The following is a 121,433-nucleotide window of genomic DNA, read 5'->3' as shown; positions in this document are numbered from 1 at the left end:
CGGTACAGGCCGGTGTACCGGCGGGATCGATGGAGCACTTGCAAGCGATAAAACAGCATCTTTCAAATCGACGGTAACATAAGATGCACATAATCGTGTCGTTCGTTCTTGCTTGACGCTGCAGAAGCACCAACAGCTCACTCAATTTCGTTAGCACTCGCTAATAAACTTAGAGCGCCAAACGAAGCGTTAGATTAATGTTTTTAATTACAAGGCAATTAGACGGGTAATGCTTGGTACGGTCGCAAACACACACACACACACACATCACACCTGGGAAAGTTGTGGTGGGAAATTATTAATTGGCTAGTAGTGTTTATCCACTGTAGTGGTCGTGTCACTAGCGAGAGCGTTTAAAGATGTCTCAAGCTAATGGATGATCGTTTAAAAAAATCGTATCTGTTCGGTGATAAGGTTGAAAGCATTTATTTAGAGTACATGTATATATCATGCACATGCTTAATTTAAAACAGATAGAAACTAAACATTAATAAAGTATTTAAACTTTCCCCACTAGCTACAACCATGTAGTTGTGTCCGTCTTATTAGTTTTGATGTCATAAAGTACATGCGTCAGCTATACTTCGGCTTCATTTCAATGATTAATTGCACGGAATATTTCATAATGGCCATGTGCTTAACTTCGAATCAATAACAAGAGCCGCTCCTTAGCAGTCGTAGGTTAGGGTCGCACACAGCAATAGCATTGCTACAAGCTGGCATTGTACCATCACTTTTAGCCGTCAAGATCTCGTCCACCGAACGCAAAGTTGAGTATCGGAAAAGTTAGTGCTGTTGGTACCCACTTGGCTCAATTAATCATTGATAAGCGAATAAATCTGTTCGAACACACAAACACACACACCCAGTACGCGTGTGGAAGTGAAGTGATGGCGGGAGTGCGAGCCTTCAAACAAACAACCGATGGCAAATCCGGGACGACCGGGTTTCGCAATCCGGGTACCTTTCGGTACCAAGCTGCCCGGAAATGGAAACATGATTAATTTGCACCATTTTACGGACCGCTTTGCCCAACAAAACCGAACCGAAGCCATGGCCGTTGCAAGTTTGGCGGCCGGGTGTCAGTAGTAAAAGTTTACCACCAAGATTATCAGCGGTACCCGAAGGAAACGGCAGTCCGATCCGATCAGATCATTCACCGTCGGCGAACGTTGTGGATGTGGCAAGTGTGTTGCGTGGCCGGGATGAATCTTCCCTTCCCCCAAAAAGCGGTGTTAGATTGACTCGATGGTAAAGTTCGATAGCAAAGTGACTGCTGGTGGCCGAAAAAAAAATAACCACCACAACCACCCGCTGCATCTGGGGTCTGTTTGCTCGGTGGCTTGACGGTGACTACAAAAACAATACGGATGTGCGGTATGTCGTAACACGGGATGAACGTTGCGTCTATGCAGGACCGTGATGCAGGGCCCGGACGTCAATAGAGCACAAGCGGGCGAAGAAAAACCGGGCAGTAAAGCTCATTAGTATTCCTTCGTTTGACAGTCCTGAAAAATTACTTCTTAGATTCACGGCTTCCGATTGTTGGCGAAAGAAAGGGAACCTGGTCGCTTGTCAGTCGATTTCGAAGCGTTTGATTCTGATTCACAATTCTTACATCCATGGGACTGTGGGTTCTTGGGACGGGGAGCGATGAGGCAGTCAGGATTTAACATCACGCTCAAGGAAAGCTAAAGCGAAGATCAAACGCTAACGCAAACAATCATCATCGGAACAGTGGCTCAGTCAATGGGGATAGTTCAGCACTTTTTACCACATTCTTCATGCGAGGTTTTTTTTCCAATCGTATGAATGGGAAAATAGTAAAAGCCATCGTACAGCTTTCGTCACTGTCCATCGTTGATAGTGAGTTTGAATGTTGAAAGACCAGTTCCAGTCACTGCCATTTCCACAACTCCACGGTGCAGACGATGTGGTTCGTTTGTATTTTTATGCAAATTATTTGATTTGTGAGCTTTTCATTAATCAAAAAATATCTACCAGAAACCCTTTCACGGCAACCATTGCCCTGCCGGGGCGGAGAATGCCAGGAATTGATGATGATTTCCATGGAGCGCTTTTTTCAGCTCCTCCTTTTTAACGCGGCACTGCAGTGGTGTGAAGGATAGAAGAGATTGATTTAGCTATTGTTCGATTGAAGAAAAATGAATCCATTTGTCTTCTGGCGGTTCGGAATCGCCTTATCTTTTTAGCGATTCGATTGCATAGCTTCGAACTTTTTAACACTTTAAATGCAGTTCAGTGTTGGGAGAGAATGTCGATACAATTACATACCATTCCTCATTTTAATCGTTATGAAAACTCTCAGAGGTTAAGAAGCATAGATCCAATTAATAATAGTACCAACAACGGTTCTTCGGTTGACGGTTTGACTTACAAAGAGGTGATATACGGTGATTATCGCTTTGCATGATCAAAATTTAACGATATCGTTTAGATGCTATCGTTAGTAAATTTTTCAATTCCTTGCAAGTGTAAAGTGTGATATATTGCATTACTTTGATCTATATTAATCAAGTTACAACGGAAAGCTCAGCACAGCGCTGAGATATATTAGTTGTACAAAATCTTTACTTCTGTTGCGAAAAAAATTTCAAGATGGCACCAACTACCAACGCCAGCTTTAACGGGGTTTCGAGTAAAATGTATAAAAATAGAGTGAAACTTGTTTTTTTTTTAAGTTGAATGCGTTGTGTTGAGGAAAATGATGAACTTTTCTCATTTTCTGAATCTCATACGAAGTTAAATTGACACTGTACACTGCTTTCTCGCTAAAAAAATCATTCAATGGGAATGTTTTGTATTGTTTGTTAAATCGCAAAATTGTTTGAAATTGCTCTAAAATGCTATAACATTGCAAAAACACCAGTAAGGTGAATAACAATGTAATTTTTGTTTTGCATAAGTGAAGATACGAAGTTTGAGTCACATACAGGATACATTGCAACTGAATCTCCAAACCACAAAATTTGCATGCTTATTCTAGAAAATAAAATTTCGTATTACGATAGAGATGGAGACGCCTGGTGGCGCAGTGTTATTCCACAGATAGAGCGTCCGATTAATTTCACTACAGTGACTAACACTTGCACCAGTAACTTTTGTACCATAAATTAATAGCAATCTCTCAAAAACAAATTTAAAAGGAAATACTACTGTTGTAATCACAAAAATGGCTTAGGCCGTTGGAATTATCGAAACTTTATCGTGGGTAGGAGGACACTCAATACTAGTGGAGTAAGAAAACACTCACATGTTTCTTGCTAAATTCTTCTCAGTGTTCTGTGTTTTACTTAACAATACTTTTATGATTGTTTAGCTATAAGAGAACTCTATGCGGTTTATCAAATGATGATAATGTGAAGGAATTTATATTTTTGGAAATTAGCTGTTTAGAAGTTTTGTTACAAAAGCATTGAATAACAATGTAATTTCTGATTTGCATGAGTGAAGATATGAAGTTTGAGTCACATATAGGATACATTGCAGCTGAATCTCCAAACCATAGGATTTGCATGCTTATCCTAGAAAATAAAATTTCGTATTACGATGAAGATGGAGACGCCTGGTGGCGCAGTGATAGTGGTTTTCGAGCGCTTTTTGATACAATATTTGTTTAAATGCATCATAGTGTGAAATTCCACAGATAGAGCGTCTGATTAATTTCACTACAGTGACTAACACTTGCACTAGTAACTTTTGTACCATAAATTAATAGCAATCTCTCAAAAAAGAATTTAAAAGGAAATACTACTCTGGTGATCACAAAACTGCCTTAAGCCAATACAAGCGGAGTAAGAAAACACTCACATGTTTCTTGCTATATTCTACTCAGTGTTCTGTGTTTTACTTAACATCACTTTTATGATTGTTTAGCTATAGGTGAACTCTATGCGGTTTATCAAATAATGATAATGTGAAGGAATTTATATTTTTGGAAATTAGCTGTTTAGAAGTTTTGTTCCAAAACATTGATTTGATTTGTTTTTGTTTTTTCTTTACGTTCGAACGGCCGGTTTGTATCGACGTAATAATTTTATTTTAAAATTATGAGTTTTGTATTTATTTTTGTTTACGCATTTTAATGAAAAATTCAAATTTATTTCTACAATTTCAATTGTCTTAAACTCGTTTGTTTTTTTGTGCCGTTTTCAAATAAAAGTTTAAAAGAGAAGGCGACTAATACGTTATAGGACAGAACGGTAGTTAGTTTAATAAAGCAAAGATTCCCTTTTTTTGTTAAAACGCTACAATAACAAAAACTTTGTCCAACATTGTTGTTTCCCAACCCGTAAGCCGTAAGGATAGGAATGTAATAAAAGTGCCATCTCCAGGGAAAATCAACCAGCAAAACCGACGAACAACTGTAATACCCAAAACTTACCATCGAATGAACCGGCAGGATGATATCCGTAACGAGCTTACCTTTCGTACGGCGGTTTGAAGTGAGATTATAAAGACATTATCTTTTCATCCGCTGCGAGAAATGGCGTTCTTTCATCGAATGGCACGCACGGCAGCCGTGCGAGTGCGATGGGAAAATTTCGATCCAAAACCCTGATTCGGTATAGTTTCGTCTTCAGATTGTTTTATTTTCTGCTCTTCATTCTTACCTGCCCCCGCACACAACACACGCTCGAGCTTACATGGGATTTGGGTTGCTGTAGTTTTGTGGTATTCACCCTTGCCCGCACTAAATTTCGTTGCCTCGTTCTCCCTACCACTCGTACAATGAGCTGATGTTTTTGTATCGTTCGGTTTATGTTTTTTTCTTCTTCTCTTTGCTTCTGGTTGTATTATATTCTGCTTTACACTTGTTATGCTAACATATTTCTATTTGTTTTTGGTTTTTCTCTTTTGGATGCGGTATAGTGTGTAATCTTCTTTAGGGATGTTTTCCTTAATTCATGATTGAGTATGGTTTTTGATGAACTTAGCAGCGCATTTTTGAACGGTGAATGTTTCTTAACCTGCAATCAGTACGAAACATTGTGCTGTTGTATGCTACAAACAAACGAAGCGATGTTGTTGGTAATATGCTGTCTTGTAGGAAACCTTTTAACCATTATCATCCGTGCCTTTCTTTCCCAGTGTTACTGCTTTACAATGAACTATTTTGTCAGAAACATCCGTCGCGTGAAGTGTTGAAGATTTAGTTGAATCTTTAACCGTAGCAGGGTTTATGTTAATGCTGTGGAAGAGCTCTGAAAGCTCAGGGAAATCAATTTTTTAATCACATTTTGGCCTGATTGAATGGTTTTTTACCTCTCCCTTTGTCTTGTGGCTTCCGTTTCATTTTATACTATTATGGACCGATCCTCTCCCAAACAACAATATCCACATTTTGTCTATTTAAAATTTGCTAAAGTTCAACCGAAACAAGCACCATAAAGCATTTACCATCGTGTGGTGGGGAAGAAACAGCCGGGTCGGGAAATGGTTCGGATATGTAAACACTCACCGAGCAAACAGTAACAACGGTTCACCACCAACAATGGCTTACCAACAAATTTTTGGATAAAGCAATGCATTGCGTGTGACGTCACTCGATTGAAGTGAAACGAACAAACAGAAAAAACCTGATGCCCTTAATGTTGACGTTTCGGCTGATCGTGCTGAATCGTTTGTGGAGGCCATCGAGGAATCGTTTTCGTGAGTTTGGTGTATGATGTAGTTAAAATATGTCTGTGGACAGTGTGTGTTATAATCCGATAATGGTGCTTCGTTGCTAGGTGTTTACATGTGTGTGTGTGTGTGTGTGTGTGTTTGTTGTGTGATCCGTTGTAGTTTGGTGATCTTTAAACATCACGGTTGGTTTCGCTAGTAAGGTGTTTAGTAGTGTAAAACATTTCTGTTTGATTTTTGATGAATCATATGATATGTGTATGTGGTTGAGTGTTTCTCTCTCGTTTTGTAATGTTTTGCGCAAATTACATCTCGCTTTCGTTTCACTCAAACTTTTACCCAAAACCTTTATCGTTATCCTCCCTATCAGAACCCCTCCCCGGGGGGGTACATGGTTCTGGAATTTGGAAAACCAACGGCTTAACCTAAACTGTTCACCCACAATAAAACGTAAGCCTCCAAAGTGTCTAAAATGTCAAAAGAACATACACGCATTTATCTTCGTTTGTTTTTGTGTGTTTTGGTTTTTTTCTTCTGTTTCTCTTTACCATTTCCGTTACGTCTGCCCAAGAGAACCTAACTTTCACCTGGAACGCACCCCCCCCATCATCGTACGTTGGTTATGTGGTGTATGTATATAATGTATATTTATAATTTTCAATATGTATATCTTCATGTATATTATGTATAGTATGTACACACACAAAATTATACGCATCACTGTAATGGTGCGATAAAACGTCACTGCTTAGCCTTCCGATAGGGGTTTGTTGTCCGATCAGACACGGGTACTTGGGTACCTACCGGGACATGGTTTTCTCAGCCGTCTCATTTATTGCTACCATTATCAACTAGGGATGTGTGGCGAATCTTCCGAACTTATTGTTTGTTTTGCCTTTTCCCAACTGCTTCGAACGTTTATGTACTAGTTTGCGGTATGAGTTGGTTTAATTTTGCTAATTCGGGATTCTCTTGCTAAACAGATAGAGCTGAGAGCGTCAAGTATCGGGGTTTTCTTTTACCGACACTCTAGCATTAGCACCACTGTGCCTCCTCGTTTTGCTCCAGTCGATCGCGCTAGTGATCGCCATTACCATCCAACTCCCGTACACATACCATAACGTTTAAAATCTATAGGGTAACGTCACATAGTTTTACAAACTGCAGTTTTACAATCAAGCGGCGATCATTCTTTACTTCTTACAGCTAATTAATGAGTCAATTCTTTTCATCTAGTGTTTGTGTTTGTTTGTGTTCGTGGCTTTTGCTGTTGTTTTGGATGTATGTGTAGGGTGAAAATTTTGAGTGTGTCGAGTGTGCCCTTACGACTAGATTTTCCGTTTCGTCCATGGTTGTGTGAGTGTGTTTGTGTGTGTGCGCGCGCGCGTATGTGTGTTGGTGCACCGGTTTCCCTCAAAACGGGTGGTTGTATGATGCAACGTGTCAAACGTGTGAATGTGTATCGATTTCTTTGTTTTGTTAAGGAAGACATATTTTTTTGAAAACGTACGCAACGCTTTCCATTTTTATTCCGCACTGCCCGATCGCTTACTCGAGATTTGTTACAGCTTCGTGCTTTTGCAATGCTGGTTTTACTTCATGCCATTCGTTCTGCTGCTAGTTCGCAGTACTTTACGCAGCATTGATTATTTCTACTGCCCTTTCCCATTATTTCCCCGTTCACGAACATACCGCCATACTGACATTCTTGCACATACACTCGCATCCACAGTCAAAGCACACGCATTGAGTACCGTTAAGCGTTTTGCCACGTGTTACGATTGAAGTACTCAAACCAAGCGGTCACTCAATTGTTTCAAGAGGAAAACAAACTTGAAACTCAACTCGGAGGGGGGAAAAAACGAAACGGCCACATACAAGTTTCGCTACCTTACCAACTACCTACAACACACTGGTTGGACACTATATTGTCACTACTGCTAAAAACGGATCTAACGATACACTTTATGCTATACACCCTATCATGGATTCTATCAATCCCCTGGCTTCGCTAACGATATGTGTAAACATTGCATTTGGTTCAATTTGTTTTTTTGTCACTATTTGGTGGAAATAAAGATAAACTTTTGAAATCAACTGTCGCTTTGTTTCCTGTCTCAAAAATTTTCAGTAGTTGCGCCGATGTAAGCGAGTAAAATAAACCATTTAACAAACGAATAGAAAACATAAAGAAAAGATTAAAAAAATTAACAACAAAATGGTTAAAATTCATGAAAATATGAAATATATTTCATGCCCTTTTGTGTAGGTTTGTTGTACGAAAGTTTGTAAAGTCGCTCTAATGCTGCATTATTAACGACCTCTGGAAGGTTCGTTGCAAAATTCATGGCTTCCAAAACAATGACACCAGTTCCGCATTGGCTGGTACAATTCAATTCGCACATTCGATACGAATCTTATGAACGGAACGGGTCATCCTCGGGAACGGACAGTTGATCTTGTTACACATCCTTAAAGCACCAAAGACAGCAGAAAAAAAAATCGACAACATAAAGGGCAGGGCATTTGGTTATTGACACCACGGCCCTTCAGTCGCGGTGCTTCGCTCAAGCGTTTTCCCCGGGAGATCGTCGTACACCTTCCAAACTGTGTGACACCGATAGCCTCTTGAATCCAATCACACAACGAGTTCAAATGAGAGGTATCACAAAAATCCAATATCGTACTAGCTTCGGCCCAGCCCAGACAGCGTGTCGAACAGGCGGCCATAAAATCCGGTTGTGTGAGCACATCTTTTCCACATCCTTGTCCACATGTCGTGGGTGGCCAAACGATGGGGAATGTTTTGGGTGGGCATTTGAAGTGATGCTAGAAGCGCCGGACTAAACGCGGTGTAGAAGTGTAAATCGAACCATGACTCGAGCTCCATATTCATCGGTAGGTTGGAAATAGGAAAGACTTTCCAAAATACGGAAAATGGCGGGGATCCGTACGGAACATTGGAAGGGTTCGCTTTTTGTAGTTGAAATGTTTTGAAGCTTACAAGCTGCAGCTTCCAGGCTTTACGAGCAGGATTGCTCGGTTAAAAGGGACAAGTGACTCCGAGCGGAGCGTAAAAAAGGCTACGAAAAAACTCGAAAGTGGGTGCGTTTAATGCATGTACGTACAACCGAAAATCCTATCTGAAACATGTTGCGCGCTTGCTACCCGTGTTGTAACAGTACGTGTTGGGAAACTGCACCGGCACCGGGCGTATGAATAATGGCCATTATCAACGGATGTCCAATTCTCAAATTATCGATTCTTTCTGGCAAGTTTAGGTGATTTATTTCTCCCTCTCATTCGCCCCGGCCACTGTTTACCGAGCCGTTTGGCAAAAGGTTAGAACTTGATAGGATGGGAAGCACAAAGCACATTTTTTTTATCTTCCTTTCTATTCACATGTACTGGACGATTCGTACGTTCGTTCAACCACAGAAGTTCAGTGCACACGCTGGTGCTGATAGCTTGGTCTGTTTGGGGTGAGCTGTTTGTTTTAGTCGTGCCTTCGTTTCATCTTTGCATTAGAGCGTTGGTTGGAACCAGAGAAGCGTGGCGATGATATGGTACCCATCCATTACCTAGTACGCGGCCAAACACACGGGTTTTTTGAAACAAAATGCAACCTGCACACAAATTTCCTCAAAAAATGGTTTTAACGGAGGCAAAAAATAGCACCCCGGAGCTCTCCCAACCCGACGAGCGGCTGGCCGTGTCGAACCTGGTATGACAATAAATGGCATAGTGCTGAACTGATGAGTCCCACCAGACCTGACACGCTTATTCACGCTCAGGGGTTCGGTGTGTGTGTGTGTGTGTGTGTGTTGGGAAATGCTTCACTATCGCTCATTCCGGTTGGAATGAGTTTTAAGCTCAACGGGGAAATGATTCGATGAATGGAAAGCGATTTGCTGCATGTACTATGCTGCTGGTTTCGCCGTGTCTTGCAGTACACGAACATTGAAAAAGCGTTGCTTCGGGGGTTTGGGCTGTGAAAGTTGAGGGATTTTCTCACAATTTACTAATGCATTTTTGTGCAAACACAATCCAAATTAGTGTAAAAGAAAGGTGGTTTAAGTGAGCTCAGTAACAGTTTCTATGGAACGGAATTTCAATGAAATTTTGAATCAAACCGACGCATAACTCTCACGAGCCGGCCTAGATTTCATGATTTCAACTATACGCCATTTTCACAATCGAAAGCTTGAATATGAATGATTCCAAACGCAGAAGGCTTTTCCAAAACGAATATTATTCTAGACTGACAAGGTTGATATATTCAAACCACGAACAAAGTGGGAGGCTTCAGTCATTACTGTGCCTTGTATCTGTAATAATTGTAATAAAATTCATTCCGGCAGTAGTGAAGAAATATAAAAAATAAAAGAATTAATACACCAAATTGGGGCATAAGATGTAAAAAGAAGATGTCAGTACTTTACAATAAAACACAACACGGAAAAAAACATGTTTAAAATATTAATGAATAATCTTGAAATATGTGACAATAAATCATGATTGAGCCAAATTATTGTTGGAATCAATACTTTACTATCTTATGTTGTACAACGCTCAATTTTTGTAACTGTCAAAACAATAACGAAAACCATTTTACAACCATCGATACATCAACATACCAAACGGGGTTTGAAGCTTTTAACTGCAGCCGTTGAATTTTAGGTCGATCCTTGTAATGAATGCTGTTTTTTTCCAACGCTTTCTTTCGGTTTCTTCACACTTTAATGCACTCCACCAGCTTTCGGACACGGAACATATTCATACAATCAAGCACAAATACACACGCACACAATCAAGATGCAAAAGCTAACGACGATCGACATACATACTAACGCGTGCGTCCTGTCCGTCGTTTGATACTGTTGGAGCGAAAACAAAACTGGGCAGCAAAATCGAAAGCACAAGCTCATCCATTCAGCCATTCGTTCCGCTATGCTTATGTACACGTGCACACGCACCGTTCACCATCATTGCACTCGTTCACTCTCGTCATCACCACCAGGGTCTGCCCCACACACTGGCCCGAGTTTGTATGGCAACCTCACCGCGTAGCCTGGACATGTTTCGTCCGCCTGGTCAGCAGATTCTGAGCAAAGCGATCAACATCAACAAACGCGATCGTCAATCAGTCCAGGTTGTTCCAGTGGTCGTGGTTGGATGAAGTAGTTAGATAACGTGTGAAGAACTTTGTTTTTTTTTTGTTGGAGAGGATTTAACGAGAACAGAGAAACGATAACAACAGGATGTCTGTTTTTTGTTTGTTGGTAATGATAGTAGCTGTATGGTATGGTTAAGTGTACTTGTTAACGGTAGTAGCAATAGTTATAAGTGGTAGTAGTAATAGTAGTTAGTAATAAAAGCCATAGTAAAAGCATGGGCGAGTATTAGCACCATCGGGAGCATGTTTGCATGGTGTAGGGGTTTTCGGGGGGAGGGAGCGTGAGTATAATGATGTGCAGCTTCCGCAATGCCTCTCCGGTTGTTTGTGTTAATGCAGCACCGCAACTGATCACTGGTGAGCGTTGGAACTGAAACGGAACCCTAACGCACTGCAATCGCTTGCAGCAGGACTAAATGAGAGTATTCTACTATATTACACTTAACAGTCATACTAGTTCCTTCTCGTGACTTTCTGAATATATGGTAGAGTCCGGCATTGGAACTCCCTTGTGCTATTGTGCTGGCCTGCCCTACATTGATGACGGTGACCGATGAGATGGTTGTGCGTGTCTCTGACCGTTCATCTCACTTTACGTCGCTATTGTCGATCGTCACGTAACCAACCGTGATGCGCCCGGCCATCGTTGATGGTGTTGGTTCCACCGGACAAAGGGTGGCACCAGCGTGCCGCAGAGCGTTAGCAGCACCGTCGCCACACCCGTGATCAGGCTGACCGCCAGCGAGGGGGTCGTGTGCCGCCGGGCATTGCTGACCTCGGGCCATACGATCTGCACCTCGGCCATCTTGAAGATGCTGAGCAATCGGTGAGCGGACAGTTCTACGTACTGCGTGTTGATCTGGTGACTGATCGCTTCCAGTATCCTGGTGCACTGGTCCTGTAAGCAGTACCGAAGCAAAGCAACAAAAATGGTGCGTTAGTTACTTGGATGGATATTCCACGTTCAGGATTCGTGGATTTACCTTTTCCAGCTTTAACAACTGCATCGGTGTGAGCTTCGGATCTAGCGGCAGCCGGATAGAAAGAATGATATTTTCTTCCGTGATGTTAAACAGTGTCAATGTACAGAGAGTCTGTGGAAGATGGTAGATAGTAATAGGTGATTAATGACTGCACTGGCATTTCCAATCATTGCCAATCGTACCGAGTTATCGATATGCTGCAGGACGTATTGCTGTAGGGCACGTACGGCGTCCTGTACTCCTAAGTTAGTGTGCGGTCTTAACAGTGCTTCGTCGGTAGAACTATATCCTAGTAAAAGAAAGATACCACCTGCAACGAATCGGTAATCGATTGTAAGATTAAGCTGACAGGGTGCTCTTGCGGAGTTGGCGTTTTACCAGGTAGCTGATACTCTCCCGGTGGAGGCCTCATGCAGATGAACCGTCCCGAGTAGCAGAGGCATCGTCCACGGAACGCTTGATATGCCGGGGCGGCATGGCTGTAGTACGCAAGGGCAGTCCGGCAGGGAAACAGGGGAACGCACAGTGCATGACAGGTGAGCGCGAGTGAGTCTCCACCACCGCACGTACACAGCTCGCTACATTCTGCATCGTCCAAGATGTAGAGCTGTGCGAATGGAAAGCAAAACCACATATAAGATTGCGCCCTGTCAGGTGGAAACGATCCAGCTAGACTTACCCGACGACTCTTCCCTTCTGCAATCAGCTGATCCGGCTGTTCGGATCTCTGGACCACGCAGTATCCTGAAATATTGCGATGAAATCTTTATTATCGATACCCCCTGTGAAGTGCAGTGTACGTACGGATTGGAATGGGTGTTGTCGTCGGTTCGGTAGTGGTTGTAGTAATGGTCGTCGGTGGTAGCGTCTCTACCTCCTGCACTTCCGTGCTGGCCACGTGCAGTACCTGCTCGTCGGGTCTTTGGTAGATTTCCTTCTCGTACTGCCCCACCATGTCATCCTCGCTGTCCGTGTTGACCGACTGGTGCCGAGTGCCGGTGGACCGATCGTACTCATCGGGCTGTGGATGGTGTCGGCCGCGATCGATATCGGATCGCTCAATCACACCGTTTTGATTATGCACCAGTGTTTCCGGCCGTGTGTCGGGTGTTTCGACGTAGTTCGTTTCGATCGTATGCATTTCGGTTGGTTTCGGTCGATACTGTAAGCAAGGCGAGGAAAGAGTTACACCAGATACGTGCCGTCTATTGACCGTTTGGCCACTTACCACGGGTTTCGGTTTGGTTGGGGGAAGCGTTGGTGGCTGTGTGACACGTGTGGTTCTCATGGTGGTGGTTGTGGCAAGGGTTGTGGTGGTTGTTGCCATAGTCGTCGTAGTCGTCAGCAGTCCCAGCTCTGCCAGCCGTTTAAGGTGAAAGTCTTTTTGCGACTCCACTGCAAAATGTATGGACAAACGGCACAGCCGGTAAGGTAAGGTGTTTTGAGGAGGGGGGGTACCCCACTTCTAACTCACCGACGCATGGATTGAGCCAGAGCAATCGCTGCCAGCCTAGACAGTCGTACAACTGCTGCATGTCCGAGCCCTGACAGGCGCAGGTCGTCCTGAGCGGTGTGCCCAGAATGCCAAGCATAGCCTGCCTGCAAGCGCTCGTCTTTCCGGCACACTTCTTGGTCACACTGTCCACCGCACAGGACTGCTCGAACACCTCCAGCCGGGCGCGGCAGTCTTCATCCTCACGGCACAGTTCCGCGACCGCGTGGCACGCTGGCGGCGCATTGTACGTGATGCCGTTACCGGCCGATGAAGACTGCTGGCTGAGGCTTTCCGGTGGCCGCTGGGCACACACGGGATGCAGCTTCTCCTGCGCGATCATACAGCTGTCGTGCCGGTTCGGTGTTTTTCTGCAAACGAACGGAACACTCCCGTGAGCATTGAGGGCGGTGTGTGGCATATCGCGCCACTGCCGGGCACCTACCTGCACAGACAAAACGCAATGTCCAGACTGAGATCGTCGTGGATGCTCTTGTAGAAGCTTTGCAGCGACTCCATGCACGCATTGCGATTGCACCGATGCTGATCGCAGTGCATCAGGACCGTCTTCAGCGCGGACGAGCAAACCTGATCGTCGCGACAGGAGTCCAGCGCCAGGTGGCAGGTACTTTGGAAGTGAATAAAACTCATTTCCGCCTCCTTCTCTTCGATATCGTCCGATCCGACTGTTTTTGGTTTTAGAGTGTGGGCGAAACAAGGACAACAAAGAAGGTGAGCATTGTTGGTGAGCAATTGCAATCGAAAGCGTAAGAGAAGTGCCGTCGCGTAGAACGTAATCATCTGCACCGGAAGTATTGCGGTGGGAATTGTCTTTATCCGAGCAGGAAAATGCTCGAACATTAGTGTTCTTTGTCCGGGTCGAAAAAGTCGATAGAGTATGTTTGTCCGTGTACGAGTGAATATCTGCGACTGTACGCAGCACATGTTCATACTGCTCAGTTTCATTGTTGGAATGATAGAATAACACACGAGTTCAAATATAGGAATACAGTAAGAAAGAGAGTTTTTAGTAAAACGTGTAACCAATGCCGAAGTCGGCCAGTGTTCGATTGTAAGAAATATATTAAAATTGCAAAGGCAGAAGTAATCCATAACTAGAGAAGAGAAAGAGAGATAGAGATTATAGCCAAAGAGTACGATTAAAAAGAGGTAAAAAGGAAATAAATCAAAAAAAGGAACTGAACGAGAATGAAGAAGATTCGAAATCTTTTTGCCGGTTGCCGGTTAGACGATTGGGATGAGTGTATTCGAAACGGAAATGCATTGGTACGGTAATGAATATCTAATGCGAATGAAGACAACCGAGCCGAAGAAAGTGAATGCTGAGGATGAACCATCGTAAACGCACCATAAATCAACGTGGAACATTCTTTCGCGCCCATTCGTTCATCACAACAGAAACGTAGCAGGCGTTCGTTGGCATGGCGACAAAACAATTGGAACGTGAATTGAACTGCCGTTTGGGAAACTAAGACTGCTGCTGGAAGTTAAGCAATTGTGGTTAAACATATCTAGCGCAATCTAATCGAAACGGAACACATACGGTGTACGGAACTATACACAAACAAAAACAGGATAAAACGATAGTAGAACAACGGAAAGAAGCAAGGCAAAAGTATGCTAAAAAACTATTCTAGCGTAGAAGCATTTGCTAAAGTGCAAAAATATTGCAGAAATGATGAAGCGCATGAATGATCTTGAATGGTGATGTTACGATTTGTTATATATTTTATAAGCAATAACTTGATTTTTAGTTTAATAAATCTTTATAAAACGAACTTCTGTGTTATTAGGAATGTGTACGAGAGTGAGAACGTGTTTGACACTCCCTCATTGAGGAATGAGTAGTTATAATATGGATGTTTATCGATGATTTCTTAAACTGCTTATCGTAGTTTGCTTTGGCTGCCCATAACAAAACAGTAATATTCCCGACGGTGTTTTGCTTAAATGAGTCTATTGAGTTAAAATATATTTCATCAGTCGATCTTGAAAGCAACGTCACGAGGTTCTCAGTAGATTGACGATCCTTTTTCATATTCAACGCTAAAGATTTATGAATCTCTCATTAAACTCGAATTCTTGACGATTCTTTCTTGAGATTCTTTCCTCAATAATGCCTGAGAGATACAACAACCTTTGAAAATTTCTACGTTTTTGGAGATTCATGTATCTTTAGCGATTTTCAAAAGCGGCTTGAAGTTGGATGAATTGTCAAGGAATCATGAATTATTATATTGACGACTCATCGTTATGCATTCAGTTTGTACAATTATTCAGACTCATGAAACTGGAACAGATTCAATCAATCGTAATTCCATTGTTTGCATCGTCATATATACATCATTTGCCCATTATTGTAACCACTTGCTCACAACACAATTCACTTTAATTACAAATGTTCGCTGAATCTTTAATACAAAGTGATCAAAGAACTGTACTACAATGTACGGTGAAGATTCTCGCCCGTTTCGCCACTGCTTCGAAACCACGTTAAAAGCAAAACAATCTGTTTCTCCTTTTTCCCATTCCGTTCGTCATACTCATGCATTCCCCGCCCACACCGGTGGATGGATCGGTGTTAGAGTGGAAAAATATTAATAAATAAAACATAAATTTTGAAATTTAGCAGCGAACGGTTTGACGAAAGACGCCCGTCCGCGTTTCAAGGCGCAGCTGGAACGAGGCTATTAAAGCACGCTGCTGCGCGGGAGACTGGAAGGTAGTGGCATCAGGCGAACCGCCCGGTCTGTATGGCTACGACAGGGTAGTGATAATGGCGCTCTGCTGGAAGCGAGCTGGTTTCAGATGAGTACGGCGAGCGAAATGCCGGAACAGCGTGTGGACGCAGCTGACGTTTCCGTGAACCGACGGATGACGATAATTTTGCAGTCACTCGGTGCTGCTCGATGGAAATGGTTCCCCCCACCTCCCCCTCCCCCGGGGATCTCGTCACCTTCGTCTGTATGCCTGCCTCTTCCCAATCTCCACCAAGCACTCGCCACGGTTTGCCATCCACCATCGTCAAGTTGGATGTGTTTTGAAGCATTATTACTGAAGAGTCTGCCAAATCGCTTAGCGTGTGTGTGTGTGTGTGTGCGGGTGACTTCCTTCCTATTTCGGTGGTGAGTACGGGAAGTGGAAGGCATTAGGTGTCAGGAGTGTGGTGTGTTGTTGCATGTGCCGGCAGAAGATTGAATAGCCACACAAAGTAAGCAAGGCCAAGAACACCAGGAATCGGGCAATGATAAGAAAAACTCCGACTAGCACTTGAGCGTACGATCGCGCTTCGACGACAGATTAGAATCAGACCATCAAGGGTAAAAGCAGGACAGAAACTAAAAGCAAAGTGAAGGACCGTAGGCAGCGGTCAGGCGAAAGCCCAACGAAGAAAAAACACGTTGGTGGACAATTTTAATGAGGAGAAAATTAAAAACTCAATAAATAAATTTGCATTTAATTCCGCAACCCCTCCCAACCTGTTCGGCGAGTAGCAGCTGTTGAAGATGGGAAGTACTTGAAATGCATAGGACTGTGATGGTGGTTTAACAAGCTTTTTTTTGCCTTTGGTGTATGACAGAAAGTGGGGTGTTTTTTTTATCTTCCTCCGCTTGTCGTTTCTTATGCCATTGCGTAGGTAATTAAATTAAAACGGCAAAAAACAACCAGTTATAAGTCGCTCAAAGTGATTCTGTGGTGGGTAGCGGTGGGTCGGGAGTTTTCACCACTGAATAGATTTAAATTTGGGTTGCAAATGTATGCGACCCATTCTCCGGGCAGCCGGTGCAGGTGAATGAGGACACCATTCGCACTCGTGGTAGTGCCGACTGCGTGGGGATATAAACACTTGCCATTAATTGGTATGAAGGTATGCTTTTTTGTTGAGAATTTTTCGACTTTGACTTAGTGACACGAAAAAGACTGTACCGTCTTTAAAGTGATTGCTTAATGCTAGAAATGTTATGTCATTCCAGAGCCGTCAATATGAAATGGTAGAGCAAAAACCATCGGTACCATAATTTGGGACAACTGTTTTGAATTTTACAACACTAACGTTGTTTTGTGAAGTCCGAATCCATAAAAGCTGGTATCAGTGAGAAACAAAAACCTGGGTCACCAAAAGCAAGAAATTCTTCTTCTTTTTCTCCCCTCCCATCCCGCACGCCAATCAGGGGTTGAAAATCAATAAAAAAAGCGAACGAAATAAAATTATCGTAAATCATGGGCTGAGCGCCAACAGTTGAGCGAAGTTGGTTGCAATGTAGCGCGATTGTAATAAAAACATTACCGGAAGGCAAATTTACTCCGAACCCGCACCGAAAACACGGGGGAAAAGTATACCACATCCTGGAGCTAGATTTACAGCGTACGATGTTGTAGCCTTTGTTAGCAGCGACGCAACAATATTATTACGCTAGCAAAGGGGCAGCCTAGCTCGTAGTGGCTGCTTCTTGCAGCCTAGTGGTATGTGGTATAAAATTGAGGAAAAACATTCACCGGAAACTAAAACCAAACTATGGTTGGTGAAGGCAAAGTCCGTTTTTGTTGTTTGGTTTTCGTATTTTTTTTTTGCTAGCAGTCATTTTTTGAACAAACTAAACCAGGCTTGTTTTTGCGAGCAAATTTTAAGAATGATGTCTTCTGTGCTTAATAAGATGGAATGCACTTGGTTGTTGTACTAGTGCACAGAAAACATGTGTTATATAAGCCACGAGTTTAAAATAAGCACATTGACGCAATTGTTCGGGTAGGTGAAGGTGTAGAAAAATTGATATATAAATAGTGTCAAGAGTCCTTCAGCATTGAAAAGTGTAAAATTGTACGAATAAAATGTATGTTTTGTCATTATTGTTTAAACCTTGAACCAGCTAAACATTTTTATTTTGTTTGGACCTCGTTTACATAGTTCAATTGAAATACTTCAGTGAATAAATGCGTTCTTCTTTTAACAAACGATTTGTTAAACCGTACCCAAAATCGATACAAAAACTGCGATTCAATAGACGCTACCAGGTGTTCCGTGCCCAATTTACTGTTAGTTGACTAATAAATGCATTAAATCAATGCATTGTAAATTTAAATGATATTTTATACTAGTTTCCTGTTACCTCACTGCAACTTTAACTATTCCTTATCCATCCTGTTGTCCTATCTGTTGAAGTTACTCAAGAAACATTCCTTTTCGACACCGTGTGTGTTCTGGATCTTGCAGGATTACGGAAACTAATAGATTCTGAAAGGGGGCGAGGCCATAATGGCCACGGTGTATTTCACAAATCTCAAACATGAGGTTTGAAACATGTTCTTTCCTTAAGGAGGTGGTTTGAATTGGGATAGGGTCACAGTGAATCTATTCAAAGTTATTGTATATAAATAAATATTGTGAGTGAAGTTTCGGCGTATTTTGGTCTTGATCATATTATCTACGAATCTTTCTGACAAGAGAGATGGGTTAAATATACAATTTTCACATACAACCTCTAATTTTCCCAACTATTCTCATAAACGAATAACAGAGTTTTGAAGCTCATACCTCAAACTAGATCTATTAAGATCTACTCCAATAGCTTTAAACTCAAAATGGAGAATGAGTTTATCGTTAAGGGTTCGGTATCAAGTCCCAGCTTATATGTTTTGAGTTGCCAAGGTTCCGCAAACTTTCATTTAAAACTTCATCAAAGGATGGTTAATTTATTGCTTTTACTTCGGTAATTAGTTTTTGGTTCATTTCTTCGAAACGACACGTTGATTTTATTTTTAATTTTGTTTTCGTGTAATAGGCAAACCACTAACACTTTTTTAAACATGTACTGTATTCTTCATTTTAAACGATGCGATGCTTCCAAATTTCAACTCGTAAAATAAAAATCTAAAACACCTCCTTTTCATCAAAAGTCAATTTTAAGCTCTAGATGCCAGACTGTCACAAAAGCTGTGCATGATTTTTTTCTGGTAATTCATCTAAAGTTTAAACATACTTTTCTTATGATTCTTGGTATGTAACCAAACATTCACTCATATTTTAAGAAGATTTCAATGCGAATAAAACTTGAATCTTTTTTTCAATTGCCTTTAGATAAAAAAGAAAAGAAATATTTGAATAAAATTGATCTTTGTAAATTGTTTGATTCGCCTTGCAGATAATAATGACGCTGAACTTTAGACGTCAAGTCGTTTGGAGCTTTAGAGCTCTTTGGCAATCGACAACTTTGTCAGCTATTGTGGATATATTTTTAACATGTTATTAGACTTCCTAGACAATAGTTTATGCAATAAATATGACTCTCACTATATTACTCAGGACCTGTAATTAAATCATCGGTGTGATGGTACACCAGCTATCTCGTTATATTTAATTCACCAATCGATATAAATTCAATCTCTACTAGTATCAAGCGTAAAAGCTCTTTCAATAGATCATATATTTGCGTTTCATCATTTGCAGGTGCTGAGGGCTTCTATGTATAGCTTCTAAAATTACGCAAAATAATACGCATATCGCTTTAAATGTGAAACAAAACCATTAATCAACATCCCAACCACTGTATGACAATCATTGTAGAAAATCAAAATACGCAAAATCTATTGTCTTTCAGTAAAACTTATAAACAATGTCGACATAGTAACTATAAAAAAACCGATGTGCTGAATAAACGAAAATACATTTACAACAAAACCACACATATCAGTTAAAAAAAAAATCAACCCAAAAAGCACATACTGCATTTACACGGTGGTAGACTGTTTTCTTTTGCGGGATGCAACGAGTGAAAGAGGAAGTGTTTAAGTGTGTGAGTGTATTTGTGTTAGTGTACAACTTATAATTGTGAGTAAAAAAAACCGATAAGAAACGGGGGAAAGGAAGATGCAAACCATAATTTACCCGTCCAAAACTTACCTTCCCAGCACGGAAATTACAAAACGAGTGTGTTGTAATGAAAAATGGACCCTGCGGGCGCAAACAGTTGCGTGTACGCACGGGTCCGAGTGATGATGGTTGAAGTGTGGTCAAGTAGGCATCGTAAACGCCGTTTCGCACGTGAATCGATCGATCGGTCATCTTCACCCTTTGATCTGCGCCGGTGAGTTTGTGTAAGTGTAGTGATTAGAGCCGCCGTAAACGTGGAGAACACTAGTTGTAGAACTATCTTCATCAACTTCATCATCATCCTCCCGGGATGGGGTTCACAGCAGTAACAGGCACTCGAACGGGAAAATCAACAGATCATCGACGGATTATTGGTGGCGATAATCGGGGGTAACAATTTCGATGCGGAGTTTTGTAGGGAAACCCACATGCACACAAACACACAATCCGTTCAACGCTACTCGACACCTGTCATATAAATTTACACACCTATCATAGAAGCAGAGCAGAGTGGAGAAGAGCGTTTCACAAAAAAAGAACAAACACACGATAACGAAAATGGCAACGAGTATAAATCAAACGATGAAACAGCGAAAGGCTAACAGAGGCCAATAACAACAAAGGAGTGGGCGGTGGAAGTGGCACAAAGTGGTGGATTAAATAACAGTATCAATGCACATCCGTTATTGCAGCGAGGCCTGTAAAAGCAATGGATGTTTGGCGATTGAATCCCACCGAAAAAAAAACAACCGACACGGTGGGATCGAAACCAAAGGCATACAGAGTGAAGCATTCATGATAATTGTTGCATATTTTAGCATCAAAAGGAAAGGGCTTCGTATTGAATAATGGATTTCATTGATTCAATTACTGAGCGATCAAATACCAATAATACCTAGTTGTTTGCAAGGCATTAATATTGAGCCAAGACGGAATGTGCTCAGTATGTCGCACAATTCCTATTTTATCATATTTTTATTGGTCTAGACCCAACTGTCGTAAAGTTGCCCAATTGCTAATGTGGGGTGCATTTTTTAACCGGATTTTCGATAAAATATCTTAAAAGATTTGCCAGGAACTAAAAACAACGAAGGAAACCTGAAGGAATACACTCATCACAATCGTCTCGATACCGGACAAACGCTTAACATAAGCGGGAGGGGGAGGGATCAGCAAACGCTCGCACGCCACACACGCAGTCAATGTTGAAGTCATCCGCAAACTCAAACGCCGGAACCACCCCTAGCAGGGCAAATCTTCCAGATGCAGGCTCCCCGGTCGATGGTACAAAGGTGCAAGAAAGGAAGGAACGTGGACAGAGACGCCAGCCGGACATCCTGTTCCAGCAGCCGGTTGGACGGCTGGCCCGTCGAAGGGTACCTACATTGTTTGTCCACTGTATGCTCGTAGCTCGCACCGTCGAGCTCGATGGCCGCATCTCCATTGCCACCGTTCACACTGATCAGAATATTGTCGACCGGAGCGGACCCGGCCGATGCGGACAGGTAGCCACCGGTACCGGGGCCCCCGATGCCACCACCAGCACCACCGCCGGTTGCGTATTCGTACTCGAACCCACCGTACGAATGCTGGTGCTGGTGCTGGTGGCTGCCAAAGTGGCCGCCGGCACCGTGCTGATGCAGATGATGGTAGCCGCTGACGTTGTACGGATACAGTGCCGTCTTGTAGTGCTGCGGATAGTAGGCATGCGGTGGCGCAACCAGCGGCGTCTCGATCAGGGCCATATTCTGGTCCAGCAGACGGTGATAATTATCGTCCACACCCATTGCCCGCACTGCAACGACGGAGAACATGGAGCATGGGTGGAGGAATATTCGATGTAGCAGTGAAAGAGAAAGATAGAGAAAGAAAGAGAGAGAGAGAAAGAGAGATAGATAGATAGAGAGAGAGAGATTTATTTAAAGAGTGATGTGAGATGTGTAGGACACACAAACAGGCGCGTGTGAGGCTATATCTTCCGTGGCAGGTTAATTTGTTGCGTGTATTTGTTTATAAATGAGAGAGGGTGTGTGTGTGTCTATTGTGGCTAAATAATACGAGCGGTTGGATGTTGGTTGTGGGCATGGTCGAGGCAAGGTGGCGCTTGGGGACATAGATTCGGAAGAGGTGTGACGCGCAACCAGACATTCGGTTGGCATTACGCTTAAATCATGAGCTTGGTTTAAGTAACCGCCTGCGGTGGTCGAAAATCAACAAACTCTGCCGGTTGTCGAACCTCATGCGTACGTGGGGCATGAACATTTTTTTTTTGATGCAGTATGCGTGTCTGTTTCGGTATATGATCGGCCACCGGATGCTGTTCTGTTTCCATGTGTTCGTTGGGTTGGGGGTTGAGTTGCAGCGAGCTTTAACCCACGCGGTGAAAAATCTGAAACAAAAAACCCATGCTTGCTTCGTACGAAGGGAAAAAAGCAACGTTCTGTCGAGTTGTGCTATTTGTATTGGTTTTTCTTTTCATACTGTTTGCCACACATTCGTACATGTCGTGTGATCGAAAGAGAGTTCGTGCGCTCCGCATGTCAGAAGCATCAGAACAGCGACACACCATAAAACCTACGTCAGCTGTGTGGTTTTTGGGGTTTGTGATTGTGTGCCGCTCATTGCTGTCTGTTCCGTTATTAAAACAAAAAGCTCGACTCCCTTCTCTAGAGTGGTTTGATTTACGAACCAAAAGTTGACTTTCCCATTGCTGACCCACTGTATTGCTGAAAGGCAAACGCGTTCGAAGCAATTTAGTTTGTAACAACATTGCATTTAATTGCTGTACGGTTTCCAATTGCGTTTTATGAAAATGGTTATTACGAAAAAACAAATCTTGTTGGTATCATAAACATTAACATTTTGTTGATGATATTTTCTTCGATATGTGTTGTAATTGTATGCCTTCAATTATTCCAAATCCGCAAAACTTTTACACGAGTGAACCATGTGAAGGAAAGAGTCAATAAAGGTTGATCTAATCGTGGCACTATTGAATTGTTTTGAACAAGTTACGGATTCTTTTTTTTTTCAATCGAATCAATTAGTTGTGAGCTAAACAAACTGCGTTGAATTAAGGCATACGCATTGCACTCTACAGCATATAATCTCATCCCATTCGCGTAGTCGTTGGCTGCCGCTGCAATATATCAATTATTCGATTCGTATCTAAACAAGATAACAACAATAGTGCTGCCTGATGCATGTAAGCGTTCGTTGAATACATGCGTAATGCTTTCATTAGGTGATGATAGATTAATTTCAATATTGTTGACAGTATGCGATAACGCTACGAGATATTGGTTCATGATTCATGAACCAATTTCAGAAATATCCTAGTTCAACGTGAGTGTTTCATAGTGAATTATAGTGGCAGCTAGAAGACTGCCAAGAAGACTGAATATGGGAAAATGTTGCAGGAAGCATACAGATACGAATAATAATGAATTTAAAAGCGCTTTTATAGGATAGCCACTTTCGCTTAATCGCAATTGGCAAATGCTTGTTTCAGTTGTGTGCAACTAATATTAGCAGGTCTAAACGCGAAGTAATTATTCTTGATTATTCTTAGCGCATTAGTAAAATTTCGCTTAATCAACCCGTTAATTGTTAATTCAAACAAAGTCGATGGAGCCGCCCAGTACTTTGTGGATACCCATGGAGGCGCTTAATACATATGTGTTGCGTGGCTCATTTGACATATTTAAATCATTTCTAATTGAAAGGAAACAGCTTATTTTAATGCAAGCTGCTGTGTTTCAAATTTTACACTGCAATTGTCAAAAAAAGTTGTTAAACTGATTACATGGATATAGCAGAAACTCGATGGAGACGCCCAGTACTTTACAATACGCAAGCAAGTGGAGCAGAGTTTTATTTTCGATTTTTGGTTTTTTTTTCGATCTGATGATATTAACATATTCAAGAAAAGTTCAACAAAAGCCTTTATCTTTTTAATGTTTTGTTTAAAGATTCAATCATTGCTTTGAAATTGTATATACCTGTGGAAAAATGATGTATTAATGAGTGATATTTCGATGAATGTTTTGAATGCGTGGCAGAATGACATTATGATGGTGCTACCCATTGACAAGCACTGTGCGCATTGAGTGCTTGCGTGCGTAACTTTCGTCGTAGTGCATGGTGCGTTAAAGTTAAAAATTGTGTTTAGTTTTTGTGGGTTCGTGCGTCAACAAAGTGCTTGTAAATCCGTTACAGTCGGTTGCGTTTGGTGAACAGTTAGGATAGGTGCGTCATATAGAGTGTTTATGGTGCAGGTGATTACAAGGGCACTTGTTGTTTTATCTAGACATCTGTTTGTAAAGCTATGGCATGGTGATATATTTATAAATTTAAAACTTAGTTTAACTGATAGTTGGTGTGTACTCAAAAGCATGGATATAATGGATTGAGGGAAAGTTTTATATTCTCTTCCGGTTCTTTGAACACTTAAGAGCCGTTACTGTTTGTATCAACAATCAATAGTGTAAAAATAACGACTCTTGAATGTTCAACATGTCGAAACCCTGCTTTTGAGTGCATCAACATCTCGCCACATTTCGTGCCAATCAAATGCTTGTGCAAACACTTTTCAAAGGACCGTTCTTCGTGGCTTATCGGTCCTTTTAGGGCTCTGTAGAAGAAGGAATGGAACAGTGAGATAAATATGCGACAAAAGAGAGGCAATGGTAACACGTTTCTCACCAGTCTCCGGTTGCTGCTGGAGGTCGGATGGGACTGACATGCTATCCCATCGTCCCATACCAACGTGACCGGTAGGATCGGCAGTACCGTTCTCGCCGTGTCGGTACTGATGCTGCTGGTGCTGGTGCTGATCAGGCCACGGCGGTGCGATGGGTGCATTATTACTGCTACTATGAGTGGGGCTTTGGTGCTTGGTGTGGTGCATGCTGGTGTCAAAATTGTGCTCGTATCTAGTGCGATAGTTGTGCTCCGTTCCCGGATGCTGACGGGTATTGGTGGAGGAGGAGGAGGGGAAGGAAGAGGATTGATCTGTTTCCGGGTTGGAGCCGTTGGACGATGGACCCGACCCGGGCCCATCGGGTAGATTGATATAGTCCACGGTGGCGTGGTAAATGGCCGACCCGAATGCCGACGGTGGGTACTTCTTGGAGGGAAACAGAAAGTATGGATAGGTGCTGGTGGGCGGAGGATCTTCAATGATGTCGGAGGGAAAGAAGTTCGGATAGATGGAATTAGTTGCGGTGCCAGAAGATGTATCTAGTGCGGAGGGAAGCACATCTGCAAGAAAACCGGAATGGTGCGGGAAAGAATACAGTATACAAAATACATAATATCGGTTGATTTATGGTTTCGTTTTGCTGAGGCAATCGCCGATCATTGAGGGAAGATTTCATTTGCGTTGTTGGTGTTAGGTGAGCGTTGCAAACACATGGGACTGAAACGCGAGATTTAAAGTGTTGGTGTATCACAGCTTGAACCTGGTTGGACATAATTTGGAAAGTTCCTGATTTTTAATTTAACCATAAGTCAAATCACGCCGGGAAAACCGTGGAATACTTGTAAAGTATACGTTCAATATTTGAAATCTTGTTACCGAATTTACCGTAGACAGTTTCATTTTCACAATAATCTTCGGCTACAAATTACGCCACCGAGAGTAAACCACAGGGTGCATTTGTATTTTTGCTACAACATTAATATCATCTTTTTTCCTGACTACATTGCACCTGTCGTTGAGAGCTACCATCCCGATCCTGTGCAAGGTTGAGCTTTTTAAGTGTGAAAACTTTGGCATGCTGATTGTTCCACTCGTGTAGCCCTTCGTTCGAACCACTTGCCCGTGTCGGATGTTGTGGGTTTTTGTGTAATTTGCGTTTAGAAGAAATACAGCAAGAAAAAACCACCCGTTACACGTTACATGCAGAGTGATGCTTCAGCTCGTTTCCGGAAGGAAATACGATACCGACCAGCGAGAGTGGAAGCTACCAACATTCACTCAAGCGAACGTAACCATCGTCTCATATTCGTGCGAAAGCCGACCAAACTATGAAAACTACAAATTGCTTTAATAGATCACGTCATTTTCATGTGTCTTGTGTTTTGGTAGGGTAACAGCACCGATAGCAAAAGGAAACCTGGCTGCTTCCCATTAACTGTGCTTGGTTTACTTTAGCTGACGCGTCTATTTCCGATTCCTTTTTTTTGTTTGTTTGCTTTTCGCATCCCGTTCTGCCCACCCCTTGTGCTTGCTTAACGTTGAAAAGTTGTTGTAAATTTCTTTTACACAAGCCCCGAACTCGAACCCGGTGCGAGATGTTTCTTTATTTGTTCATTTCCGGTCGTGAGCTTTCTGAGCTGGCATGAGAAAGTCTTCATAAAATTCATTGCTCTTCATTCACGGATGGGTGAATGGGTAACAACACAGTAGAGAGGGATTACGAAAACCGGGCATTCTACGTTGGTGCTCTCTGATCTACCGCCTCCCACCATAGCCCGTTGGCTGTGCAAGCGATTTCTTATCAAATACCCGAGCACCGTTTCTTTCCGGTGTTGAAGGGGGAGGTAATACAGGGAGAGGGTGTAGTTGGGTGGAGAAAGGCAAAAAGTTTCGAAGCAGGTTTCGTTTGAGTTTTTCTTGCACTTTCCTCGCCGCTGTAGACGATACGGTAACGGTACCGCAGAGGGCTGGGAAAGCGAAAAGCGAGCTTTACGTACATCAAAATGTGTTAGTGGCAGCATGTTCGCTGGAGTTTCTCACCCATCATTGGTATCAAAAAAGTTGTTGCTGGTTACAACTCATTCTGGAGGAAGATTGGTTTTAATTGGTATGTAAGCGGCAGAAGTTTATTTGCTGCTCGATGCACGTGTCATTTCAGGTTTTGTGGGAGTAGTTGGGGAAAAGCTTTAATTTGAACCAAATTAAATTATCTTGGTGCATTTGATGGAACTGGTTGCGGGATGTCCGTTATGAACTACCGTAGAAGCAATTCTTTTTGAAACAAACACGTAGTGGTTGCATCACCGGATTTGAAGAACAAGATTTCAGTTCAGAAATTCGAGCAGAATTCCATGCCAGCGAAATTGAAGGTCACTGAAAAAGTAAGCTATATACCTTCAGAATAACTTACTAGAACTTCTCGTAATCACGGTCTCAACGTAGAAGGATTTAAGGACCAAATACTTCATCTTCATTATAAGCACAACAACCTCGAGAGGTTCAAGCTTGCCATTTCTGGCTTTCTGTGACTTTATTTACCCGTAGCTAGATAGATAGTCCAGCGTACGTGGGATTGGTCCGGATGGGATTTTGGTCCGGTTCGTTCGTGTGAAGACCAGCATCGCTACCTGAAAATACCTGAAAAATTCATACTTTATACAAACCATGAAGTTTACTTGATTCTTCACAACCTTCGGTCTTGTTTAAAAAAAATATTGTATTAAAACGACAACGTTCGTGCCCTTTAATGTCTATTTTTGTTGTACTACTTACAAGCAGCAGGTTTCCTTTGTGAGGAAACGGCAAAATGTTCTTCCATCGTTTCGTTTGATGCTTTTCTTTGATCCATCCAGGCCTTGACATTTTGCCTCTCGTTACCCTTTGTTCATTCGAGTGCATTTGATTTGGAACTAGTTGTGAGTCTGCGACCTTCAAGTCTTTATGAGTTCTGGTAAGGGTTTTGTTGTATATTCCATTTTACAACAGACAAGGATTGTGTTTGGTTGAATCCGAATGGATCAAATACTTCGCCGCTTTAAAAGAATAAGTTGAACAGCGTGAACAAAACATTTGCCGCTGCGCACATCTTCAATTAATAATGAAGTCATTAGTTTGTGCCAGAATGCAAACGGCCAGTTGTGGAGTTAGTTTTGTGTGCCAACACCCACTCTCGACAGCATCGTTGACACTGTTCAACAGCTTCCCATTGAACATTCATTGAGTTGTCCATACTTTATCGACACTAGTGAGATTGTGTCAGATCATTCCAATCCACCTGCATCTTCCACATCCGTCCACATGACGCTCCGTTCCTGTGAAGCTGTGAGGCAGTCGTTCACACCCGTACCGTACAGCGATTAGTCATGTTCTGGTATGGGTTTCCTCACCGTGAAGGTTTCCCTTCGCAGTCAAGCCACATTCGCACAGGCTTCCATGACCAAACGTGTGCCACAGCCACAGCGGAGTGGGGGCTGCACATTCATTCGTCTCAGTGAGTGTCGAGCGAGTGCAGTCAGTGCGCTGCAACGACGTCACGACTCGTCAAGACCACAAAGAAGTACACCACTTTGTCTCTTGTCTAATAAGGTCTCCGGCTCGGGTGGCAGCACTTGACGCGATCGTATCTTGTTTACTTTGCGCCTTTGTAGCCATTATTGTTGCCTTCCAAACGGCGTTCTCTTCGTTAGTCTGATGACCCATGACACGTCTCCACGCGCCATTGCACCCGGCAGCGCATATCCAAGGACAGCGACAAAGTTTGGACGTAGCCGGGCAGGCTACCTGCTCGCGAGCAATGGCACGTCCCGTACATTCCGTGGGCACGGAAGGCCGAACACCGAAAGCATTCCCCTTTCGAATGTCTCGTGCGTGTTCGTCCACTTTGGCAGTGTTTTAAGAGGATTTGACGTACACAATTCTCCTGCCAGCCATTTGTAAGCTGCCCCGTGCACCGTACCAACCATGCGTGACTTATTACCGGGCCCCGGGGCCGGGTTACGGTCGAGTGGAACGTTGCGAACACACGAAAGGCAGCGGCACGAAAATCACACGTCACTGCTGCACGTGCACGTGGTTGGGGGTGGGTTTTCTTCGCCGGGGATGGATGTTTAAAATTTTCATTACTTCAAACCCTTCGTACACGCCGTGCCGGGCCACCACGACCATCACGAACGCGGTGCTGGACACGAAGCAGTTCGGGGCCGAGGTTTTAGAAGCGCGCAACCCTTGCGTATGGGTGGGCCTCCCGTGACCCGTTAAATCTTGTTTTTATGTACCCACTACCAGGAACTCAATTATCCTTCCCACGCGGGTTTTCCTGCCCGGTGCAAAACACCGGAAGCGTAAATGGAAGGAAGTGGTTTATACCCCTCTGAAAAGCATCGCCCTTTTGTGTTGTTTTCTCGTTGCGAAAGGACAAAAGGTGCGTTCGCTTATTTGCTGGCATATTTTTGCTTTATGCTGCGCTGCCTACCGGGCGATGCGTACCCGCGTACGCACTGCACGTCCCGGGGCATTCCATTGTAATTGATTCGGGCCCGGTAGAGTGGTGCGCTAGTGGGCAACAATACTTTTTCGCAGATAGGTGGGAGACAACAAAAAAAAGGTAAATAAATAAACCCTCGCTGGTACGAGAAGCGGACAATAACAGGCCGGCGTGTTGGAACACATTTTAAGGGTACCGGTTGTGCGAAATTCAAGCCGTTCCGCAAGATAGAGGCCTCGCGGGAGATATTCGTAGACCGGCGCGTAAAGGATACGCGATGTGCGAAAGCAATGCGTTGGTGGCGCAGCACCGGAGAGGTCTATAATTCTCTGCACGGCACGATAGAGGTGTCGCTTAGCAACGAGCGTGACGACCGCAAGGCAAGAGCGATTGGTCATTGGGCACAGCACAACCATGAACCACGCAATAACGCGTTGCTAACGGATTGGACAGGGATTTAGGCTTGTCAGCATGAGGGTTGGATCGGATTCCATCCAATCTTTTACAGGTTTGTAATGACAAGACGGTGTCTAATGGATGGATTTCATGGCAGTTATTTCTCAAGAAAGGACGTTCTCTTCCAACAGCTGCTTATGTATTCTCTACAGGATATACACGATTTAGCATTATTATGTTAGCTCTTTTCAATAAACTTGTCTAGATTCTTCTTGCTTGTGTTATAGAGTTTTTCTTTATATTAATGATTGGTTCTTGCAGTAAGGACGGCCATGCTTGGAAAGACTCTTACAGCTGCACAATCTACATCTGAGCGAAGAAGTTTAATCTGATGCATAAAGAAGATTCTACTCACGACATCGCACCAGCAAGAGTTTGCTGTATCCAATTGAATAGCACTAATTGCTGGAGGCATCAGACAAGAACAGGTTGAGTTCACTTCTCACTCGTCTCTGAAAACGGATACCGGTGCTTGGGAGATTTTTAATTAGATCGCGTGGACAAGTGCCCATACTTAGTACGTCGCCAAGCACAACGATCCAGCAAAGGTACGGCACGCGATGCAGCAAAGAACGGATTGCAATGAATGGTGAAAACCGCTCACTAAAGCTGATGCTCGGGCTGTTGTATAGTTGATGATAAGAGCGTTCTGTTCACCGGTACTACCGTTTCCATTTTTCGTCCTATAGTTTTTTGTTTACCGCATACTTTTATGCTTCCTATCTATACGGATGGTGTTGATGGAAAACACGCTTGTTAAACGCACGAACCGTTATGGGGTAGCTCTAACTGTAAGGAACCGGCAAAACCTCAACAAAAACCCGCTCCATTTTTTAGGTTGTTTTAGAATTTTTGCTGTTTTATTTCCAACTGCAGCCGGTCGGCCGACACAGATGGCGTCCAATGGTGTTGCCCCCGGCAGTGTTTGACTTATGGTTGTTGGGGTGTTTGTGGAACTTTATTCTACCGTTCCGTTTCGATCCATGCTGCCAATGTCACACAATCAACAGTCAATAAATTTTTTTGTCCATTCTTTCAAAACGGGTTCGGCCCATGGAAACTGCTCACACACTTTTTACACAACTGTTTGTGGACAGCATTGTTAAACCGTTGAAGTAATTTGATGAATGTTTCCATTCTACTAAAAATTCTTTTTATGGGTAGTATTGCGAAGTTTACATGTTTCAAGAGTACTCGAAAAGGATAATTCATGCTAAAAGTATAACAATGCTTCACAACTTTTGGTTATCAATATTTGAAGTAAAACATAATTAAATTATGTAACACCAAACTGAAATAATAATAAACTTGTAAACTTGTAAAATTTCCATCCCCATTTGACGTAACAAACCACGTGATTCAGTTTTTCTTTTTTATTCGTTCTCGTTGGTTAAAATCGCATCGGATGAAGATGTTTTCCTGTGCAATGTGTGACTGAATTAATCGCTTAGATAATTCAGTAAAAAAAAAGAAATATTTGCACAAAATATGAAAGATGATTTTTGAAAAGTGGAAATGCTTCTTGCTTTAATGATAAGGCATTGAAGATTTAAAGCAAATAAGCTTTTGTTGTTGAAAATGCGAGAAAAACAGCGTAAAACAAACAGGTATGAAACCAAACCAGGGAAATAATACATCAATAGGGTACATGCTGGAAACGCCGTTTGGTGGTACGAGACCCATAACGACGGTTGGGACGGTAGAAAGGCTTGGCGAATTTCAAACCCTGCTCAACAGGATCTTAGCGCGTAGTTAGGCTATTTTTCATCTCTGAAAATGTGGCAGCAAGGGAAAGGAAGCGGCCAAAGCGGAAAAACAAACATGAACAAACAATAGAGGAAGAGTTTTCGCGTATAAGCGAAAGGATCGATGTTTTGCTAAGAAGTGTTAAAGAAATCCCGTAAATATTGGTACGAAAAGTTGGCATACCGTGTGAATGGAATGGGTAAAAGCGAAAAGAATGAAATAAACGTACGAAGAGAAAAAAAAATCTCACACTGTGTAATAAAACAAACGGCAGGAGAACGATGCATGTACTACTACCACACAGTCTCCTGCTGCTCGAACGGCGAACGAGAGTCGGATCAGCGAAAGCGCGCGAAACGGCGCAACGGTTCGGATAAAAGTACGCCAAGTTTGTTCTGCCAGTTTGTGAAGGTGAAGAATTTCCTCCGACGGATGGTTTTCACACGTTTCGGTGGAAAGATGTGTTTAAATGTGGTGTTGAAAACAAAAAGGAGCAAGAAAAAAATAACACCGGAAACAAAAACAACAGTGAAGTGAACAAGCCGGAAAAGCCGAAGAGCAATAAAAAGTGGAGCACAAAACCAATAGTAAACTGTAAAACAAAGAGACAAATCATCTCGAGCAGTTCGAAGTCGCAAAGTTCGAAGGAGCAAAGTTTACCAGCGAACCGGACTGGTGGTGTTCGTTGTGGCACGCAGGAAGGAAAACTTCACCGTGGCTGCTTGTCGAGTTGGGTTAGGAAAAGTTCGACCAAAACCGATTTTTAAGAACAAATGCAATTTCTTGCGAATTATTTCGGTAGTTTGGTGTGGAACGCCCCCGGTTCCGTTTTTCTTCCTTGTGCGCTTTGGGAAAACTAAACCACCCTCGAATCGGTAGCGAGTCCGAACCGATCGAAACGGTTGCATGTAGGTGCTGGCTGTTAGGGGCATGTTGCAACTTACCGACGCAAGGATTATGGTTAACAACGCTAAATATTTTATCACATCTGCGCTTCATGTGATTATTCGGGCAGATGCAGCCGAACATCGGCGATAATCGCAGATTAGTCCACGCTTCGTAGCACAAATCCCTGTTGAATATAACACACACGGGGCATAATTAAGAAACACGGTTGAGTGAACGCTAGCCGGTTGCGTAATGTTATCCGTCAGCGGTTTTGTGCACTCGGCACGGTTTGTTCATTGTTGTTCCTTTATGGTTGGGTATTTGTGTGTGTATAATAGGGTTTTTTTTCGCACGCACGGTATCTTCTGCGAGATTTCGGGTTAGTCTTTCGGTTCGTAGCGCCATACAACTTCGAGGAGTATTAGATTTGCGGCACGGTACAAGAGAAACACTGCGGTATTGTATTGAACGCTTTGGTTTGGTTCCGAAGCAAACTACTGTGTGTGTTTAATGCTATTGATGGGTGGCAGATAACCGAGTATCCTAAAATTTCCGACTTAGTATCACACGTATTGTAAGTAAATTCAGATTGTTTACACACTAATTTGAAGTAGGGTCTATTGAAATCATATTTAATTATATCATAATCATATTTAAATCATATCATTATCATACATATAATATTTCTGATGCATTTCATTGCAAAGTTATCGAATTTTAGAATGAAAATATTATCGAAAAAGATCTCGAAAAAACTTTGATCGAAAAGATCAAAGATCTTTAAAAGTCATGATTAGTGTAATACGCGTATTTTATATTTAGGCATGTGGAATGTAAAATTTCATGTTTCATTTTGGTGTGATAAAATGTTTTTGTTGATTAATATGAGATGATTAAGCACTGGATAGCTTTCGATTATACGGACAAGATTGGCAATTATTTTCTGTCCGTAGCATTATCTGCGAAATGTTTACTAGTTTTTAAAACAAAAAAAGAGCTGTGCAAGTTGTTTAAATTGGTTAATATAGCTAAAACTATGTACGACCTGATCGTCCATTAACGTAATTCGCAAAACCATGATTGTTATAAATAACTTTTTTCTGAATCTTTTTAGAGTCAACACATGATCCGAAAAACTCTTCCAAGAGCCTTTAGACAACTAGAGGAGTGCTTAATGTTTTTTTTAGTGGAGTCATTCATATGAATCTTTAATAAATAGTCTTTCAAATCAGGAGTCGTATCGTAAAATATATGAATATGGAGAGAATCATGAATGCTCGAAGATTCATAAGTCCGCAAAAATGCATGAAACGCTTCAGAAACATGATTTTATTACTATTTTAATGCTTTTTGCTTCTGAACTATTCACAGAAGTTCAATCACTGCTAGGATTTAATTAGTTTGACCGTTCTAGCTGAATTGTTTCAGTTAATATTGTGGTTCATAATTTGAATAAGGTACTTTGCGAGCCAACATTAAATCTCAACGCATTAGTGCGTATTTTATGGAATCTTTAAATGAATTGTAAATAGAATAAATACTACTTTTAACTTTCGTAGTGTACGATGGTCAAACAAACAAAACAAATAAGTTCTGTTACTTTTCCAATAAAAGATGCGGTAAAGACACGATATTGACAAAAAATTCAAAAGCAGCTGACATTGCTTTTCCGGAGAGAATCATGAATTTGTCGCATATTTTGGATTGGCTGATATTATTTTGTTAATGTAACAATCTATAAATGATTAATAATAGTTAATTAGAAAATATAAGCAAACCCCGAAGATGATCCTAAATCACAAATCTCAAATAACACTGCTAGTGTTTAACTTGTACCATGATCATAATCGAACAATTCCTCGTTGAAAATGGAGCCGATCCGACATTCGGTTTTAAGCACACGTTTACCATACCTATCTTCCATGCGGCATTTATTTTCCCGCACTTTACAGTGTAGCTTAAAATCTTCAAATAATTTTATACACTTGCGCTCCTGCTGGCACACGGATAGTGCATGATTGCACGTCGGTAGCGCATCCACCGGGTAGGGATCTTTTTCTGCAAAGAAGCCATTGTGGAAAAGGAAAGAGAAATGGAGGAGAAGAAAATAAATTTGATTAGTATTTTTGTTTGGTTGTATTAACGGTAACTTGATGAATTTAAAAGTATGCAAAGCATTCCATTAAAATATTCCAATGAGATAGTTAAAGTATTGGTTGTACTTAAAGATACGTTCGTTTGCATATGATGTTATTCTTTTTAGTGCCGTTAGTTTTATCAGAACCAGTTTGAACCAGGGATTGAAGAAGTTTGCATATGCTCTACAACCTCTCCAACATACACGTGATCATGACGAAATCTGAACGGGCGTCTTCCTCTTTCATGATCTTCAAGGTGTCTGGTTTGTTTGCTACTTGGAACAGTTCGCTCAACAGCGCTGACTAAAAGAACCCTCACAAAGAGCTCCCACGGGCACGAGGGCATTGAGTTCTGATTTGCATAATGTTTGCCATCGGGGGTCGTCCGGATGCGCTGGAAACCGTACGACTAACACATGTTTTCGGTGTGCCGAACAGCCAGCAAGCATCGAACAAGCAGGGAATGGGGTTCAATTTTAACGCTCCCAAACAATCGATCGGACGGCGGGTGCAGTGCCTTCGGGGAGTGAATGGTTTGCAGTAAAATTGTCTTGTCTGACACGGCCAGAATAGAAACGATAGTCTAAGACGTTGCTCGGTCGTTTGAGAAGTTCTATTGATATTAAAGATGTTTAGCAGTCGGTAGTGAGGCTGCCGGTTCAAAGGCACAAGTGCCAATCTCCGTTGGCAAACGGTGCTTCAGAACCATGGCGAGTGGCTCTAGTGCATCCGTGTCGGTGCAACACAGCAGTTCCGCTGGATTTGTGTGGTATCGACGCGTTTACTCCATGTGCTGTTCCGATGTTCCAGATGCATGACACGGTTACGATGAATCGACGCCACTTGATGTTCGAAACAGTGTAGCATGTGTGTGTGTGATGTATATTTTTCATCCCTTGCCAAGTGTGGTTAGATAAGGGTTAAATAAATATGACCCCAGCTTCTGCAACAATGAGCCGTTAGAGGTTGGTAGAAAAATAAAATGCAACTAGAAGAATGCTTTGGGAAACATAATTTTATTTATTTTTCCTTTTTTTCTCTATTTTTTTGTTACTTCTATGGAGGAAATATTGCCTATTCTAATTAAGTCATTTTTACTCACAACAATACGTTATATCTCGACGGTTTTGTCAGAGATTTCGCATGATACATTTATCAATTAGATTGCGGGAGGTTTGTTAATGAAATTTTTTAACATTGGAAAATTACATTTAACATTACATTAAGTATTCTTTAATTTACTTGTGTAATTTCACCGTACATCGCGCATAGACGTGAGCACGAAAATGTTAAAGTATTTCGTTTGACATATAAACCTATAAAAGTTTGAAGTAATTGAAGTGTGTTTGCCGTTTTCATAATGTAAAACAACATAAAACGTGATTCCACAGAAACTTGCGGAAAACGTAAGTCCAACCGTAGAAGGTGATCGAAGATCGTGTATTAAACATTAGAAAAAATGTTTACAATCGTTCCGATACACGTAACACCGTTTAAATCTATAGGCTTTTAGAGCAACTAACGTCTAACCGATTCACACTATTGTATGTTTTCCTTTCCCGAGCATAGAAAACGTTCAGAAATTGCTAGCATGATCAAAACCCCGACAACCGGATGGCGTATTTTTCGCTTGCTCGTCCACGGCGCTTTGTGCTCGATTATTTTCAAACAATAAAATCTTAAACGCCCCGTACTCCGTTACCGAACCGTCAATGGGACGAAGGTGAATGTGTGTGTGGTTTTGGCATTGTCGTGAGGAGCTTTTTTCCCCCATTGCACTGTCGAAATGGCACAAAAAAAACTGCAGGAATTACAGGAAGGAATCGAAAACTGCACTTCCGGCTCTTCTGGAGCGAAATGTTCCTACATTCTACACGACCGGTGCCGGTGGGTCACAAGCACAAAAGAATCAGGCTCGCTTTCTGACGCAGGGTTGCATCGCATCGGGCTGTTTACATGGGCAAATGCAAACATCCTGGAACCTGAGGGGAGAAAAAATAGGATGTTTTTTGTCTTCGCATTCCGCTGCACGGTTTTATTATTCGCTACGAGCGCTGCAGCCCGGGCAGCTGTTATTTGCAATAAATTTCTGCTTGAAGTAATTTACTATGCAATCTGTTCACTAGTCACCGTCATCCGTGTACCGGTTGTGATGTTTACCGGTCCTTTCACTCTTTTTATTCTTACAATGGAAGAGAAAGGGATCGGTTATCCTTTTTTTATGCCGGTTCGGAATGGGGCATTCTTAGAAGAATCTCTTCGCGAGTGTTTTATTTGTTTTGCTTCTTTGCTTTACGATCACTACATGCGGTCGGAACGAAGTCTCCGGTCACAGGAAGCGAATAATGGCAGGGGAAGGGGGTGGAATAAAACCGCTCCAAACACACCCAAACACAAGCGGTCATCATTGGCCTGCTATTGAAAAAGAAGCGGAAATCGCCAGACAGCATAAGGAATAAAAAAGCCTGCCCAGAACAAAGCCACCGCTAAAGAGGCTTCAGATTTCGCTTGATAATAGCAATCGCTTCGAGACACTTCACGATGACGTGGACGTTGATGGCTTCGTGGCAGTGAAAGGGGATGGGAACGATAATAGAAACATAAAAGTAATCACATAACGAAAGCAAAATCTTCTTAAGCTCGATTAAACACGAGCAATCCCCGGCATGCAGCACTGCAGGGTGAGTGTTTTGCGTTTTGCAGACAGATGGCGCAGAAAGGCAGTAAAATAACAATAAGTGCCATATCACGCGAAGAGATACAAAAGGATCTCATGTGTGCTGGGTCGGGGAACGGGGAATCCGTTTCCGCATGCACCGATATGAAAGAAAAGCTAGTGGGGTACCGTCACGGGTCGTCTTTGGGATGACGTTATGTCCTTCCGTTCCGTTCCGTACGAGTGGAATGATGATGGAACGATATGACTTTTAGATGAAATCGTGATCAGAGTAGTTGGCTTGGGCACTGAAGTGCTTGGCTCGGGAAATTGACTTTGCATTGAGCGAAACTATTTATGAAATAACGTATGTGTTTAAAAGATAGACATGTAGCGTTTTTTCATAAAATATCTCTGAGGCTATCCTAATGTGTTCTAAACAGGATGCAAAAAGCGTTACCAGTTAATAAGGAATGGTCGACGAACAGTGGGCAACAGCGGACCATCGAAAAGAAACCTTAGTTATGAGATCTAAGGTCAAACGGTTCAGGAATATTCCGAGAAGATAGACTGTTTGAATTTAAATTTTACAGTGGAGGTCAATTGGATTGGAACAGCTAGATATTAACTACTATCAGGTGCGATTGAAGTTGTTAGAGTAAGATTTGTTTCGAACGAAGAACACTGGCGAACATTGGCGATTTGATAGATGAGGAGACATAGTTGACACGTAATTGCAAACGACAGGGTAACGTGTTCTATACTTCTTCCACCAAGGAGATAAGTATCGTTGATTTCTAAATATTTTTTAAGACTAAAATTCTTAAATGGTTCACGAGTGCATTCTTTCGAGATTGACGGTGTTCCAGTAAATGGTCACAAAAGAAGAAGCTATACGTTTAAACGACGATTGTCCACAGTTTTCAGTAAGAGACTCTGGTACGGCTTTAGGCTCAAATGGTGAAACTGAATCATGTACTCTGCGTCCTTCACCAAGACGAACCCCATTCTCGATTTCTCAACCAACTTTTAAAAGATTCTTCAAATTCTGGAAGATTCTTCAATTATTTTTAATAAAACTTTCAGGTTATTCAAGATATGATCGAAAAGTGTGTTACGCAAATTAATGTAGCGAATCTAACATTGTGGTTGCTAAAGTTGTGGACAGCTTTTATAGCAACGCCCAGAAGGCAGGTGTAGATCTGCCCAGGAAGACTTATCAAACAAAGAATTCAGCCATTTTGCTTTAAATTAAGTTATTTCCGTGATTATTTTTTTGAACATATTAGAAGCTTATTTTTTCCTGTTCCAGTGCTTTGTCACTTGATGCTTACATGAATTTGAACACAATTACTAGGAGAGTGAACATACTTCCATCAAGTTTTGCTAATTATATATTCTATCCAAGTGGAACAAAACCATTCCATAAAAAATAAGTTTGGCTGTGAAACAAAACTCGCTTCATCTGACATACCGTTTCAGTGCAGCAGCAACAGCAGCACTGTAATGATCCACCATAAAATTGCACTTTCTTAGTGCAAAGTTAAATGCGGATGGCCATCGTACCGGGACACGGGAAGCACGATTGAAGCGCAAGCAATAAAAGCTTTTGCGCCACTCTTAACAAACGCTCCGTACGTGCTGGGGCCCAAAACCGTGTCATCTCGCGCCTTCGGATGCATTGCGTTCGCTTTGGAGCTGGACATTTTTTATTCGAATGGAACCCTGAAACGCGTGACCCGTCGACGAACGAATGCCGGAAGTGTATCGAATCTCGACACGTACCGGGTGACACTAATGTAGCCCGTGAGCACATGTGAGTGCCCGTCCGCGGTGCAATAAACAGCAGCTCATTGACACATTGTGGCGAGAAATGTTTCCCGAGCAGTGGATTTTATTTAAAGAACATCAAATTGTTCCTTCCTTCGTATCGAACCGACATGTTTCGCTAATTGTTTTAAACCCACACAGCTGAACGGAGACATATTTGCCACTTCCGGGAAGAAAAGTCTGGAAGAATTTATTTATTCTTTGTGGAGTTCCTATTTTGTTTCCTCTTTGTGCAGTAATATTCGATTTAAAAATACACAAAAAACACATGCCTATACATTGAACTCTTTGTGTGGGTCTTACTGAAAAGCTTGCTTCTGCACATTGCTATCAGTTCGACTAAAGTGGGACGTGATTTGAATTTTTCCACTTGTCGTGAGAGATTTTATTTGCTCAAGTCATGTGAGCTGTGCACGGGAGTGCAATAAATTGAAGGCAAAACATAATGCAAAGGTTGCTGTGACCGTATAACGCGCATGAGCTTCAAGGGGAAGCTTTCATTTCGTTGGCTCACCAAAGCTTTGCAGTAGAACACATTTTAAGTACAAATTATGTGATTTGCTCTATCGCAATCATCGAAGTAACGATTTCAGCATCACATTCACCCAATGCATGCAATGGAGTGAACCAATTTTTTCCCCTAAAACTGTTTTAAATTCTCATTTAGGAATGCTTTAAAGAGGCTTGAAAGGATTATTTATACTGCTTTCGGCGTAAAAGTTATGTCGGAGCAGATAAAATTCAAGAGAAAAACAAATCTCCGATTGAAATTACTTTACTTGATTAAAACTTTCTGTGTGTGTTTCATAGCCGCTCTTGTTGCGGTTGCATGTCAGAAAGTGACGCCATTACATAAAGGACGGAGAAATAGATTCTTTTGGTCGGTTATTTTTTTTGTAACGAAACTTAATTGTGTAGAGTACAGCAATGTGTAAAGGTGTTCTAAAACTTTAGCCAACCACCGTGTCGTAAAAGCTGTACAAAAACGCACACACACACACACACACACACAAAGCATCAAGAACCCGTTCGTGTTGGAGGTATTTTTCCCCGAATGAAGTTGTCATATCGGGATGCAACTTTATCCACCCAGTATTGGAAGCCCAGAACGAAGGGACATATAGTTATGAAATTTTCGTTTCTTATCGTCCTTATCGCAAGACTTTTTCCTAACCCGGTGAAACCTGTCCGTGTGTGATGCGTGTTTTTTTTTCTTGTCCAATTTCTCGTGCCATGCTGTTGATCCGGAAAGATCCTTGTAAAGCTGTGTAATTTTGTTTAGCGATCGCATCGCAAGATATGCTGTACCAGACCGGTGGAATACGTAGCTCAATTCATCCTGAGAGCCGTTGGAAATGTTGAAACAGAGAACGGTTTTGAAGAGAAAAAAGGGTTTACGAATTGGGAAAGAGGTCTGGCCTGGTCTTCGAGGCTCCCCGTGTCGTTACCTCTCGTTCTGCTGCTATTTGCTATCTTTTTTACGTTGTTGTTGCACCAAACTCCCTTTCAATACCATGCCGTTCTTTGCCGCTTTACGCTGAAGACCATCGTCAAAGCCATAATACGCTGTCATGTTCAGTCAGCTCGTCAGTCAGCTTCTGAGACGAACCGAAAAGCGCACGAAAGAGTTTCCTCACCGGGTGCCGGGGAAACGTTTCGGGGAGTTGCGGGCACCAAACGGTGAACTTTTGTGTGCTCATAAATAAATTTTTGCTGCTGGGAATCCATTTTTCGTGCTTGTGCTTGCGGGTGACCGGTGAGGGACGGAAAGGCAGAAGCGGGAGAGGAAATTATATGTTACCTGGTACCTGGTACATCCGGCGTACGGGACTGGGATTTCGGGAAGGGCTAGCGCATTGCAAAAGCTTACCGCACCGGTAACGGTAGGAAGGATTATTTTTTGTTGCTTAATTTTATTTTTGCTCGGATAAATATTTTTAAAGCTTGCTTTCCGACATTCGCTTCTCGAATCCGCTCGCCACTGGACTGGTTTGCCATAATTACATGGTTTTTTTTTCGTGAAGTGATTTCATTCCAGCGAAGCTGTGCAAATATTTGTGAACAAAATATTGCGAGTAATTTAAAAATTTAGCTGCTAAAGAAAATCACCGTGCGTTAAATGTGCAGCCGGCCGTTTTACGTGAAAAAGAATGATAATAGATTACTCATATCGAATGGTATAATGTTTTGGTTGTTTGAAACTTAAAACATTACATTATTCATGAAAAACCAGACTAAATTTGTTTCAAAAATTACTTATACCATTAATAATTATAAACTTTTTTCTTTCTCTTTTATTTCTAGTAAATAGTAAGTAGCAACCAGGTGCACTCCACTAAGGTACGAAGTGGAAAGTTTCGTCGAACTCAGCAGTATGTATCAAGAAGCTAATTAGGGCTTTGCAAGTAACCGACAACTGTCGCTGAACTATGATAGTGAAGTAACTCGCTGCACGCCTCACTCTGTGTGGAACTCTTTGATGTTCATGCTCTGGTTCCATGATGGCGGTTCTAGGAGGGAGACTCCTTGAAACATTTTCAAGCAAAAGCATAAACCAGCAAACGCAACCACGCGCAACGGGTGCCGTATTCTGTGCTGTGAAACAGTTTCATTCACTTAATGAGGTAATCGAAACGGGCCACTAACATTTCTTCTGTTGAGTACCATTGAGTCGAAAGCTGCACAATGGAAATTAAAGAGTTTGGCGTACTGACGTTGGGCAAGTGGTTGGAAGTAAGTTCTTGCAAGGAACGTTTAAAGAATAGTTACATCGGAAAAGGTTGAATAGTAGAAGTCAAATGAAGTGTTGGTAAAGAGATGGTGTATTTGAATATCGTGTACATGCAATTAACCGTTTAATTTCTTCTTTATAATCGATAGCACTGAGAACTTCAGATCAAATGCTAATCGATTGAAGAGAATGACCTCAAAAGCTTGCGATGGAATGACATTTTAGCTCAGCATTAGTTTGCCTTTTCATCAGCAACAAAATGGCAATGGATTTTATTTCGGTATTGCTGGTACATTCTTCATTTCGTTTGAGTGAGATAAAACCTGACATTTAGCAACGAATATCATGATATTACACTGCACGATGTAATACACCAATTCCAATTCCAATAACCGATTCTGTAATACACGTATCATAACACTATGCAATGTTTAATACTTTAGGCGATTTTCGTTTTAAAATCTCAATGAATTTGAAAAGCGTTTCATGTTTTTACTCAAATTATGGCCGTTCTCTCGACAGTTTGTGTTTCCATAACATTGAACAAAGTGTATTGAGTTAGTTCATGAGCGATGGTAAAACCTCATACGCGCTGTTTCGAAAGTGAATATTTGGATGTTCCAGCATGATTTACTGTACTAGTTGATTCCGGCGATACCAGACGACCAGACGGGCGACTCACCCATTGCAGATGTTTACCAACTTCACAGTATTTATTTAAAAAATATATTGTGCTACTCGTAAAATGCTACGAGAAGTAGCATCCTCCTCGAAACATATCAGTAGCATTAACGGATCCGCAATCATTATGCCAAGGACATTATTCAATGACCTAATAGGAACATAAACAGCACACAGTAGGTGGTAACATGCAAAAGTAATTACAACATTTAGGCATCTGAGATAGCTTTAAGCTATTTCTTTATTAGATTGCTTTATCAATTTCGTTTACCATCAGTTACACATGTACCAATTATTATAAGCTATAAGAGCACATCGCTCTTTTCACACACTAAGAAAGGCTTTCATATGCTATCCTAAGCTTAGTTCCTGCATTATTGTACAGTCTATTCACTCAATGTTCCCAAAAAAATCTGATATCGCATCGCTTAAACGTTCTCATGGAGCTAATTTTGTTGTGCATAGAGCAGCGCCTCTTTCGCTCATGGTGCAACATTACTTAAATTATCTAATGTATAGATTTACACGAAAACCTAACCACTTAGTAAGAAACCATTTAATTGGCATACTGAAAACAACAGGCACAGTATGCTACCTTTCCGCTGAACAAATATTAGCTCGATAGCTGAAACAAAGGAGCTTTCGCCGTACCATCTCGCTAGCGCACAGTTTAACTTACCTTTCTTCGAGACGAAACCGCAGGGATGATCGAACAGGAAGTCCCGAAAATAATTACAATCCGGATCGATGCCCGGCTCCTTGCACAGACAGGTGGGCCGGAAAAATGGAAACGCCTGCAGCGTCCGGAGGGCGGCCTGACATTTCGTTACGGTAACCGTGCTGCAGGCAACTGTAAGGAGGAAAAAAGGACACGGAAAAGAACGAGAAATGAGCGAAAATGAATGCAGCAAAAACAGAACTTAGAGTCACGAACTCAGCCACGGGACAACAACAAGCCAGTTTTGCTGTTGAATGATTTTCCCACGTCTTCAGCAGTCGTTAAATTTATGTTGTATATTTTTTATATCATTATTCTGTAATGTTTTGCTTAAAATTGCCAAGGAAAACAATGCTGGAAAAAATGTACCATCGTTACGAGGGAGAAAGGTTCAGTTTTGGAAAAGGAACAAATTTTGGGAAGGATGGATGGATTTAATGAAACCCTATGTGAACTGTAAGTGGATCTTTTTGTCCTTCTTTCATGCGAAAATCGTCCCGTTCGTTTGCAGTTTATTCGTTATCTAGCAGCATTTACGCAAACCAAGTCTGGTGTCTTTTTATTGACCCGTGGCTAGTATTTTTTTTTTCGGAGGATTCTTTCCAGCTCTTTCTCCTGCTCGATATTATTCTTGGTTAAAGGTTTTTCACCTTTTTTTTTTGTTAGAAAACCCAAAAGTGTCAATGAAATTTTATGAGAACCTTTAACGAAAATCGAGGACGGTCATGGGGGTGGCGTCGGTTTTTTCGGATCGGGATTTTTGTGGTTTACCGGAACCTTGGCGCAGGTGGTGGAAAATGAAAATTTAATTCCTATTAAAAGCACTTCTCGTCCCCAAGCCGCTATGCATTGCGGAAGGTTTGGTGGAAATGTGGTAGACGGAGGAGATCGGAATAGCTTGGACTGTTTTATCCACTTATACCCTTGCGCGCTGGTACCTGTTTTAGTGAAGTTGTCAATATTAATCAATTTTGTCTGCCTGATGTTTCTTCAACCACTTTTAAAAATGTGCTATAGCACTGCACTTACTTTCGCACACCAACAAGCCAACCGATGGATGCACCAATCAATACCCGTATGCAGTGCGCAAGGGGTAGTAACACGGTAATACGTACGGAAGCTTTCAAATCGCTCAACCTTCGGCGGTTCAAGAGAATATTTTGAATAATTTATAAGCCTTTGCATTTGACAGTTCTACCATCGCGGTCTTCCGACGGAGACTCGCGACAGCATCCCGACTCATCCATCCGTCATGGTGTCCTTTTTCTGCCCCACAGCTTGTCCCCAATTTATTGGGCTTTGCTACGAGCTCAAGCATAAAATTGGGCACGGTTCAGGACGCGGATAGCTCCGTACCCGTATCCTTTTGCATCGCTGTCCGTGACCATGGGGAAATCCACCTAAGTTTTGTATACAATCACGCTGCAAGAAACAGAGGTGTAGTGGTAACAATATTTACTGCCACTAACATTCATACATTCCATTTCGTGGTACTGGTGGCTGCACGAAATGGTCTGAGAAACGTGACGTGTACGAATATTGATCGATGTGAGACTTGTTGAAAGGATGGGAATTGCTGCGATCATGTTTTGGGTAGTTTTTTTGCGTTACATATTTGCATAATTTAATGTTTTCCTCAAGGAGCATATAGCTGATAACATCATCAAAACTAGTAGAGCGCACGGTTTATTTTAAAGTTTTCAAAACAAATCGTAAAATTTAAGGATTTTGTATCGTGTAATGGTCTGAGCGATTATACAATATGTTATTATTGGAGTATTTGAGAGACTTTTGACCTCGTATAGTTTAGTGCTTTTAAAAAATCGTGCACAAGATTTTTCAATTTAAAATCTTTTAATTATTCAGGTATTTCACTTGCAAGCTATGGAGCTAGATGCCTACTCCGGTGTGTAGAATCCGTGGAAAAAAGAAACATGTTTCGCCAATATTCGCACTTCCTCTTCATCGTTCTCTTCCGTATGCTCTACCGAATCCTAGCTACTACTACTACTACTACGTCTTGTCAGGTTTTTCTTCATTATTAAAGCAAGGTGAGTCGAAATGTTTTGACTCTTCTCCCTATTTATCCGCTATTTAAACCATGCTTTCCTTCTTCAGATTTTGCTTCATGACTTCTCTCGTATACCTAGACTGTCCAGGACTGTTCTCACCGTGAATTAATTTCCCTTTTTTTGCCACATCAACAATGGTGTAAATTTAGGTAATAAGCTTTTGAATCAAAGAAGAATTCAATAAACATGGAGTAGGAGATTGATAACAAAAATTCAAATAAAAAATGCTAGCAACAAAACAGTACTTTGTATTGCTCGTACTATAACATACCGTTAGAAACAATGTCGTACAATAATAAACGAAGAGTTCGTTAAGCTTACAAACGTATTGGAATTTAGACACATTTGTTAAAATACTGTTCAATCCAATCATGGCATTGATATGTTTTGCACAGCCATAGCTTGATGAACAATTCCGAAAACTTCATTCAAATATACCGCGTCATGCAGTATAGTTTCGTTTGAGCTCAACAGGCGTGTCATTTGAAATTCATAAAGATACATAGCAGAACAAAAAACAGCACAAGTTTATGAATATACGTATCCTTCCATTCCCTGCACTGGTTCTAAATCCCTCACACACAGTCGGTAAAGAAGAGAAAAAAAAATCCAAGTCACTTAATCAAACCCGCTCCTCTCCAGCAACGATGGCAGGAATGAAAAATGATGTTTTTATCCTTTTTTGCTCCCAAAAATTCATAACGCTTCCCAATCTATTTGGTTTTCCTTTTCCATGTGCCCCATCAACGTTAAGTTACGAGCGTGCAAAATTAAGGATCACAATCACCGGTGACCGACTAGAGCGCTACACCACGAGAGAGCAATCGGGTATCGGGGCTGCTCAATGGGCCAGTTCAACCAGTTCTAGCGCTACCCGTTAACCCCCGTCGGTAGGCCCGTTTGCTGCCGGTAACATACCTTTGACCCCTTGGAACGGGGAAGCTATCTGCATAACGAAATAAAAATGAAATAAAATAAAATAACGAATTGACCTTCAACTGGTGCTAAATCGACGCTCGGTTGCCTCCCGGCCGTTGTGATGTGCCGAAACAGGGTTTGGTTTAGAGCGGTCGGGACCCAAAAAGTAGGACCCGAAAGGACATATGATGGAATCATTTTTCACTCCACATCGCACACACACACACACACACACACACACACACACACATATACACATGTATGCGCCACGTGTTTCGGGGTTCGGTTGCCATGTCTTGATTTTCCCACCACAGGCGGGAAGGCAATTATCGGCCGATAATAAATTATTTACAAGCCATATTTATGAGCTGCGAGGACGGTGGGTGGGTCTCCTGCTGGTGGGGTTCAAGATTGCGGTTGAGAAATACAGTTCCGTAGCTCATGTGTGTAGGTGAGTTTGGTTCACTTTATTTCTCCCATTGTTTCGTCATTGGGTGTTGAGAGGAAATGGTTTTGTGTAAGAGAAAAGATGAAACTTACATACAAAAACAGAATTGCTTCTAATAACACTATGTGTAAAGTACTTTCATAACAAAAGAAAATCGAGTGTTCGCGAACAAATCGCGGAACGATTTATGGCAAGTTTTTTTTTTAAACTGTTACGCGAATTACAATAGTTTTCCTTTGCTCTATGTGATCGCAGGGTTTTCAAGGTACAGTGGTCAAAGAATAGTCATTAATGGATTTTTTTCGGATTTAACAGGAATGTGCTGAGATGGATGATAATCCTTTCCATTTCTTTCAACATTTGCAAACTAAGAACACTCCGATTCAGATCAACCTTGACTTAAAGTCAAGATCTTCCTCGACACATTCTAGCTCAACATGGACAGTTTCCAGAAATGGTTGCAGTTTGCAACTTAAGTTTGAAAGCAATTTTATTTTTAAACATTTGTGAATGATACAACTGGATTTTACAAATATCTTCAGTCTTAAGTTAAAAAAAAACAAAATAATTCAATGTATAAACTGTTGTTAACATTGAATTAACGAATGACGCAGTCTTTTGAAAGCATTATATTCTATCCATTACGTTAGCATTCTGCAAAACCTACAAACTACACTTTCCCATAGCGAACGATTAGGTGTAGCCTATCTGATTTCAACGTTTTACTTAAGACTCTTGCTGGGAACCACCTACACTTTACAGGACGTGAAGAAGAATGTACAAAAAGAATACACAATTTATATTTCTACATGGAAGAAAGCAAAATTGGGTTTTAGGTTCGGGTAAACCACTACTGCTACTACCACTACTAGTACTACCACCACCACGCGCCAGAAGCCCTTGAATGCTTTAACAGTGTCGGTGGATTCATAAAAGACCATTAACTTTTGGTCTGCCTACCCTTTTGGGAGGGACGGTCCGCGAGCACCGCGGGAAGGTGTAATTATACTTTCACGATTTCGTCGATTTTCTCTCCTTTCGTGACGTTTCAAGGTAAGAATCGACCGGCGTGAATGTTCCTAGCCAGCGTACAAACGTCTTCGTAAATGCCCAGTGGCAAGCGCCCGCTTTAGCTGTAGACTATCGGATTGCGAAATCTACAACTGGAACCTTTACAACTAGCTTGCGCCCTGCTGCTGCCGGCGCGTATCCGTGCCAGTTTCTTCTTTGGTAGCAAGGCAATCGTTCGGTACTACCACCACAAGGCTCATTGCAAAAACGCTACGCAGCCGGACCATTGATTTTCTTTTGATTTAGCCTGTGTGTACTGCTGGTTTTTTTTTGTACGTTTCTTTTGCTCACGGCGTTTGCCATTTGTATCCATTTTATCCATAAGAAATGATGATTTTTTGTGTGTTGTGCGGTTGTGGTGCTAGGGTAGGAAAGGCAACTGAGTCCGGACGATCAACCATAACGATAGTAAGGGGGGTAATTTGCATGGATTTTGGATGGATCACCGGCTTACCAACACCAACAACCAAAAACCTGGCGTAGCAATGGCAAATGTTTCTACACCAGCACGGTGGCAGCGATATTGATTAGCTCAGCGGCTGGGACAAGCAAAACAAATCAGCAGCCAGGTTACTAGGGGTTGTTAAATTTTCATTCAGCGCATTCACTTAACGCAGGAAAAGTGTTTTGCTGGAATTTTATGAAAAAATATATATTTTTTAAATTGATGTTCATCGATTCAGATTTAAACAAGATTTTCTGACCAAAGTCCTCTTTTGTGTTTGAAAAAATCTAACAAGGGCGAAAAGAGCTATGGCACCGTCGTGAAAACTGCACACTTTTCACAAGTTACCCAGTATGTTTCATGCTCGGGTTCGCAACCTCCAGCATTTAGGAAAGCGTACTACATTTTTCTCGGAACAGCGCTGACCTACCTAATAGATGACATTAATCTGAAACTCGCTTCGTGAATTAACCCCTTGTTAAATAAAAACCCTAGCGGCAGGATAATGGGTAAGAAGTTCAAGCAACAGTAACTGGCAGGAGTAATCCGATTGCCGTTATTGACTCACATTAAGTACTTCCACCGAAAAATTAACCCACCTAAACAGGCCCATAAACCCACCTCTGGGAGAGTTGTTTTTGCCTCTCGTTGCTTGACCTTTCAAGTTTGTTTGTGGGCTGTTGCGTAAGTAAATGGGGGAAGGCAAAGGATTACAATGGTTAATAAATACGGATGGTGACAGACCGGACGAAGAAAATGGGAACATTTTAGTGTAGGATTTTTGGCGAAGCTGAGCTCGTGAAAAGGTGCAGACGCTCGATAGGTAATTACCGTTACAATAATTGAAATTGAAAAAGCTCATAAATAGAAGCATGTTATAAAACACTCGATAATTCCTTAATCAAAAAAATATTGAGGTGTTTCAAGAATTATGATCAACTTATTGAAGTAATTTTGTTTGAACGGGTACATCAAGTACTAGGCGTCTCCATCTGAATTAAATATTTCGATTATTAACGAACGTTATTGTTATATTATATCGTATAAATGATTCGAATGAAATTCAATTGAACTATTGAATAATTATTTAAAGCTCTATGAGTGTGTAGTGTAGGATTTTTGGCGAAGCTGAGTAACGGACGCTCGTGAAAAAGTACAGATGCTCGATAGAAAATTACCGTTACAATAATTGAAATTGAAAAAAGCTCATAAATAGAAACATGTTATAAAACACTTGATACATTCCTTAATAAAAAAATATTGAGGTGTTCCAATTAATTATGATCTACTTATTGAAGTAATTTTCTTTTAACGGGTACATAAAGTACTAGGCGTCTCCATTTGAATTCAATATTTCGATTAATTATGAACGTTATTGTTATACGATATCGTATAAATTATTCGAACGTTATTCAATTGAACTATTGAATAATTACTTAAAACTTTAAGAGACATAATTTCTATTTGTACAAACTGTCCTATATTCGTCAACATTATTATCATCATTAGTATCTCAGTTTTGTATTTGGTATATTGCACGTTATAACCACAAGAAATCATTTTTAACTTTTTAATAAAATATGCAGCGTTTTCTGATTATATAATACAAAAAATGGCAAACAAACAAAGTAACCTTGCTAAATCTCAATAATGATATAGCATGAAAACAGAAAATCAAAACTGCTAGAGTTGACACTGATACAAAAAAAATTGCTTGTTGCTTGAAACACAACCCTAGGGCATAAACTGCGAAAAAATAATATCATTACATACATCTAATCAACACAATTTTTATAACGTAATATGATGGCTGTTAACCCGGAGAGGATTAAGTTTTTAATGACCCACTTCGTGCATTTTTTTATGTACCATTTTCTTCATTTTCAATCCCATCCATCAACGTGAGAAATAATGCAAATGAAGGTGTTTAAAAACGTGCATCATTTCTGAAGACAGGGAAAAAAATCCTCGAAGAAAGATATCACCGAGACAGTTCAGACAGCTGCTGCTGAGACATAAAAAAACAGGTGCGTAGCGCTCGTTGCCGTCCATTTTCCTCGTTTCACTAGCGATCACGCCAAGTACGAGTGTCTCGCTGTGTTTTTCTTCCATGCTGTCCATCCGTTTTGTGCGACATTATCCTTCTTGCTATCTGCTTTGTTCCAACTTTCCCCCAATCAATGCTGGCGCACTTTAAGAACAATGACTTTCATGGGGTAGGGCAGAAAAAAGCGATGACAAACAGTGCGAAACCAGAATAGAAAAACGGAAAACTCCCCGCTGCAGAAGAAACTGTGCCAATGACAAATTGCTATTTACTGCCTTTTTCCTGGGGTTTCTTGCCTGTGCCGCTTCATGTACATCCAATTCCCCGGGATGCTGCCATAATGGGACACCGTTCTCGGAAGGAAACAGGACACGCAGACGATTATGTGCTTGCTCGCGCGTTTTGCTCACGCCTTCGATTGCATTAGCCGGTGCGCCCGGTGGTTGCACAAGGGCGGCAAATCGGGCATTGCCGGTCGCCGACACGAAGATGGCCGCACCAGATGGACGATAATGAATTACGGGAATAACGGTGACGGTTGCCAGCTAGGAAACAATAATGAATTTATTTTTGCTCAATTTCGTCCACAGCTAAATGAGTTCCTTCCACTTAATTTTCTCGCTCCGCTGATGTGTTTCGGTTTTTAACACCACTTATTGCGCCGTCGAGCTGGGTGGTTTTTTTTTGTGTCGCACCCCCAACTTGCCTTTTGTTTTATGTCGGGCCAATTTTGGTCCAAAACGCGTCCCAGCAAACGGGGAATGTGATGAAAAGCTGCTTTGCTACTTGCGAAGGAGCAAAAAATAAAATAATATAATGGAGTATTATAGGGATGGAGAAATACGAAGAAGTGAAAAAAAAATATCCCGCGGACAAAGCACTACACCGCAGCGGTTCAGCTACCAACTTAAATGCGATCGCTTCCCGAACACGGTATACAGTGGAGGTGCTGATGCACGGATGGCCGAACGGCGTGATTTGATGGTCTCGAAAGACACTTCTTCCCGGTGGTCCGCCCGTTGCGTCCGGCTGAAAGTCTAATGACGTGTAATTCATTGCCTCGAAACCATGGCACTTAAAATGTAATCGTCCAAGGTTTTTGCCCACGGCCGCGGTACGGTGCGGCAAGCGCACACCGAAGAACCGAAAACCGCAATGAAAATGGTCCGGAAAGAAAGCGAACACCAGAACCCATCAGCAGCTTCATCAAATTGAAGCGCCATCGAAGAGATAAATGAAGCGGTGGAAAAGTGAAAACTTCACTGTCCCTTTGGTGTTGTTCGTTCGGCGCGCCATGCGAAGGTCTTAATTTACCTAATTGAGAAAGTCAATTTGGCAAACCATTGCTCGAATGGTTGGGAGTGGGCCACCGTGCATACCTTAGAATGAACGAAGGTTGTAAAATAGACCGCAACATTCTTTTGGTTTGGGAACCTCTTTGGTGAGCCAGTTGGAGAATAAATTTCGACGTCACAAAGAGAAAATTTTCACAATTATGGGTTAAATTTTCCATTCTTTAAAGAGCCCACCGCTGTGTGATTAAATGTTTGGAATGCATTCAGAAAAGAGCTTTCGAAATCTGTTTTAACTTTGTGCAAAGCAAACGGTACCTTTTGTGATACACATCTCACACGATCCATCCGAACCCTACCACACATTAACTTTGTTAATATGTCCACGTGCTCGTAGCTGCAAAACATCGCGTGAACAGCGCTTCCTGTTTGCTCGGTAAACTTTACAGCACTGTTTTGTGATTTTAAATTAACTCAAATTGTCGTCGGAAAAAACCCGGCAGTGGGTTAAATATTTGTTCATTGAATTAACGTCCCAATACGACACCGGGAACGCTCGGCACAGTGCCCGTTTGCCTTTCCATCCCCAATGGCTGGGGCTGAATTTCCCGCATGAAGCAGGCACGTTTGGCCGTATCATCAATCACCCCGTACACCGAAATGGCCGGAATTCTTGGAAGCGTACGTTTAGCCCAGCTCAATCCAGCTCGTGACATGACAGGACACCGAAAGTGTCAAGTGTCAGGTTTATCAGCTCCAATGGGAGCTCATTTCCTCTGTCCAAACGGGACATAAATGCGTGAGCAATGAAACAAACATGAACAAACCGAAGAAGAAAAAAATCGTGAAAAACCTCCAGAATTGTACCCCGGGAGAGAAGCGGCACCAGTGCGCTCCACACAATGTTACGATGTGAAAATGAAGTGAAAAGAAAAGAAGCAACATCAACAAAAAAGGCATCACCCAAAACACCACTAATGAGCAAAAGCATTCGCTTCTAATGATCGACTAAACGAAGCGACCACTTAAGCGCCAGCCAGGGAAACCATTTCGGAAGCTGAGCGTCACGGCAAATGCAAAAGGCGATTACGCGCGACCTGGCAGAGTCGCGAGAAAGCTAAACGCAAACTGATTTATCGACCTTTTTCTGATGGGTTGTACCAGGGGGTAAGCCAAAACAAAAAATGAAGAAAACCATAATGTAGTCATACTGTACTATCGATGTTTCGAAGCGGACATGCACATTATTAGCGCGCGGCAGAAAGTACCGGAAGACGTAGATATTATGAGCTTTTCGACGTAGCGGCTGATGAAATGAAGAGACCCAATTCCAGCACTTACAGATAATACTGCGAATGGTGATCATCACGCGATGCTCTCAGAGTGGTTTGGCGTTTGGATTGGGAGTGAATCTTTTGCGCCAGTCGATTATCGGAGTTCCACAGACAATTGCCGAATTTATCGATCTGTTTGCAATCTAGAGAAAGATGAACAATAAGGTGGCGCTGGGGAACCCATTTCCAGGACAAATTTCTCAGCAGATTTTCAGAAAAGTGCAGCAATGTTCTTTACAGCCCAAAGACACTTTGTCTCACATCTGAACAGTTCTGCTCGCTTTGATGAGACCCATTGAAAGCACTACAACATGACGGTAGCAACGGTCACATTTCCCTGTCAACGTGAATTTCATCTCTTCAAGTCTTCATCGAGTGATGACGGACGCTTCCAGACGGGGTGCTTGATGTCCGGTTTCAACTCGCTTCCTATTCCATCATCTTCACACCATTCATTGTATGTAAAACACCTTTAGCATTTATGTCGCTGGAACATTTCGTCACACCTACCGGCTTGACGCTTGGATTGACTCCATCAAAAGGCCTAGGTTGTACGAGAGCGGCTTCCATACGGATCGGTCCAAAATGTCCTAGCTTTATGTAACGGCTTATATTCCACCATTTTTTTTTTCCTTTGCGGAACAATGACGTTGAAAAGGGGCAGGCATGAAAGTAGCAGGTTCAAACATTTATTGACAGTTTCACACTGCACGGAGGCACACAAACACACACGCACACACAAACACAAGGGATTGTCATCGACCATCGCGTACCCACCGCCAGGCTCGTGCGGGACGTGGGCTGGACGTGTATTAATAAAATTGTCACTGTCACGTCTGTCGCAATCAATTTCATCTCGGCCGGTTTGGGGCTGTTTGTTTGGCTGTTTAGGTAAGTTTGATTACGGAACGCAGGAGACATCGGGCCGGGTGATGGATTTAGGGGAATGAACAGAGTGGTTTTGCTAAACAGTTTCACGAAACAGACCGATGTACCGTCAATTAGTTCCATTTGCTTCATCTTACATATGATTGACAAGAGAGGAAAGAAGGAAGAGAAGGTATAATTTTTCATGTATCAATACACAGGGCAGTGCTTTTGTTGACAATTTATGTGACAAAGCCGAAAATGTAAATTAAATCATAGAATAATAATAATGGTCATCGTTATTAATATTTGATTGTTAACAAATCGATGCATTTGAAGGATAAAATACAAATTAGTGTTTGGAATTATGCAATTGTCTAACAGTTAGTGGCACTCTATATTGATTTGTTCAGTATTGTATTGTTTGTATAAGAAATTTAAAAAATTACAAATAATCCTATTTCTACATGACAGTCAACAGGATCCCCATTAACATCGTCATCATCGGTAGCATCTCTATTTTGAAACCCGAAACCAACGTGTAGAATGCATCCCTATGATTTCATCAAAAAGGTACATCTTGTACATCTTGTATAGCATCACAGGACATTTAATCTGTATCATCATCATCATTGCAACTATTTAAAAAAAGTTCAGATTCAATTGCTCCTTGTACTAAACTGTAACAAATCAACAAATATATCGTTCCCAGAAACTGTACCTAAATATAAAGTACGAAAATGCCTTGTCCGTTTCAGGGAAATTCAATAAATAATCATCTTCCGTGAGGACATGCTGATCAGACCGATTCATTTGACAGCAATTGATTCTGACCGATTTTTGCCACTGTCCTATTTCGTGGAATATTCCACACCTCACTGTATCTTCCCCGTACCACCGGACGCCCATCGTCCGGCACATTCATTTTGTGTCGGTTGATATGCAAATTTATGCTCGTAAAAGTTTTGCGATTGTAGCAAATAAATGTCCACCAGTAGGGCATGGGTTGCAAGATGAACTAGCCGTGTATCTAGCGAGCGTCTCCGATCGGTTCGTTTGCATTCGGTTATATTTTACATCGAAATCAAATCGAAACAGTCAAAAAGCGCAAGGTACGGGCTTCGAAACGGGCGCACTGAAAAACGGAATCGGCCAGCGGGAAGAAATAAACCTCAGAGCGAAAACATGCTAGCGATGCCGTTTTCAGTGGCGAAATACATTGATACACTGCCGGCTGGTTGGTGTTATGTAGGATGTCATTTCGGGACGTCCGACCAATCAAACACACGGTTCGCATTTGCTATCCCATGCCATGCCCCGGCAGCCAAGGAAGACAACTATCGCAAGAAGGCAGTTACATGGGATGTGGCACACGGACTGGGAGAGAGAATAAAAAAACCGAACTGACTTAATACTGCAGTCCGATTACGGACAATGCTTACGTAAGCGGTAGCAGCAAACGGAAATCGCCATCACTACCATCCGTTCCAGTTGGTCGTCCGGGTACGAGTGGCACTTGGGTCCGACTTGGCTACCAAAGTGAACAACACGGCCCAGGTTGAGGTTATACCGGAAATTCTCAGACGAGTAATGTCTCAAGAAGGTGGACTCACGGAGAAGCAAATCGAGCACATACTTTATAGCGATCGATAGAGGCGAAGTAAAATCAATACCACTGCCCTGTGGTATTCCCACTACAAGCTGCAGGTGTCTTTCGTTGCAATTCTACTGCAAATAGGACTGCTGACTGTGTGCAGTCGAGTTATGCAAGAAAAATCGATCGAAAAGAAGTCTTCCTAAATAATTGAAGATAGTTTAATATGCAGATGGAACGACCTGCGCGAACCAAGTCCCTAAAAAGCAATGCAAAATCTGATTTACGAACTGTGCCCAAACTGGAACCATTTTTTACTAATGGAAAATGCTGGAAGCAAAAGTTGTTGCGAATTTTGCCTGAAAATTATTGATTCAAATGTAGGGTTTTTCGAGTGAAAATACTACAGGGGTTTCATGGTTCAACTTGCAAGCTTGCCACCGTTACGAAAAGCTCAACTATTATTTATGTGGTCATTATCAAGTCATCCAGTATCGGATATATTTACATTCTTTGAAATTCAAATTCTTTGAGAAGTTTTCTAAATTACCACATTTGCCGTGCGTTCCATCCACCATGTGTCATGTGTGTAAGCTTTGTGCAGAATTTATAATCAATTAGTAATTAAAGTTAGGACAATCAAGTTCAGATATAAAAAGGGCGAAAACTAGTTTCGAATTTACAGCAATTTTGTAGTTCAAAATTAATTTTAAGTTGAACTAGGATTTGTTGAGGTGTGATGTAGAATACTAACACATCTTGAAGCTTTGCAATGGTGAATGTGGAAAAGTATTAATCAAGACCAATATAACTTTAATAAAAATAGGGTTAAAATGTCTGTTTATTAAGACTACTATAATAAAACTCAGTCCTTTTATTATTTAGTGCTATCCCAACATATATAAACCAAGTATTTTAAAACAGGTACGAAACATCCATCGTAAAGGTAAGATTTGCATACAGGGTTGATGAACAATAGAGCCGAATCGGCAAATCATACCCAAAATAATATCAATGCATTGTAAGAAGGCAAACAATCCAAAATCCGTTGAATAATCAAGAGCTTTACTGCAATAAGGGAACACTAATATGGGTGAATACTACACAGGTGTAACAACATTGGAGCCTAAGCATACAGTGAACTATCCGCAAACACACACACAAAAACTAGTTATCCCAACTTTCAACAGGTTGCACCGTAAGCCGAATGCCATGTCCACCATGGAAACTTTCTTTTGTGCGTAGGTTTAGCGTTTTCCAAAATGGACATCCCTTCACAAAGGGGACCAGCTTACATGGCATTTTGTTGCATTCTAAACAGCCGGCATTGTCTTCCTTTTGCCACCAAGTGGCCGTGCACTGCTACGGGGAAATGTCGAAATTTCATCATCCGCAGATTACATCCCAAATCTGTGCCATCAGCTATTTCCCATTCGCTCGTATCAAATGAAAGACTCGTTTTGTTGCCCTCATTCTGATAGCAGTTTTTTTTTGTTGTTACTAGCCTTTCTGCTCCTCTCGTTCATCCTTTTTTCACGTCCGTTTGCTTACAATGCTCCCAGTGATGACGATGATAATGATGATGATTCATTTGCATATTATTCTCTAACCGGTCGGGTGAGTGTTACGCGAAAGGAGGGAAAGGTAAAATGATGCAATGCATCGATATTTGCGCACATTGTGAATCCTTTGGAGATCCTTAATCTCACAAGCAAACAGCGTACGGATCCGGTCGTGCTCCATCGCACTTTCTGTTTCCAACGTTCTCGCACTGGTACCTCATTAAAATGGTGCTAGCGACACGAGCCATATTCAGCGCTAAAAGTGACACACCAAGCCGAACCCCTTTTTGTTTCGTTTTGCCCGTGACTTACTTACTGTAACCCGTCATCTTCATTCATGACTCTATTTAACGCTGGGTTCGGCTGCCCACATTCCCATGCTCGTGCTTGGCATTCGGATCGTACTTCCAGCTTTGGCACTTTCCCACAGGGATCCGGGTCTATTTTGTCCGTTCCATTTAAATGTTGAGCAGAACCCCGTGTGCATTCACTAGGGTCCAGATTTTGCCCACTGACCACATGTCCACTGTGCCTGTTCGTTAACGGAGGGAATTCCGTTGGTATCATCGTGGCCGTGGCTGGTTAGCCTTTATCGGAAAAGTTGTCCGTCCTTAGGGTAGCCCAAAAAAAAAGAGAATCCAGAAGAAAACATCCACCATTCTGTCCAGCAACTTTAGACATGCTCGGTTTAGAAATACTACCCAGAGGCGGGCAACGGCAAAAAATGTGTCCACTGAAAAACGGGCGTTGTGGAAGCGTTGCATAAATTTGCATACATTTACCGTATGGCACCATGCGAGTAGCAGCTTTCGAGAGAAATTCTCCGACCAATGGGAATGGAACTCGTCCAGCACCAACCTTTTTGCCGCTGGATGGATGGAGTTGATCAGAATCTTGCCGTCAACAAGCAGGAAGCGACAGAGGCTCTCGGCCCCTTTTTGGAGTGGGCAAGTACTTGAACTTGATACAGTTTGCCGCCTAATACCTGCACTGCTTTGTTGTGTTGTGTGGGGGGAGGGATGAAGGTGGGCCACATCACGATACCACTTCCAGCCAATGACAGTGTCGTGGGGAATGCCTTATCTTTGTCCCTGTTCCGTTCCAGATACACACCCGGTGCTTTGTTCCGGGCTGAACCGAACGAAAGGTTCTTAAGGCTTTGGTAACGGATTTAACCACCGTGCGAGAATGTACCGCCGAAAACTCGCACACACTCACACACAGCCGCGTGCTCGTGTGAGCATCAGGCCGGGTGTTTTCCGTACTCCACGATGGGGTTAAGGGCTTCTTTTGATGGGGAAAGAATATTAATGACTTTTAAGAACGCAACCGGTCTGCCGGTCGGACGGGCACATCGGCCAGCACTGCTGATGCTAAACGGGCCGGCGTTAGACGCAACCGGCAGTAGTGCCACTTGAGCGATCGTTTAAACTTTAGCTGCAGCCGTGCAGTTGCAACATCCGGTGCAGGAGCGCTCTTCAAGGCGATAGGCGATTAGGGGATGACTAGCTTAAAAAGCCAACCCGTTTTTCGCATCTTTATTTCCAATCAGCATTGTTGAGGATGATTTAACAAAGCGTGCATGCCGAAGGGCAGTTAAAGTTTATGTCGACAGTTCCTTCCCGCTATTGCGTTTATTAATCCTGAATCATTATTACGCGCATTGTGATAGCCAGTATTTTACGGCTATCGATTGAGACAACGGTGACGTTCACGTTTAGTGAGGGAACTTTAAAGTTATGCAGTGTTGAGTAAAGTTTTATGTTGTGCTTCCCGGACGCGTTTCGGTCTTTCTTTGTTTCTTGTTCTTGTTTTTGGTGATTCACCCGCTTTCACAAATCACCCCAGTAAGACGACCTTCGTCACATTATGCAGCTTAGATTTTTCACAATATTACATCGTTAACGTACCGTGTAACCTGTAGAACCTCTTCCCATCCCGTTTACCCGTATCCGAATGAGCGCATTTGTGTTTCTCAAGGTGCATGTAACCGAGCGGAAGGAAATACACGCAAACTCGACACCAGCGCAGAACCTTCTCACACGCGTACAACCATGCAGACTTTGTGGCGTCTCCTTTAATTAAACTCCCCGTGGCTACGAGGCGGCTACGCGAGGAAAAGCGGTTGTTTCCTTTTTTCCCGTAACCGGCACAGCGTGCAGCTGTGCAGCCGCACTGAACTCGCACAAATACACCCATCCAACCGGGAAGGAGTGCATCCCGGGCCCAACCGCGATAAGGACCTGGAACGTACATTCAAGTGGTTGGAAAATAAGCGCAGCGCACGTCTTGTTAGCTGCACCATTCCAGTTCTTCCGAAAGCGTTTGGTACGTGCATGCGAATGTTTATCTGGCGTACGGGTTGTGTTTGTTCCATTTAGTTTGCATTTTTACCATTTGACATAGGGAATGCAGAGGACAAAAAACACACACATCTTGCGCCCTATCATTACGAACGACAAATAGACAATGGCATGGCGTGAAACTCCACAGAGGACAATCGTTACTGCCGCTTCATTCGGCGCATAGACGTGTTGCATGCTGAATGTGGTTGAGCGTTTGGTAAAATGAAAGGTTTTTCACAAAAAAAAACTGTTAGTCTTTTAGATTCGATCAAGAAAAGGAACCAAAAGAAATGAATGACAAACCTCGTTTACTGCAGAAATAGCGAGATCTAGTGTTGAACACTTTGAAAGTTTGATTTGAAGTTAAAATTTATCAGCTTCCCGAAAATGCAATGAAACAAGACAGAAGACACATCCTGCTAATGATTTATAACAATTGAGATTATAAAAGTTTGAAACAATTTCTCTAACCCTTCAGAGCACATAAGGGAACAATCATTAGCCATCGATTAAACAAATAGGTTTTGCGGTTTTTGCAACACTTTACTTACCCGGCACTGGCCCACAGACGCGCGGTATAATCTCCAGGATGGCTGAACATGACGGGTCCTCGAAGCACAGCTGTCGTGCTAATATACAATTTAAAATAGCTATTGCAGTCTTAATATTCGATCCTGCAACGAAAACCGAGAGCATACGAAAAAATGGGGGAAAAATTAGTGAAAAAGTTATATAGGATTACAATGGTTTTTGGAACACTTATGGTTCTCGTCCGACGGCACACTAGACGGTTGTTAAACAAATTAATAGCTCTATGAGCGTTAATTACAAACATACACACACCGAAGGAGAGCCAATATGCTGTAATCCTGAAGCCAGCAGAAGAACTCATGCATGAGCGATAGTACAACGGCAGTCGGCTGCACTGGACGGTGGTTTCGTTGCTGGCGGTCCGTGAAGTTTGGAAAACACCGTAACCGGTCCGGATTTGCATCTAGCGTGGTGCAGCTTTTAGCGTGATTTCGTGTTCCTTATTCTTACTTACTGCCCAAAAATCTCAACTACTTTCTACTTCGTCCCGCCATTGGGGCTGGAAGAGAAGCCTTCCATCGGCTCCACTCACGAATACGCAGACCGTTCACGTTGGCTGGTCCCAAACCCCAGCGGCTAAGCGTTATTGCGTGCGATATATGTAGTACGCGCGAACGATAGGGCTGAACAGTTGGAAGTGCGTGGACGAAGCACATTAGCTCGGGGCTAGCAGTTGTCGTGACTGATGAGGAACTACAAACCCGGCGTAGCCCCAGTGTATGGGGCAAGGATCGGCTTTAGCAGTAATCAATTCACGCCTTCGTGCAAACGCGGTCACCACCGGAAAGACCGTTGGTTGGCTGTTGATTAGCGGTGCTAAAATTAATACCAACGGTGACACTGCCGAAGGGGCTGTGTAGTTGTTTGCTTCGAGCTAAAATGGCCACGGGGCAGTGCCTGTACGATTTCCCGTGTTTTGTTATTTGTAGCGTGATCTTTGGCGTTATCGGGCTTCGGAAGGTCGAACGGAAGGCGATTCTTTTACCTGGGCACCGTTACACGTGTGTGGTGCTATTTACATGGCACCGCTGAGTACCGCACATTTGGGTAGATTAAATAATATTCAAGCTATACAGAGCGCCACACAAAACGGTGTGTGTTGAGATATATTTTAATGTTAGAAAAAATATATTATAACGGAAGATAATTTAAATAATCATTTTCTAATGCATCCCAAGAAAAAATAACATATCTGATCAGTTGATTTAATTCATGAGTTAAACGCATTTTCGCTCTATTTTTAATTCATGAGTTAAACGCATTTTCGCTCTATTTTTAATTCTTGAGTGATTACTTGAAAATGATAATTGGAACATGAAAGATTGGAAAATTCTCTCGCTAGTTTAAATTGTTATGAATAAACCTGAAAATATCATCATGAATGCTCCATCCACTTACTCGCTTTTTCAGCTGTCTATGCTAATTACTGGAATTCCAGCTAAGCTCCTTACAGTTCGACTAATTGCCTTCACTTTACAATTTACAATATAATTTTGTACCGCTTCTATTTTTTGTTTCATATTTACTAATATTAGATAACATGATATACAAGACGCATCATTTGCCAACAATTCGTGCGCAAAGTTTCCTCAGAAGCACATTTTAATGTACTTCCCCATGTAGCAGAAATGTTTGGAAAACTCCTAGTGTTCATGTACACGTTTAAGACAAATATTATTATAGTTAAGTTTAAGGAAATTGACAAATGAATTGACGAAACATGAGTTGCTGGCCGTGATTAAGTTGTGCTCTTCTGCGGTTATATTGCATTGCAACTTTTTACCCTAAAACCTTCCATTGGGGCAGGGATTATTGATTTATCTCCGTACAAATAATCAAACATGAATTTCGTATAGAATGTGTAACCTCTTTAGCTTAGCATTAAATGTTCACAGAATATTTTATTACCCAACTTTAAACCAAACTTCAGTGCATTAAGCTCCGTAACTATTATTCTGTCACCTTACACCCTCATGATTGCATGTTTTAAATACCATTGAAACTCAAAATATGTATGCTGTTTATTGTTTTGTGCCGAATAAAAAACTGCTCGAGAAAACGCCCCTTTAAAAAGTACATTCATTTTGAAGTCAGCCGAAGAAGTTCCCAACACCACCCAGTACAGCGGAGCAAGCAGGCCAGTTTTGTTCGCCTCATCAAGTCAATAATAAATTTAACGATCATAACAATGCCACTTTACGACTGGGTGGCTCAGCAGCGAAGAAGACCGAACGAACGAACGAATGAAAAAAAACAAAAAAAGAAAATGGTTACATTTTACGACTGTTACGAAAGCGACGGATCGATTGCCCGCCACCACAATGTACCAATGCGAAGGTGTACCGTGCCGACAATATGACGAAACGACAGGTAGTAAACGTGTAGTACGCGGCGTCGGTCGGTCCCGAACTTCCAACGGAGCGATTCCAAAAGGGTAGTCCGCGAGTTCTTGCGAGTTCGCTCGTGAAGGTAAAGATGAAATCACCACGATAAGACGTAATCAAACCAGCGGTAGAAACCAATTGGTACACCCTTTTTTTCCATTTCGTCCCCACCATGCTTTGTTGCGTAAATTGGCACAAACCACAGTATGCGTGTTTGTGTGTGAGAGAGTAAGTGAGAGAGGTTGCCATCATTCTTCAGTTGGACGTTTTGTCATGTAGGTTGTGTGCGTGCGTTGTTGCCGGTTCTCACCTCATCACCTTCGATTATGCAAGCATATTTTTTTCGCATCGCTTTAATGACTTCCTTTACGCATTTTACATGCGTTCCGGTAGTGTGCCACTGGCAGCGCCTGAGTAGCTGACTGCTGTGAGTGACTAATTGATTCGGGACTTCCGACCGTAAGCAAACATTCTACATTTCCCAACACCATTTAGCAGCGTGCGTAGCCAAGTAAGAGCTTGCTAAATGACTTCCCTCGAGGAGCGACAGGATTATCGACCCGCACCGAATTACAACCAAACAACAAGCAGAAGCACTGAAAACTCTTTCCAAACCAGTGTCGTAGTTTACATCGGTAGTCAGTGTCGGTCTCGTCCCAAAGGCTTACTTGCGCTGTGTGGCTACATTGTTATCCCATTTGAACTACTTCATTACACCCCAAACCCAGACAGACCCGGGACGACCGCGATCGAACCAGAAACCTTAGCCCTGCTTCCGGTGTGTGCGTAAATGTGTATGTGCTTGTAAGAGCGTGTGTGTGTGTGTCTAAGTATGTCAGCATTTCTGACAACACAGTTCATGAGCTTTCGAAGCATCCTCGCAGCCAAGCAGGAGCGTCATGTTTTCCCAGAAGAGCTCTACCGAGGAGGGGAAAAAAACTTTTCCTTTCCCATGCAAAACCGGAGCCAGTGCTGATGGTTACCACCACGGGCAAACGTGAAGACCCCTTGCCCAAACCGTTTCGTTGGCATTTTCCTGCAATTCCGAACCGAGGTTTACAGTACGGAAGCATAAAATTCACATCCTTTCAAATGGTACGGCGGCACGGCAATGGATGGTGTGTGTGTGTGTGTGTGGCTGTGTGCGGGCCAGGGTATGCTTATTCAAGCGTGTAATAAACATTTTATCACCTCATTAGAAATTGGTGTGTTATGGTTTTGTGCTCCACATAGCTCAGAAAAATTTCCACTATTCCGTCTGTTCCATCCTAACAATTCGTTCGTTGTACTAACCCAACACCCGGATGGGTAGTGACCATTCGTAGGTGCTTTGGCGAAAAATATGTTTCCTACTACTCCAGCCCTTTACTTTCACCCATGTCTCACCACCGTGCTGGATAACCTAAAATCCAGGACTAGCGTATTCTCCATCTTATTTTTCAAACCATCGTATCTCTAGCCCTCACGAAGGACGGTCCTTCCTACTGCCGGATGTGAGGTACGGTGGCTTACTGCATCCGAAATACGCCGGTCCAATACCAGCTGCGGCCAAAACACAGGAAGTGAAACAATCCGTTTGCTGTAACAATAGCACCGTCTGGGTTGTTGGCTTTCTTACCGCATACCGGCAACAAAGAAGCATTCGCCGGGACGGCAGCGCAAGTACAGATCAGCTGCTCCCAATGTTACCACGGGGTTCCGTGTGTCGGAAAACAGAAACGCAGTCAACATATCATTTCAGGAGAGGAAAGAGTACGAGAATGTCTCTCCCCTCACGTACAAGGCCAACATAGCTTTCCTGCCTCCCCCCACCCAGCGATACCGTAAGCGGATCATGTGTGGCTGATCTTTACGATTATGGTATTTACTGTTAGTTTTGGGTGGTATGTGTGCCATAATGCACGCTTTCTTACTACCTGTTTATTTTCAGTGGAAATTCTTCCAGCAGCTCGTATGGCAAACTGGATTGTAACCAGCTTACTAATAAAATACAAATTGTTCGCTATAATAAAGAGCACATTCTAAAGCATCAAAAGCTCTGGAAGTTCAAGGTAGGAGGAGTGTTTGTTATGATTTCGCTACAGTACACCAAAGAGACGTTTACTGTTTACAACAATTCATCGGTTTGCATCAATTCACATGCTAAGAATTTCTAATATTCTGTTAACCATTCGACTTTGAACTATTATTAAATGTCTTTAAGGCTATTCAGTAGTAATGAAGATATATATGCTTATTAAGGCAGAAAAATATAAAATTTTCAGTCAAAAATTGGTCTAACGACTGTAAAGGTCCGGAAAAATGATACTTTATAACAAATTTATCAAGTGGTATTAATGGTATTGGCCTACTGCAGAAGTCCTCTAAACCGCTCACGGATGCGTGTCGTCCTCAGAAATTCCAATATCTCAGTTATTCATGGCGGGCTCATCAACACCATCACTCCGTCTCAGTTTGAGCCTATCACACCTATCCGTGTGAGCGACCTAAAATCCTGTCACAGACTGGGTCGTTCGGTATCATTCACATGACGTGACCGGAGCCTGGCGAGTCTATTGTGCTGTTAGACCGAGTTCTGAGTTCACCGTACAGTTCATAGAACATGATTGTATTGTATTGCCCTGTAGTAGGAATTGACTATACGGCCAGGTGGCGTAAAATCAAGCATAGTAAGCAAGAAAAGGCAGGAGTGATCGATAAGATTTTCAGCTGAGATATGTTTCAGGTAATTGTTTAATTAAGTGCAAACACTTTCCTTATATAAAAATACACAGATTTTATTAACTTTTCCTGATGTTCTTTAATGCTTAGTTACTATGTTTTTCCCCGTTAAGTAAATAGTAGCTTAATTATATCTCAACATGTTTTTCGACGGGAGCTTATTATTTTTTCTGTGTCACATATGTCATATTTTTCCAAACATTTATTGTTAGGCGACTTTTTATGCTTAAAATAAGTCCGTAAAACAATCAATATCTTGCTAAAGCCTACAATTTCATAAAGTCCTGGGCCTTTCATGCCTTTCCACGAGCTGTGTGCATCAACATTTTAAAATGACACATGTTCTTCCTCTTTATCCTTCTTTTGCTTAAATTTCACACTTCATTACACTTTTGTGCACGAAACGTAACAAAAACAACCATTGCTACAAAAACGATCCCCCTGAACGGTGTGCAAGTGCTTGCAAACTTAAGCTACAAAGCCCCCAACCATCGTAACCTCACACCGACAAAGCTCGCTATCCATCCTTAATAAGAAGCTTAAAACCAGCACCTCCTTGGATGGGGGGACACCTTTCCAAGCGTGGTGTTAAAAAACTTTGTCACCGAATAGCTAAAAACATCATAAAGTGAAAAGGTTAAGTGTGTTTTCCTCCTGCACCGCTCAACCTTCTCGCATCCTCCCGCGCGACGGCTAGAACATGCGGCAATGGGCAAAGTGTGCTGCAGCTCGCTTCTCGCAAAAGCCAGTAGCCTTGAAGTCGTTGCAGATCTTTCAACTCTCGGCTGTTGCTTTGCCCTGCCCGTTTGGCATGGATTTGAAAGCCCGGCCCCGCCCCGGTATATAAAGGGACCATTGTCTCTAGGTAAGTAAAATGTGCTTCCCCATGGTGGCGCTATGCAATTGCCACGTATTTCCCGTCGACGCCAGTTGTCGTGCCGGTCGGATGCTAGATGTCTGTGCCTCGCTTTTTAACCACCGTTTCATGTTCTATGCCGGGAATGCCAACATTCAGGGGTGCGTTTATGTGAATGTCGGCTCATTTCAGCAACGTTTCCAGTATCATCTTTGCACTGTTTGTCTTGAGCTTTGGCAGCGACTTAGTAGCGACACTTTCGGCTAGCGGATGTTAGTTTATGAAAAGCGGAAAGCTCGGAAGCACTTTTTTAATACAGGTGGAGACGCGGTTTTTTCTTTTAATTGTCCTTAAATAACAATGAAAAATATCCCTTTAAATTATGCAGCGAATAAACATAAACATTGAAACGCCTCTATATTCATGGCACAAAGCGGGGTACGGTGTTATATTAAACACATATATTAGGAAGAATTATTCGTGTGAAGCTTATGTGAAGAGCCGTTCGACTAATGTCGACTTGATGGGAGTTTGGTTATTCTCGGTAGCTTCTGCTAATAAAAGAGTAAGAAACTGGAGAGATGCATAATTTTTGAATCTTCATCAGTTTCCTAATATATTCCTACAGGTTTAAAGAGTCCTGCGCGTACATGAATCTGGACCAGAACCACCCAACACTAGCAAGGGTTGTGTTTGTTTAATGTTAACTTTGAACGAATCGAATGCAACCACGCAACCTAATGGTCCACTTCGTGAATCAGCACATCGACCCAAACATCTATAATCGATAATTGCCTTTTGAGTTACTTAAACAGCCTTTGCACCTTGTCCGTTTACCTTTTTCTCGTATCAGTGTTTGCGTCCGGGTGGGGGGGGGCTATCAGGTACGGTGACTGCAAAGCATTGACCACAAAAGTCAATTAAGTGAAAGCAATCTTTTGGCGAAACTCTGGAAAAACCCCTCTTATTTCTCCGCAGGGAGATGGTAGCGTTGGTTTCGTTTCCCAAAACAGACCACCGAACTATCTGCGGCAAAAAGGGGCAAATTAAACAAACGAGCTACAGCGAATGGACGCTGAACCACAAACAAGTCCCAGGTTTCCTTTCGATTTCATCTCGAAGCACACACAGTGCAGGGGGAAACCCTTTTTTCTTGATTTTCTGGAAATGCGCAAAAGGTTTCGACACAATTGGCTGATGAACCGTGGGGGGATGACTTGGGCCTCACCCGTGTCCGCGTATCGCAGAACGGGGTTAACGTAGCGCGGGCACTGAGGTAGGGTCACTCAGTGACGGTCGTTAAGTAAGAATTTAAATAAAACTTGCCCCAAACGGCAACCGTCTTCCAGGTTCATGCCAGGTTTCGCTTTGTTTGCTCGCTCGCTGCTGCCGAATGAGCAGTTGGGTGTTTTGTGTGTTTTCGCCTTTTATTTCGCCATTGCCATACATTTCTTCGCAGCATCCTTCGCGCACGGTGCGCCGGAGCTGGAAGGGTAAAATTTACGAAGCACCGGGTGGTGGTTCCTCCACCACCACCACCGGTGCTTTCCCGGGCGTTTCAGGCATCGTTCAGTTTATGTTGGTTTAATTTGATGGGATGGTATTTTCTTAAGTGGAACGCTTTCTTAAACCGGGAACGCAGGCGGATGGGTAAACGGATGGGGTTCTCTGCGGAATTCTGTGGAAAGTGGAAAGAAACCAAATAAATACGGCAAATACATCGTACCTCACACACACACACACGCGCACGCGTGCGCACTTACACATAAGCAGAGAAACATGTAAACAAATTTGTGTTAGAGGCGCGTGGCCCGTACAAAAAAAAATACGCCAAACAGCGAATGGAGTTGATGAAGACGACGACCACATGACGACAATGGTCGCAAGGACGATCTTGCACGGACGATCTTCCACTCACCGGCACCAAGGTCACCAAACGTGCTGAAAAACTCGTCCGGACGACGACGGTGACGAGTACGTGCGGTGACGGTGGCTTTCAGTTAATCAAAGAAATTGAGGTTGACTTTCCCCGAAGTTGGACCGTTTGATGGTCTTGTGAATTTTAAATGCCAGCACACGCGCTCCATTGTTTCCCCCGCTTTGGGGGAACCAGCCGGAACCCTCGGCTCGGCGCGTTCAGTCAAACCGAGTGCACGGGCAATGCGAGAAAAATGTAACCGAGGAAAATGATTGCCCGACGAGCTCGGTACTGAGCGAACGGTGGCGGTGTGGATGGCGAAAGAGTTCATTTGCCGTCAGCCAGGCAGGAATGGAGGCAACGCGCAAGAACTTTACGAAAAATCGACGCAACAACGAAAAAAGAAACAAGCGAAAGAAAAAACAAACAACAACTGCTCTGTTTCTGGGTTGATGTGCCGTTTTAAAAAAAACCCAGATCCTTTTCCATGGCCATGGGTGAGGAGGATGCTGAGGGAATTTTACCAACAAAATAACTGCCCCCGAAAAGTGCCTCAAAAGAGTTGTGTACCGAAGTTGATTACGAGTTGCCACACCGTTCGCCGGGGCGGACGAGTCGGACGGGAAGGTTGATTTTGCATCGATTTCAGCTGTTACGAAAATTAACAACTCCACGCCGAGTTTCGTTTGGACAGGTAGTGACCATGCTGGAGCCTTGATTTTTACGGCGCACTCTTTGCACATTCGTGTGTCTGTTGGCCGGTTGCTGGTGGAGAATTTTAATTGAACCGCAAAGTACCGCGGGGAAAACAAATGGAAGGCTTAGTGCGATTGTTGCTGGGTGAGGCGATGATGAACACGATTTATCCATTCGAGTGTAATAAAATATTAAACGTAATGATAGACTCATGCCCGTCAGAGTAAAGCCTTCAGAAGGAGTTTCAAATGAAATGCATTGTGTGGTGGCAGTTGAGCTGTTTGTTTCGTATTCGAATGGTCGACATTCAAGTAGTGCTGTAAACATTTTATTTACATTTTTAAGTAAATTCATCATTTACTACAACATAAATCAAATTTTAATTATGATTTTTTCCTTTTTCCAGCACATGGATGCTTCCAGGGCGGGGAAAAGCAACAACCGTTTTGAGCTTATTACTTTCAAACTTTAAATTATCCGTGTCATGAAGTTCCGACAAAAAACAGCCCATCATCTGTCTTTAAATCAATGTCTCTAATTGTACACCTAAGTTAAACTGTATTCCTTTCATTTGCTTCGTACACACACTCGCATACCGACAGAAAGGACATAGTTGTGTTCGATCGAGTGTAAGAAAACTAATCATCTACCCAAACAAGCTGAAACCACTTCTGCACAGGCAAAATCGATGGTGCAGGTCAATTTAAACGGGCACGCCGTGTACGGTTGTTGAAGTTACTCCACCGCTCCGAAGAAGCTCCGACCGAATTCAACGCAAGTTTTCCCTTTCTTTTGCACCAGCGAAGCTTTTCCTTTCAAATGCGGCCACACTCGCCCATAGAACCCTACCCGAAACGCAATACTCAGCAGGGAACCAGAGGGTAAATTGGGCCCAACATTTATAACCGGTAAAGATCGAAAAGTGAATGAGAAGTTTTCTGCCCCTTGCTGCCGCGCTTCCTTGCACTGCGCTCCCCCGGGTTCGTGCCAACCGTTCCCGGAATTCGAAGGGTTCGAAGTGAAATTGAGCAGAGCAAAAACCGGCAAACCGACGAACCAGCGGACGAGCTAGACTGTGGCATCTGGCAGCAAAAAACGGGAACCATCAACTCGCCCTGGCTGGCATCGTCGCCTTTCGTTTCGTTGTTCCCCAAAGATATGAGCAATTATTAACTTTTGTTTTTGCAACCCCACCCCCATCAGTTTGCGCCCCGACCCGTCCTCCCAGTTTTTGGGGAGTGAGAGGTTGTATCGGGAAAACCCCATCACGGGGCATGGTTTCGGTTGAGTGGCCCGCTCGGGGGACAGCTTGGGTGTGAGCATGAGATGAGTTTTGGGAAAAGATTCCCTACGCGCGTATCCCGTACCTCGGTACCGAACGCATCCATTTGCCACAATGCCACACGGTGGTTGACCGAGGACGAAAACGATGACGATGGCGATGATGATGATGATGATGGCGATGGCTGTCCTTTCCCATCCAACCGATGTACTCTTTTGTCCGTGACCCCATGGAGCAACCCCAAGGAAGTACTTTCGGTTTTTGAAAGCGTCCAAACTTCTTCACACCGAGGGCTGGGAACGATTTCGTTAGACTTTCTGCTAAAAACCCCTGCCAGGAAAATCCGCCCCGTTTCGGCTTCCCTTAGGCTTCCTGCCCGGGGGCCATCAAACGGCTTCCATTTGCCGATGCCAAGAACAAGACCAGAGGTTGGTTTTGCGTGAACGAATTTCGCCTTTGCGATGAGACACGTTGCCCCAGGAAGCTCATCTTGGATAATAGAAAAGTTTTCAAATGTTCTCTCTAAACGTAGCAAAGGGAGCACGGGTGCGCTGGTGCGGCGTACTACAGCCCAAGCAACCCTAAGGGACTCAGGGCCGCACTCTGCTAGGTGCCAAACACTGACATAGTGTGTGTGTGTGTGTGTGTGTGTGTGTGTGTGTGTGTGTGTGTGTGTGTGTGAGAAGCAGGAAGTTTGGCTGTGGCTTTTTGTTATTGTAAGCACTAAATGATAATTGCTGATGTGTTTTCGCTGCCAGTCGGAAGTTATCTGTTGGGGAAAGTCTTTCTCCCACAGCTCGACCCCACGTCACAATGGAAGGTGGATGGTGGCTGGTGGCATGCCGGAAGCAGAAGGATGTTGGAAAACACTGGTTGTGGGTGTCATGATTTTTGCTACGTGCCCCATGTGCATAGCGGGTGGAGCAAGGATACCGAACAAAAAAAAAACGCCCCGACCAACCGACCTAGGTGATGTGGTGTAAAATGTGACCACAGCGAGGGGGCCCGTGTAATAGTGTCTAACGAAGCACAGCAACATAAAACCAATTATGTCACAATGATGGCTTGCAAAACCCTTTTTGTTCTGTTTCGTGCTTTAATGCAAACGAGAACACTCATTTTCGACGTAGTTAAAATTTCTCATTTTCTGCCAGGGGTCTTCGGGGCACGGCGAGCATTATTGCAAATGACCGTTAAGAGTCCATCTTTAGGAGCATAAACAACGCTGGCAAATTAACAAACAAATCTGCCGTACTATCAAGTGCCCGGTGCCGGTGAAAGGCCGGCATTATAATCCTCTGAAATTTCGCTGTTGATTGGCTGTCGGTGGATTATTTGTGCGGATGGTTTCGCATTTCGGCGCCTGGTACCTGAAGCCTGGTTTCGCAAATTAGCGCGAAAAAAGGAAAACGTAATCCAATAATAAAGCATTTCGAGCTAGCGACTGTCGGTGTTCTATAGTTAGGTCTCTAATTAACGATTTAATGATTCGAACCGTTTCCGGGTAATTCTAATGGGAAATAATTGCCTAATGTTTGCGTGATGTTGCGTAACAATAGAACGATGGAACGGAAATGTACCGAAAATGTAGTTACTTCCGAAAATGAAGTACGACTGACAATAGGAAAACAATATTATTCTGCACGGGAATCAGAATGTCTCAATCTAAGACGATGTAGATTTGACACTTAATCTACTACTGGTGATTTAATGAATTTTTCGGTCTTGAATGATTTTTTATTTCCAGTTCGTAACGTAATTTTGAGACAAGTAGTTCTTTGGAGAATAAACAAAACTAATTCAAGCGAAAAATTAAGCTGATGTATCACTAAAATTAATTAAAAGTATTAAATTGATTTACAATATATGAAATTTACTTAAAACGTCACGCGTTAAGATTCACATCGAATCAAAGAAGATTTATATGATAAAACTCTTCGTATTAATTTTTTGACTTCTCGAATCTTAAGAAAAGCCAGAGTGTCTAGTGGAAGTCTTGTTTCAACCAGCACAGCACAGATCGCTGCGGTAGCAAGCATCACCGTGAAGTGCAGTAGAACCTACAGATAAAGATAACATGAAAAGTGATTCTTGCGTTCTCCTAGCCAGCTCAATTAATCTGCCGAACGATGAAGGAATACTTGAACAAGAAGGACTTTGGGAAAGTGTCTGTTAAGACCAGTCGCATCTGGCCAGCAATCAATTTCTCTGAAGGAGCGACTGGCCAACGGTATTTCATAAAATAGTTAATTATTACAGTTTGTACGAAGATATCAATCCCCGACAAGACCCCCGAAAGCTATAGCATTTTTGCTGTTGTTGGGTAAACCTCAACTAGAGAATTAAATTCAATAACTCCGTAGTAAACGTTGATAGCTAAGGCAACGATAATTTTGAAGAAACAAAATCAACATGTTGATTTTGCAGCGTGATAGCTAAGATTTTGGCCTTGGCTGTCATATGTCGGCTTCCCAATAGGGTTATTAGGAATACTTCCAGAAAGCTCACGTAGGATTCAAACAAACTTGCCAAATTTATTTTAATGCATGCATTGTTTCCATACTTCCTCTATATGTTTATTTAGTATTTTTGTTATTAAAACACGTATTTCTTTACAATTACAAATTGCATGACCAGTTGCACAAACTTCATTGATAAAAAAATAAAATTAAGTGCTTAAAAAGTGATTGAGATATATCTGGCTATGCAGATAAAAACGACCTATGTGTTTGAAACGATCAAAGCTCAACAATATGAATGAGCTAAATTCACTCAGGGTGGAATTGAAACATTCGCTACCGAACTGTTGCACCACCAATTTTATCATCTGTGTCGGATTCACCTTGCCGGAACGGTTCGTGATAACGTCGTTCGATCTAACCGCCACGGTCAATGCATTTTGATTGCAATTCACAGATGAAATTGCTGATTGCAGGGGCGCAGTTTAGTGTGCGTGTATAATTTGCTGCAAAGTACCATCAACCCGGTGCCAACAGTGTATTTTCCGAGAATCTTGACCGTAAAATGCAGCCGAAGAGATGAATCTGACGATCAAGGTATGCCGTCAGTGTGATCGTCATTGTGACCGGTACACACAAAAGGGTTTCCTATTTTCTGGTTCGCCCATGGGGTGAACGATTCCGTGCAGCAAGTGCACCAGTGCCGCGTGGTTTTGCACTCATTGCGGACGTTTGTGTGTATGTCGGTAGCCACATGCGGCTGTTCGAACACATTGTTCTTCGTTTCTATGTGTTTCTACTACAGGCGAATGAAATTCGCTACGGGGTCAACATTTCGACGCCGGAGTTACCATGAAGTTACCATACAGGGATCCATTATTACTTTCACTACCAGCCATTACCGAAGCCCGCTTCCTTGCGCCAAATGGATATGCAGCACAAAGTCACGTTTGCATCTGGTCAAACAACTAGTGCTCCTACCTCCAATATCTCGGGCACAGATATTGACTAGGGCTTCCCAAAAACGTCCTAAAAAGGCACCTGCCATGGTCAACGCACTTCTGCATGCAATCTCCTGCAATCTGTCACCACGCTAACCACGCACATGATATCGTCTCGCCCATTCTCGCCCTGCTGCTCTGCATATTCTGTGTCCGAAGCCAAAGTACGGGGTAGTCACACGATTTTTATCGACACCATCATCATCATGGAGGATGGCACCGAAAGCACCGACCATCGGACGAATCCCGGCATTCACCCTCTCTCGATCACGGAGCAATCCACCTGTGCCGGATTAAATGTGCACCAAAGTCGTTCGCATCGCAATAGCAACAGCGCCGTACTCGTCAATTCCGAAGCATATCCATTTATCTTACCACGCAACGCACAGACCCTCGTCGTTTGTGGGACGGGCGATTTTACAACCGCCCTCCCGGAACCGAGGAACAATTGCACAACGAATGCCACAAACAGGGTGGATGGGACCAGAAAAACCACATCCCACATCATGGTCCCAGCGTTAGGGCCGGATTTCCATCGGTCCGATACACTCCGCAAAGCACGCCCAGATCCCAGGTACGACGGGCGTATGCAGACTTGTTCTAAAACCACGAAAATATGCGGCTTAGTTTCGCTTCTTCCGATGGATTTTGATCGCCATTGAATCAGGCTTCCGTTTTTTTTTTTCAATCGCTTATTTCCCACCATGGTTGCCACCGTTTACAGGCGCTGGCCAATGGACAGCGAATCGCTTTACTATTCAAGGAATCTGGGTGCATCTTGTGACCACGCCAAAGTGCTGTTTGTGTTTCGCTCCAATCTGTGACACGTACGTTACCGTCGGTCGGATCGGTTTTCGGTGCATCGGGTGCATTCGTGTACGGAAGTGGTCACCACGGTGACAAGGTACGAAAGCGTTTTATCACTCAGCGACTACTGGTGGTTTTACATTGCTATTGATATGCAAATGCGACGCAAATGTTGCCTCATCGCTTTTGGATATTGCTTCGCATCGCTTCGGGTGGGAATAGTCTGCAAATGTGCTGATAAGGTGACAGCGTTACCTTTGTTTATTTGCAGACTGCATCCATCAAACCTGATACTGCACACGGGGCGTACTGATGAGTGTGTATGTTATGAAATAAAGTAAAACGATACGTGTTTGTGAAATACACGAGCACATTCCGTGGTATTCCGTGTGGGAAATAGATTTTCGACGCATTTTAAAATCATCTGAATTAACGCTTGGCATTCTCAGCATCACGTGGAATCTGATTGAAAAAATCAAATATCCTTAATGCCTTCGATTTTAATACCCCTCAACCTTAAGGATGGATTAATTTCATCCCATTTGATATTTACAGATATCCTTCATTGGTTACGATATGTTACAGGTAAGGAATTCTATTTCCACTCCTACCTTTAACCTTTAACCGTCTCACATCAAGTTCAATGCAACAGCGTCAAGCAACCGAAAGGGCACTGAAGTTCAAGTACACAAACACTTTTTCACCCAACCATTTCGTTCCCGTGTGCCTGGGCACGGTGCATGTAAGCTGATGGATCACTTTCATGCTCAAAGTTTGAGGTTTATGTTTGGTGGGTCTTATCTGGTGAAACTTTGTGCCTTTCTTCTTGCCTCCCTCAAAAAACTCGTTACAAGATGCATTTGCAACACACACGAGCGTTCACTCATCTTAACGTCAATGAATTACGTTCCACAGCAAAAAGATATCGCAGAAATACGTTGTGCTCGTAAAAGATGGTACAGTGCGTTACGTAACCATGACGCCGTTTGGGTTTAAAAAATAAAAAGATAAAAATAAAATGTTCTTGTACATCGGTTTAATATAATGAATGTTTTCTTTTAATAATCATAAAAACAAATTCGCTTAACCTTTCCCATACTTTATTCACTGCCATAGAAAACTTCTAGGGAAAATCCATAGCTTCAAACCACACTGAATAATTAAAAACATCAATTTTGAACAACTATTAAGAAATATGTCGCTACTTCTGCCGTAAAGTTAATAGAAATGAGCTATAAGCTAAACAAAAAGATTTTAAATTTATATTATTACATTACATTAAGTCTAATAATATTAAACAAATCCTTATTAGTTTTATCATAAATTTGCACGATTGCAATAACTTTTATCTCTTCTCTTTTGAATCGTTTTAGAATAGCCAAAATAATGGCCTTAAAGTTAGGTAACGCACTGTACTTCTCGTAACATTGTGGATGAGAAAAAAAAACTTACTTACGTCACGAACAATTTTCTTTTCTGCACTGAAAATTTTCATCTCAAACTCTCCTTCTTTTCGTTTAGGCTCATTCATTCGCTTGAGTATACTTCATTTCTCCTTTTGCTCAACAAACGCGCCGCAATCCATTTGGCTACCGTTATCGAATTTAAACTACCGGAGACGGATTTTGGTCGTGAAATCGTCGAAAACTAGGTCACTAACGGCTTCATCAAACATGCACCGGTCGTACACGTCGCACCGTTGCAATGTGGTGGAAGAAATTAAGTTTATTTTTTATACCATCGTTTCGGTGCTTCGGTCTCGTCACGTTGCGATCTCGTTTAGCATTTTGTGCATCATCGTGCAGTGGAGCAGCGACATGCACTACACAACTAGAATGGCACCGACCGGGCAGCACTCATAACGTGGAAAAAAGATAAACCAGTACCATGCGATTGATTGAGGTCAGACGAGCAAAGACGCAACAGAGCGATTATCGATCTCGCTAACGCTAACGATGCTGAGATGAGCCAGGGGAGGGTAAACGATGGTGGTAAAATGTGCAAAATGGGACGTACTTTCCACCACAGACCAAATATATATTTGACTCAAATGAACCTTACGCAACGTTTTGAATTGCTCTTAAAACGTAAGACATAATTGGTAAGAAAATAAGACGAATTAGGGAATAAAACCTAACCTGACGTCATACTTTTGTTTGAAAATTTGAAATACGAAGGTAGCTGAGAGATATCGTTGAAAAATTAGCTAATGCAACCGAAATCGAAAGCTCCACTTTGATCTCATGAAAATGATTTATTCGGAATACAAGTTCTACAGCCACAAGTTCTACAGCCTGCACTGTTTAGCTGTGTACAGTACTGTGTAAGTGCTGTGACTAAATTCCAGATTTACGAGTCTGTCAATGCAGAAGGAAAAACAGATTTTCGTTTGTGAATCGAAATTATTATCAACAAGTTTATTAACATTATAAAAGGGACGAAGAAGAATGAAACAGTAGAAACACTCAAGTAAGGTGCGGTACATCACCGTATTGTTCGACCGTTCAACAAACTCAACCGTCGGCAGCAAACTTTGTCTCACAACAAACGGTGCCACGTTACGATGTTTCTGAACTTGAAACATACCAAAGTCGATTCGCGCGGTTGAACGATTGAAACAGTGTAAGTATGCATGGTATCGCGGCAAAATGGTCGAAAAGCAGAAACCAAACAATCAAAAACCTAGCATGAAGTGGAAACATCGATCGAGCAACACAGCAACAAACCACCGAAATAGCTGTCGGTCGATTTTCGCTTCCATTTGTTCGTCCGCTTTATGATTCATTAAAATTCGATGAAAAACTGTTCTATTTGATTGGGTCGTAAACATTGTTGGAAAAGTTATTCGCAAGCTCCGGGGCCGGGTGAAACGGTGGTGCAAACGTTTTTGCAGGGGGGGCCGAGTGGAAATTTGTTTTGTTCTCATTTTCTTCCACCTCAGCCACCCGTAATGGGGCAAAAGTGTTCGGGTATTGTCTGGAAGGTTGTGCGAGATACGGTTCAAGTGCGATTATTGTACGCCACTTAAGTGTTATTGCATTTTGTTGTTAAAGTTGATCGTTTGCAATCACTTAACTTTTCAATCAGGAGCATTTAAGTTGTGTGTGTGTTTTTTTTATTGTGGTTATGTTTTCAGTGTTACAAATCTGTGTAAGCAAAAACCACCCATTGCGTTGGTCTACTTAGCGGCAAAGTCAAATTGGTACAACGTTCCATCAACTCCCAACAACACCCGAAAGACCCCAATGGTTATTCACTGTGACAAATGTATAAACGATTTAACAAGAAAATTTATCGAATTCTTTGTCGACTCCACAGGCCACACTCTTTGTTAGCACAGTTCACAAAGCACCACATCTACTCACACCCTTTAACCCTCGGCGCCGTGACAGAAGCTGCCGATCGAAAACATAAATTGGAACACCACCGATACCAATCACGTTCGGTAATTTCTCGATTTATCACGTAACCACTTTTATGACATTTTTCCCACCCGCATTCCATTGCCGGGAGCCGGGAGTTCATTAATTTCGGCTACGAACGCACTTTTGCAATCGGGACGTCGGTGCTGACCTCGTTAGTTCACTCATCTGCAAAACGGTGCTTCATTATCATGGGACAGGTTTTTGCTTCATCCCACGGCGCTACAGTACGCGCAAGAAAATGTGGCGCCTTACCGGGGCGCCAATAAAATCTCAACCGTATCTCGGCATCGCGGGAATCACACCTCCGTTCGCTTCTTGGGCTTTCTGACTCCTTTTTGCCCGACACACCGCCGTCCCGCGTTCCGGGCTGGACATGCCGGGGGAGGTGTTAAAATTTATTGCCATTTTCCCATCTTCCATCTGGCATTGACCGCCATTAGTTGGTTTGTAGCCCGGTTGGCACGGTAAAGTTCAACTTCGGTGGTGGGTTTTTTCGTTGTTGTAGCGGACCTTCGATACCGTGGCCATTATTTCTTTGCTACCTTAAATCCACTAAACCGACCACGAGCGCCGGAGTCTTTGCAATCAAAGACGTGCGGGGAAAAGTGGGTCGGTTCGGGAGGGTAGGAATGATATAGCGATCATGCTGCTTATCGTTATCGAACTTTTTCCCACGTTCCGGTCCGACGACCGATGGTGTTGCCATCGATCGGGAATCTCATGGTGCTCAATCGTGTTCGGTGCCGTGGGGCAGAAAGGGCGATGCTAGTGAGTCGTCAAGACGATTAGTGACGACTCGTCTCGTGCGACCGTCCACACAGCAACCACACCACGAAGATGGTCAATATTAGCTTTTTCCCGTTGCATATGTCTCCCATGCACCGTTTGCCGGGGCATAGGGAAAGGGGGCGGTTAATAGCCGATTGGCGCGCTCTGACTGATTTGTGTGAGTCATCCGAATAAACTTGTGGCCGCGTGGGTGGTTTGGGAATGGAAAATGTGCGGAACACTGGATGCGATGTTTGCACAACTATTATAGTTCTTGTTTGCCAAAGGCCGTCGGCGGGATGTTCGCTAGGTGTACAGTAATGTTTGCTTTGCACAAACTAGTGAACTTGCAGACCGCGAATGTTATTCCATGCGTCACAATGAAGGAACATGGTTGATGAGAATGGTGTAAAACGTTCATTAAATGTTGCGTGTTATATAAAGAAGGATATAATTTTTAACTAGTAGTTTACTATGTTAATGATAAAGTAGTTTAAAATTTTTCATAACGAACCTCATTTAGCTTATCGTTTGTAGTTGTAGTTCAATATGTTAAACAAATGATTCAATTTTCTCTATGAATATTTTTATCTTCAATCCTTGATCTTTCAAACTTATAAAATTGTTACTCCAAGAGTTTTGTTGTGGTTTTTGGATCTCTTCATCACTTTTAGTTATATTTTTTCTAATTGTGATCTATGTGGTATGTACACAATACCTATCACAAGGATGATCAGTTTCTTGCTTGGCTGGGGTTTCTAAAATATTTCAATACAAATAAATAAGAATCGATTAAAAGATACTTAAAAGCATTTTGGTGTTCACATTAGAGCATTAGGGACTTACTTAAGTTATTGTTACACTTTTTCATGTATCATAAAGCACATCCAACAAGTTATTACAACCCGAGGTTGTTTAACCGTGCAAATAGACATGCAGCGATTTTTCTCAGTGCGAAATTTCGCAAAGTAGCTCAATCTTGCAAAAAACCCACATCTCATTTCGAGACAATTTAGCGCCTACTGCGGCCGTCAAATCAACACAACCTACACCGATTTGTGAATCAATGACAGCCAAAATTGAGCTTTTTCATACACGCGATGAAAACGACAAGCCGTTTTTTATATATGAACTTATCATCGCATTTCATCGAATAGCATTGCGAAATTTCGCACTGAGAAAAATCGCCACATGTCTATTTGCACGGTTAGATAAATTAAATGCGAAAAAGAATATCGACTCTGTGACTTCAAAGTATAAATGAAATTGCACCAGGATTTCAGAATGTATAGTACCAGGAAAGCATCTACGGAAGAGGTAGCACTTAGTACAGCAATTTTGGTCGAAAACCGCCGAAAAGTATGCAATATTTATGTAAAAAGGTTTGATGGGATATGTGTTTATTGAAATTAAACGCTCTGTTCTGTTCACCTCTCTGTTTGCTACTGCGTCATATTCTTCCTGCGCTGGCTTATATAGCGCTGTTTCCAGGGCTGTCAAACCTCTTTCCCACACGGCCTTTCCTGACAGTCATCCGCCCCGGATGTTCCATGGTTTCAACATATCGGCCGCACTAATAGTTTGTCGTGGACCTTCATCTTCGTCACATAATTTTCGCACCTCGTATCTTCCATGTGGCATGACCTTCGCTACCTCATAAGGGCCATAGAATTTGGGCTTGAACTTTTTACCTGTGACAAATTGCGTAACCGGTACAGCAACTATATCCCCTATACGATAAATGCGTGTGGGTTGCCTACGCAGGTTATAATATTTCCTATTTTCTTCCTGCATCCTTTCAATATTATTTCTTGCGCATTTTCGCCAATCATTCCGTGTTTCCTCAAAGTCTTTTTGCAATTCTTCGTTTATCAACGTAGTCAAACCTATATCCTGCTTGGTGCGCATCTTTACTCCTACCATCAGTTCGAAAGGCGTCGTTTGTATCGCCCTTTGCCAACTATTGTTGATAACTATTTGCACATCCGTCACAAACTTGAACCAATCCTCGGGATTTTTTATCGAAAGCTTCGTAAGTATGGGTATTATTACACGATGAATACGCTCAATCTGGCCATTACCCCTTGGAACCCCTGTGGCAATCCGATGTGTCTCTACTCCACGATCTTCACAGTACTTCTGAAACGCTCCTGATGTGAAAGCTGCTCCTCGATCAGAAATAATACGTCTAGGATCTCCAAATACACCTGCCACTACTTCCAACTTCTTAATTGTCTCCTGAGCCGATGTTGTTTTTGTCGGAAACATCCAAACAAACTTGGTAAATGCATCAATAATTGTCAAAATGTAGTTATACGACTTTCGAGTAGAAGGCATGGGCCCTAAATGGTCTAAATGAAACGTATCTAATGGAACATCGCCTTTAGGAATTGGTTGCAAGTGGCCCTCTGCCTTGCCTCGCTTCTTTTCACTCAGTATGCACTCGATACAAGTACTAATGCATTCTCTTATCTTTTCCTCAGCACTTGGAATAAAGTATTCGTCTGTCAAACGCTCTATTGTTTTCTTAACTCCAAAATGCCCTTGTTCATGCGCCCTCTTAATTATTTCAATTTCCATGGATCGTGGTACATAAATCTTTTTGCGTCCATCGACTTCTTTATACAACATTCCATTAACAAATCTGAAATTATCGCAATGTCCTTCTCGCTCAATCTTGTTCACAATCTCTGAACACTTTTCATCTTCCTTTTGAGCCTTAATCATCCTTTTGCAAATCACAATCGAAACCTTCAGCACATTTGCTCTCGACAATGCATCTACATGTTGCATTCTCTCAGCGGAACGGTGTTCTACATTGAAATCAAATTCAGCTAATGATACAAGCCATCTGCTTACTCTTGCATTAATAATGGTCTTATTAAGTGCTTGTTTAAACGCTACGCAATCGGTTATAACGGTAAACTTTTCACCTAGTATATAGCATCTGAATTTCTTCAATGATTCAACAACAGCCAATCCCTCTAACTCAAAAGAATGATAATTCCTTTCTGCCGCATTAGTTAACCGACTATAATAGTAACACGGATGAATCTTCCCGTCATCGTCATACTGCATCAAGATTCCTGCTAACGCGTCTTTACTGGCATCCGTATGCACTTCGGTTCTATGACCTATCTTAAAAATGCGCAACACTGGATACTCTGTTAGCATCCTCTTCACTTTTTCAAACGCTTCCATTGCATCGGAGTTGAAGTTAAACTCTACTCCTTTCTTTAACAGCACGGACAACGGCTTCATCATTTTCGCAAAATCTGGGATAAACTTGCGGAAATAGTTGGCTAAACCATAAAACCGCTGAAGCTGCTTCATATTCGCCGGAACAGGAAAACTTCTCACTTTTTCCACCTTCTGTGATGCTGGTTCAATGCGCCCTTCGTAGATCTGGTAGCCCAAATACTCGACACGTCGTTGAAGAAACACACATTTCTTCCAATTGAATTCCAGGCCCGCGCTCTGCGCTACATCCAGCACACATTTCAACGCCGCTAATCCACGTTCCTCGTCTTGCGATGGGATGATAATATCATCAACAAACGCCAACATCACTCCTTCGCTTATCAAATTCCGGAACACCGAACTGATAAATCGACCGAACGCACTTCCACTCGTACAAAGCCCAAAAGGTGCACGCATGAACTCGTACTGCCCATCTGGTGTTACGAAGGCTGTGTACATCCTGGACTCTTCTTTCACCGGCACATGAAAGTATGAGTTCTTTAGATCTAACGTGGTGTAAACTCTGGCATCGGCAAGTTGATCAATCTGGTCCTCTACGTTCGGCATAGGGTAGGGATCACGGACCATTCTTTTATTGATTTCACGATAGTCGACGCATACCCGGTGAGATCCGTCCTTTTTGGGTACCACTACTAGAGCACTCGCGTATGGACTATCAGAAAGCCGAATAATATCGTCTCGAAGCCATTGTTCGATCTGTTCACGAACCACCTTTCTTTCTAAAGGAGCCAATCTACGCGGATTTGCTCGAACCACACTTTTGTCATGCATTGTAATGTTCAACTCACAATTGGAGGCACATCTTTCCTTAGGTGAATAGTTGTTTACTATTTCGGTTACCTTTTGCCGCCACTCACATGGAACATTTACTTCGTCATTTTCATACGAAATTCGATAAATCCATGCTGGATCCTCGATTGTCTTTTCGTCGTTATTTGTCGCACTCCTTTGTCCGTTATTTCCTGTCTTACACTGTATCTTCACGCCCATATTCGTGATCGCAAAATCCACATTTCTTAAAAAGTTCATTCCCAATAACACGGGAACCTCGAGTGCCGTCTCAGGAACAATGTCAAATTTGATTTCAAATTTCTCTTCACCAATGATAGCAAACAAAATAGATTGCCCCGAAGTGTTTGTTACCTTTCCACCCATACCACTGAGCCGCTGTGTCGTTGCGCTCCACTTCTGCAAACTTCTCGGAATTGTTTTGTGCACGTCTGCTCGCAATAGCGTCACTTCGCTCCCAGTGTCCACAATCGCATTGTGCGACTGGTCCGCAATCTTTACCGGAACATTTGGAAGGGTGTGCACCAACAATACCTTTTGTTCTTCCTTTTTGCATTCGGACGACACATGACCAAACTTACCACACTTGAAACATTTTTTTCCATTGTTTTTATGAGCACAATCCAAACTACGGTGACCGTTTTCTCCGCAATTGTAACATCGAACCTTCGTGCTTCCTACCTTCTGTTTTGTGTTCTCATTCTGAGAAACACCGGACTTTTTTCGAACGTCCTTCTCCTTCGCACGCTCCTTAAGTTCGATTTTGATTTTTAGATCTCTAATTGTACGCGCTTCGTACAATGCCGCTCTCTGCACTTCGTCATCTGTTAGGCCGTCTACAATGTACTCACAAATCGTTTCTTCATCTAAATCGATTTGCTTTCCAAGGCGCTGCATGTTGTAAACGAAATCAAGCGCCTTCTCATCTTTCGCTCGTCGACGCGTGGCTAACTGGCGATGCACATCGGATGGACGCGCCTTTTTTCCGAATTCTGCTAACAATGACTTCTTCAACGTTGGAAACGACGTCACGTTGGTTATCGTTGATAAAAAGTTCCGAGCAGTGCCTGCCAATTTCTTACGACACATGATGAATTTTTGGTCGTCAGACCATCTTGCCATCTTCGCGACCGCTTCAAATTCATCCAGCCATACCGTAAAATCGATCGTGTCATCTGATCCGTACGTCGAAATACTTTCGTCTACGTCCTTAAACGAATAAGGATGTTGCTTAACATGCGTATGCTGATCTACGTCCACAGTCTCAACTGTCACTGCCCTATTGGACATCACTTCGACATCGTGGTACTCATCCATCGTCGATGCGTCCAAGACAGGATGCTGACTTTCGTACTCCACAAGCTGTTTCGCCATTTCCTCCTTGGTTCCAGTCGCGGCCAATCCTCTATTTTCACACTGCTTCTGGAGTCCAGTGCGCGTGAAATCCTGTATGAGGGTCAGCACTTTTTCTTCCATGTTGTGTGTACGCCTTTGTTCACACTCACACTAAATTATGTTACACAGCGCACCGTCTTGCGCCTATTCGATCGTTTGTGCAAAGCGCACCACCTCGCGCACTTTTCACAGTTCCGTCGTCCTTATCGAAGCACGTCGTCCTTATCGAAGCACGTCGTCTTATGTACTCGATAACTTGTGCAAAGCGCACCGCCTCGCGCACTTTTCACAATTGCTTCTTTTTCACGTTTGTCCTTCCAAAAGCATGCCGTCATGCGCACTTTTTTTTAGACCACACGTTCGTCGTATACGTTTAACTTCCCGTTTAACACATTCCCGGACGAGCCCCCATGTAAAAAGGTTTGATGGGATATGTGTTTATTGAAATTAAACGCTCTGTTCTGTTCACCTCTCTGTTTGCTACTGCGTCATATTCTTCCTGCGCTGGCTTATATAGCGCTGTTTCCAGGGCTGTCAAACCTCTTTCCCACATTTATACACTAACTTTCCCGTTGGTGGAGAAAAATTTCTTCGAAAACTACCAATTTCCGAATGTATAGTACCAGGAGAGCATCCACGGAAGAGGTAGCTCCTGGTACTGCGCCGTAAGGTATGCAATGTTTATACACCAACTTTGCAACCAACTTGCAATGCAAGTTTGGTGCATGCAAGAAACTTGCATGTACCAGCCAAGCAATATGGCGCGCAAGATGGCGCCCAACTTCGTACTTGCATGCAACAAACTTGTATGCAAACTTGCATGCAAACTTGCATGCAAACTTGCATGCAAACTTGCATGCAAACTTGCATACAAGTTTGCATGCAAGAATTTGCATGCAAGTTTGCATACAAGTTTGCATGCAAGAAATCGCATGCCAGAACTTGCATGCAAGTTTGCATGCAAGTTTGCATGCAAGTTTGCATACAAGTTTGTTGCATGCAAGTACGAAGTTGGGCGCCATCTTGCGCGCCATCTTGCTTGGCTGGTACATGCAAGTTGGTTGCAAAGCTAGTGCATAAACATTGCATACCTTACGGCGCGTTGCATTGCAAGTTGGTTGCAAAGTTAGTGTATAAACATTGCATACCTTACGGCGCAGTACCAGGAGCTACCTCTTCCGTGGATGCTCTCCTGGTACTATACATTCGGAAACTGGTAGTTTTCGAAGAAATTTATCTCGACCCACGGGAAAGTTAGTGTTTAAAAATTGCATACCTTTCGGCGGTTTTCGAAGAAATTTTTCACGACCAACGGGAAAGTTTGTGTTTAAACATTGCATAACTTTCGGCGGTTTTCGAGCAAAATTGCTGTACTCGGCGCTACCTCTTCCGTGGATGCTCTCCAGGTAAATACATTCGGAAATCCTGGTGCAATTTCATTTATTCTTTCCAGTCACAGAGTCGATATTCTTTTTTGCATTTAATTTATCTAACCGTGCAAATAGACATGCAGCGATTTTTCTTAGAGCGAAATTTCGCAAAGTAGCTCAATTTTGCAAAAAACCCACATCTCATTTCGAGACAATTTAGCGCCTACTGAGGCTGTCAAATCATTACATTGTTTATCCAGTTCCAGCTGCTCGTTATCCAGCTCCTCATGCAAAATCGAACGCATCAGTCGGCTCTGTCTTGCCCAAATGCGTGTCCTCATTCTTCTCATTGGTGAATAAATTCGTTTATAATCTACAACTTACAAAAAAATGTAATTTTCAACACAACCTACACCGATTTTTTATTTGTGTTTGTAATCAATGACAGCCAAAACTGAGCTAATTCGTACACACTATGGAAACGGCAAGCCGTTTTTTTATTTATGAACTTATCATCGCATTTCATCGAATAGCATCGCGAAATGTCTCACTGAGAAATATCGCTGCATGTCTATTCGCACGGTAAGAACTCTTTTCAAGATGAGTTCAGTATTAGAATTAATACATTTCATTATCTGAAAAACGCATGGAATCTCAGCCGAGTTCACGCGGGATAAAGATTTTTAGACATTAAGTTTAAAAAAATATTCAAATATATCTGGTTGCTATTGAACATCCCATCTGCATAACTCACCTTTACCAATGCTTTAATAGCGATGCGATGCGAATATCATACTTTAGACCTCATATAAACAGATATTTCTCTCACACTCGTCTAACCGTACATTAAGTGTATCGATCGAAACACTGCAATATAATAAATACTACAATCGTGAAAGTTCAATCCACTTGAAAACGGTAACGCACAAAGCAATAAAAATCATAAAACAAGAAACAACTACGCCATCGCCTACTACGGTACCTTTAGAAGCAAACGAACCGGAAGAAGCTGCTTACGCTATCGGTTTTGGTAAAGTTTTTGGCAGCGTGCCTTCCGGTGACAATAATTCAGCGATTTATTGTACCACAAAAGCCATTACCAAGCCATATCGTGTACCGCAGTGCAATCGGTCTCAATCGATGTGTACGGGTAGGGAACTTCCGTTCGCAGGAAAATATCAACAAAAATTTCCCCTGCTCAGATGATTACGGACATATCCGCATTTGCTGCTAGTGGGAAAATAATTTTCTATAAAAGCTCACATATCCAGGTGATTCATATTCAGCACAAATTTTTGAGTTCAGTCTGGGAGGGATAGCCTAATTAACTTCTACATCTTTTTTTTGCCCCATAAAATGAGTAATCAAGAGAACGAAGTGTTATCATGATGCTCCGTTCTTTACTGCATTCTGGAAGGTGTACGTAAAGAGATTCCGATTATGACCTCGGTATTGAAGGTTGCATCAGGCACCGGGGTAATACTGTTTGCTATGTTGAATGTGTGTATGTGTAGTAAATTCTCGCTTACACACACTCAACCATGTTTTTCCCACCCCCAGAAAGTAGTAGTCCGCGAGAAACGCATACCGGGAACTCGGGAGAAATGGGAAAATTGAATCAAATTAATTAATTTTGAAATTTATGTCCTCATGTAGCTCTGCCAAACAGGACAAGGAAAAATACACACACATAACTTCCGTGCGGCATTCGGTCCCCGGCACAGTGCACCTATCCCATGCCGCCCACCCCATCCGTGGCGTGGATTATGCTCACTCTGGTCTGGTTGATTCATACGGTTGGTTCTCACTAAACGGAAATGGGTTTGCATCAGCTGAGCCTTCCGTCCTCGGTGTCTTGTGTTGTGGAAATCGTCCCATACCAGGAAGTTGACACCCGAGGTGTCTTCAAAAGGATTCGGCGTCGTCTTACTGCATGCATGAACCGAGCCGTTCAGTTACGTTGCTAAGGGTGTCCTTTTACTCTCTTTTCCGCTCGTTCGTGCTATTAGAGGGCCATTTTACTCGGCTCCGCATGTAGCAGAGTTTCATTCCCCGGGAACACTTGCTCTGGATTAACTTTTATCGCACATACGACACACCCTACCTCCCTCGGGCGTTGCTCCTCATTCCGCCCGTTGAATCAATTACGATAAATTACGTTACACTCATTTTCGTTCCGAGTTGGTAGTTCTTCTCCCTTCCTCCTCTTTCTCTTCTCTCTCTCTCTCTCTCTCTCTCTCTCTCTTTATTTCTCTTTCATTTTTACAGTACAGTTTGTCCGGTAAGCTTTAACATTCCTCTCACTCATTTGTACACCACCAATGAATCCTATCGCTGGGTTCTGTTTCGTTCTACAAGCCACCCAGAATTGGAAATGTAACGAATAACAGCTTAAAAATGTGCACAAATTTCCTCATCGGCGGGATTCACGCACAATTGTGGCAGTACGCAACACGGACCGTCATGGAGAACGGGGTGCTGGCGTGACATCATTTTTATGGAAGCGTACCCAAACAGAATGAAATAAATTACGCTTTAATGTCGTACCGATGTACGACATACATTATTGTGGCGGGGCGAGGCATCACACTCATTACCGTGATGCTATTGTTTATGTACTTAGTTTTGTTCCATGTGTGCAGTGAGTGTTTCACACTGTTTTTGCTTTTAAGTTTGTGTATGTAGAGTAAAATATTTTAACCAGCTAGTATTTCGATGTCCCATGAAAAAGTTATATTATTGCTATAAATGACCAGGCGTCTCCATTCGTTGGAGTTCGTTAATATTATTCTTAAAACTTAGTTTCTGAAACTATTTTTTTAACTAACCTACTATAAGCACATTACCAACCTCTTTTAAATTTCAACGGTATCAAATAATTTACAGCATTTACAATACAATATTAGGATTTTTTGAATGAGGCGTCGTATTAAAAACAAAATTGTTGTTTATAATTTTATATGATTCCATGAGCTGTAAGTATTTGGTGTCTTTTTGTTTTGGGGTGGGTATATTGCGTGCTTTGTTATTTCACATTGTAAAACCATATCATCATCGTCTTTTGATGTGCCTTGGAATAGGTACATTTGTACCATAATTGACCAGGCGTCTCCATTTATTGGAGACACACATTATTTTTCATTCCAAACCCAAAGTACTGTTTTCTTTCAAAATATACAATATCGTGTATATATAAACAATAAAATATAGAACAATATTTGACCACTTAGTGGAAGGATCAAAACGGCTTTTTTAAAAGGAGCCCTAAAAATCAATACCATTAAACTATCATGATTGACCAGGCGCCTCCATTTGTTGGATATAATTTGTATTATTTATTATAAACCATTGCGTTTTTGTCCAAAGAGAAACAAAATTATGAAAACTCTTAGTTTGTAGGGTTATGAGTTTGTAAGGTGTTCCTCACTACAGCCATATTTAAAAACCAAAATAGTAGACCAATAGTCCTTTGTTCCTCTTTTTGAATTATAACTTCTACCCTTGTCTTGAAACTCATCCTCAAACCCATGGGAAAATGCACTGCCATTAATGGATCGAAGCGACCGTGCTCTTATCGGCCAGCAGAAGTTTTATTTCCCCGTGCCCGTATAAAACATTTATTGCAGCCAGACATTCTGTCTGTCAGTTGCTGAATTTTTAATCAGCTTACGTACTTCCAGTGGCAATGGAATAGTTCACGTGTCGCCAGAGTTATGCTATATCCCTCCGATCGTGCCGTAAGCCGGTAGCAACATTATAGACACGAAACAGGCTAAACTGGAAGTGGAAGCGACCACCGAGTCGTCCCGCACGGCATTGGAAATCAATTCGAACCATCAGTTGCAAGACATATTCGCTGCACGTCAATCAAGAAAGTTGATCGTCAGGTTGGTGATAATAGGGAAAAATGATACAGAAGAATTCATACCCAAAATCGGGAGCAAAAGCGTTTATTTGTTGGTCTCATGAAATTAGTAATTGTGAAAATAAATCAAGGTTCAATTTAAAACTGCGCCAAAGTTTGCCGAATAGGGGCTTCCGTTGCATATACGCTATCGAACACTTTCTAATGGTGTGGGTGTGTTTAATTTTTGATCGTTTGAACCTGACCATTAAAATTTTGCTTTTATCTGCAAAACAACTATCCCACCGATGTTGCGTGCAGTCAAACTAACGGGGTCTTTTGATTCGAACGATATTCCTCCAGCCTTGACATTCGACATTTGATTGGCAACATAAACCATAGTTATGGGAACAGCGCCAGTGTAAAACACTCGCGCCATGTCTGGAAGTGGGGTTTGGTAGGTTGCAGTTTAATTATTTATAATAGCATCGCTAACACCCGGGTTCCCGGTATGGGAGAAGAAGACATCCGAAATGAATTTGCTGCAGCACTTTCTGACAAACAACGCTATCCTCGAAACAAAACGGTGCCACGGAGTGCCGGTACTACAGATTGTGCTCGTGAACGCGAGCACCGTTAGCAATGGGCCAATTCAGCGCTGGTCAAAAGGCCCGTAAAGAAGCTCGTAATGGTAAGATAAACAACACTCGGAAGAGATATAAATTTTCATCCTGCCGAGGGCAGGCAATGTGAAGAAAAGCACTATCTGCAGGGTAGCTCTTTAGCGGTGCCCGTATCCATACGGACTGAGGACCATACTCGAGAGTGCTCAAATACGTGTTCTTTATTGCCTTTTGTTGTTTTAATTTTACAAATGCGATCTTCATTATACAAATCTTTTTTTAACCACCTGCAAGAAGATTGTTCGGTTTTCGCTTTATTCTTATTGTTTTTCGCTGAAAAATCCAACTAATGCTACAAAATGTTTCGTCCGACACGGTTCAATTGACTGGGCAGCTCGAGGCAATTCTACTGAACTGAAGCACTGAACCAACCGCTTCCATTCTTACTGCAAAGCGGAAAAACAACCAACCACCGGTGGCAAGACTCGTGTTTGCAGCGTTCTTATCACGATATCACGGACATTGGAATCGAAAATAGGGTCTCGAAGAGTACCAGTGGGTATTACAGCCTACGACGAACCCTTTCGCTGCCAGAGGGCTTTAGGGTTTTCGAGCGTACTGAGGTGTGCGAAAGAAATCCCTGGGCAGAATCAAATCTCGGAACACTGTTTCCCTCAAAGCCGGAGCAATGATCTGTGTAAGCCGGCACGGTAAGCCCTTTTGCTGGGAAAACTCTATTCCCTCTTGACTGTTACTCCGATGCAATATGCTTCTCTGCTATCCGTCGGCACTCGACACGCAGCTGAATGCACCTGGAAAATGGAGAAAAATCAGCTCAACCTGACGGCGGACGGTGGAACGCCCATTTTCAAAACAAAACATCGGGAATCAATCCAAAACCCAACCGATCACTCAGAAGTGGTAAGCTTACGAGTGTTTCTTGCGTAATCTTTTCGCTTTGATCTGTTTCTGCTCTTCTGAACCAAATGCAGGAGTTTTTTTTTTTTGCGTGTTGGGAAGAGTTGGTTGATGGTGCTTCTTATCTTCAAACAGACCTCCCCCAAATGCTGCCGAGGGAAGCGTATTGGGATGGTTCTATTTTTTTAGACTTTCACTAGAAATCCTGATCTAAATTCTCGACAGAAGTGCTCTACCGAGGGTGCTCTGACCGTAATTCTGACACTTTGGAGCGATTATCTCTAAACATTGGGATTATTTGATTCACAAGTGCGCAGAGTTAGTGTTTCAAGAATTGTCAGATTTGCGGTGGTTTACAAAACACACAGGTAAGCAAACAGTCATGCTTTACGTTTGTGCTATACAAACTTTGTGTGATTAGCTGTTAGTAATTGAATCAGTCTTATTCAATGTTTCATAATCAAAGTTTAAGCATTAATTCTACGATATTTCGTGTCTCATTGGGTCCTTAACAAGAGTTTCACTAACTTTGCATCAGGAGTTTAAAGAACATTTCGAAATCACGCATTCAACACCGTCTTGAACCTTCTGCCGACTCATTCATTCATAATGCCATAGTGTAACACTGATCACTCGTCAGATGTCGAATGCCATAGTGTAGCCGACACATTAAATACGTTAATTGAGTTATGAGTAAATTAACGAAACCCATTCCAGCCAAGTCATTACGAACCCCGGCCCACTTTACCGTCAGTGATTGTATTGAGAAACTTTGTGCTAAACCCACATACCAGACGAAACGCTCGGTTCAAGGATGTGATTCATTACGAACGTGTCTGCGTGTTTCGTCTCCCACGAAATCCTCGCATCCGTTGCCAAGGTAAGACTGGTTGGAGGTAATCAGCATTCGCTCATGTTAAATTTACCGTGAAATTCTGTACCCAGTGGCCTTTCGATCGATTGCTCCGTGTAGGTTTTTGCGCAACTATGAAGCTGCACTGTATGAGGGGGTTTTAAAATGTTGACCTTCTGAAAATATGTTGCAACATAAAAGAGAAGACCTTTCATTCTATTAACTTTAAAGAAAAATATAACGAATACGAGGAATTCGAGTTCTACTTCAATTTTCGTTCAGTTACAAATAAATGACCATTTTTTTAATAATAAAATGGTTGAATTAGATATACGACCTGGCCGTTCTAACGATAATAAAAAAAATGGTTTTATTGTCATTTTGATGATTTTCGAAGAACATCTTAGTACATCTTTCGATTAAGTATGTTAAATGACAAGAGAAAGGTCCTTCGTGGTCCCTTTCTTTTGCACTCGTGTACGGATAACTTGAAAGTTAAAGGAATTAAGAAGGTTTAAATAAATAAGTTTAGGTATTTTGGAAGACTCCTCAGATTACTAAGCAGTACAGGTCAATGATTTCGAAACATAAGAAAATTACTCAAGAATTATGTGGCTACTGAGCCATTGTTTGATATGGCTAGCTAATTCAGAACTCCCCACAATATGTTAAACAATGATGCATTTAATTAATGCACAATGATCAAATATTTCTGGATATTATTACGCGCAGGCCGAAGGGAATGAATGAAGAAGAAGCTACATCGTGATATTGTTGTGCCATAAAATAAATTAATCCTAAAGCTAACTCTTATTTAACTACGAACTCCAGAATCACCCGAATGATGGATTTGAAAATGCTGAGCAAAGCGTTAATGCGTTACAAAAGTAATTTTGAAAACAAAAATCATTTCGTAATGTATAAAAGGCTAGAGGGGTTGAGTTCTGACTCAACATGTCGAACTTACGTGGGTTGAGTGAGTACAATAAATCAGAAACAAAAAACAAACATAATTTGTACTTATAAGTACCTCCATACAGTTTTGGTGTTGTGCACGGGGAGAATTCTGCGATGAATTGCGAGGCATTAGCATAACTTTATAATCTCCCTATCTGATGTTGGTAAATGTAAACAAAAAATGCATTATAGGAACCGACTATTTGAACTTTTCTATCCGAGTTTGCCCGGGATAAGGAAAAATGCAAGGAAGAAATGCCTTGTACATTACTCAACACAACGGTGTTTATAATATGGCGAAAGTCGTCATACTAGAGTATTCAATAAAAAAAAATATTTCAACTTTTATATTATGACGAGTAAAGCCATTTTAAAATTCTCTGTAAAACAAGCATGAAAGATTTTTTCGCGTATATTAAACACGTGATAACAAACACAAAAGCCTCTTTAAGGCTAATAAAGTAAAACGCAAACAAGGAAATCATTTCTACGAGTGTTAATAAATTTCGTACCATTCCATTGCATGTTGTGTTGCATGCATTTATGAAGATGGGGAGCAAATTTCAACCAAATCTCCTATTTGATCCGATTAGCTGTTCTGCGCTGCGCACTCGTACTCGTAATATTAATGCAGCACGGTGCAATAGGGCAATGGTGCTGCACTCTTCATGGTGGTAGGCAATTGTTATAGAGGGAAAGAAAAACAACGAACAGAAAACGAATGCAGCTGAACGACGTACGAACCAGCTGCAGCCGATAGTAGTAATGAGTTCCGGGTTGGCTGCTGGCCGTTTGACCTGCGATTCCACACAAAAGCCCTTTTGCGAACAATAATAAATTCCATTTTAAAGTTTATCTCTCGTTTTGTGTGTCGGTCTTCGCCGAGAATGTGCTTCCCCTTAGTGGATGTTATTTCTTCTGATTCAGAAAGCTTCCACCATTCTCGCTTTTTCCATTTTTCTCACTTTTTTCCCCGATGGCAATTCTGGATCGGAACTTTCCCACTTTACAGCCAGTTGGAGCGGTCGGGTGATGGGATGGGGCCATAAGTCACCAGTGGAAGGAAAACAACAAGCGACTTTTTTTTCAAACACGAGTTTTTCGTTGCGATGGTTTCCATAAACCGACATCCGGGTAACGGGCAAACCGTGAACGACTCGGCCCAATCGTTCTACATTTGCCGTGTGACACGAAATTCCCTTAAGGGCCTTTACGGTCTACTTCAGGTCGGTCAGTTCGCTCCAACACATCGGCCTGGGCGGACAGGGGATAAAGCGAAAGCAGAAAAACGAAAGCTCAAGTGGGGATAGATTGTTGCCATTATTATCCTCCCATTCAATTTCTTCAAGAAGCGCAACGGAACGAACGAACGTGTTCGGGCGCTCCACGCCGTCACAGCGTACGATGCACAGGAAGAAAGTAAAAAGGAGTAAAATTTTGCTTTCACCTCGCTCGTTGTGTAGCGAAAACTTTAAGACGATGCACCGAAGGTTTGCGCCTGGAACGGAACGGAAGCACTGCAGAAATTCAACATTCAGAACACAGAAACCTCCCGGGAGTAGACGTGGATCTTGCAGAATATTCTTCTGGTGTGTGTTTTCTGCTCCGCTCGGGCACAAATCATGCCCCGGCTGGTTGGTGTTGCTGATGTTGCTGGTAAGCAAACAATAGTGCAAAGGCGCTAAGATGGCGAGTGAAAAGTAGCTAAAGGGAAACGAAAACATCCTTATCCTCTTTTGTGACCATCACATTAATGTCACAAAGAAGCTTGACCGACGGAAATGGTCTTGATCGGACGGGTGCGTTGCTTTTCGTTCGAATACAACGTGGATCCAAAAGGAGACACGTCTTCTAAACTGCTAACATGCAGTAAGCACTCAGCTGTGCTCAGTAAGAATGAAGTCACTCACACACATACACAGCGTCCGTTCTCTTTTCGCATCAAGTAGAGCAAACATTTCCTTGGAACGATTGTCGAAACAGCTGCACAAAATGAAACGCATGCACTTTGGGTTTGATTGCGATTGCGAAGAGGATCGGATACAAATAACAAGTTTAACCAATAGAGTCCCCAACTTTCGCCAGACAAAAGCCATTTCCGGTAGATGAAAGATTGTTTTCGCCAAAATGGAACAAATCAAACCAAAAAGGCTAAACCACACAGTTGGATTTAGGGTTTTTGTATCAATGCAGCTCGATTGCAGGTTTGGTGAAATCAATGTCGAAACATCATTTATCGATTCGCAATTCATATTGGCAAGGAATTGATGTCGATTGATTGATTTTCTGTTTTACTTGGAACTCATTTTGCCATGTAAAAATGTGTAAAAAATCAACAAGAGAGTCATTCGTAATTTCGATGTACACAACATCATTTTGAAGGTAAGGTTACACAAGAATTCTTGAGTTACGAACATCATCTTTTTTTTTTAAGTTATTAGGATATTACCTACACGGTTCAACGTGCGTCATTTAACTAGTACAGTTCGCTTTACATTTACTTTGAAAGCATAACTCACCGAGCTGTATGGACAGTTCGTCCTGCGGACTTTTCGCGAACTGCAGTAATATAATTTTACGACTAAATGTAGAAGTTTTGCGGTTAAAGACCATATATAATAAGAATGTACACTTTGCTCTGTATAGTGTTCTTATCAGTCACTACTGCTATAACTTTGAAAATCTCCAGCGAACCAGATGAAGCTTTACGGTACTCACCTACCTTTATTCTCATTTATATACCTTTTTATAATTCCGTAAAAAAGCAATATCTGTACTGTTTGATCCAAAACAAATGGTGCCATTTACTTACCTAAAAGTAGAAAATAGGAAAGAATATTAGTAATAATTCATAGCAACATGAATGTGATATTTTATAGAAGCTTTGGACGTTCTGGCCGACATTCGCCACTTTACTTTAACGTACATAATATTAGAGATTGCATTGGTACAATTGTACAATTGGTACCTTATTATATTTCTTTGTACCTATTTACAGCTTTTGAGAATTGTAAAACATTTCGTTTTCTTCCTTCGTTGTTCTTTAGGATTTCATCGATATTATTCTCTATTTTGTGCAATATTCTCTCTTCATTGTAGCCTTCACAGTCTGTTCAGGATCTGTTCAGGCCTGTGTCCTAAGCCTGGTGAGAACTGCCTGCTCGTTATTAGTGAAACCAATCCCGTAGTCAGGAACCACCGAAGTTTGAATTATTCGATTGTTTTTTTTTTTAATTTCCCCATTACTTCCCCCTGTGTTGGGGTAAGAGGTGGGACTTATCATTAAAAAAAAGAAAAAAAATTACTCATGCCATGCGTCTACAATTCTTTTATCCACCCATTTCATATGAAGGTGATTCTTGTATGGAAATCGTATGTATGTACATATGAATGTAAAATATATGAAAAAAGTACTTTCTATTTTTATCTTTTTGAATTCTATTTGCATATGCTGTAATGCATCCTGAAATCTATGTGCACTGTATATGAATTTTTGAGAGCTATTTCTGATTCACAATTCCGTACAAGTACACTTTAGTTGAATGCAGCGCCTACTGCCTGTTCAGTTCAACATTAACACCTTGCCCAGAGAAAAATCAGGTGGAAAGAGTGAACCGTATATGAAAATGTGAATCCATCTCCCGAGACCTTACTTCCAACTGCTAGCCTGAATGCGGCATGCAAATAATCACTGTGCACGCTCGTGCATCAACACAGGTCTATTTCCTCTCGTGCATTTCCATATCATTGAACCCTTCGGCAGCCGGTTAGCAATCGAACAAACCACGAACCCTGTGTACGGAGAACATTAATCACCGGTAGCGTGTATACAATTTATGCACTCGGCAAAAGGAAAGTGCGCTGTCCAAGCGCAAGGTTTGCCGTGCCGTGGTGGTGGCACGGAATTTATGTTGATAGAGTTACAGTTATCAATTGATTCAATTAATACTGTATCGATACGGTATCACCACCGCTATGCTGGCCACGGATTATGTTTGCTTTCCAAGCGGTATGTCGTCCGACGGTATGTAACCGCGAGCGTTTTTCACTCAGCATACCATTTAACAGGTTTACCGTCCATTCTCCGTTCGATGCCCTGCCGTGCGGTGCCTGCAGAATGGTCGTATGTGAAACATTTTTATTGGTTGCCCCTATCGACAGTGGTTGCCGTATCCCCGGTACACAACGTATGACCACAATAAGTCCTTCCCGTAAGCGGGATTTCAAAACCGTAATCGAATAACGAGAACGATATAATCAGCCGATTATGAGCTCCGATTCCATCTCGGCTGGTGGGCATTCGACCACTTTCTCTCTCTCTCTCTGTTGCTGCTTTTCTCCGGCATCTGGCGGGATGCTTTTCAATCTAGCGATCGATCAATTGATTGATTGATGGACTGATTGATGGCATCACGTACCACAGTCGAAAGCTACTGAGCAATGATTCGTTCGGCAAACACTGCTACACCAGACATCATCTGAATTTTACGATTTTACGGCCGGTGATTTGATTTCCCAATCAGCCACCTGCGGCCAATCCGTTTGCATCGTTGTCTGGGAAGGCCCTAGAATTTATTTCATTCCGATGCGTTTGATGGAAACAAGCATGCGGTTTTGTTTGTGGCTTACAATCGAATTCCCCGCACGGCGGTTAGGGGAAAACATAAGCAACCCAGTCTTACATTATTGACGAAAATGTGTGCCCAGCACCCGAAACCCCCCTCTCATACAGCTGCTGGGGTTTCACGGTGTGTGCCCTCCCCGATCGAAGCGTCATATTTGTAGCACCTTAATATACCATCTTTCATCCCGGGGTGCTGTTAATAAATAATAGCCGATGATTGAAACGGAAAACATCCGCGCCATTTTGCAGCCACTCACGCGCACCGTTGCACGCGCGCGTACCGGTTGCCTAATGCCTTAAAATCCCGAGCAAACACCCCATCAATTCGCTTCAACAACCAAAAGCCATCCCATCCGATCCATGGCCCACAATAAGGGTAATAAATTTTACGCCAGCACGGTGGCATGTTTTAAGCCGCACCCTAGGAATCACCCCAGTTGTCTAAGAAAGCTCGCCCGTAGAAAGATTCACCTGTTTGGCAATGGATTGATCTTTAGCAGCAGCCGACAAGGAAAAATGGAAAGAAAAGAGGCTCGACATAAACGGAAGCGCAGGTGGTGAATAAAAATCCTCACGTTCGGCAATCGGCGTGAAGTGGATAGCTTCCGATCCATTGGAATGAGAGCGATTCTAGCCGATGTGGGCTGTTCTATCCATTCCAGGAATGTTCCGTTCTTGGGTAGGCATGTGTCTGCCAAGACGAACCGTGTCTTCATTGCTTGTAAAGCAGCCCACACTGGAACTGGAACTGGAGCGTCTATGTTTGGATGGATTGGCACAATGTATGGCAGCATCACGTCGTTTGAATTTTCACTCCCAAGAGCGTTCTCTTCAGGAAGCCGTTTTGGTGTGTCCGGAAGGGTAGATCTGAGGCTGGAACGTTTTCCTCCCCCTCCATCATGGGAAGGGTGCGATGGGCCGGAAACAATGACAGCTCGCGTAGCCCGTGAAGCTCGTCAGGTCGTGCTTCGCGCGCTGAAGGTGTGCCGTCGGAAGTGAGTTAACAAATTTGTGTCAAACTTGATTCCAAGGAACGCATCCTCATCCTCAACGACCGATCGACGACCGATTGGCTGCCGTACGATGGCACCCCACCAAAAAGGGTGTCTCGAAATTCAAAGCCTCTTCCGGGGCCCTTTTGTGTTTTCGTTGGCATTATTCCGGCGTGAGCGTGAGGATTTCCTGAAACTTCTCCCAGTAAGCTCCCCAGATCATGCCATCCGATGCCGTTCGGTTGTCGATGCGATAGCTTTTACAGCTTAACAGCTTCGGCCTGGCAATGCTCCCCCAAAAAAAGGTAAACAAAGTGAGCAGAGTGCTGGGCCCACACGGGCCAGCCTCCACATCAAATGCTTCGGTCGGAAAAAGCAGCTGGCAACAGGAAGCATATTGTCGGAACGGTCGATTGTAAAGAAAATAAGCGCTTTGCAGTGAAACGCGAACGATTTCTAATCTGATCGGGAAGTTACCAACGCGGGCGAGACCGGAGCTCCAAAAGAACATGCCCATGACATGGCCAAGCAGGGTTCGGGTGGAAAGCAAAAGCGAAAGAATCCCACCAAAGCAAATTAACGAATCGCAACCATGAATAGAATTCTAAAGATGTTGGCCCCAGACCAAATGTCATTGTGCCGCAACATGCCGTAGAAAAACCTGGGGAAAGAGATGTTATCTTTTCGGTGTAAACGAGTGGAAATTGAGTTTTCCACTCCTGCGACGGGCGATCTATTGCTTGCTTTTGACATTTGGCGTGCGGTTTTTGGTGTTCGATTTCTTCTGTCGATGCTTTTTTTCGCCAAGCTTTTCTTTTGCACTCTGTCTGACGACTGTTCCACCTCCGTCCTTCCTGCGGGTTTCTCCCCACAAAGCCAACCGATTACTTTCAGCGAGATCGTTCTGCTGATTAGGTATTCATGACGGCGACCAGCCGCGACTCACGATGTTGGCGAGATGGATCCATTTCATCTGCAAACGCATCGTCCGGGGGGAACAAACCAGTGTCTTGGAATTCGCGGAAACCATCAACGCGACCTTCCGTTCCGGTTGCTTCCCACCACACCATCGCTCTATGGAGAACTCCCACAAGAAAGTGATTGATCTGTCCATCGTTTGTAAAGCTGGGCGTGGGAAACCATAGTGCGGTGGTGCTTTTTAGCCATCACGCTTGACCGATAGCGTGCTCTCGTCGTGCAACACGTGCTGATCGGAAGCTTTTAATCACCGTCGCTAAGAAGGATAAAACCTTTGCGATGGGAGGGGACGTATATTTGGAGGACTTTAGATGGACTTTTATTAAATGATCTATATGGTGAAGGTACCCCATCCATCATTTGATGTGGAATAATTAAATTAATTTTCTCTATTTTCATTCTATTGTTCTTCAAAACGAACAAGAAGTTTTGGTAATGTTTAGCAATGAGTATAATAAATTCAGTGTTTTAATCAGTTAACACACTGCAGTTTTTTACATTCAGTGTTAGTTTAATTGAGAAACGAGCCATCATCTTGTCAGGAGCCGACCAAGGTAGTTGCCACCTAGTGTTGCTGTGTATAGCGATTTAGATTAGCAGACCACTAGCAGAGCAGAGATTAGCAGGAAAATGCAATTATGGATCATGGAGCAAGGATTAGCGCGAGCAAAATAGGAACAAGAGTTAGTAACGAATAAAACAAAGACACATTAGGACCAGTTTTTAACTCAATACCTTTTTTGCTTTAACTTTAGAATAAGCAAGACCATTGGAAGCAATATAAAAGTGTTTGAGATGGGATAATGGTTAGCAGCTCTATGAGCTATAGGTTTAGAGCTGATTATGTTATTATAATGAATTCGGACTGGACCCAGCCCGCCCTATTAGGGGGTCCACATGGCCAGTGGCCCAAGATGAGATGGAGTGATGGCGTTCTTGCATCCGAAAAAATGCCTCGTAGCGATTATAAGCACGTTGATTTAAATTTTATTTTAAGAGAGCATCGGGTCAAGCATGGTCAAAAGTGTTTAAAAAATAATTTGCATTAATAATAAAACATGAATACAAAAACATTTATAGCATTAGCGCATGCATTCTCTCTCTCGCAAACGAAACATATTTCCAACATATTGAGCTGTGTGTAAGACCGCCCATTTAAGTTAAAACAATCGTCTTAAAACTTTTCTTTTCTCGAGCTTCTGAGTGCCTTAAAACAATTAAGGAAAGCATTAGTCTTTTTTTACAGTGTGTTTTGTTTTACAAACCAAATCTGTGTTTCTTGTTACGATTTCACACCATTCAAGCACTCATCTGTTTCCCTTTCCCTCCAGATCCGTTGGTTTTGTGTTTCATAAAAAAAAGCCTCTTTTGAATGTCAGCATTTTCTCGGGCGTGCTTTGATCAATTCATTAGCAGGTGACACTTCCCTGCCGCACAGAATATTCCTTATTCATGAACAAACTGGATGTTAATTATGTTAACGCCGAAGGCTTTTGTGATTCTAATTCAAACACTCAAACCGAATATCGCCCATCGACCTCCCTCTCGACCGGCACGCGAAACACGGCCGCATCGGAACATGTTGCATTGTTCCCAGGGCCAAAAATGTGCTGTTGCGCGATTGAATGCCCCAAAAGAAAAACAAATTGGTACACGCGGCACGAATCGTAACGAATCTTCGTTCGGCACGGGTTTCACCACCGAACCCAGAGCCCCAGCAGCGGCCTGACATGTGCCAATCCAACGCAGAGCGGATTGCAATTTCTGCGAACTTTCTTCTCCGCCCAGAACCGAACTGGCCCGGCGTTTGCGTGCGGGGGAAAGTGGTCAACGCGTACCGCTATTTCCCGCCATAACTTACACCACTGCCGGCCTGCCCACCGGTTGCCCGGTTCACTTGCACTTGCTTCCCCGTGCCGGATGGTCGTAGACGAATTCTCTCCTTCCGTGCCCATTCATCTCAAGCACCGTTTCGCTCATTAAAGCGTAATGAAGGAAGAGTTGGCCCCAGACCCGGGAAACCTCGGGCCGAAAAACTGCCATTGGGGGTTGGCCGGGTTGCCCGGTGTGCCGTAATTCTCGGAAATTGATTTTCTTCGTTTTGCCCGTCCGCTCAGGGCCAAACGGATGACAATACTGGGAGGAGAGCACGGACGGATACGGTGTGGGAAGTGGTTAGAAACAGAGAACAAGGCAGATAAGATGGTTGTTGTTCGGGGTTCGGTAATGATTTTTTTTTCTCTCCTTCCCAACCATTTCACTTCCCCCGTTCATGCCACAGTGCGGCTTACTCCTTCCGGGAACTCCGGGGATTGAATGTGTATAGCACGGCATTATGAATAATTGAATACGGAACGTTTCCAAAACCGTGCAGCAGGAGAAGAGAATCCGAGAAACGGTGCACGATAGGGAGCACAGAACCACGCTGGACGTGGTGCTGGTTGATGTGTCCTCGTTTGCGGGAAACGGTCTCGGCAAAACCACTGCGTGAGCACGATGGCAGGATGGCGTCCTGCGCCGTTCCGGCCCGTTGGCGTAGTATGGCGCTCGTTTTATTGCACCGAACGTCTGTTTGTCGGGCACCTTTCCCACAATCGCATGACCTTGTTCATTCCGAGCACCAGTGTGTTTATTTTTATTAGGTTAGGCTCTTTGCGAAAGGTTAGGAAAGATACTTTCAAATAAACTTCCTTCATCCGCCCCCGGGTCGGCCGCGCCGTGCGCCTAGAGTGCTTTTTGGCGATGAGAAGAAATCGCCACAGGACCTGGACATTGGGGCTAGGGTTTACAGGGCCCATGTTTGTTTGGTCGAAAGGGCCCGGTACGTTGGGTGTACCGGACCCGGCCCCAAACTGCGGCACAAGAACAACACACACACACACACGGACCAACACACAGCGAACGTTATGAGCAAATTTGATTAAAGATCTATGGCCCGTACCTGTTGCCGGTTGTTAAAGAAAATATTTATTCGAACATGTTGTGTAATAAGTTTCGATCGACTGCCAGTGTTGATTTTACAAAAGTAAATGGGTAAGAGCGGGTTTTGATTCACATGTCTGATATTTCTTAACCTTTTGCAGGTTCTTCTTCCGTTAACTAAAAAAGTTTGTTTACCTTTGTTTTGGGGCGAATCAAAGCGAAATTCATTAATTCTACAGAAACACAAAAACTATAAACCGACGAAGTTTGCTTGATCTTGATGTTTGTGGATAAGGTAGCGTACGATATTGCTTTTCATCTCAAACATGCTATAATTTTCTCTATTAACTCCAGTGGCACAAATTTAAACAAAACGCGAAAGAACTATCAAAAAGTCGCTGCTCTCCTTATGTTGCTTTGTTTGTTCGGTAAGACAATTAAATCAATTCTTTCGCACCCGGGCCCGGGCAGTGTGACGCTCATTGACCCGAGAGTTCTTAAACTGCTGCCTCATTAGGCAATTAAGCGAAAAACTTGTGCAGCTAATCACTTCCCTAAACCGCCAGCGCAATCCGCCGCCATCGTCCACTGCCCAGCATCGTAATTTTGACAAAACGCTTGCAACATGATGGTCATCCTGTTTCCATCCGCAGCTGACCACTAATGAAGGGAAAGGATCCCGGTCGCCCTTGCGAAAGGGTTCCGGTATGGCACAAACATGCCACACGGCCTCGCCAACGACGGTAATTAGGTGCGTTCCAGCACCGAACGCACCGAAAACACATTCCTTCCATTCGCACTCCATTATGGTGGCACGAGGTGGTAGAGCTAGCAGGCACCACCCCTCTCGTACACCCGTGGTAAGAGAGGTCCGTCAGCGGTATGAAACGCGCTTCAAAGTTCGCCCGGAACCCGGAACCGAAACAATGTTTTCATCCACCTTCAGTCAGCAACGTATGCCGGTAACGGCAGTGGACTTCCGCAGTAAGAAGAATGAACCGAGAGGGCGGGAAAGGGACAGTGGGGCAAAGGAAGGCACACGATTCGCCCCACCCCCACGGCTGTGGTGGCAAAGATGAAAGAGAAAGTTTTCCATCACAGTTTCTCATCGTTGGAGATTTTTCCGTGTCTTCGCTTCCTTTCGGACGCTTTACGCAAAGAACGCTTATCAAGCACTTGTATCAAGGCAACGTTCTAGTAGCGCCCACAGAGGTGCTTTGTTTTTTTTCTCGTTTGTTGATGCAAGAAATGCCAAACATATTTTCGCAAAATTTCTCTCCAATCGGTGAAGATCCTTTCGTGGTTTAGTTTGGCGCACAACACACGCCGGCGGAGGATTACGCGCGCGTTTCGGGTTGCCGCAGCACACCGTGCCACGTCAAGGTGTGCTGAAAGATAATGCTGACAGCACTGTCAAACCGTGCTTTAGGGGTAGGGAAATGGGGTTGCCTAGAGGCAAATCATGTTTACGGTAGAACAGAGTACCGGGAGAGTGTGTGCACGAAGTTATTTACCCGCGGTTACTACTACACCAACAAAACCGACAGCGACAACACGAAGCCTACGGTGGTGTACACCAAGACAAACCGGACGTTGGCAAAGAAACGGAAAAGTTCGGCCTCTCGGTACTTTTGCTGCGTGAAATTGGCCCCATGCGTTTGCGTGCATGCTAACGAACGTAGCTCTCACACAAACCTCCTTCCCTACCCTCGCGCACACACACAAATTCACCGCCCATAGACACATCAAAACGCCCATCGTTTGGGTTTGGTTGTGGGCGATCCGATCCTACTCGGAGGTTTGGTGAAAATAAACTGAACTGTTAGCCAAGGGCGCTGGGAACCAATGCAACATGGTGTCGGTCGGTAAGTTATGCAAGAGGCAGGAATTTACGAAGAACTTCTAGAATCTTCCGACACCAATTGTTGTACACTACACAGTATTGCAAAATGAAAGCCGCATCCAGATTGGTTTTGCTCCAACCCATGGCATTCAATGGCAATGTGTGTTTTTCATAAACACTCTTAACCTTCAAGTAGGCATCCGGATACCCGGGTATATTTTTTACTTTATACTGCAATTACTTTTGATTCATTGCTTGTCCTGCACCTGAAATGTTCAGTAGCCTCTCAACTTTTTATTTCCGATTTTTTGGTGTATACATTGTAATTTTCGACAAGCAGTAAGCATTTTATTTTGATTTAATTTAAACTTGACCACGTCATTCCATACATTTTGTATGGAGCATGACGTTTCTCTTTTGCTTCTTTTTGTATTGTACTTATTGTCGAGTCAAATTCAATGGATTTAAAATTTAAAATGCATAGTTAGTTTTATCATATCATAAAAAACAAAATGAATGAATCAAATAGATTTTAGATATGCAAAATATACAAACCAGCTGTATTCAGATTACCGATACCAGGAGAGCATGTTTTAAGAGGTGGAAGCACCTGCAGCGTGGAATAAATTTGCCCATCACTATTACATTGCATACTATCCAACCCGTGAGAGCGATCGCCTTCATCTCGCTCAAACTTTCCGTCAGATTCCCGATACCAGGAGAGCATCCACGGGACAGGTAGCACGTTGTACAGCAATTTTGGTCGAAAACCGCCGAAAGGTATGCAATGTTTATACACTAACTTTCCCGTTGGTCGTGAAAAATTTCTTCGAAAACCGCCGAAAGGTATGCAATTTTTAAACACTAACTTTCAATACAAACCAGCTGTTTTGAGATTTCCGATACCAGGAGAGCATGTCTCTCAAGAGGTGACCCTCAGACACTCAGGCACTCCGTCACTCAGTTACTCATGAGTGCCGGTCACTCATGAGTGCCGGTCACTCATGAGTGCCGGTAACTCATGAGTGCCGGTCACTCATGAGTGCCGGTAACTCATGAGTGACCGGCACTCATGAGTGACCGGCACTCATGAGTGACCGGCACTCATGAGTAACTGAGTGACTGAGTGCCTGAGTGTCAGAGGGTCACCTCTTGAGAGACATGCTCTCCTGGTATCGGAAATCTCAAAACAGCTGGTTTGTATTGAAAGTTAGTGTTTAAAAATTGCATACCTTTCGGCGGTTTTCGAAGAAATTTTTCACGACCAACGGGAAAGTTAGTGTATAAACATTGCATACCTTTCGGCGGTTTTCGAGCAATATTGCTGTACAAGGTGCTACCTGTTCCGTGGATGCTCTCCTGGTATCGGAAATCTGAAAACAGCTGGTTTTGTATGGAATTTCGTTCCAGCCGATGGAAAGTTTGTGCGAAATGAAGGATGCTCTCCGTTTCATCCATCTTCCTTACACTAGTGAACACTCTCACGGGTGTGATAGTATGCAATGCAATAGTGATGGGCAAATTTATTCCACGCTGCTGGTTATTTCACCTGCAGCGCAAATTTGTTCCACCTCTTGAAAAACATGCTCTCCTTGTATCGAAAATCTGAAAACAATTGTGTGCGCGGCTACGGTATAGTGGTTTTCACAGTTGCCCAGCTGATTCTGTCATTGGGCAAATTTGTCAGCATTTTGTCAACTCTCGTGGCCCTGCGCATAATAATGTGAATTTCGATCGTTCGCTTGATTCTCGCGTATTAAGTTTGATGCTCCAATTTTAGGTCGGTTGTCCGTGCGTCAAGAAATCCAAGAACTTCCGGGCCGATCTCTTCACCACATATAAAAAAAATTTCACCATAATATAAAAGACTTTTGATTTGACTTAATAATTTGACTAGCAATTAAATTCTTTAATATTTAATTTCTTTTGCAGTCAGGCATGAATCTATATGAGGCAACAAGATTTTTTTGAAACCATTAAAGGAAAATGAAGTGATAGTTAGTTGTACAAAATTTTGCTTCGAATCAAAAACCCTACTAACGATTCAAAATTTAATACATAATTAACCACCGTTTACAATACAGCTTGTAAAGCACTAAATCCATGGCCCACTTTTCGATCCGATTGGATTAATAAATAATGGCTATTTTGTGCACTCAACTTCTTAACGAACGCGGTACTACTTATCTCGTGTATTGATTATGGCCAAAGCAGACGCCTCGCCGCAATCGAAAGTTGTGTCCCCTCCATTAGCACTTAATTATTGCATAATTCTACCCCAAGTCCCCATAATTAAATTGTCTCATGTGGTGAAGGTCGTTTACACGCAGGCAACACCTTTCGCTCGCATCAAATCCCTAACTTCGCTTCGGAGCGAGTAAAAATCCCCCAACTTGGTAGCAGGTGCGTAGATGTCGACACGCATTTATGTCTAACGATCCGGTTTCCCTCGCCGATGGTGTGAAACGGCTTGTGAAGCCAATGCTTACAGTTTCAAGCAAGCAAGAGAAGGAGAGAGAAAAAAACACGCGAGTGTTAGACAGTGCATTCGACAGAGGACGAAAGAAATTACCTTCGGCACGCAATCGAGCCGACAGTCCTTCCGTTCGCCCTTCGAACAATTGAATGACGAGGATTGCTCCACGGGACATCCACACCAGCACCAGCAGTGTTGCTCTTCGAGGTGGTTGTTACAGGGGATGGCGTTAGCTTCAGCCACCTTCCCAAACGGCATAAATGTTCTAACCAACCGTTCGAACTTACTGCTTGTGGTCACCGTCAGCCGACAGCCGTTCCTATGCCACCTGCACACAATCAAACTATTGTTAACATTCTTTCAAGGATAGGGCTTCCTCTCGTGCGTATGTGTGCATGTATGTAGGTTCGTTATTACACGTTTCTACTTCATGTTTAACAAAGCGCTGAAAATTATTGTTTCGTCAAGTGGCCTCAAGCATCGAGTCGGTAAGTTCGATAACAGACATCCTACCGTAACCCCCCCCTCTACACCGGGAAGGATGATGGTAATTACGAGCACATTAGCGTCGCACCGATGGCAATTGGATTCGTATGTTGCAGTTCGTGTTGGGTCCTGTGCAGCACGACATGCATGTTTTCTTTTCTTGTTTCGCTGTTTAATTTCATGTTTGCTACTTCGAATGTGTCGCTCGACAAGATATTAATGGCACCAGATTACAACTTGATTTACTGGTGTGCATGCAGCGATGTACCGAAGTGGAGTTTATTCAATTTTGGGGCGATTATCCCAACAAAAAAAAAACTGGTTAAATCATAAGGTGCAGAATGTATTTTAGCCGAAAATTTAGAGATATAAAAGTACCTAAATTATATGGCGAATTTTAACATATTTTTTACAACGGTAACCATTAGGCATGAATCAATACGGCTTCGTCTTCTTCTTATTATTATTCTAATTTTTGAATTTTTCTTTACTAGCATAGTCAGTAGTAACCAAAGAGAAAAGTTAAATACACTAAAATTCCACATAACCCATAGATTAAGTTCTTCCTTTACTGGTGAATTTCAACCACTAAAAAATAAATGTAATTGCTTAAGTTAAAGCAATGCCCTGTTGTGTAAATTTATAAAAACTTTAGCTGCAAAAGGACTTCTTGCATTTAATGATGTAATGGTTATATATTTGTTCAATGAAATAATTTATATTTTAAACCTAAGGAAAATAGACATCATGAGACAAATGTTGATGGCTTACAAGTCTATTAAAACCAAACAAAAACCTGAATGAAAAAACCTATGGGTAAATCGGACTTTACTCAACTGTACGGCATTGTGTATATGTTTCGTTGTCGGGAGTATTCATTTGGTATTGGATATTTTAATTTCAAACACAGATACATACTCTACCTATTAAATTCAACCCGTAAAGATTTCACAGTAATAGTTAGCCTGCTGGGCGGCTTCAAAGCGTGACAAACAACTTGCAGTTCGAAATCGTCATCACCTAAATATAAACTACACAATCAATCTTCCAACACTTTACACCACTCACCATAGTACGAGAGCCGACCGGGCGGAAATAATCGCACTGAAAGCGTTCTAAGCAGCGTGACAACACACAAAACTTGCAATCTGCACCATTCGCCATCGTTCACGCAAAACTTTTCATCTAATCAGTCCCATCCGGGGGCCACCAAAGGGGACAGAAAGCAGTAAGCTACGCAGAAAGGTTGGCTTCGGGGGCGGAGGATAGCCCGAACAAATAATGCAACAACGAAAAAAGTGAATGGCAAAAAAATGAGTCAAAACGCCAATACCCGGGTGCTTCCGGTTGATATTTTTCCTGCGGCCATGCCCTGTCCCAACGCGGCCCGATGGCAGGCACACATATATATATTTTTTTATTTTTGGTTATATTCCGGCCTCGCTATCTGCATCACGCGGAGACAAATGGCGAACAGGAAAACATAAATCGTAGCACTACCACCACCATCCACCATTTTGGGTTTCCGCTACGTGCCACCGGACCGGAAACGATACGACCTTTCGCAATCGTCATTCCCGGTGGCGATGGGTGGCTTAGCTTTGGGAAAGTGGAGTGGAAGCAAACTGCTGCCAGCTACCGGCTCCATTTCGAGGGGAAGGATTGGTTCGGTATCTTGTGAGTGAGCGTTTTTCTTTGTGTTGGTTCTACACACACACACACACACATGTGTGTGTGCATGGAGGGCCTATGGTGCAAAGGTTGGCGTATGTCGATTTTTCGCCGTCTGAACGTATCCACTTTTCACCGTGACGTATGTTTGTCTACGACATTTGTGCGTCTCTGCAGCACAGCACCAGGGACCACCTGAATGCTCGAGAGGAACTTTTTGCATATCTTCCACTTCGAAGACTTACCCCCGCTTATCAACTTCCCATCCTACCGTGAGCATCGATTCCACCGATCAAGAATATTTCAACCGAAGCTTTTTACAGGGTTTTACGAGTTCTAGAGGGGCAGTATTGTGGTAGTAAAGTGGATGACATTTATAGATTAATTCTATCTCAAAACATGCTCAAATCACACATGCCTGCAACGCTTTCAGTGCATCAGTGTAGAAAGCTTTAAACAGATCAGAACAGAATAAAACCGAATACAGAATGATTCTAAATTTATCAACTGAACTCGACAGTGCAGTAAAATGAACACGGATTTAGCCTTTACTCAAGTTCAACCACAACGTGTTGAATTAAATGTACAAATATTACAATTTTTTCATGATTTGGATTCAGATTTCACGAATGACTCCATCCACCTTGCCGTCTAAACTCGACAAACCCTGTCTTATTCATGTCTTCTACTTGAATCCTCCACAAAAGGCAAACGCAAAGAAATAACCCCATGACGGTAAATGTAAACGACGGTGAAACGGTAACCGGGTTCACCGAAAAGGCCGCAAAGGATATCAACCCCTTTTGCTCGTGTTTTATTTGCCACGATAAAACTGGTCGCACAATACTCGTCCCGCTACGCCCGCTAGGCAGCGTTCCGTTTGGGTGGCATCGGACGATACACACAGCGAACGAAGCGCAGGGCACCAAGTAGGCTTATTCCAATCGACGTGTTTATCCGCTTTCCCAGGTACTAGTGCTGTTTTTTTTTTTTGTTGCTCCTGCTCAAGCTCAAGAGCTCCTGCGGGAGCGGATGTTAAGTGATATTCCGGTATTGATTTTCCACCTCCCTCCTGTTTTCTTGCAAGTGTTCTTCGCCCGGATGTGGGTTGTGCAGGGGTTTGTGGGGATAAAGAAAGTGATAGAAACACCAAGATCGATCCCGATGGCTTATGGTTAATGGCGGCATGCATTAAGATACGCTTGTGGGTTAACATTTGTCGTTGGGATCCCATGCTGGACAGGGCAGGAAGACGATGCGTTGGTTGTGCTAAAGTACTGTAAGTGTAGCCTCTTTATGTTGTTGTTCTTTCAATTGTTGACAAACCCATGAAGCATCGTAACATTGCTACTGGTCATGGTTGACACAAAGGAATGTTTCAGTGTCCATTACGAAATCCATTACGATGTGCTGTGCAAACGGAATTCGGTTATAAAATACTTAAACCAAGAACATAGCTGCCATTTAAACGACTGTAAGGAAAATTTCCCACATTATAAGTATCTAAAATTCATAAAGCTGCTTTCTGCTTGCAGCTGAAGCAATCTAGCTTCGTTCGCTAGTTTTGCATATCCATTTCTTTTTTGCTTCAATATTTCCATCAAGTTTGCTTCACCCACAAATTCTCGCATCGTTTTCTCTTCGTTTTCTCCAATCTCTCTCTCTTTCTCTCTTGACATTTGCGCACCCTGAAAAAGAAGTCACCCATTTACCGGGAAGAGTTCAGAATCGAATAATTCATAGAGCATGTCGAGCGGAACAGGAATCCACCTGCTGGGACCAGCCGCATAATCCCACGACCGATTCCAACAATCGAAGAATGGGAGGGCAAACCAGAAACCGGGGCAAAATCATTCACGGACCGACGGAAATGAAAAACCTTTTCCATCAACCGACCGGTTAGGTAAAAACACACACAGCGCGCTCTGGCCTGCATCGTCGGGAAATCAAAACCAGAATACTCTGAAACGGCCAAGACGGTTCGTCGTCGTCATCGTTCCAATTGCTGCGGGGAACCGAACCAATCGCAAATGAATGTCCCACTGTTGGCCTAGTTTCGATCGGGACCCTTTCGGCTGTCTTGTGGGTTTAGCTTACCTTGAGCTTATTAACTAATTTAGGCCACCGGTTGAGGAGGAAATGGCCAGAAGCTACGAAGAAATTTTGCCGTGGAAGTAGAGAAGTAGTTTGCCTGGTGGTTTAGATTGATTAAAGTTAATTCGGTATTCGTTATGCATACATTTGGCATCGTATAGAACAGCTAACTGTGGCAATACGGCGTGGTTGGTTGTAGTGAAACAAAAACAAAACAGCAAACCTTCACACGTCTTTCTTAAGGTCAGCCGTCTTAATCGTGGTAACATTTCGTGCTTGTTTTTCGTATAATAAAAAGATTAGCTGATAATGCGACATGATTACTCTCGTTCGGTGCTCAGAGATTATACATTTTCTATTAAGCTAAATATTACGAACTTAATTTATATCTACAGACCCTTTTAAAGCATCTCCCCTATTTCACTCCGTTTTCTAACAACCTTTTTTATTTCTCAAACTGTTAAATGACCACATGTTTTCTGAGATGGTATTTACTTTCTTCTTATGCTTGTGATGTTTAATCCTGGAATTCTAGGTAATATTTAATTTCTCTTCGATATTTTCTTCTCTTAACACTAACGGTAACTCAACACTTACGATGAGATCAGTTATACAGTAATTAACAAAATATGTGAAGGCTTTACGATGTGTTTTGTTTAATATTCTAAGAAACTGAAAAAGAAACTGTAGAAATTAGAAAGTAACTACTTTTGCATCGAAAGACATTTTTAAATAGAAATCCTAAACACACTCGCGAAGTCGCACGTTGACATTGTGCGTTGGTTGTAGATATTCATCATCACACTCATTATGATACACAACCTACATTTTGCCATCTAAACACTAAATATGTGCTTGGGAATATGAAGTGTGCGGAATGTAAAATTTGCTCAAATACTTGTGCTATGCAATGCAATACCTATTCGTCGCTCACACTGGCTAAAACCACAACACTTCCGTATTGTGCCATGCACACTAGCATGGCTAATGCATGCAAACCCTGCGAGACGTAATGAAAATATAACGAGAGATTTAATACAGTTTTCAAACAGCCTGTTGATGGACGACGGTTGCACATCGTGAAGTCAGTACAAACCAAGCAAGCGCTCAACGATCATCATCATCGTCATCAGTCCCACTCTCGTCATCCCCGCCAGTGGGCGTGACATGAGCGACGGGGCAGATTTTACGAAGCACACACCATCCTACCAAAGTACACGCTTTTGTACGTCCCAGGTCTTCCGCAGCTCCCTCAAGCTCGCAGGCAAATATTTCAAAGCCCCATGACCATACCATCGGGGACCAAATGCGAAATAGAATCACTTGGTCAACGTGCTTCACTGCAAGTGTGGCGAGTGGGACGAATGGTGCGAGCGGGCGGAAGAATTATGTGTATTCAATTAAGTCTCGACCGCGGGTCATTTCGGTCAACGCTCAAAGGAATGTCACACGGACGACGAACGGGGGTTGCCAACGCAGTGTGCTCATGCTTTGGGATGATTGAACCTGACGAATTGGACCCGCCGTTCCGTTCCGGCGCAATTTTCACTCCGATTCGGCCGCCCCGGACGAGAGCAAGAATCACCAACGGTGTGCGGTAGGTGTAAGGTAACCGAGATGTTCATTTGTCGAGCATGAAGCTGTATAATTGCTTGGTCAGTGGGAAAATGTGCCATTGTGTATTACTGTGCAAGCGATGCCCGACCCGGTCGCACAGACCGTCCGAATCATTATGAAGTTGTTCATTTAGACAGATTTTCAAAGCGGACCCAAACCGAACCGGGATGAAGATCGGGTAGGGTTGAATCTCAATGGGATACTCTCGAATCAGTGTCAGACATTTGTGTCAATTTTTTAACCTTGTTAGATTGAGTGTCGCCGGTGATGTGCGAGCTGCAGTTTGCGGTGTTTTGCTTTCTCGGAGTGCCTCGAATTTCCAACAATACAATTCCGGTGATGTTGTTAGTTATTCTAGGCAACTTATTTCCCATTTTTGTATAACATTCTTTAAAATGACTTATTTAACAGCTGAAATGTGAGTACATAAGTTTGAGTAATATAATCACGATTAATTGAATGTGTTATTAAGCAATGATCGTTTTGCTACCAAATCTTAATTTAGGCATCATCGTCAGCAAATGAATGTTATTAATTGAAAGTGTCAAAAATTTATGATTTTTGTTCTATAAAAGTGATGCTTAACCTTAAATCATTATGATGTTTTTTATTTTTTTTTATTTATTCAGAGACGGCCAGGCCGTATTGCTATTATGATGTTTAATTGTCATGCCTTTAGAGAACAAATAGGCTACAGCGTTTCTAAGAATGATACATATAAATAATTAAGAAATTAGAATAAACTTAATTTTTTATGATTTTCAAGACTTTTAGCGAATAAACTACGAATGTGTTTTCAAAAACCAAAGAGTAAACACGTGTTCCAAGTGAAAATGAGTCCACAGAATTATTTTAGTTAGTTAGTTTGTTTGTTTTTGTTAGTTTGAATGATGAAAAGCACCACCTCATATCCCAACATGGTTTGAGAATGACGAAATTATCTTTAAGATATTTTATCATTCATACACGGCTTAATGTCCGCGTATATAACTCGATACTTGATACTTGATAAGTGGTGGCGTCGGGGAAGCGTATAACTTTTTCCAAATCTTATTTCAACACTTTAACATTTTTTAATCTCTTTCAACATTTGCTGGACAAACATTTAACAATAGATTTTTTACCAATAGCATATAGAAAACAATACATTTTTCAATGTTTTCGATACAGTTATTGACACTAAAATACTACAAAACATCCACCGCTACCAAAGTTTTTTAAACACTGCCAGATTATTTACCCATCTGTACACACAAGCGCAAATGTTTCGGACAAGCAATCGAAACCCCAGCTATCGCCTTTACCGAGCAAACAAGTATAAACTTTATCCTGCTCTTTAGTTGATTAAACATTATCTTCCAGCCTTCCAGCCGATGCAGGCCATGGTTGAGTTTCAATCCCGTAGAAAAATAGTAGTGAAAAGCTTCTCAAATGCGATCACCCGTCGCAGTGCTTTAATTGATTCTTTAATCTGCAAAGTTGATAATTGAAAACAGAAAATCCCTTCCAAGGGTCCGATGACGTGCACGATCGTCGCCGGAACTTGAACTGTTTCTATATTTTTTTTTTCGTTGTTGTGCCTCTCCTTTTACCCTTATTCAAATGAAGCGTCCGTTCACTCGATGAACCATTTTTAAGTGAAAACGATCAACTTTTTCAATGTCCCACTACCGTTCGCGTAGTATGCACACATACAAACATACAAAAATCTCCCTTAAACATACTTTGCGAGCTGAGACTGTGTGTGAATGGGTTTTTGTTTTTAATTGCAACTTTCATTCCAGCACGAAACTTTGCTTCACAGCATTAGGTTCCGATCGGGATGTCCGCACCAAGCGTCGACGCGAATCTTTCAGCTGTGGAGACAAACAATCGCAAAAGGAAAAACAAAATACAACATCCTCCCCCTGTTATAATTCCGCGGTCGATTGTAGTCCTTTTCCATTCAGTGCCCGGAAGCGAAAGGTCCTTGCGATGCGATTGAATGGTCAATATACATAATTAGTCCATTTCCGCCAGTATACAGCAATGGCGCTGGGCGAAAAGAAAAACACGAAAAGTCGAATCGCCCTTTTAAAAAAAGGGGTCTCCGAGTAATGGAAGCTAATTTCCTCATTTTTCTCAGTTTTATCACCCCCTAAAAAGTGGAAACGCGTTGAAACAGGGAGCGTTATGGGGTTTTGCGAGGGAACGAGAAGCATCCACCAGACGCACCAAAATCAAAGTGCGTTCAAAGTGTTTCCAGCAATTTCGGACCAATATTTTCCGGTTCCCCCCCCCCCCCCCTCCCTCCCTAACCCAACCCGAAACCCACTGCCCATCACCGAACTGGGCGCGTATTTTTTCCGTCCCATTGATGCCTCAATCTGCCATTAAAATTATCATAAATTCTTGCAGGATTTTCCAAATGCTTTTACCGACCGTTGCCGACTTTCCACGCTCCAAACATTTGGTCCACCTTACCTGGCAGCACGGCCAGCATACCATCCGCAAATGCCAGACACGCGTACCGGGATGAAGTTGTGGTGGAATGCGAAAACAGTATCCACTCCCAGGACGCACATTCCGCCGCCACAGTTTCCGAATCGACGGATAAGTACTGTCGGCAAACGGTCGGAGCGCTGTGCATTTGCCCATGCTGGAAGCCTCTTGTTCGCTAATGCCATGAATCGCTGAAATACCGATGATCATGATGATGATGATGATGGTGTTCATGACAATGATGATTTTGATGACACGCTTTGCCCACCCGGGGGAGTCACTGATTGCCCTAATGACATTACGGGGGGTTTTTCCTTTTGTTTCGATATTTCCTCGTCTCGAAAAGTTCGATTTTCCTGTCCCACCTCCCCGGCTCCCTCATTGCAATGGTCACGAAGTCTTTTTGTTTTCCGGGGGGTTGTTTTTTTGCCACACTTATGTTTGTGGTCCGTTCCGGAATGTGCTTTTCCCTCGGGAGGTTTGCAGTGTTCTTTGTGCGTGGTGAACTATTCGAAGTTTGTCCCGGCACTTTACCGCAAACACTGATAAGTTCGTTCCCTGGAAAGCGATCGTTACGATACGATTGAAACTCGGTGGTTGAATTTTTCTTCCGCTTCTAGGAACAAACCGTAAGGAGCTTCTTGTTTTGTTTTTGGTCTTCTTTTTTTGCGAGCGGTTTGCAGCACTTGCTTTCACCACCCATCACCCGCACCAACGCTAACTGGCGGTGGGTAACCAAAGTGAAGCGAATTGTCGTAAATATTTGACATTTTCCGCCCTCATGTTTGAGCTGGTGCGGTACGGAGAGTTTAGTGTTTTCTTTTCTGTGCCTTTTTTTGGTTTTGTTTTGTTCGCTTCACTAGAAATGGAAAAGTGAAAGTTGCATCTGCCCTCCTACTTTCCTGTCACCATTTTTTTTTTACAGATCAGGCATAAGAAAATCAATTGTAGCTCGTTTTGCGTGGGTAGGACGTGGAGGACAGTTGAACAGTAAGATTCGTTTGAAGCGCATTATTTCCGGTTTTCTTCTTCCTGGTGCTTTTCTGTTCTGTTGTGATACAGGTTTGGGAAGATATCCGGTTGAAGCAGAGTACTAGATGGGACTAGTTTTTTTTTTTTTTGGTTTCATCGAAGCACTCTTTGTTTAAGCTTCTTTTGTGTGGTAGATAGGTAGATGACAGCTGGTTAATGGAAAAGAAATGGGTAGCCAATAAATTAAGTTATGGGTTTTGTGGGATCGCGAGTGATAGAGTTCATGTCATTTCTGGATTCGTTTTAAGTTGAAGTGGAACATGCGAAGGTAACTGTTGAAATTTTGGGCATTTTTAAACTTTAGCAAGCTGGAATCCAAATTGTACCAAGCTTGATAGACTCATGATTAAAAAAGTTTCAGATAGTATTCTCAAAAGTTGAACATAATCAAGTTTAAATATAAAAGAATCTAGAAATGGCTCTACCTGTGGCACATGATCTTAATAATGGTACATTTTGTGCGGAGAAAAGCATTCGGTTGAACCCATAAAAACCTCTTCGACGTGTAAATTATATTCGCGATTGCAACATTCAAACGATCGTTCAATGTGAACTTTCGTTCTCTTAAAAACAGTACGGTACACGCTTTTCCAGCATTTAATGAATGCAATTTAGCATTCTGTCCTCCGCCATCAACAAACATCAATCCATCAAGACAAATGGTGGTCCCGTTTTGAAAGCTTTGCTTGTATTTTTGTTGTTTTGTTTGTGTAACGTATGAAGCAATTTCACACCTCAGTTAATAGCATCTGCTTGTCGGTGATTGTATCAAGTGTGCAGCAGACCGATAAATGTACCCGGCGTGAAAAATAAATCATTCAAAGCAGAACAAAAATGGGTTAACCAATCGTGAAAAGGTTATGCGGCATAATCAAAGTGCATTTGCTAAAACATTACTATGCAACGCGTTAGAGTGAACTTTTTGGATTTCTATTTTGTCGTGCAAAAACCATAAACGCGTTGCAATAACTATCAATAAAATAAAAAAAAACACCGCTTTATTAAATTTAGTGCGCCTTATCGCAACATATTGCATATTACAATGCATGATTCAATTTCCTTGCTTCCAAACCTTTATCGGTTTTAAACGACTGGTTGGTCATCCTTCCCATTGGCATAATGGGCATTAACTGACCTGCTTGGCTAGACAGAATGACCAAAACTAACCTTTCACTGTTCCCCTCGTCCAACTAGAACGCGTAGAAAAGGTGAACGGTGTACAACGTGGATCCATGATTCGGAGGAAAACTTTGAACTCGTCTCCTTTTCCCATTGTTTCTAGAAACATGTCCGGTCCGGGTTACGGTTCGCTAAGATCAAGCGACTCGACCAGAAGCAGGTGTTATAAGAAAAACCAAAAGGAACACAGAAAAAAAACCATCCAGAAAAGGTTACCCATTCGAACGCAACCTTTTGCTGGAGCATAACCCGACCTTTTTTATAGCACACAGCCAGCACAGTAGGCCAGGGACTTTTACACCGCCCGAAACCGAGCTTGCACATATTCACACTCGATAAAGCCGACTAAAAATGTGGGTTTTCTGAGACCGGCCTTTTAGCACCTGGAAATGGATCCCGGGCGTTACCATCGGTACGTTCTGCGGGAGTGTAACACGGTGTTCCGCTACCTGACCGGTCGTACTGTCGCCTTCGGGCCAGCGGTACGATGGTAGGGGCCACCGACGCCGGAACGCAGGAACTTTGCCACCAACACCAGATGAAATTTATATAAAAAAAGAACAAATGGATATAAAAACAAGGCCCGGTGGCTAACCCTCACCGATACCGGGCGCATCAGCTAACATGTAAACTATGAGCAAAACAGTGGGGTAAAAAGTGAGCAAATAACCGAAACGAATGACCCATAAACATTCGAACGGTATAATTCATAAAAATAATCGTTCCCAGCTCGAATGCTTTGTCCAGCCTGCCACCCCGGTTCGTTTTGTTGCATGTGAGACAAGCGAGGATGCACGTATTAAAAATAGATGAAATATGATACGGGGTCGGTCCTTTTTTTTTGTTTGCTTGCGTAGAATAACAAATGATGTGCGCGGTGAAAAGGACTCAGGTCAGTTTTACGAGTGGAAATATTGTTCAATGGGGAAGTTCCAATTTACTTTATTATTCGATTTGGGGGGAAAAAATATTGTTAATGCAAGGATGCTGGATGAAACTTAGAGAAACTGCAGAATTGAATTTAAAGTTCTGCCGCGTTGTAATGCCATTGTGAACCACTGTGTTCGACAGACAGAACTGTGTGCACTGTCTTCAAATACATCTAATTGATTAGTTGTATCTTATCAAACCAAATAAAGTAGTATCTTGGCTGATCTCAAAAGAATTACAGATCATTGGAAAAATCTACTTAATGAACCAGAATGCTTCTATAGAGACGGTTTCATTGGAGGTTATCTCAGAAAAGCTTGCTTTAAACTCTACCTCGAATCGTTGATAATTGTGAAATTATTATCATAGTCAGATATCGTGGAAAGATATCGTTTTCTATAATTCTACCATTCTGTTTTCATTGAATGAACAACTGATTGAGAGAGTAGGTCTGCGCTAAGAACGGAAATGTAGTTAATACACCTGAAGTATCATCGCCTGATAAATCTACGTCACCGTAGACAAACCAAGACAATTTTACTCGTTAGAACGGCCTGGCCGTATCGACTTATTTTACCACGTAGCAGGATAGTCAGTCCTTGCTACGGGGGATTGGTCCGGATGGGATTTTGGTCCGGTCCGTTCGTGTGAAGACCGGCTCCGCTACCATCATGCCACCGGGCCGCCCCAAACCAAGACAATTGTAGTGATCAAATTAAAATGGAAGTCTCCCAGGTATGGGTAGATTTCTAGCCGGATATTGCAAATAATGTAATTTATATCATGCCTACATGTCCGAAAGAAGTTTCATCATCCTGAAATTCGAAATTAAAATCCCGAAAGTATATACATTTTGGGCTTTAAGTGTCATTGAAACTGGAGACAACATTTAAAAAACCTGCGAAGAGTTTACAAAAAGATAAATTACACTGTGATTGGTCGTTTTAATGCTTATTCCACTTTGTTTTTGCACTGTACTGTCATGTAAACTGATCATGGTTAATGTTCTGTATACAAAATAATTTCATATTGAAGCTAATTTTTCAATAAATTTACAATACAAACACAGAGTTGCTAAATCATTCTTTTAACTAATCGCCCATTTCTGAGCAGAATAACATTTTTCAAACAAACTGTGTGAATAAAGTGTGAATCTGGTCAAACTTACCGGAGTAGCCGATATGCATCGGGCGCGAGGATGACAGTTGACTACCGGAACCCGTTCCGATCAGGCCACCGCCCAGCTCGTTCCCTACCGCCGTCGAACCTGCCCCTCCGATTCCACCGCCCACCAAACCGCCCCCCACCATCCCGCTCTGGCCGGTCTGGAACGAGGAGGAGGTGGAAATCGTCGTCGTCGGGTAGGCCGGACCCGGGACCGGTTCCGGGTCGGGCATCGGTGGATAAACGGGATCGCAGCATTCCCGCTCGGGAAATTCGCTCCCACTAACGCTCGTGCTCGGACCATGGCGCAACTCTAGGGCCGGACCCAACAGCATGGCCAGCAGCATTGCCGCACCGAGCGACCTCCGTGGCGGACCGGCCACTCTTGTCCTTGCGGGACGCCATCCTGTGCGTCCATTCGCCTCACCAACTGCTTCCCGCCCACCCTGGTCTTTAGCCTCCGTTGCCGCTAGCCGCTGCTGCCGGTGGACGTTACATTTGGATCTCATTTTCCGCCAAGCTTTTTCACTCGATGCGTGCACATTCTATGGCAAACCTCGGACTCGTTTTCCACAGGACACAAACACACTTTGGCCCAGCGCTTGGTTACGGCTCTCGTGATTATATTATCACACCCTCACTGCTACACACATACACACATACATATAAGTATACGCACGCTACTCGATTACTTTTTTACATTCTACTGCTAGTAGAAGGTGTAAAACGTAGACAAACGATGACGAACGGATTACGAACAATCTTGTGTTCCCCTTATTTTGGACGTCCAATTTTGGGCGAAAAGTCTGACGAGAAAATCTAACCTGGGCAGCAAGGGTGGCGCTGGGCTTGTGGTCGATAGTGGTATTAAAAATAAACCACGTCCTACACGAAAGACCATTACCATTACGGTGAAAGTTAATTAATAGAACGAGCTGGTAGAGAACGCGTGTGTCCACCTTTCTTAGCCCCGAAGTCCCTTCGCCCTTTTCGGAAGCAAAGCTCAGCAGGGGAAGCAATAACCTTTCTCCAGAACGTTTAGAGCATGGTTGTTCGAGAGGTTGCTTGGTACGAACCATTTCAAGGTTACCCCCAGACCCAGAGTGCCGACCCGAATGGTCCATCACCCGAGTGGACGCATTAAAAATAATATTCCACCCTGCAGCTCCTGTTGCGATACCGTCCCACCTTACCGAAGCGCCACCTCTGCATCGCTTCCGTGTGATTTGTAACCGTTCTTGGTGCTGTTTTGTTTCATCATTTTAAGGCCTCGTGTTTTTGGAGGGGGGGAGATTAAGTACGCAACTCTCGCAACTCGCTCATTATACTGAGCAGACCGAGATCGGCGCCTAGTGATGGCCCGGGCAGCAACCATCCCGCGGCGACCCATGAAAATGTGAGCGGTTGATACTAATGGCACGCAAACGGAAGGACCCACACATAACTTTTACGTTGATTGCAAATGGACGATGGTCGTTGCCGACAGCGGTACATGAAAGGCCACCACGCACCACGGTGGAAAATTCGGAAGGTCGGCTGCCGGATTTTGTTTTCGTTCGCAGCCCCGTTACCGTGTTGCTTTTGAAAAAAAACCCCAGTACCGCAACAACTACAGTAGTTTTGCGAAACCAGAACTCTGACAGAATGGGGCCAGAATCTGCCAAAAATCAGACCACCTTGCCTTTTTTGTAACGCGCCAATGGTTGCTAACACAAATAAAAGACATTCAAGCTTGCGTCAGTTCATAAACGTCAGGCCGCCTTGCTGTGCGATGCAACTAAAAAACCCCGTCGGCTAAATTGGTTTATGAAAATGAAAAACAGCTCTTTAGAAGTTTAGGGGTGCTGACAGCTTCGGGTCAGTCGGCCAGACTGGCGGGGAGGGGGAAGGGAAAGACAGGCACAACCACTAATTTCCACTGTGCGTGCCCACAACACCGGCCACCCTCCGGTGGGGTTTTGTTTTTATTTGTCACTTGTGGGCCAACCACCGTCAGCTTTCCGCCTTCTGGTGAGTGATAAACGCATTTAATGGAGTGAAACTTTAATGAAGCGCGGAAAATCTTCCATCTCGGCCCAAAAACAAAACAACCAAACAAAAAAAAACACGGGAAACAAACTGTGCCTATCACACATTGCGGGAAAAAATAAGGACAAAAAATCCTGACTTGGACACGCGTACACATTGGCTGACAATACCGCAGACACCAGAACCGGAGGGCACTTTTACACACACACACACACACACACACGCGCGCTCACACAGAGCAGCGTCCGGCAGTGGAGCATTGCAATATGTTTTGATGCCTGCACCTCCGTACGCTGCGCTCTGTCCGTTCCGGTTTGACCTGCATTCGTGAAAGGATACCCGCAATGGGGATGGGTTTCGCGATGCCCCACACGTCGATGCCCCGTCGTTTGCCCGGGCCACACAGCAAATTGGCCACATTTTTTGGGAGCTTACCGCTGGGAAATATCAAAATCAACCCCAAAACCCACCATTTTCTCACGGCGCATGTGGGCTAGTGTGGGGTGGTTCGCAATTTTGTGGGTAGTTTGTTTTTATGGGCTGATGTGAAGCCCTCGATAGGTAATGGTGGCACAACACTGTGCTTGATATGTAGTATACCGACGGTTCCTCGCACACATACACGCACACACACACACACACACACACGCGTTGAGTGAGTTTTTGTGCCCCATGCATCAGGCAGTGGTAAAAAAGTATGTGAAAATCTCTGGCACACTCGCCCGTGTGGATAGCAAATGGGGATGAAATATGGCCACACTTTTCCATCGATAAGCTTGGCGAAAAAA

At 42.7% G+C, this 121,433-nt stretch overlaps 1 protein-coding gene across 1 annotated transcript; it reads right to left on the bottom strand.

Moving 5' to 3' along the window:
- Positions 1-11,335: 11,335 nt before the first annotated feature.
- Positions 11,336-119,126, bottom strand: LOC128310265 (uncharacterized). Its single transcript, XM_053046866.1, has 16 exons — positions 118,622-119,126; positions 59,762-59,884; positions 43,177-43,347; positions 34,375-34,519; positions 32,518-32,645; positions 24,891-25,448; positions 21,571-21,981; positions 13,743-13,983; positions 13,280-13,668; positions 13,034-13,200; positions 12,610-12,967; positions 12,485-12,549; positions 12,184-12,412; positions 11,988-12,115; positions 11,806-11,916; positions 11,336-11,720 (listed from the first exon to the last, which is right to left on the bottom strand). Exons 1-16 carry the CDS (start codon positions 119,124-119,126, stop codon positions 11,436-11,438), a joined length of 4,014 nt encoding a protein of 1,337 aa, XP_052902826.1. The 3' UTR covers positions 11,336-11,435.
- Between the last annotated feature and the right edge of the window lie 2,307 nt (positions 119,127-121,433).

The sequence above is a fragment of the Anopheles moucheti genome, chromosome 2, assembly GCF_943734755.1.
Source record: "Anopheles moucheti chromosome 2, idAnoMoucSN_F20_07, whole genome shotgun sequence".
Taxonomy (NCBI): domain Eukaryota; kingdom Metazoa; phylum Arthropoda; class Insecta; order Diptera; family Culicidae; genus Anopheles; species Anopheles moucheti.
Note: the sequence above shows the minus strand (reverse complement) of the source record. Positions and strands in the feature narration are given on the sequence as shown.

Bases quoted from the DNA above. Each gene is read 5' to 3' on its own strand.
- LOC128310265 (XM_053046866.1), bottom strand. From the start codon at position 119,126: ATGAGATCCAAATGTAACGTCCACCGGCAGCAGCGGCTAGCGGCAACG. The intron at 25,449-32,517 runs GTAAGTTGCAAC...GTTTTCTTGCAG, and splicing joins TAACCATAATCCTTGCGTCG to ATGTGCTTCCCTCCGCACTA. The intron at 11,721-11,805 runs GTAAATCCACGA...TACTGCTTACAG, and splicing joins AGTTGTTAAAGCTGGAAAAG to GACCAGTGCACCAGGATACT.